Source organism: Pipistrellus hanaki (assembly GCF_964339955.1).
Source record: "Pipistrellus hanaki genome assembly, chromosome: 7".
Taxonomy (NCBI): Eukaryota; Metazoa; Chordata; class Mammalia; order Chiroptera; family Vespertilionidae; genus Pipistrellus; species Pipistrellus hanaki.
In genome coordinates, this window is record NC_140509.1 from 14,369,776 (window position 1) to 14,490,523 (window position 120,748).

Sequence of the window (120,748 nt, forward strand, 5' to 3'; positions counted from 1 at the left end):
TAAAGTTACCGGAGCCAATCCCTGCCATTGCAGAAGCATTCTCCAGAACCCAGAGATGGTCATGGGTTCTTAGGGGAGAGTCTGAGGGGACCCCAAGTTCATCAAGAAGTGCTGAAAAGCTCATTTTCTAAAGGAGGAGACGAGTCCCAGAAGTCACCCAGCTTGTGAGTGGTTTTCATTCATTTAGCAAATGTTAATTAGACACCACTTTATGCAGATACTGAGGGTGGCATGAGAACGCGGAGGTTAATATGACAGATATGGTGTCTATCCTCAGAACCTCTCTTTCTCTTACGGAGCCTGTAGGCTCAGATTTAGCTATGGATAGTCGCAGCTTCAGCTGGCAGAAAACTGTGTTTAGTAGACTCTTTGGCCCAAAAACCACAATAACAAAGACATTTTACATTTCATTTCAGTGCATGAAGAATATTTATCTGCATAACTAAAAAATTATCATTGTACATAAAATAGAAAACTTCCAGGAACCATATTTATGTTTACTATGTATGATGAGCTCTAGTATTTTCTGTCTTGTTTTCCAGAAATCTGACTATGATCCCCTTGAGAAGGTGAAGAGCTGTTTTGTAGCTGAGCATTCCCTGAAGCCTAGGGGTGCGGTGACATTGGTGGAATTGTGATTTAATGAAGGCTTTCGAGGATTTGGAGGATTATGGTGTGGAGGATGAGGAACCAGCTGCTTTTGCTGGCTTGAGGCACTAGAGACTGAGCTGCAGGAAGTGGGCTTAAAGGGTAATGGCTGTGATTTAGAATAGACAAAGGCTAGCAGCAAAGGCTACCAGCACGACCTTGAGAGGGTTTTTTCCTGGGGAAATGTCACGATGGGAATGGAAGCAGTGGGAGGACGACAGGTCCCATAGAACCTGCAGCATGGAAGTTTGGAAAGTGGCCATGTGGTCTTGGCTGCAGTCAGGACAGAATTCCCCCCTCCTCACCCTCAGGTAGCATAGTACATACTCAGAAGTTCAGGAACTCATGGCTCTAGCTTCTGGGAGACTGCCTCCTTCAAATCTATAACCCAACCCTTTTACACAACCCATCTTTCTTAGTGAGTTAAAAGAAAGAAAATCCACAATAGTGGGTTGGTTCCTCTGAGCTCTAGGAAGGAACTGGATATGTTTCTTTGGAGAGGAAGAGATTAAGTCCCAACAAATGTCTCCAAATGATTTAAAAAAAAAAAGTGATGATGTGGAAGAATGAGCAGAATATTTATTTACTAATTTACTAGCATATCTTTATTTTTTTTTTGATGACAGAACTAGAATCAATGGGTAGTAGAAATAGGGAGACAGACTTTTCAACTCAAAGTCATAAGGAACTTTCTAAAGAGTCAATGCTGCCTATCTCAGCATGTGTGATCACAATGACCAAGGTGAAGCAATGATTCGATTCACTTGCTCAGTCACCAAGCTTTACTGAGTTCTCCTACATGCGGTGTACTGTGCCAGTTCCAGAAATATATTGCTCTTGAGGATCTTTTAGAAAAAATTCTGCATTGATTGAGAAATAGAATTTGATTTCTTAGATTTTTTTCCAATTCTAGAATCTTTTTCAAGGTTGCATAGGTGCCTATAAGTTAAGAAAAAGAACTGTGGAAGCCCCGTGCAATGAGGGCACCTCTGAATAGTGTTATCATGGCTATTAGGAGCAAAGATTAGGAGAAATGATTAGGGACTTTGGGATTACCAAGAAAGAGCCTATCTTACTTTGTTTATCTTTAAAAGTTCCCTACTACCCATAAGATAAAGTTGGAATCCTTTAGCCTGTCCAGCTGATTTAGCCAGTCATTGAAATGTCTTATCTTGCTGTCCCCAAATGGTGATTCTCCAGGCCAGCCTGTCTGAACTACTCATTTTCCTTTGATATTAATGACTATACTCATGCTCCCAGCTTTTTAAATATCTCTCCTTTCCTCTCCACTGTATTTCTCATGCCCACTATTCAAAGCCCTTCTTGCTTTGGCCAGTCTGACTCAATTGGTTGAGTATCATCCTTTGCACCAAAAGGCCTCTGGTTTGATTCCCTCAGGGCACATACGAAGCATGTGGATTTGATCCCTGGTCAGGGTGCATGTGGGAGGCAACCAATCTATGTTTCTCTCTCACATTGATGTTTCTCTCTCTCTCTCTCTCTCTCTCTCTCTCTCTCTCTCTCTCTCTCTCTCTCCCCCTCTCTTTTTTCTCTCTCTCTCAAATCAATAAAAACATATACATTTAAAAAGCCCTGCTTTGCCAAAACTGGTTTGGCTCAGTGGATAGAGCATTGGCCTGCAGACTCGAAGGTCCCAGGTTCGATTCTGGTCAAGGGCATGTACCTTGGTTGCGGGCACATCCCCGGTAGGGGGTGTGCAAGAGGCAGCTGATCGATGTTTCTCTCTCATCGATGTTTCTGACTTTCTATCCCTCTCCCTTTCTCTCTGTAAAAAAATCAATAAATATATATATATATTTTTTAAATGGTAAAAAAAAAAAAAAAAAAAGCCCTGCTTTGTGAAACCTTCCTTGACCTGCTTAGTCTCACTCTATCTTCTTGTTATTGCACATCCTGTGTTAGTCTTTTGGCATCTCTTGGGTTTGACTTTGGGCACTCGTCTAATTTACCTCACCAATTGGATTGTGATCTCCCTGTGGGCAGAGGCCACACATTCTACTTTGTTATACACTCTTTTGCCACAGGGCAAAGCATACCTTCAATTCATGTGGAATTGGCTGCAAGTGAACGAGACCTTTCATTATCCATTCTTGTTGCAACACAGTCACAGCTCAGGCCTATTGTTCATATGAATGGAGAAAGTCTTGTAGATAACAAATGCTGAAAACATTTCAAGATGTCTGTAGTAGGTTCATATTTCACGTGAGTTTTGAACAACAAGGGGTTTTATTTTTATTTTATTTATTTATCAAAAATCTTATAGCATTTGCATGTGGGCCAAGAACTAGCCATTTTGGCCCACGAGCCTTTTTTAAAGAGCATGCCCTTTCTTGTTCTCATCTTCTTTGCCTTGAACAATTGGCATTGGCTCTGCATGGTAAGTCACTCACTGAATTCAACTCTACATGGCTGGTGAAAAAAAAAGAAAAAGAAAAGCTGGAATCTGGAAGGCTTTGTAGAATCTTTTGGGGCAGGTTTCTGTCTTCTTGTGGGTTTGCAGTCATCAAAAATGAGCCACACCTCTGACTTCTCTAGCAAGACCTATAGTATTTCTCCACAGCCCACTTCTTGTTTACAGCTCTGTTGATCACATTCATTTCACACAGGTCTCTACTTTTCTACATCTTGAACCATTTCAGGACCATGGCTTAAGATCTCTATGCTCCAGGAGGTTTTCATCCAATAATGGAGTAGAGGATGGGTCATAAGAAGATTCTCAGAAGGAATATTTCTTCTTAGAGGGTTGTCTCATTGACACATATAAGCATGGAAATGTAGTGTGAAGTGTGGCCACATCAGTTTTCTCCTAGAGAAAATCAGTTTTCTCCTAGAATTACCCTGTTTCCCTGAAAATAAGACAGTGTCTTATATTAATTTTTTCTCCCAAAGTTGCGCTAGGTCTTATTTTCAGGGGATATCTTATTTTCGGGGATACACGGTAGGAAAGTTTAAAGGGAGTTTATCATTAAACTTTGCCTTAAACTACCCTCTTCACCACACCACACACACACACACACACACACACACACACACACACACACACAGAGAGAGAGAGAGAGAGAGAGAGAGAGAGAGAGAGAGAGAGAGAGAGAGAATAAGTTAGAGATTTATATTTTCAAATATAGTAATGAAAACCTCATTTTCTGGGAACACAGTATTTTTCTTAACCAACAGTTTTAAGAGAACAAAATTCTGGGATTTGCATGCTCATGACCTTCCTCAGTAACCTTTGCATTTTACAGATGAAGAAACTGAGGCCCAGAGAGGCTAACTCAGTCACCTGAAACCACATGGTGCTTCCTTGACAGACAGGACTTAGACTTTCCAAGTCCTGCATCCTGGTTGGTTGCTGCTCAAAGAGGATGATGACAAATCTCATGAATATTCCTTTCCTTCACGGGCTCAGCACCAGCAGGCGTGCTCTGAAAAGAATTGTTGGTTGATGGCTGTTTTATTTGGATGTACTAATGCTAGCATTTGTTTTGAAATTGATTGGTACTGTTTCCCATTATCACAATAGGTTAAGGCTGAATTTATTCTGCTGTTATTCAAATTGCATACTTTTCTAAAACGCTTATTAGATGAAAAGCTTGGGAAACCAAATAGGATGTAACTTTCCAAGAAGTTTTGAAAAACACACAAAAATAATGTTTTCTAGATGATAAAAAATGTATTAATTATTGGGGATTGATCTTAAGGATCTAAGGGGAACAGTGACAGTACCAGGAGAGCTTATAGAGAGACCACATTTCCCAGCTCTTGCAATACATTAATACAATTCTCTTTGTTTCATCAAGCATGACTGACTGCTGAATATGCACTAGGCAGTGCACTAGATAAGAGCTTTAGATGCATATAGAGCAGTATAAGACCTGGTCCTTGCCTCCAGGTGCAAACAACCTAGTGGGGAAACATGAATGCATTTGAATGACCTCCAGAGTCATGCTCCTGGTTGAAGAAGATAGCTTTCCTATAAGAAGCAGAAACGGGTTGTTCGTCGGTCAAAATATACGAAGAGCTACATTGTCCTTAAATCAAGTTCTCACATTTGTCTATAATGTTTTCTAATATTTCTTTAATTACTTATAACATTCGTTGGGTTCTCCTGATGGAATAACAAGTTCCAAGCATTTTTCATGGATAAATGTGAGCACCATACCTGTGAGATGTCCTTTAAATATATGACAGTAGCATTAGTGTATTGGATAGAGTATGCTCTATGTCAGTCCCCATGCTACTTTCTCTAAGCTCCTGAGTGGGGAGTGGGGTGGGGAGGAGGAGGGCAGGAAAGAAGGAAGCCATCAGGGAAAGACGATGGCCACCTTGTTTTCTCCTTTGTAATCGTGTAGATATTTTGTAGGTAATGGTAACATCCCTTTCCTGGCTGAAGAATCTTCTATCAGTCCTCTTTTTTTTTTTTTTTTTTTTTTTTTTTTTTAGATACTTCAGTCTGTCCTTCATTTCTCCCTTTCTCACTCTCTTCCTCTTGTTTCTTTTGCTCTATTTTTTTTCGGTGTGTTTTATGAGTTGCCTTGTGCAGCTCATTATATCTTCCTGAGGCAGGAGAATGAGAACAATGCAAATTACCCTAGTTGTGTTGCTCCATGCCTTAAATCAGGAGTTGGATAAGGTATCTATATATTTTTATAAAGCAATCATGCTGATGATGTGCCTGGAATTTTATGAGTCTTTTTGGCCCTGGCTACACACTGGGAAGATGTCTTCAGGGAATAGCCTATAGAGTCTTCCGCATTCCTTTCTGGTAACCAGTTGCTTGTGGGGAAGCCAGTCGGGTTATGAATCGCCTGGATGCCAAGTGTTGCTTTTTGTTGTTGTTAGACTTCCAGCATTCATGCAGAAATGCTTATATGCTTTGGCTTGTTTTCCATCTACTTCCCACACCTGTTGCTTGTCTGATTAGGTGTGCAAATAAGTTGTCCCAATTTCCCCTTATATGAATGGATTCTCTCCAAATCTCTCTAATAAGACTCCTGAATCCAAGGCTTGCATTCTTTTGGTTGGACTCCCATCCTGTTAGAGTGGAAGGCACCCCAGCATCCAATCTAGTGGTATCCTTTATTGTTCTTTATAACTTCAGAAGCCTTTTTACAAACCAAAATTTAAATCCAAATGGAAGATCATTACAGTAGCATTAGTTTATGCATTTATTTATCTGTGTGTGTGTGTGTGTGTGTGTGTGTGTGTGTGTGTGTGTGAGAGAGAGAGAGAGAGAGAGAGAGAGAGAGAGAGAGAGAGAGACAGAGACAGAGACAGAGACAGAGAGAGACAGAGAGAGAGAGACAGAGAGAGAAGGGGGGCTAAGCTTGCCACTTGGCTCCGTGATGGTACACTATGAAGCATGTGTGAGCTGGGAAGGGTAGCTCTGCTATGCTTCCCAAGGATTCAGTTCCTTTGAACTTGCACAGTATATATTTAGGTGATTTAAGGGTTTTTAAAAAGTAATTTTGACTCTTTGAAATTCTCCTTGATGAGCCAATCTTAGGACCTTAGAAATATAGCTACTTGGATTGAATTAGGGATGAAGACTCACATCCTTCCTCATCTCTGTTTCTTTCCTCTTCTCCCCAGTATATAGGTCCCAAGGAGCATGGTTTGTAAGTTAGTAAAGTAGCTTAATTCCATTCTATGTGCAAAGAAAGCTAGACATACAAATAGGTTTGACTTGCTGGAGGTCACACATTCTAGTAAAAGATAGAAATTGAATTTTTCCTCCCTCTGACTCAGGCCATTTCTCTGGAAAGAGTGTATGGGCTCCCCCCTCCTTTTTATTTTTATTTAAAATCCCTTCTGCCACCTTGTAAATATTTATTGTCCACGATCTGGTGCCACTTTAGTTCCAGCTGAGATCACATTTCCTATTGATCTGTTGCCAAAGATCTCCCCTTAAACTCTGCCCACTTCCAGTGTTCAGAACATCGCCGCCACCCACAGCTTTCCACCATCATCTCATGCAACGAAGCTTACACTGTTCTGTGCCAGCCACGTACCTGGGCCCCGCTCACCACGTGAACAATGGCTCTAGAATACCTTGCACATTAAGGTCCACCTAGAGTCTCGGCACTCAGTAACCCTCACCTTCCCACCACTGGATTTAGGGAGATATTAGCAACGACCTGGCCCTCTGCTGGGCACATTACAAAAATCACACGGGTCCACTCTGACAGCGTCTGAGGTCAGCACTGTTTTCCATTTTCCAGTTGAGGAAATGAGGCTCCAGGAGACCGCACAGCGAGTGGCAGGCCTGGAATCTGAGCCCAGGTTTGTCTGACTCAAAAGCCTTTAGACCTCCAGGCTCCGTGCCTCTCAGTCATTTGGAGCCAGGACTTCCTCACACCATCGGTGCCCACATTTCATGTCTAAGGAACCGGAATGATTCAGGGAATCACGGGGGGTCAGGGAGGGGTAGGGGCTGCTGCTTTACGAGCCGTCCAAGTGGATGTAAACTCCCATTTGTAAAGCAAAGACGATGAAGGAGCTTGGTCATCAGATTCTGAAACACGAAGGCAAGCAGGCTGTTGGAAGCTTGAGGTAAGTTTAGGGCAAACAAGGAAATAATACTTCTCCTAGCACGTAATAAAGTTATGGAACTCATTACCCAGAGAGGCGGTACAGACAGGAAATGTAAATGGATTAAAAAAGAGTTTGGACAAATTTATGAATGACAGAGTCATAAAAGGCTTCTAACAGAAGCTGGAATATACGAGGTGTGACTATAAAGCAATGAAAATCTATTTTTTTTTTTTTAACAAACACCAGGACTTGTATATCCAAATAAATATATTTTTTCCTTCAAAGCAGTTGCCTTGGGAGAAGAAATGCTTGTTCTAATCCCGAGTGCTCACTCAGAGTGGATTTGGAAGCCGTGGAGAGTTAGAGGTTTAAGGTCACCCCTCCCCCCCCCCACCCCTTTATAGATGAGAAAACTGACACCGAACATAACTAAATCACTTGCCAGGGTCCTTCAGAAGCGGTTCTGGGGACAGAACCCCGACCAGCCAATTTCTGGTTTATTACTGCCTAAAGGTGGTAAATCTTTATCCTTTGTGAATGGGTTTCTGGACCACTCAAAACTAATTTAGAGGTAAAGTTGATGATGAAGATGCATGTTCAAGCTGTATATTAATATTACTTGTTCGAAACCTGAGACGCTTTTGTTTTCTAGAGAAAAGGGCAATGACCATGTTTCTTTTGCTACCTGTGAACTGGCCCCCTGCTGGTGCCTTCAGCCGGTCCTGAATGGGTAGCGTACCTTCTCTTCCTGGCCACTTTTCAGAAGCCACATCCTCCAGCCCAGCCACGCTTTTCCACAACAGGGAATGGGAGGGCAGCCGGGGGCAGCTGCTCTCTCCAGGCAAAAGGAAGGGAGCAGAGAGACAGCTCTCTAGGGCAGGAGGAGATGAGTGTGGAGCACCCAGAACTCCTGGAAGGGATTCTGTAGGGACCCGACTCCTACCTCAAATTGACAAAGGTATTCTGAACAATGAAGGAGAGAGATCTGACCAAGCAGGGTTAAAACCTGGGCATTGACCTCTGTTGTCATTGAAAAGAGAAAGAAAGAAAGAAAGAAAGAAAGAAAGAAAGAAAGAAAGAAAGAGAGAGAGAGAGAGAGAGAGAGAGAGAGAGAGAGAGAGAGAGAGAGAGACGGAGGGAGGGAGGGAGGGAGGGAGGGAGGGAGGAAGAGAAGGAAGGAGGGAGGGAAGGAAGGAAGGAGGGAAGGGAGGGAGAGAGGGAGGGAGGGAGGGAGGGAGGGAGGGAGGGAGGGAAGAAAATGAAGGAAAGGAAGGAAAGGAAGGAAAGGAAAGAAAGGAAGGAAGAATTGCAGTGCTCAGGTGAAAGGTTGTGATCCCCCAAACTCATCGAGAGCCAACCAAAGACAGAGGTCCTGGGAGCTCATCGGTTTGTGTTCGCTCCTGCCCTGCCAGTTAAATTCACTTTGATCACCAAATATCCTTTCAGTTGGACTTCTAAGAAAAATAAAGGAGGGGGGCAGGGGGAGAGTGATGGAAGGAGGAGACAGGCATAGAGAAACCCCAAAGTCCATGAAGCATGATGGACTTTTGCTTACAATTAGAAACGTCGTTTCTCGAAATGGATTCACGGCCTTGAACCAAAGCTAACAAAGAAAAGACAAACATGTCACTGAAAGTAACATGTTGACATGTGTTGATGTCTCAGCCAAAATTTATAACATAACCCAGAAGGAGCATATGAGATGCCTGGCCATGCGTCCCGGTTGATGGCGTGTGTCTGGGGAATTCTGGCGGGAGATATCCGGGAGGGTCAAGGCCAGCCAGGAAAGCTGGCAACAGCAGCTCCAGGTCCTGGGTTGTTAAAAGAATTAACCTTTGTTTTATGATGCCTGAAGCAGACACAACAGAAAACCTGGTTTGGATAGAAATGGGAAAAAAAGGATTTATCAGATTTGCAGAAAACTTTGGAAGAGAATCAGTAAAAAGAGAAAAGATACATATCTATATATGTTTACACACACACACACACACACACACACACACACACGCTGAAAACGGTGAAGAAAGGATATGACCAGGCAGTTCTTGTGCGTAGGTGCATATATACATACATGGCTCACTGCATACACATGCACACTCTTTGTCTCACACAACAGAGATTGTTATGCATTCTTCTTGGCATAGAAGAGGAGGGGGAGGCACTGAGCCTCCGTTGTAGGCGAGAAGTTGCTAATAGTAGGAAACTGCTTATTGGGAACACTTCTACAATTCCACTTAATCCACCTTGGCTTCAGCCCAGCCCCTCGGAGCCTGCCACGTTAGTAGAGATGCGGAGGTTAAAAAGCACTTTCGAATGCTATTTGGGAAGAGCTCTGATATTGGGCGGGGTGGAATCCCACAGGCTCCTGCAATAAGGCTTGTGGAGACGCTGCTCCCCAGAGTAGCACTGTTCCTTTTGAGCAAAGTTGGGGGGTGCTTGACTAACACCCCAATGTGGGGATGATACAGATATGACTGTTGAATATGTGTTGTCTTTATTTAGGAATGGAGCCATTGTTTGGCTTAAGAGTATTTTTTTAAATATATTTTATTGATTTTTTTACAGAGAGGAAGAGAGAGGGATAGAGAGTTAGAAACATCGATGAGAGAGAATCATCTATCAGCTGCCTCTTGCATACCCCCTACTGGGGAAGTGCCCTCAACCAAGGTACATGTCCTTGACCGGAATTGAACCTGGGACCCTTCAGTTCACAGGCCGACGCTCTATCCACTGAGCCAAACCGGTTTTGGCAAGAGTATTTTTTGTGCTTTGTTTTTTGTGACTATTTTTTATGCTTTTAATCAGCACCCAGGCTGTGGTGCTGATCAGCAGGCTGGATAAGAACTTCAGAGGGGGTCTCAGCCAGTCTATTTGCAGCCCTCTCCATCCCAACCCCTGGCCATTGTGTCTCAGCCTGGGACGCAGTAGAACTCTTTAAATGCTGGTAAATGTGATTTCCTTAAAGAAGACCCATTCGTTTTCAAATTAGGGGGTATATTTCAAGTTCAAAAACAATCTTCACAGACACTAAGAAATGAGAGACCACCAATGCTTGGCAGATGTGAGGGGCAGAGAAGATACCAGAATCACGGGGTCCATCAGTAACCCCGGGGCTAGGAAAGGAGACACCTGCCTATTCTGTTCTGTCTCCTGCGTGTTTATGAAATGGCCAAATGTGGCAGTGACTGACCCTGGAAGCTTGTTGTCCTTTGACAAAATAAAACAAGTTTTTGCCACCCCCTGCCTCCATTTCTAAAAAGTTGAGCAGAGAAAGTTAATGTCTGGTTCATAGTGGCACCTCTTTTGGGATTTAGATGGGACAGTCTTTGTTTCGTGTGTTCAGGTTTCAGAGGAAAACGTTACTGATAAAAAGCAGTGAAAATAAACATCATAAAAATAAGCATAAAGAATAGTCTCAGTGTTTCACAAGCCGAAGTGCAAATGTGCAGCCTGAGCACATTCCTCCCTCCCAGTGCTGGCCCTTCTCACGGGCTCTCCTTGCTGCCCTAAGCTCACGTGTTTCTCCCACCCTCTGCACAACTGACTGCGACTTGCATCATTTAAGGAAATGGGAAATAGAAACTGGTACTACGGATGCATTTACCTGATCCTTGTGTATGCTAAAAAAAAAAAAAAAAAAAAAAAAAAAAAAAAGGCAACATGGAGCCCACTTTAAATCCATGGGGGTTTGCGAAAAATGGCACCTATCAGAAAAGAAAGCTTTTTCTTATCGCATCTTTCTTTACTTCATTTTTTTTCCCTTCAGAAATTTTTCAAACTAATTTCACACATTAAGCTACTGGGACGTTAATAGGGAAATTGAGGCATGAGGTGTTTAAGGGCCTGTTCAAGCTGACCCATGGATCTGGGCACTCAGGGAAGATCTGAGTTCTGTCCCAAGTGTGGGGTAGGGAGCTGAGTGAGTGGGTGACCTCTGGGCTGTCAAGTCCTGTAGAATGTGAGACAGGGTCAGGGAGTGAAAACTCAGCGCTCAAAACAACCAACACACATGGCTAGAGAGCCTTGGCTCCACTACCGTCTGCTCTGCAAACGTGGGCCCATTACTTAACCTCTGCACCCTCATCTATACAACGGGGAAGATAATGGGCAATATGACCATTTTTCTTGGCACTTTGGTAGTCATGGTAGGATGCTGGCATTCACATGAAATTTTATGACGCTAAAAAACAAACAAACAAGCAAACAAAAAAAAACAATCAAAATGTCAGCCTTTGAAAATTAGCAAATAACTTATAGGAAGACACATTTCTGCCTCCCAGGACGGGAATCATCCCTCTGTCCAGTGTCACTTAGACACTGCCTGTTAGTCACTTAGAAGCTGGCTTGGTCATCAGATCGACTGTCAAGGTATCACAGTGCTTGAGTTCAAGTGACCCTTATTTTATTTAATAATGTCACATAACTTTTATTATAGTATATTGCTATGGTTGCTCTATTTTATTATTGGTTATTATTATTAATATCTTACTGTGCCTAATTTATATATTAAACTCTATCCTAGGTGTGTATGTACAGGTTAAAAACATAGTATATACAGGGTTTGGTAATATCTTGGTATCTGGCATCCACTGGAGGTCTTGAATCATATTCCTCATATAAGGGGGTCTACTGTGTGCTGCCTCATAAACTTAATCACTCAAAAACTGCGTTCTGTCCTGGCACAGAAAGACTGCCACCAGTTCTCTCTGTAATCAAAGGTCATGAAGCCACGATTTCTCAGTCAGTTGAAGATTGTGTTTGTTGAGTCATTTCATCGCATCAAGCACCCTCTTTTCAAGAATCCTTTAGGTCTATTGATTCTCCCCCTGGCTGGGTCATTTACTGTCCCCAGTTAGATGAAAGGAGGGCATGACACTGAGCAGGGTTTCAGGAGCCCCCAGTGGAGGTGAGCTGAGCTCACAAAGAAAAGCCAACAAACAGTAAGGGCTTGAGGGACGCATTGTAAAGGGGACCCAGGAAATCAGGGGTGGGAGCTGAGTAGACTGAGAATGCCACATTGATCAGCCTTGATCATCAGAACTGCCCTGTGGGCTCAAAACCACACTGCTCTGAGTCCCACCCCATATCCAGGAATAGGGTGTTGGGAGAAGGTCACTTCCTGTGATTATCTTAAATTTCCCACAGGTAGCAGGGATTCCTCCTCACCCCCTACCCCAGCCTAATTTCCTGTGAGACCCCATCCTATTGGGAAGGAAATCTTTCATAAAGACATCCAAAGGAGACTTTTCTTGTGAAAACACTTATCAAAGTTGCACCTCTGAAGGAGGTCAGCGTGGGTAACAGAGTGTTGCTGGGTTTGTAGATGCCCCTTTCTGAGGATCCCAGGGACCTACAGCCTCCTCAGCCATGCCAGGGTTTCAGCATTCTCCCTGCAAGTGAGTTGGGTGGGGGCAGGCCGAGGGCCAGGCTGTGGAAGAGCGAGGCAACTGTACCTACACCGACTTAGACCATCCAGTAAGGCTTCTTCTCATCAAGTGATTTTGATCACGTTCCTCCATGCAGAAATATAGTTCTCCAGCATCTTCTTAAGGTTTGCAGTATATCCCCCAGATGAAGGCGCCTTTTTAATTTTTATTTTTAACTTCATAGCTTCTCTTCCTAAGTCACTTGCATGGGAGTCCTTAGTGAGCTGGGGAAACATCTCCCAGAGGGGAGCAGAGGCTGAGCGGCTGATGTTAGGCGGCACTGCAGGGGTCTGTCTTGGCCTGAGCCCCCACTCCTCACAGTGGGCTGGGTCCCAGGCCCCGATGTCTGCAGCCAGGGCACACATGTGGCATTTCAGCCAACACACACAATTATGCTATCCCTTAATTAGAACCCTCTCTTTATACCCAGGAAAGCCTCCGCTGCTTGTCAACGAAAACATATTTGTACCATGGACTTAAAAATACACACACACATGAATTGCCAATTATTCCCCATTCATAGACTCTGGCAAGACCCAGGCGAGAGCCGTTTGCTTTCCCTTAGGCCAAATTAAGACTTGCCTTTCATGGCAACTTATTTGCAGGAGTCATTTTCCACCTCATTTAATTAGACTAATTGATTCAGCAGTTTTATCAAGGGGTAGCACAGGCCCGGTGCTTGGGGCAAATTACTCTGTGCTCTTTGGACTCACTTTGAGCAAAGGCCTGATTAACTTTACTGCTTTCAAACCCAGGTCGGCCCGACCCTGGGTGTCTGCCTCTGTGGGAAAGGGCACGCGGAGAGCCACTAATTTGCTGAGTGCTTTGAAGAGAGCTGGGTGTTGAATCCAGGGGTGAGTCTGTCCAAGGCACAATTAGGCCGCTGAAGCATGAAAGTGAGTTGTAAGGACCGGTTCTGGGGCCCCTAATGAACTGAGCAGGTTCCAGTGCAATAAGGTATTACCGTTCTGGTCAGCCATTAGTTTGTCTTCTGCAGGAGCCGCACTGCAGGCATGGCCATGTTCTAGTGCATCCAGTGGATGGGCTGTCAGGGATGATTTTTAGGAAAAACAACTCAGGGGGAGGTACTTAGATCTTGCCAAATTGCAAATGGGTTTCTGCCCTAGTTTCCATCTTCTGCTGACCCCTTTTCTGGTAAATGTGTGTTGGGTGTACAGCAGTGGTTCCCAACATGGGGCACACGTCCCACAGGGGGGCAATTTGATTGTTTAAGGGGAGGGGGGCAATTCAAGAATGAGTTATTAACAGTGAATTTTTTTTGCATTTCTTATGGCTCTAGGGGCCTCACATATAACTGAATGATGTGACTTATTTATGCATTTCAGTTCTCTATTATATGTTTTGAAACTTTATTTGCTATTTTTTCATATCACTTCATGTTATTATTATTATTATTTTTTTTTTTTTTTAACAATTTCTTAGTGACTTCTTCCTCGGTACTTCAACTGTCCTTTTGTTCTTTTATTTTTCTCTTTCATGGATGCCATGTTTTTTATAAGCTTGTTTAGACCAAGTTAATGGCCTTTTAGGCTTCCTCCATGAGACTAGGAGCTCGCTTTTTGAATAATAAGAATCATATGTCACAGAGAGGGCATCAGGATTATAGAGATGCTTAGGTGGGGCATGGCCAGAAAAAGGTTGGGAACCACTGGTGTAGAGGAATGGCTATGTAAGGAAAAGGAACTACTTAGAAGCCAGTGTTCATTGAGACCCCACTATGGCCAGGTATGTGCTGGACTCTTTACACGTGTTCACTCATTTAATCCTCATTACAACCTTATGAGCTAGGTTCATACTAATGAGGAGGCATGAGAGGTGAAGGGACTGGCCCAGAGTTACACAGCTGGAAGGACCCAAGCTCTCTGCTCTCTGTCACCACTCTGGAAAATGTCTGTGGATGGAGAAAAGCAATCTGCTTATAAGCGAAGCAGAGGCCATGTATTCTACTTTTGTATTGACATATAAACGTCCTCCTGTCAAATTAGTAAGGAAAAGGAGACTGGGTGTCAATGTTGGTTTAAAGCAGAGTTGGTGAACTTTTTCTGTAAAGGGCCAAACAGTAAATATTTTAGGTTTCGTGGGCCACATATGGTCTCTGTTGCCACTACTCACCTCTGCTTTGTAGCACAAAAGTAGCCCCAGACAATATGTAAACAAGTGAGTGTAACTGTGTTCCAATAAAACTTTATTTATAAAACCAGGTGGCTGGCCATAGCTTGCCAACCAGTTGTCTAAACAAATGGCATTGATGGTATTGTATGTACTTAAACCATCACATAATGTTCTGAAACCTTAACAACAAATTAAACCTATAACTCTTCAATTTCCCTTAAAAATAAAAGCATTCACATTTTCAAGTGCAGACTTATTTCTTGAGGCTCATTCGCTCTCTACTTTCTTCTTACAGGTGACAATTCAGTGAGTTGCGTAAGATGGCCCTGAGTTTGCTATTTTCCCAACCTACAAGCAAGGATGTCAGGCCACCTGGTGCACTAGTGAGCAGGGTAAGAGGCAGAGCCCCTCTGCAATGAACCCCCTGACTGATTACTGGGCTGTTGAGGCAAGTAGACCTCAGGGAAATTCCCAGAGCCCAAGGTTGGCAGTGTACAGTGGGGTGCACCCTGTTGTCACTGACCAATGACAAATGTGTCTTCATTCTGCATGCCATCAAGAACACCTCTGTAATAACTTTTTTTTTTAAAGAGAGTACACTCTTTTTTTTAATATATTTTATTGATTTTGTACAGAGAGGAAGGGAGAGAGATAGAGAGCTAGAAACATCGATGAGAGAGAGAGAGTCATCCATCAGCTGCCTCCTGCACACCCCCTACTGGGGATATGCCCGCAACTAAGGTACCTGCCCTTGACCAGAATCGAACCTGGGACTTTTCAGTCCCCAAGCCAATGCTCTATCCATTGAGCCAAACCGGTTTCGGCTATACTAACTTTTCTGTCTTCATTAAGTTCAAGTTTGCAAGGAGACTCTCTAAAGCCAAGTTAAATATTCCAAGACTTTCTGTCTGCAATTCAGGCAACTGCCACAAGAGGAGAAATGAGGGGCATTTGAGCTGCTCCCACAGAACAAGAAGTGGGGTGCTTTCCTCCCAAAGAAATCAACAGAATGCAGTCAATACTTTAATTAATGTCATATAGTCTTACGAAGAAAGAAAGATAAAGCCACTTGAACATTCATAAATACAAGAATCAACCGCAAAATATAATTTCTATGACAACTTAAAAATGTAGCTTCAAAATGTAAAAGGAGGGATGGTGAGGAGGTGGTATATTTTTTCTTTACATATCTTTCCTTTTTCTCTTGTTATGGAAATAATATCTTGTTTTTGTAGAAAAGCATCATCTATAAGGCACTTAAAACAAAATAATGAATAGTAAATAATGAAATCATTATCTCACCCTCTAAACTTTAGAGTCTAAATAAAGGAGAATTTTCTTGAACAATTTTTGGTTTTGTTGTTATATCTGGAGTCAGCAATGCCTTCTAGAACAGAGTTGGAGGATGGCGGCTCTATAAAAAGAGCTATAAGAAAAATGACACACTGATACTGCAATGAGGAGAGGTGCTCAGCCCAGCTTGATGTGTGTGCCTCGGTTGGCTTCAGGCGAGTGTGTGAAAAATGGCTTCAAATGCCTGAGAAAGGCTTGATTTGGAGCTGACCTGGGAGTTCTTTAGAAGGAGGGTTGCTGTGAGTCAGTGGCTCTCACAGGTGCTACGAGGGACCACATACCTAGTACCCTTCTGCCATGATGCTCAGAGGTTCTTAGTTCTTATGTGGCTCCCTGCTTCCCACCAGCTCTGACAAAATCCCGTTTGCTGTCCTATTTTACCCTGCAGCTGAGGGTGTCCGCCACGAGGCAGGGAGACTGTAATTTCAGCTTAAGTTCCTGACAAAGAATTGCCAACCTAACCCTGTGAAAAATGGCCGAAGTTCTGAATAGAAATTTGAGAATCACCAATGTTGCTTTGGTCCAGGTATGTTTTAGGCTATATTATAAGAAGGGCATTGTTCCAAGTCCAATGCACAACATGGGCAACTTGATAAACACTACAAAAGCATCTTTCAAAGAGAATGATTTGAGCATTTTCCCTTCAATAGGAAAAAAGTTTCCAGGTTCACATGTAAACATGAACTACATTTTCAACAAAATATTGGAGCTTGCTAAATTTTCATTAATTCAACAGATATTTATTTACTCCCCCCCTTTTTTAACAGACATTATGTTAGACTCAAAAATAGAAAGGTGTACAAGACACGTTTCTTTCCCTCAAGGAGATTATAAACTAAATTTTGTTGTACTTCATCACAAATGTACCTGGTATACCTGTCTAGTCACTCTTCCATTTGTGGAAGCTCCTCCACATAGGATGAGTATACGTCTTGGTTTGTTTAGGACAATCCCAATTTATGCCTATTATCTCAGGGGATTATTGGTCACTCCACCTTTTACTTTCCAAAATGCCTCAGTTTGGTTGATATGATGGTGCAGTAATCTTAACCGTAGCCCTCATATGGGAGAGGGCCTAGGAAGACATCTTTTTACCCGGTGTCCTGCTCTTTTGTTCACATCTGGTTGACCCTGAAGTAAACATCTGTTCAAAGAAAGCCAATCAGATTCCCTGTCTTGAAAATTTGCACTGAGACCCATGGAGCTGAAGTCAGAAGGAGTAGCAGCCCAATCTGTTGCTATAACAACCCAAAGCCATATTTGAAAGCTACCATCTTGGTGGAAAAGGAGTCAAGAGACTTAGGAGGAAGACATGTAGTTGTGGTGGTGTGTGGGAATGTGTATGAAAACCTGTTTTTAGTCATTAATGGATCAAACACCACCTCTGGGCTTGCAAAGAAGTATGGCTTCTACTACTTTTCAACACTTCTCCCATGAAATGCCAGAGGGCAACTGGCAGTGGAATGAGACTGCCTACTTGAGTAAGTGCATGAGTACCTCAAACAATTCTCCCTTCCTTTCCCAGGGCTCTTCTGCTTTCTGGAGTCAGAGGATGGAAACCTCAAGAGAAATACTCATAACTTTTCATGTAGAACCTTGAAAGTCAATCCAGCAAATAGAAGTTAAACATTTTATTCCTTGGTTGTGATCTCAAATCGGCTGGCTTGAGGACTCATACCAAGTGCTACTAGAGGGGCAGAATCCTTGGGAGATGGAACAGATACCACTAGGCAGAGATAAAGACTTCCATGTATAGTTCCTGAGAGCATGGAAGATAGATCCTCTACTTGTCATGGACTCCAGATTTGAGACTAGGAAGGGTTATTGGAATTTGTGGCCATAGCCTTGCCAGAGGCCAAAGCCATTTTGGAATATCAGAACAAGTAGGTGAATTTATTAGCTGGAGGACAAGTAAAAGAGGTGGTGTATGCCTAAGGGAGTGTCTCTAAATTAAATCATTTATCAGCAAGGTTGTTGAAACCACCACTTGACGGATGGTTGTGAATTCCTAGATAATGAGCCAAGTCAGCAATTTGACCAATCAAGGTGAAGTCTGAAAAGGGGGAAACTTGCTATGAGCAGCCACATAAGAAGGTATGTAACTTCTGTCCATTTGCTCTTCACCCCAACATGAGAGTGGAGATGAGTAAGGAGGCATGTGAAAGCAGACTATATCTCACTCTCTATGCTCTGGCCAAGCCATGTCAGCTCCCAGGGTAGCCTGTGCAGAGGCTGGGAGGGTGGAAAGAGAAGAGCTCCTTCTTAATTATGTAATTGGAGACTTAAAATGGACAGTGCTGGTTTTATGGAATTAAATTGAGACTGCTTGGGTAATAAAGGTGACAGAAAAGGTGTGTTGTCATCTCAGCTATGGTTAAGAGTGCTGTGCCCAGGGAGAAAGGGTTGTTCAGCAGAGCTTAGTTGGAGGCAGATACTCAATAAAGGAAACCATTTCATATTTATTTCCCAAGAAGTTGAGATTCCTCATTGAGCCAGTTTATGGATACAAAATATTAGTGGCACCCTCAAATTCAGCAGCTATCTTCTCTGGCAAACCTTTGTATCCCAGCATGATCAGGTACCACAATATGACCAGGACCCCAGCATGATCAATACCCTAGCATGATCAGGACTCTAACATGATCAGTACTCCAGCACGATCAGTACCCCAGCATGATCAGGTACCCTAGTATGATTAACTGTTATTATGCAAATTCGGTTTCCCTGATACCTGACATCATGGTTATGGCTATCCAAGTTCAATGGGAATCAAAGAAGCCTCTATGTGAGTAAATCAGATATGCAACTTGATTAACACATTGCAGTTATCACCCTTGATAGTTATGTCATGGTTCATGTACCAAAACTTCAGTTGGATTCCAAGCCCAAGACATAACACCAGGGTTTATACAAATTCTTTTTTTAAAATATATTTTTATTGATTTCAGAGAGGGAGAGAGAGAGAGAGAGAGAGAGAGAGAGAGAGAGAGAGAGAGAGAGAGAGAGAAGGAGAGAGAAAGAAAGAACAGAAACATCAATAATGAGAGAGAATCATTGATCAGCTTCCTCCTGCACACCCCCCACTGGGGATGGAGCCCTCAACCCTGGCATGTGCCCTTTACTAGAATAGAACCTGGCACCCTTCAGTACTCAGGCCATTGCTCTGTCCACTGAGTCAAACCAGCTAGAGCACAAATTCTTAAATTAAGCTGTTCCAGTTACAAATGACAATTGAGTCCAGCCACCTAATATTGCCACAAATGGTGCTGTATTAGTCACCCTCTGTGACTCTCCTTCCTTGTCATAACAGTGCAGGAACATTGCAAGGTTGTGTGGATGAGGGAGTTATGGTAGGTATTTGGATTTGTGCACTGGAACAGTGCAGGAACATTGCACGGTTGTGTGGATGAGGGAGTTAGGTATTTGGATTTGATTTGTGCACTCATCACTGGGCAGAAGTAGGTGGGAGTCCTCACCTAGAACCCACTCAGGAGAAACTGGAGATGAGCAGAATGAGGTAGCTGCCTGAACATGACTTTCCAGGCCTTTTAAGACTTTCTGAAATTAACTTCTCTGGCATTTCCTTGATTGTAAGGAACCACTTTTTACTTGATTCTAGACCGAAGAGTGCCAATAGTTGCACCCAGATAAAAGAAGAAAATTGTCATTGCAATTCTGAGGATAGGACATGGAAGCAACCTTAAAGGTTGTTTAAGATATTCATTTTTTCCCCTGCTTTTGTGAAGAATTTAGACACTAATTTTGTTAGGACAAACATTATTAATAGGGGCTATGTTGCTCCCAAGTGGACAAAAATTGGTTGGGGAAGATTAGATATTGCAATGATTTGTGATCCTCTAAAGCTCAACATTACCCATCAACATAAACAGTATACTATTTAATAAAAGCCTAATATGCTAAATGTCTGATCAGCCAGTTGGTCATTCAACCAATCAAAGAATAATATGCTAATGATATGTTAAGGCCACTCAACCGCTCGCTATGATACGCACTGATTACCAGGGGGCAGATGCTCTGACTGGTAGGTTAGCTTGCTGCTGGGGTCTAGCCGATTGGAACTGAGTAAGATGGGCCAGTCACACTCTGGAGCCCTCCTGCAGTCCTTGCCTGGCTGGCCAACCTTTCACATCCCTCCCTGGCCCTGATTGTGCACCAGTGGGATCCCTCAGCCTGGCCTGCATCCTCTCACAATCCAGGACCCATCAGGGGATGTGGGAGAGCCGGTTTTGGCCTGATGCCATAGGCCAGGCTAAGGGATCCTACTGGTGCACGAATTCATGCACTGGGCCTCTAGTATAATATATCTTTGGTATCCAAATTTCATAAGGGCAGGAAAATAATTTGGAAACAAATATCTAAAGTTTCCTTGGAGGAGATATAATGATCTAGAGAGGAAACAAAGGACAGAAAATGCAGTCCTTTCAATTTAAAATGCTAGACAATGTTTTACTACTTTTACTAGACATACATAAATTCCTCTCTAGATGACTCATGGGAGAGAATTAGATTTATAGATGGTCTCTGCTTCTAAATGGATCTTTGCTTCTTTCCTGGCTTCCCTGTGGGTCTTAGGCACAAAAAGAACTCCTCCAGACACCAGATCTTGCCTTTTGTGTTTTTTTTTCCAGGCATCTTAAATGTTATACAGACTTTGGGCTAGAAAAAATAATTTCCAGGTTTCATCTCTCTGAGATGCATTACCCTAGCCTATGTGCAATATTTGAGGTCCATGGGTATTTTTATGATTTAGTACTAGATGAATGTGACAAAGTCTGGAGTTTATTGAGGACAATTTATTCCACACAAATAAAATGTAGAATGAATTCTTAAAGTGTAGCAAAGTACACTGCTGTAAGTTTCTATGCTTGAGTACTACATTCCAACAAGAGCTGGATGCAGTCTCCCTCTATGTTTTGCATTTTTATGGGCAAAGTTAGTCAGAATTAATCAGCCACATTGTTCTCAAATAGGAATTGTTAGCCAACTCAAGCTGGTACCTCAATGGGCCCTATAGGCAGCAAGCTTGGCATGTTGAATACAACTCTTTCCCTTCAGCGTGATGTACCCACAGCACTTTTTGGCATGCTGGCTGCCTTGTGATACTTGCCAGAACCACAGCCTGATGATCTTTGCCTGGATCAGTGTCCACTGCAACCAGCCTTGGCAACATCTCCAGCAAGTGAGGAAGTGGGGTGGAGCTCAGAGAATGGATGGCTTGGGTGAAGCTCAAAGATACCACAACCAATTTACATTAATAATTCTTGTCGTTTGTACCTTCCAGGGATGCAAAGCTGTTTCAATATTCAGATATTAATCATTATATTTCACTAAATGTATAGGCTAAAGAAAAATCATATGATCATATCAACTGGTTTAAAAAAAAGCATTTGACATCCATTCATGATAAAAATGCTCAGAGAAAAAGGAATAGAGAAAACTTGTTCAAATTAATAAAAACTATCTTCAAAAACCCTATAGTTGGCATTATACTTAATGGTGAAAACTTAATAAATTTGACAAATTTCCCTCTAAGTTTGACAACAAGGCAAGAATGTCCTTTCTTACCACTCATTCTACATGGTTTTAGAAGTGCTAGCAAGTTCAATAAGACAAGAAAATGAAATTAAAGGCACACAGATTGGAAAGGAAGAAATAAAACTCTTCTTATTCTCTGATGACATGATTATCTAGCAATCACTACAAGGACACTAAAATAAAAACATACAGTAGTATCAGCCGAAACCGGTTTGGCTCAGTGGTAGAGCGTCGGTCTGCGGACTGAAAGGTCTCGGGTTCGATTCCGGTCAAGGGCATGTACCTTGGTTGCGGGCACATCCCCGGTAGGGGGGTGTGCAAGAGGCAGCTGGTCGATGTTTCTCTCTCATCGACGTTTCTAGCTCTCTATCCCTCTCTCCTCCTCTCTGTAAAAAATCAATAAAAATATATTTTAAAAACAAACAAACATAGTATCAATTATAATCATGTTGACTAAATTAAATACTTAGATGTAAAACATATTCAGGACTTGTATGTTGAAAACTAAGAAATACTAATTAAATAAAAAAATGGTCAAAATAAATGAAAAAATGCTCATTCATTATACAACTACATAATAAACATGTTAATTCTTTCTAAATTGATATGCAGGTTTAACTCAATCTCTATCAAAATTATAGGAAAGTGTTTTGTAGATACAGACAAGGTTATTCTAAGATTTATTTTTTGTTTTGTTAATCCTTTCCATTGATTTTTTTAGAGAGAGTGCAAGGGAGGGGGAGAGAGAAAAACATCAATGTGAGAGAGACACATTGATTGGTTGCCTCTCCCACATGCGCCCCAATCAGGGCCAGGGATTGAGCTTGGTACTGAGGTACATGCCTTTGACCAGAATTGAGCCCGGTCTTCTGTAACACCTGGACCCTCAGTCCACAGGCTGATGCTCTATCCACAGAGACAAATCAACTAGGGCTATTTTAAAATTTATATGGAGTAGCTTCTCTGCCTTTTGGCTAAAATTAAGCATAAAATTTATATTGAAAGGCAATAGTTTGCACTAATTTTATTACTAATTAAATATTTTTTCATATAAAGGTGGTTTATTCTTTTTCCTATGAAATGTTTTTATCTTTAGATTATTTTTCTATTTGAATCAAGTTTTAAATTTTTTTTCATAGCAATTTGTAAGGATTTCAATGCATATTTAAGAAATTAGCTTTTTTTTTTTTAATGTATTTTTATTTATTTTACACAGAGAGGAATTGAGAGGGATAGAGAGTTAGAAACGTTGATGAGAGAGAAACATCAACCAGTTGCTTCTTGCACACCCGACACTGGGGATGTGCCTGCAACCAAGGTACATGACCTTGACCGGAATCGAACCCGGGACCTTTCAGTCCGCAGTCCGACGCTATATCCACTGAGCCAAATCGGTTTTGGCAGAAATTAGCTTTTTATGATATGAGTTGCAATTACTTTTTTTTTTTTTTTCACAGTTTGTCTTTAGTTACTTGACTTTTTGTGAGGTTATTTTTCCCAAGCAGGAATTTTTAAATTTTAATTTGTCAAATTTATTAAGTTTTCTTTTTATGGCTTTGGCTTTTTGTGTTACCTTCTCCTCTAAAATTATTTTTTTTAATTGCTCCACATTTCTTTGCATACTGTCATGATTTTATTTTTAATCAGGCTCTTTCTGCCCTCTCTATTAGCATCCTTACTTTGTAGGCTTTGGTCCTTTGGGTCATGAGATGGTTGTGAGCCCCCAGGAATCAAGTACACATTCTCAGAAGGAGGCAATCAGGGTGAAGGGACAAAGAGATGAAAAAGTCAGGCTGTTGAGTCTGTTCCTTTGGAAAAGCTTTACAGGAAGTTCCAATGATCAACGTCTGCTTACATTCCTTGTCTAGAATTGAGTCATGGCCACTCTGAAGTTCACAGGAGTCTGGTGATGGGAATACTTTAAGCTCAATTGATATGCCCCTCCCAAGAACCTGGGGTTCCATTGTAAAGAGAAAAAAAAATAATAGTGACATCAGGCAAGTAACTAGCAGTGTCTGTGCCAGCTACATGCATGGCACACAGGCCTGTTTCCTCAGTCCCCATTTGTCTCCAAATGTGTATATTTGCACTGCTACACGGACTTCTAGCATTTGCCAGGAGTACTCTGATGTCACTTAAAAAGAACTTTTACGCTTTTTTTCCTTATGTTTTAAAACTTCTGAAATATATTCTCCCCTTAGGTGGGATCTTTTAAGCATTCTGAGATATTTTTTGGGCCCCTTCCAATCTGAAGTTTCTTCTTATTCCTCAGCTCACGAAATCTGTACCCCTCCTTGCTTTGACTTTTCTCCTCCCCCTTGTCTCTGTTCTCTCCTCCTAAAACTGTCATTAGATGTTAGATTTATCTTCCATGTCTCTTAACTTTCCTATCACACTATTCATCTCTTTTTCTTACTGCTCTACATTATGAGATGTTGGCTCAATTATAGATTCCAGACCACCACCTTGGTCTTTAGCCTTCTCTGTTCTATTATTGATATGACTGCTTTATTTGGAAAACCATTACTTTTTCATTTCCAGGTACTCTTTCTTGTTCTTTAAATGCTTCCTTTTATTTTTTTTTTAATATATAGCAGCCTGTTCTTGATTTCAGAATTCATTATCATCTTAAAACCCTCTCTGAACACTAACTCTACCTTTTAAAAATGCCGCTTTTGTTCTCTGAATTACAATTGATCTCTTTATTTACCTGATTTTTCCCTTTTATGGAATCAGCTTTTTCTCAGTGTTGGGTAATCCTTGGTAGCAGGGTTCCCATGCTTTTGCATGGGGCTCTTTGCCTCTAGAACCTGCCATACGTAGGAGGACAGGCTGCCTCCTGTCTACACAGGATGGATGCTGGCTTCCATGTAGGGGCCTTGTGCAGGGAGCAGACTGGAAAGACCAGGGAGGGGCAAAATAGACGGGGATTTGGTTTGGGGCTATTGCCCTTAAGTGCATTTTACTCCTGAGTGGAGCTGCCTCTTTGTTTCCCTGAGAATTTAATGGGAATGATGGCTAGAGCTACCAAAAAGATTTAGTCTAACGGGCTGAGTAACCCCACACCTGATCCTTCCCAGGAAGAACACGTTGTCTTCAGAGATGAATTCTCAGGTTTTATTCTGGGGGTGAGAGTTGCCACCAGATGTAAGGTGCTGTAGGAAGGAGAGAGGTCTCCCTGCCTCCACTGTTTAGATTGCAGTTTAAAAATAATAAACAGCCTGATGATTGCCAAAAGATTTTCCCCGGGATCTGAGGGCCCAGGGAAATGACTGATGCTCTTAATTAGAACCATCGCGACGCACTGTTTACAGTTCATATTATGTTGAGAATTTTCTGTTTAAGAAGTGAGAGTAGTGTGTATTTTCTTTTAGAAAGCTTTGTGATCCCAATTAAAATATATAACTTTGAATGGGTGAGCTTTATTTATTTGGGAAATGTAGTAACACTAATGTCAGATAAATGAGGCATTAATCTAACGACAGATGTGTGTGTGTGTGTGTGTGTGTGTGTGTGTCTGTGTCTGTGTGTAGGTGTGTACAGGAAATAAATACAGATAAAGTCTTAAATTGGTTTAACTTGGTCAATAGTCAGACCTATTTTTCAATCACCTGTTAGGTGCTTAGCTCTGAGCTAAGTGCTGTGAGCAATTCCCAAGAAATAGAAGAGGTGAGCAAGCGCCCTGAGACATGCTTTTTAAAAAATCCTCACTTGAGGATATGATTTTATTAATTTTAGAGAGAAGGGAAGAGAGAGATAGAGAGAAACATTGATGCGAGAGTGAAACATTGATCATCTGCCTCCTGCACACAACCCAACTGGAAATTGAACCCTCGACCCTTCAGTGCATAGGACAATGCTCCAACTGGACAGGGCCATATTTTTTTTGTTTGTTTGTTTGTTTGTTTGTTTTTTATAATGTAGTTGCATTTGCGTTATTCAGAGTTCTGTTTATGTTTCTATTCTGAACTTCTTAGCTTAAGTAAGTTGCTTTGTCCTATTAAGATATTCAAGATATTCACACTCACTTAAGAAATAGTGTGTAATTTGTTTTGAACTATGAAATCATTACTATCCCAAATATATGATTTTAATTATCAATAGAAATGCATCCATGAGTCTAATTAATAATATGTCCAATGACATGTGCCTTAACACCATTAGTGTAAATAAAACTTGTTATAACATGCAAACAGATATATAGTATAAATTAACATATTTTTTAATTGAGGTGGGCTTGTGTGTTTGTATCTGAGAAGAGGTTCAACATAGTGCCCTGGTTATGTGAATTATAGATCACAAGGAATATCCTATCTAATAAAAGAGTAATATGCAAATTGGCCATCACTCCAAGACACAAGATGGCTGCCCCCATGTGGACACAGATGGCCTCCACAAGATGGCCTGCAGGGGAGAGCAGTTGTGGGCAGTTAGAGGTGACCAGCAGAGGAGGGCAGTTGGAGGGGGATCAGGCCTGTAGGGGAGGGCAATTGTGGGCAATCAGGTCAGCAGGAAGGGCAGTTAGGGCTGACTGGGCCAGCATAGGAGGGCAGTTGGAGGGGACCAGGCCTGCAGGAGAGGACAGTTAGAGGGGATTAGGACAGCAGGGGAAAGCAGTTGCGGGGGGGGGCGGAGGGGGGGGCAGACAGGCCTGCAGAGGACGGAAGTTGGGGTGGGGGGACCAGATTGGAGAGGGTGCAGGCTGGGCTGAGGGACAACTCCTCTCCCCAGGCACAAATTTCATGCACTGGGCCTCTAAGTGTAACTTTATAAGAATTCATGAGAGATTATTGATAGGTTTTAATTCAAACTTTTGCCCTGTGTTTTCTAGGGGTTTTATGATTTCAGGTTTAACCATTGGTTTCTAGAGCAATGAAAGCACATCATTTTTTTCTTTGTCACCAGCTTTGTAAGATAAAGTCAGAAAATTTCTTTTGACTCTTTCACTGTCCAGGTCTCTATGGAGACAGATGTTACACTCCAATTAAGATCATTCCATAAGAGTTTGCTTTCAAGGCCTAATTACAGAAGTGCAGGGGGCATGTAAAGGAGCCACAAAAAAGAGTGAAGGAATAAAGACTAGAAGCAACAGAGCCATTTCCAGCCCTGGGCCTAGAGAGGGGGAGAGAGGGACAAGAGAACTTATTAGATTCAGAAAGGAAGTCTGAGAGGGAGGGAACTATGGGATACATTTCTAGAGCACCTAGAGTGAATAGGCAGAACAAATATCCAGAACCCATTCTCCTTCCTCTGGGCTCCTGTCTGGGCTCCCCACTGAGCTAGGTGGAGGTAGAAGACTCAGGAGTCTGCTGGTTGCATCTGTGGAGACAGAGAGCAGGGTGGAGATGGACATGAAAGAGACAGACCAGATAACTAGCACATTCATTCTGTGTGTGTGTGTGTGTGTGTGTGTGTGTACATGAACAAGGTGATGTGTATATTCGGGGAGGGGTGTACACACTTATAAAGTGTCAGAAGTGATTTTTCCAAAGACTGGGGCTTAGTTTGGCATACAATTCAAAATATACAAACAGTGCCTCGTTTATTTGAACAATGAAGATCTCAAAGATTATAAATATCTTAAGGTTAAGAAATCCAATGTAGGGATCTTGGAAAGTTAGAGGTGGACAGAATCTTACAACTTTCATAGGTCTTCCATTTCTCAGGTGGTTCTAAGGCCCAGATGGCAAGGTGGCTTCTGAGAGTGTATACCAGTACAGGCCACTCTAGACTAGCACCCAGGCCTCCTGGCTTCCCAGCCTTCCTTCTTTCCATCTGAGCCAACTACCATTCTTCTCTAAATTCTATGACTACCCCAAGCACCAAATGCCATAGAACTGAGAGAGTCAGCCTTTTAACACACACAGTCAGTATGCCCCTGCTCCCTGGGGAAGCCTCTGGTTTCATCCTCTGCAAACCTTGAACCAGGTATAGCACTTTTTTATATAGTCCTGCCTAGCGATCCACTCCACAGACCATCATTAAGGAGATGATTTTACTAGAAATTAGAGAGGAAACTAATAAAATCCTTATTAAACCTCTTTGATCTGCCCCAAATTTACTCTTAAGTTATAGATGCCCCCCATCTCCTGACCTTCCCCAGACCTACTTCTATGTCCCCTTCTTTCAACTGCTTCTCTCTCTCTCTCTCTCTCTCTCTTTCTCTTTCTCTCTCTTTCTCTCCCTGCCCAAATCCACTGTGTTTTGTTGATATAGATTAATTCAACACATATATATTTGGACATTTATTATATCCTAGTTATGGATGTCAGACTATACATTTGCTCCTTCACAGAAAGAACTCATACACCATCTAGTTAGTGTTCCACGCACCCAAAGGCCCAATCTGGATGCTGCTGAAAGAGAAAAAAAAATATGGTGGATGATCAGAATCTCTGTGCCTGTGAGCTCTGCTCAAGATTTTGTCTTCATTCCAAATGGCAGGAACAAAATCCATGTGGGCAGGGTGTCTTAGGAAGCTACAATAAAATAGAAATAGTTCGTTCATGTAGATTTCATGGGATTCCAGAGCAAAATCATGAATGAGTGTTTATTTTTAATTCCCTGTACAAGGGTCATTTTAATTAAAGTCTGAAGTTAAATGGAGTTGGTGAATGTATCAGCCTAACATCTGACCTAATATATCTTCTGTTTCTTTGCAGGGCCATGAAATTCTTCATGCTCTGGGAGTTTTGTTTTCCTGAACCCTTTGACACAGAGCTTTCATTGAGAAGGGGAAAAAGTGGCGTTTCCAAGGACCATGAATAGCCCCACCCTGGGGGGGGGGGCAGTCTGTGAGCACGAAAAGGACCCTGGGGAGCTAAGGAACCTCAGGTGAACAAAGTAGCTGCCATTGAGCTGACAAGAGGCTTACTGTAAACCACAGAGGTAAGAAGGGAGGGGAAATGAATTGACAGAAAAATGTCCCTTTCCCAGTGCATCCTAGTTCAATGCATCTCCAGAGCAATCCTGGACCAGCAGCCCTGCCTTGCCCAAGCATTTTCATTCTGTCCATATCACTGAAACAAGAGTTGAAAAGTCACCTGGGGGAGAAAGGTTATTAGGAATAATGAGAAAGCATCTGGCCCTATTTGGTCCGAACTTCATGATTTCTTAGTTTCAAGTTGAACTCAAACCTTTTGGGGATCAACTTTTTTTTTTTTTCTTTTGGCAAACCACAACATCCTATTTCTAAGAAAGGAGCTTTAAGGAAGTCTTCTTGGCCATCAGAAATAGCTGTTAGAAAACAATATTTTGATGAGTTAAGTGTAAATGAATCAGAAACATGTGGATTAGATTTACCTCAAAGTCCATGTGGGTTTGAAGGGAAAGGAGGAAAAGGCTTAGGCCGAATCACACTTGGGATTTTGCTGATCCTTGCATGAGAGAAAAATAGGATTGAGGGCTCATCAACTGCCAAACACTAAAAGGATGTGGTAGGTCCTTTGCGTATTGTTGTCATTGGTGTTGTCATTATTATTATTGATTGCATATATGGGCATTTCAATATTTTAAACTGCTCCTTTTCTTTCTTATGCTCATAGCTCATACCACCTCTTTGAAATGAACTGTGCAGTGCGAGAAAGGTTCAGTAACAAGACTAGGCTTAGGAGAGAACTTACAACTGCTTTATCACTCAATGATGATTTGTCTCTCCAAAAGTAGAAGAGAATGTGAACAAGTGCTTAGATTCCATTAAAAGGTAATTGTTGTGGATATTATGGGAGACTTTCCAATGTAAAAACTAACTACCTTCTATATAACTTCCCAAAGTAGTTTGGAAGTACAGGGAAATTTCAAGGGAGAAGAGGTAGATTGATGAAAAGTTTAAGTAATGTACTAGTGGTTATACTAAATGTTTTTTCATATTCCTCTCATTCTCTCTCCTCCATTTACCACCAAATTTCAAACCTTCCTGCATCTGTGTTTTTATTACTTTCTATCTTTCCATGGAGAAAGTGTTCTTCCCTCCATCAAAGGCCAATCCCTCTGCTTGTGCCTTAGACCTGGGTGTCCAATATGGTCGTCACCAGCCACAAGAGGCTGCTGAGTGCTTGAAATGCATCTGGTCTGAATTTAAATGCACTTTCTATAAGTGTAAAATACTTAATATAAAAAGGAATATAAAATATCTTAATAATTACTTATATTGATTGCACATTGAAATTATATTTTTATTATATTGTGTCAATTGAAGTATATTATTGAAATTAATTTTACTTCTTTTTTAAAACTTTTCTAATGTGGTTACTAGGAAATTTAAAATTATGTACGTAGCTTGCATTATAGACCCATGGTCGTCGGCAAAATGTGGCTCATGGGCCACATGTGGCTCTTTGGCTCCTTGAGTGTGGCTCTTCCACAAAATACCAGGGCCTGGGTGAGTCTATTTTTGAAGAAGTGGCATTAGAAGAAGTTTAAGTTTAAAAAGTTTGTCTCTCAAAAGAAATTTCAATAGTTGTCCTGTTGATATTTGGCTCTGTTGACTAATGAGTTTGCCAACCACTGGTCTAGATCAAACATTCCTCAGGGTCTCAAGGACATTAGTCTCCTACTACTTTAATTTCTCTTCTATATCTTCAACATTTTCCTCTTGTCTGGATAATTTTGTTACCCTCCCAGTTTTGCAAATGGCTCCCCAAATAACTACCACAACAAAACTAAAATCCTCCTTTGATATCATCATCCTTACTAGCTTTCACTCTGTTCCATTTCTCATCATAGCCAAGCTTCTTGAACGCAATGCCTACACTGTCTGCCGGCATTTCATTATCCAACATCCTGAGTCTTTATTTTCCCACCTCTAGCGAAAATCAGCTCTTGCTAGAGTCTCAAATGACCTTCATGGTGCAAAAGTCCAAGGGCACATCTTTCTCCACCACCACTGTAGCATTCGACATAATTGCTCACTCCTGGCTTCTCAAAATTCTCTTTCTGTGGCCTTTTCCGAAAATGCCTGGATTCCCTACTCCCTCTGGCCATCCCCACTCAATTTCTTTGATTGGACTCAAGTTTTTCATATTACCTCCAAATGCTGAAGTGCCTCAGGTGTTTATCCTGGTCCTTTTCTCACTGTATATTCTTTTTCTACAAAACTTCCTCCATATTCATGATTTAAAATACCATTTATGATGACAACTCCTAATGTCAAGGCACCTACTGCAGACCTGGATATGCCCAGACCCCACATTCTGCACTCCAACCCCACATTTAAGTGCCTTCTTGATCCTTCATTTAGGTATCTCTCTGGCATTCCAAACCTATCATGTCCAAAAAGGAACTTTTAGGCTTCTCAAAATGTTATTATTTTTCATCTCAATAAAACATATTACTATCTACTCAAATGGATAGTCAGAAACACCAGAGTTAGCTTAAATTTCTTTCCTCTTTCCTACATACAAATATCATCCATTATACCTCAGAATTCTTTCTCAAATGCATTCCCTTCTATCCATTCCTCTGGACCAAATGGCCATCGTTTCTCCTGTATCACCACAATTGTCTCCTAACCAGTTTCAGCATGTAGTATTGGAGCCAGATCTAAAACCTAAGGCCATATTAGTGTTCCACAATGTTCACACATTTGCCTCCTACTCTTTATTGTTTTATTTTTATTGCTAGGAAGTGGAAGAAATAGCAGTTTGAACTGAAGTCTCTCTGCAGACGTGACATCTATGAAGAAACCAGGCATAGAAGATTAGAAGAAAGTGACTTCCAGGCAGAGAGAATAGCAAGTGCAAAGACCCTGGGATGGAGATGAACTTAGCATATTTGAAAAACAGAAAGCAGGCAAGTAAGAGTGGAGTAGGTGGAGAGAGAGTGGGCCTTTCTGGGGGGTCACGCTGAGAACGAAAGCCCAGCTGGAGCCTCAAGAACTGTTAGAAGCCTCTTGTGTTAAGTTGGCGGCTTGAGCTAAGCCTTACCAATGGAAATGAAGAGATTAAGAGGTGGATTTATTTGATATGTACTTTGGAGGTAGAATCAACAGGACTGGCCCATGGATTTGAGGTAAGAGAGGGGTAGGACTCATTTTCTGAGATGATGAGTACCCCAGAATTTAGATTTGGGACAGATAAGCTATGAATATGCTCGCTTGAATTTCAGAAAAGAAGTCAGAAGCTAGAGATGCACACTTTAGAGTCATCAGTGTGTAGGTGACATTTAAAGCCACCTAGGCAGATGAGACTTTCTAGGGAAGGGAGAAGAGAGAAATGAGAACAGGACCTAAGGAAGAATGCGGACGTTGGTACCGGTAGGTAAGTAGAAGTACAACCAGCAAAGGGACATGGGAAGGAATGGCCAGCGAGGTAGGAGAATACCAAGTGAGTGTGGGTTTCCAGGAATCCAGGAGGAAGCAGGGAACAGCCCCCTTGTATCAAATACCACTACAAAGGTGATGAAGATGAATCCCAAAAAGTGTCTATCGAATGTGGCTCCATGAAGGTTGTTGGCAACTGATATGAGAAGTTTGTGTCAAGTGGGAGGGGGGTATAGGTCATACTTTTAAGAAATAACAAAGAAACGGGTGCGAAGAGAGACACTTTTTCTAAATGGGTGACAGTAGAGCCTGTTTGCTTGCTGGTGGGAATGGTCTAGAAGAGATAGAGATAAATGAAGCAGGAGAGTAAGACCCACGTCTGACCCGCCTCTAAAACCAGTGCTTTTAATATCTATGTGCAGAGTGACAGTCCTCATGGTCATGGCCTGCTCCTCTTTCATCTTGAATCAGCTTGGAGGGTGTGCATTGATTCCTTCTGGTCAAATGAGAGTCTCTGTGTTTCTCCCCGTCTGGGCATCTGAGTGACCTCCACTGACAAGCGTCTGCTGTCATTACCCAGCACTGGGCAGACATGCTTAGGCCTGATAAAACATACTCCAAAAAATGGGCTCTGAACCTGCAACTGAACCTTTGAACACAATATAAATGCTACTGTGGACCTCAGAGGTTAATCCATTACAACGAAGCAATTAAATTTAGGGACTGTTTGGAAGATAAAAAGCAGCGAGTAATAACCAGCTCAGAAAACTCAGCGGTGATGGATTTCTATAATTTCCTCTGACTTCGCGGAGCCACGTCTGGTGACCCGAGGCAGGATGGTGTGACTGCCCGGTGGTGTCAGAAAATGAGAGGGGGGATTATTTTTATTAAACTAGTTACTTCTGAAGCCTTGGCATCTCCTGTTTCCCCTTTCTCTCTCGAGAAGGTCATTTGCCAGCTGGTAATGCATTTAACCCTTGAGTATGCAGTCAACCTCATTTTAGCCAGAGAATCATTTTGTAGAGAAAGTGAACTCCACTGCTTTTTCTCCCAGCTAACATGCTTAGTTATGAATTTCGGCTGGTTCCCCTCTGTTGTTCACCTATCCTCCTCTGGTGGATTTTGTATAGATTATTAAGAATAAGATGTTTGGTTTGTTTTCTTGGTCATTAGAGCTTTTAATCCATGAGGAAGAAGAGTAAAATGTCCTGATGACAAGGCTGGAGCTGGGATGAGAACCCGCAGACCCGAATTCACCGCCTCCGGTTCTGTACTCTGTACCTTGTTCCATCTTGCAAAATATGCAGCCATCCCCACCTGTTCATGCCAAACACTGCTGGCACCTGCTCCGCCTGTGACACGAGGCTAGGCACCGGGGAGCATGTAAGTGTTTCCTCATGTGGCTCTGCCCTCTGGAAACTGGCCCCTGCTCTGTTTCAGCAGGAAGCGGGATGAGGTTGCTGACATAGCCATTTTAGGAGATTGTTTTCCCTGCACCAAATTACCCTGTCTCATTAACGACAGGCTCAATTTCCAGCAGGTTCCTTGATGGGTCTTGCAAGATGTTCAAGAGGGAGCTTCCTTTCAGCCCAGAACTGAAATTCCCTACAGATACGTGTTGGCTCCCACTGACTCAGGAGCGTAATGAAGCTACATTTGAGAAAAAGCAAACACAAATGTAATAGTGATCAGGAGAGCGGATGCAACTACCCAAGCCATTTCTTCAATGGACCAATAGCTCTTTTAGTAATTTGCACTGCCCATTGTCCACAAAGGACTTAAGGAGACAGTGGTCTAGTTCAGAGGGCTGTGGTTCCTGATCTGCAATGAGGCGACTGAGGCTGCATCCCAGCTCTGATTATTTGAGTTCTGTCCTTTCTCAGCCCGGAGGATCCAGTTGCCATTAAATCATGAGCCCTGCCTACCCTACAGGGCTGGAGTGAAAATGAAATGAGACGAGATGTATGAAAGGACTTTGTTAATGAATAAAGCACTGTGTGCATCTTAGTTGTTATTTCAGAAACCAAAGTTAAGTAGAGATAAAAAAAAAATCTTAATATGGGAGAAATTTTTCTACAGAGCGAGTAGGCAGGTCATTTTCTTTTTCTTATTTCTCCTTTGTTTGCATCTCACAGAATTAGTCCCCAGATAGGAAGGAAATGCCACTATTAGACTATAGTCTACCTGGGTGTGGTTTCCAAAGACTCTGATTTGCATACCTGTAACTGTCTAGCCCACAGGTAACAAAAATACACACAAGTGGTATCTTTATATTTAGTGTTTCGGTTTGCCTGGGTGTCTTCAATTTTTACCCGGAGGTTCATTCTTTTGGGTACATGCATTGACTCCAGACAAATGGCTCAGAGCAGTGCTCAGCACAATGGTCTCGAGGGAGTCTGGGCATCAGAGGACCAAGACTGATCTTTGCCACAAGCAGCTGCATTGCCCTCCCTTAGGGGTGTTGTCCTGCACGGATAGAAACTGGCAAGTGGCCCATTAGGCTCTTACATTTTTTTTTTAAAGATCATCTTAGAAATCTCTTATTTGAAAACTAAAATATGTGCACAGGCACACACACACACACACACACACACACATTTTTCTCCTTTGAATCTCTAATCTTCCTGTTTGTTTGTTTGCTCAGCCACCAATTGTTGGTATCGACCAAAAGTTTTCTCACTAATTGGTTGTTTATCAAAGTTCTTTAGAGAAATGTTTCTGAAACAGTGGACCATAATGGTCCACCTTTATGAGAATGATTTGGAGTGTTTCTTGATATTGCAAACCCTCACCTTTGAGACCTATCAAATAAGACTCAATGAAGGCAGCACCTTGGAATCTGCATTTCCCCCCGGTAAATTTCCCAGAAGGCCATCAGGCACACTCAGAAGTTTGAGAGCTTTCCTGTCCACAGGGGTTTGGTAGTTTCTACAGCCATTTCTCTCAGGTTGAAGGTTTCTGGGCTGGCACTCTTGATTTCATTTAGAGCAGCTGGATCAGCTCTTATTAGCTCTACATCCATCTTGAGTTTTGATAGAACCCTTAAGCAATTTTGATTTTATTCTTCTTGGCCTGAAGATCATTCTTCTTTCCAGACAGAACAAAAGAAATATCGGGAGTTGGAGAGCTCTGGTTTCATGATCTCATCCTTCAAATATACAGCCGTGAAACCAGCCCCTAGATCTCTCTCTGACTGCAGAAGTAGCCCATGCCTACCGTATAAAAAACAAAAAAAAACAGAACATAAACCTCTTTTGACTCTTGCATTGTTGCTAGCCTCATTCACTGTGGATCAGGGATGCCAACTGCTGTGGTTTATTAGGGACTCCCCCAGTTTTAGGCCTAAAAGTGCTTTGCCTTAGAAGTCCCCTCTGTCCCAGGCAAACTGGAATGGCTGGTCACTTTATAAGGGTATTAGCTTCCTGGACACTCCTCTTCCAGCTAAGACACTGTATATGTGTATTTGATGTAGAGCTCATCTTTTGCTCCCTCTCTCTTAAATACTCTTCTGTGAGCCCCTGTGCAAGAATACTGGTTTACTTAATTGCATTACCTTAGAAAAACAAACAGGTAGAGGTGTCACTCGACTTCTGTAGAATGAAAGGACACTGTGACTTCCCACGTAAATACCCCAGTTGTGGAATCAGAGGTGCTCCAGGACTTGACCCTGCTTTATCTCCTGCCTTTCTGCAGTGAGCAACATTCAGGGGGCCTGCTGTCCTGGTCTATTATAATATGTAGGGTCGTCTTTTTAGTGTCCTGGAATACTCTGTGCCTTTCTCTAAGTCAAAAGCAGGATCTGTATGGTTTAGGATTCATCTGCCAATAAGAAGAAAATATAAGTGTCAATCCAACTCGCACTTAAAGTGGAGCTTAACAAGCCACAAGTACTCACAAGCATACCCAGATATCTCCAACTTGATCCCATGCCTTCTGCTAATATCTATGTCCTTGTAAATATTGCCTCCACACTCTGATGTGGTGATTTTACTGTTCTTTTGGGAAGGGGTTGAAACCACACGAAGACTGTGTTGTACTGAGTTAAGAGAGGGGATTCTTGAGATCTGTATTAGTCTTAGTTAGAAAGCATGCATCTGCAACAGACTTTGGACATTATACTATCTGTCTCCTCTGTGATTCTTTGCTTCAAGTGGCTAATAAAGTTCTCAAAAATTACTTTGAGTCAGACCAACTTTTAATTTTCTTTAAATTTACATCAGGTCCCCTACTATTAAAATGAGATGCAGGAACATGGCCAGTGTGGCTTAGTTGGTTGAGCATCGTCTCATGTACAGGAGTTCACCAATTTGATTCTCAGTCAAGGCACATGCTTGGGTTGGGCCTCCATCTTGATCCCCAGTAGGGGGCGTTCAGGAGGTAGCCAATTGATGTTTCTCTCTCATCCCTGTTTTTAGCTCGCTCTCTTTTCCTCTCCTTTCCTCTCTATGAAATCAATAAATTTTTTAAAAAGGAAGTTCCCATGAGCTACAAATAAATTTAAAAAACAACAACAATAAACCCTTAGCCTACTTGAGGCATTTTCATCTTTTCTTTCACTTAGAGATTAACAGATAATTTTCCATCTCAGAAATAACTGCCTCTCCACTTCTTTTTAAGAACTTCCCAACCTCTGTGAGAGTCCTTCCCTTCCTGAGCCTCGAGGCCATGGAATAATGCCTTTAGATTCTAGCATTTGCTAGGCACTCTGCTCTTGGCATTACCCATCATCTGCCTCTTGGTGGCATCAGCCCTGTCCTCCAGCCGACAGCAACCTTTCAGAAGTAGGTCTGTGGATTTAACTTAGCTACCTATCTCCATGACTTTGGTTATTTATCCTCCCTTCCTTTTGAATTCCAGTTCTAAGACCCATCCCAATAAGACAAGGGGAGACCTAAGATCACTAGTTCATAATGTCATACTAACTTCTCTTCACTTATTTATCAAACAAAAAACTATCTTAGTTTGGAAGTGAGGTCTTTACTTTCTCCTCCAGATACAAGGACACCTTTGAACTCCACCTGGAAATGTTTAAGAAAACAAAAAGACTAAAAGGCCTCCATGTAGATTGGAATAAGTCCTGGGATTAATTTATCAAGGTGGAAACAAAGGAAAGAGGTGCTGCTTTCCAAGCTTATAATCATGCCATCTCCAGGAAGCAGGGCAGACCTCCTACCATGTAGGGAGCTGTTCTTTTTTAAGAAAACATTTTAATGAGCCCTTAATTACATATCATGTTTTATGTGGAGGCAGTGGAGACCAAGAAGTACCTAAAATGGCTTTGCATAATTTTTTGGAAGTTTCAATATATTTTGGGTTTCAATATATTTTTCACCATTGGGGAAAGGGCAGTAGTCAGAAGTTTGGAGAGCAAATGCGATGGGAGAGGAACTCTGATTTGTGAAGGGTCTGGAGCACTGTGGCAGTCATCCAAGCTCCCGTGAAGGGCTTTGATAAACAACATTATGAACACTAGTATCTGATATTGGATTTTAATTTTTTACTCTCCTCTGTTGTAATAACCCCACTGTGTTGTCCCAAACCTTCAAGGGCTGTTTCACACAAGGTAAGTGTCGGTTCTTCCCAGGGGAATAAAAGAAGGCTTCTCTGAACTTGGGGGCAGTGGTGTGGGTGAGAAGAAGGGCACAGGCTGAAATCAGAGATGATTGGGGGAAAACCAGGAACATGGATTTAGGGCTGTTAGGTATAGGCAAGCTCCAAAAGACTGTAAATAGCTAACAGAAATCCCGAGAAATAGTGGAGAGTCACTGGATACCCACAGTGACAGAAAATAAAAGCTTGAGTTCTGTCTATTGGACAATAGACAGAAGATAACACCCAAAGTTGTTCACCTTGCGTCACTGGGTTGTATTATTTATGAGAACCCTTCCTCCTCAATAGCAGACAATCTAAATTCTTCAAGGAGGATATCAAGGCTCTCAACAGACTTTCCTAAACACTATTGTTTAAGCCCCAGTCCTCGGAGAATTTAATTTGCATAATAATTTTCTTATGTTTTGCTACTTTCCTCTGAACCCATCACAGATATGTAGCAGTGTTCAGAGACAATTCACTTTTGGACTTAAATCAAACATTGCTGTCATCATGTCTGCAAGGCAATCTGAAACTCCCAAGATAGGGCAGCAGCAGAGGAGAGCATGTCAGCATGTGTGAAGCCGACTTTAGGAACGACCCTCAATGAGGATCTCAGTGTATCACAGTGTTAGTGCCTGAACCTGGGTTGAATATGTATTTATGAAAACATCCTCAGATGTCAATATGGTGCATGGGGCTCGGCAGCAAGAGCATTTGGACAGGGATGATATTCTTTTTCTAGAGCAGTGTTTCCCAAACTTTTGACATATGTGTACCCCTTCTATAATTTTCATAATGCTGAATACCCCTCATACTCATGAGAACGTAGAATTAGGTGCAGCTAAGCACAGTGCAGTGCATATCCCCACCAAACTCTTCCCGTACCCCTGGGGGTACGCGTACCACACTTTGGGAAACACTGGTCTAGAGGGTGGGTGCCTTGAGCATCCAGGAACTTTTATCTGGTAGAAGCAGAACCCCAGCCAATGGGCGAGAGGACAGTGAATTGGCTTCTGAGCCTATGAAAAGAGGCCTGGCTATTGTGGAAAGGATTTGTCCAAAATTATTTAACTTGAATATTCAACCAGCTGCTTATTGTTGCCACAGGCTCCTGAGGAAGAGGGGTTTGAATTCAGTCTTTGGCCCTATATTCTTATCTGCTGCTGACATCCCTAAGGCACTGGGATAGGTCATATGGGAACTGTAAGAACCCCATTTTTCTCCTCCAATCAAAGTCCTAAAATCAGGTCTCTTTGACCTCTTCTTCCCCCCACCCTTGGTTCTATATATGGCTTTACTCTCACTACTCTGATAGTAAGGATGCACACAAAGAGGAGAACTAAGAGAAAGAGAACATTCATGCCCATTTCATCCCCTCCCATCTAAAGCTTTACTGCCTGGAACCAAGATATAACTGGAGACTCCTGGTCTCATCATTATTTCCATTGCAAGTGGCAAAGGGACGACAGGATTGGAGAAGCCAGCTGGAGGCGAGGGGAAGCCTTAAGCTACTTCTAGAAGTGAGAAGGTGTCCCTATACTGTTCGGGTAGAGAGTCCCCTCAGTGGGCTGTGGTTCAGAGGAGGGCATCGTACCTGTGGAAGTCAGGGGATATGGAAGGACCATGACTGAGAGGATGAGATGAATACTGGAAGGTTGGTGGACACAGAATGCTCACCTCATCACTCCTATAAATCATCAGTTTGTATGACAAAGTCCAAATGAATTCTAAATATGCCCTTTGATTAATATGGGACTTCTAACTATATGGGGCTTCGTTAAGGCTTAGTTGGAGCCAGAATGGGTTTGGGATGGTGATGGAAAGTAATCAAGTCCTGCAGGCTGTGAGGCTGGGTCAGGAGGGAGAGAAAAAGTGGCCACCAGTAAGGTGCTGCAGGCTTAGTCTTTGCCCACCAGGAAGACACACACCAGTTCTCTTCAATCCCAGGCAGGATTGGGAACAGAACATTCATCTGTAGCAATTCTGCAATGACGTCTCTGATACTCCTTGGAGAGGGTCATATTCTCATACAGTAGCAGGAAATTCTTAGATGAACTGCTCATTGTAAACACAACCATGCCTTTGGCTAGGTGTCACTCAGTTATTCTGATAAACCATTTGAACACATTGGTTTCCTGGCTAGATTGCTCTTAATGTAATTCTAGTATGTAGTAGCCACTGGCTCAAACAATTAGAAGAGATACCAAGATCAACTGGATGGTGCTGCAACCAATCATAATGGCCAATCAAAATGGAAGCTGACCATAAGGGATCGATAGCACCAGAGCAGTGAGACCAGCTGAGGAGCAGCCCCGTCCAGTGAGTGCTTGGAATCATTCATTCCAATAGGAGCCTTCTACGAGTGAGAATTTGGGAAAGTGTGGTAGGCTTGTTGAGTTTGTGGTTCTTTAAATCCTTGCAAGAGCTGCCTTGAGGCAAGCTGGTCTCAGTACATTGCAGGGCATAATGCAGCAAAACATCTTCATGAGGGGAAGGCGGCAGCCAGGATTTGGTCATCGGCCACAGCTCTTCTGCTGAGCACTCTCAGGCAAATGTGTGTGGAGGGTGGAGGCAGAAAGACACATGCCAACATTTAGCTTGAATTCCCTCAAGGTGGCTTAGGGGCCGATATGCACACTCACGCACATGTGCTGAGCTCACGTGTGCACACTCACAAGGCACTCCGTGCTGGTTAGAGCTGCCCGGGTTCGGGGGAGCTGGGCCCAGCAGAGCCAGCGGCTGGCAAAGGCATTGTTCATTGTACCGTGAGTGACATGCAATCCACCGTTTGACAGCCAGCCCACATAGCTGTGGTGATTTGAGAGGCGCACTTTAGATCACGCATTCCACTGCTGTGCATGGATTAATATGGCTTTGAAAGGGCTTTGCTCCCTTTCTTTCAAATTTAATATGAGACTCTATGAGAAAGAACATGGTAGCAATTAGCTGCCGCCATGAATTTTATGAGCAGTTTGCTGGAAACCACATTAATGACTCCATGGGCAGTGCTCAGATCAGTGTTGCTGTGTTATTTTTTCTCTCTTCCCCCCTCTCCCTCTTAAAAGGCCAGCCTGAAGCTCCAGGATGTGATCCAGTGGGTGGCCCTAGTAGCCCAGGTTCTGTTTTCCAAGACAGGCAGTCCAGCGCATCCCTACCTTGGATCCTGCACCGAGTCTGCTGGGTGGGTCCAGCTTTATTCCGAAGCCTGGAGTAGCTGTAGGCACAGGTCATGGCTGGTCTGGCCTTGGTTCTGACAAGTGGAGAGAAATCCTGTCCACAATGAAGTTACTACCAAAAAAGAAAAAAAGAAAAAAATCCTGCATGTTTCTCAATATTAGTATGGGGAACCACGATGAAATGTGGACATTAACTGGGAAACAAACGGAAGCAAATAATATTTAGGGATTCTCAGGAAGCGTGAAGATGGTTTAAAAACATCGAACCGGAAGCCCAGGGGAATGGCTGATATTGGATCGAGGGATTGGATGCAGGACTGATATTGGATCGAGGGACTGGATGCAGGCAGCAAGCTCCGCACAGGTTCTTGGGAATGTGTGATGAAGCCAGTTGAGGTCTGTGTACACAAATGGTTTCAATTTTTGGATCTGGAATCTTGAAAGAAACTAAAGTACCTTTGTTACCAAATCACAGACCTTGATGAAGTCATGAGAGGCGGACCTGTAACTAAAAAACAAGTTAGTATTCCAGCCATGATAAGAAAGTGATGATGATAATAACAACAACAATAATAATAATAAACAGCCAGAAGAAAACAACAGCTGAAGTTGTTTTCAGTTGTCTCTCAGTCCACTTAGGGAAAAATAGGCACGAGAGTGGTGAGAGCACAGCTTCTACTTCTGAATCTTCTCTGTGGCATGAAACCTTTGCCATAGAAAGCTCTGGAAGAAGTAGGGCCGAGATGGCGAACTGTGGCTGCTTCTGGGGCTAGGGACAGGCATGAGAGAGGCAATCCTACCTGCGCCTGGAGAACAATCCCTGTGTAACCTTTCACGTCACTTGACCTCAAAGTTGTGGCTTCATGTCTCTCGGGGAAGCTTTTGGACTTTGGACTCAAGCAAAGATTTGGGTTGACTCTAAATGAAGACTCCAGGTTTGATGACAAAATAAGACTTCATTAACACCTTTTTCCCCTAAAATATTCATGTTTGTTACTGTCTCTTAATCCCAATGACTTATGAAGCAGCGTTCTTCGGACTGCTGGGAAGTGGGAAATGCACGATAATAAGCCCGTGGGGGCTGAGTTTTTCAGTCACTTGAATGCTGGGCACATCTGATTCTCGGCAGTTTGTTTGGACCATCGGCTATCATTCGATAGAAACATGATTAAGTGGCCTGTTTCCTGACATTTCCTGATGAAAAATTGTATGCTCAGTCATGAAAGTTTTAATAACAGAGAACTAGACTGTTAGTAAACTTGGCTCATCGCAAACATTCCTGTTTTAAAGATTTTTTGATTTGGGTTCAGCTTTTTTTTTTTTTTTTTTTTTTTTTTAGAATGAACCATCTTATGAAACTTTTGATGCCTTCGCTAAATATTGTCAGGTTTGAAAGAAGCTATAACAAACATGTGTGTAAGAGCTGAAACATCGTCATTGGTTTAGAATGTAGTCGGTGTGATTTAAATGTAAATGCAATTTAAAATGCAATCAGCAGGGGAATGACCCTTCGCCTCCTCTCAAATAAAGCAAAATCAAATACAAGGTCAATGTTCACAGAACAAATAGCTCACGCTGGGTGCGTGCGTTCTCGTTTTATTTTGTTTTCTAAACTCCGCATGTGTGTTATATAAACTCTTCTCGATATCTTTTACAAAGAAAAAGTTTAAAATATTAACTTGTTGGAACTGTGAGCAAGACTTCCCTCTTACACATGTGCCTGCGTGCACACACAGGCAAACACACCCATTTAGTTAGTCTTTGTCCCATCCCCATAAAAGATCTAGTTTGGGCCTCAACAATTTGAGTGACACAGAGAGTCGTGTAAATAATGAGGCTTAGAAGTCAGGAGGATGAGGAAAAGCTCCAGGCCTCAGCATCGTTTAACGTGGAGAAGACAAGAACCCAGCGGATTGAATCCCGGTCTCCCAGTTTATGGAGGGTTATTATACAGAAGATGGTGTCCAGCTGGTTTTCATTTCACGTGAAGACAGGAAAAAAACAGAGAGGCTGAAATTGCATTGGGGGAGATTAGGGCTAGAGCTGAAGAAGCGGGTCCTGGGTCTTCAGGGCTGTGAGATATTGGAATGAACACCAGGCAAGATTATGAACTCCCCGTCTTCAGAATTCTTACATTAATGTGATCGGCCCGAATGGATGTGATCCGCCTGCCAGGAGGCAGAGGGATGCTGACGGGGGCTTTCTGTGGGCCCTGTGCCCCCGGTGTGCCATGCCTTTCTCTCTGTGTGGAGTGTATTGGCTGTGGCGGGAGCCCAGCATCCAGAGCCAGGAGCCTGCTGCCTTGTGGCAAAGCTGCTCGTCCCTGTGCTGGGGTAAGCTGACACCCCACATTCCTTCCCACCCAGATGGCTCCCAAATCCTTGGGGATCCTTGGGACTGCCAATTGCCACCTTGAAGTAGGAGAAGTATTTTGAACAAATCCTTCAGGACACCAGGGTGCATGTGCAGGGCTCTCAATACATGGTCGCTGGACCCCTCTCAGATGCAAACTATTAGCACAGAGGGAATGCCCTCGGAAAAGAGATGTGGGATCCCTTACCCTTTGAGACAGCAGAGAGAGACCTGGAGAATATTATGCTAAGTGAAATAAGCCAGCCAGAGAAAGACAAGTATCACATGACCTCACTCATATGCGGAATCTAATGAACAAAATAAACTGATGAATAAAAAAGATCCAGAGACATGGAAGCATGCAACAGACTGACATATTTCAGAGGGAGGGAGAGGGGGAGCGGGAAGGGATTAGCCAATGAACTTCATGCACATATGCATAGCCAGTGGACAGACAACAGTCTGAGGAAGGTCTGGGAAAGGGAGGAAGTAGGGTAGAGGGGGTTAAAGGGGGGAAATAAATTTAAAAAAAAGAAATGCAGGAAATGAGAATATTGGGGTATTAAATGTTATCTCCTCTTTATTTTTTCAAAACATTATATTTTAACACAGAAGTTAAATTTTCTTGATGACCAGATTCCTCTCTCTCTCTATATATATTTTTCTCTTGAATACTTTCAAGCTTTTTTTTAAACTTAAAAACAAAATAGTTGAAGTATGACAATTGCATCTTATGAATGCTGAGAGGCAAAACCCAGAGAAATTGAAGGAGGCAATTAAGATTTTTTGTTACAAAAATGAAAGCCTGGAGCTTTGCTTTACTTATAAACAGATACTCTTACTTGTGTCTGTTTTAAATATATTTCTCAAGGTGATGAAACATCCCAGGGAACGGAGCTGGATGTGAAGAGATTTGTGTGGAAAGGAGGATTTAAAAACCTTTTTTTCATCTTCCCAAAGCAGCCCAACCTCGTACTTCAAAGGAGCTGGACATAACTTCTCCCTCAGGGCGGCCTGTTCTCCCCACCCCCAACCCCCACCCCCACCCTCTGTGGGCTTGGTTTCCATACCATGGTTTTTCTGGAAATGTCCTCTTTCCATATGCTACTCCCGAGTCACGCCTCGTTGAGAGTGATGATTATGACCTCCTCTGGACGTTGGATGCTGCTGAGAATCCAGAGGATATTTTGAGCCCTGGAATTTGGACTCTGCCACATGTTTGGATTAACAACCAGTTAAACCTTGCTAAGGCAATGTATTTCTATGCAGTTCGTTTTTATACCAAACAAGGTTTGTAGTAATTGGATGCCCTACTTGAGCAAAACTGTTTACCGAAAAATAAATCACTCCTAGCACTGGGAAAACACGAGCCCAGGGATTCGCCAGCACAGCATCATCCGCTCATTTCTCATAAACCTAGCCCCAGACATGTGCATGCTCATCTACGATGACTTATGCTTTGAATTGTGGTCTCTTTATTTCCATGCCCATTATGATGCTTACCTAAACATTTCCCTCTGTTTAGCTGCGGTGCTTCTGGTAATGACTTCTATTTTGGCTGCTGGGAAGCATTTGCCAGCCTTGATCAAGCCCAATGGAAGAGGGAAGGAGGAAGGGAGAGAGAGGGAGACAGAGAGACAGAAAGAGAGAGGGGAAGACTGAACAATAGAAGAAAGGAAGCACATTTTTATCATAATGGCCATAGAATTGCAGAGAACAAAATGTACAGTAACTTCGGGGTTAGCTAAGTTAGCCTCTGCAATTTGTTTGTTTGTTTTTTTATATATTTTATTGATTTTGTACAGAGAGAGAGATAGAGAGTTAGAAATATCGATGAGAGAGAGTCATCGATCAGCTGCCTCTTGCACACCCCCTACTGGGGATATGCCCACAACCAAGGTACATGCCCTTGACCGGAATCGAACCTGGGACCTTTCAGTCCCCAAGCCGACGCTCTATCCACTGAGCCAAACTGGTTTCGGCTAGCCTCTGCGATTTGTAAATAAGTGTGACCTTCTCCTGCCTCAGTAGGAGGCAGAAAAACTGGGATGTGAAATTTAGTCCTCTGACCCCTGTTGACCTTTGCCCTGTACTGAAGTTCCCTCTGTCCTCCAGCAGCCTTCTTTGTCTTCTGGAGATCTTGGATGACTAAAGGAAAGATTAGCAAAACAAGACATGTCAGGCTGGGTTCTCTAGGGAAGAGATAGTGACCTAAGCTGAAGGGACTGGTTTTTCCAACATGGTAACCAAGAGAGTCAGCAAGTTCCAGGCAGCAGGACCACAGGACACTGACATGTGGTTGTGTGTCCTATGAAGGGTCCTGCCCAATTGCTGGCATTTACCTACTGTCAGAGCCATGTTGGAAAAGCTATTAGTGATGCAAGTGTCAGGGCAAGACAGGGGAATGATCAAAACATCTGAGGTTTTTCAGACTTTGAGGATTTTGTTGAAATTCTTATAGAAAATGGAAGAGCAGCCTCCCCGTGAGTAATGATTTATTTATGCTACTGACCTCAAGTCAGAGCTAGTAGCTCTAATAGTTTGGAATGAACCTAATTGGCTTTCCACCAATGGGAAGGCCTGATCCAAGTGTTCTGCTCATAAATCATAAAGGCTAGAAAAGGGAAAAGAACCCCCAAAATGATCCAAACAATTTAGACCAAACAATTTAGAATTAGCCACCGCACCACCACCACCACCCCCCCCCCCCCGCACCCCCATTGCTTCAACCTGACTGTGGCATATTGGACTATTTTGCAGCATTTGCTAATAATGTGTATTTTTTACAATAAGGACAAACACATGGTGGGTGATTCCCCCCCCCCCCCCCCCCAGAAACCAAAAGTAAGTTGCTGAGCATGGGAAGATTTAGTCATTAATAAAGATTTGGTCATTAATAGCATATTTTGTTCTTCTCAGTAGACTTTTTCCTTCACTTTAGCTGAGTTCTATCTTTTGTCAGAGAGACTAGGGACTAGAACGTAGCTTCAAGGGAGTTCCCCGGGCTCACTTTTCTCAGTGATGAAGTCATTTGCATGGAACCACATTGCACTTGGATTCTAGTGTTGAAACCACATGCTTAGGCCTGATTTGCATAAGCTAGAAATATCTTGAGAGATGGGACAAAGTTATTGAAACAACCACATCATCTAGCCTCCCCCCCCCAAAAAAAAAGAAAAAAATACTAGAAAATAAAAACATTTTGGATAAAGAAATCCATGAATGAATGAAGGTCAAAATGAGCCATGGAAAGTGATTTTGATGTTCCTAGACATGTAACCATAAAGCAGTGAGGATTTGGGTCCTTGCTGTGTGTAATGCAGTGTGAAAAGCACAGAGTGAAACAGACAGAGGTGTGTAGTAGCAGATACATGGTTGTTGCCCTCAAGGAGCTTACATGCTATATAGGGAAGAGCCATTATACTCAACCTTTCCTGTGATAACACCATGGATCAAATCAGCAGTAGGGAAAACATCAACTCAGGGTCCCCCACCACTCATATAGAGGCCTAAGCTTTCTCCTTTCAAGCCTGAACTCTACTCCCTTTCTCTTGAGCAAAACTGTTTACCTGTACCCACTTCCTTTATCAAGGCACCTAAAGGGAGGACCAGGGTTGATGGGTATGATTCTTCAATGATTGACAGTTAATGAATATTATTAGGGGAAAACCCTATGGGATTGCACTATTTTTGTAGGTCAGAAGTAGTCAGCTATAAACAATCTCATATGATTCAATCAAATTTTAGCACATTTGTACAGAGTAGGTAATCCATAAGCTTTTCAGAGTGTTTTAGATTTTCCAAAGAAGTTCATTTCCTTCAACTCTCCCTCAGCCAGACAGGCCCAGAGGGTGTAGCTCTGAAGGTGAGAGTTGATGAGGTTTTGTTAATTCCAGCTGACATACCCTGAAGTGGAAGGCTGCTTTTGGTGTGAAAAATATTTGGAAAACTCTTGCTTATTTGCCAAAACCATCTAATTTAGGTAAGTACATCATAAAAATTTCAAAGTAAGTACAACCATATGAGAAGGCCTAATAGCTCAAAATAATATGAGTTAGTGAGATTGCAGTTTCTAGCAAAATCCCTCCTGTTTAAATTCATGTTCCCCAGTGCTGCCTTGAAAACCTACTGATGGATTTAATTTCGATTGAAGCACATCCAGTTTTTTCCTTAATAACTCAGGGAATACATGATCAAACATATTGATATTAAACCAAAAAGAAAAAAGAGCAGAAGAAAGAAGAGGAGGAGGAAGAGGGAAAGGGGGAAGAGAAAGGAAGAGAGAAAGAGAAAAAAGAAAAAATCAAACCTCTACCACTATCATAGAGTGATAGCTTCTTTTAATATTGTGGTGAAGATGATTTTTAGACATCTTTTTTTATTCCAAATAGGTAATACATTGAACATGAAAATATTTTGGGAGTTTGAAGGGAAACTATTAATCACCCAATTTATTGGGGTTTAATTTATATAGTACATGCTTTCAGAACTGGAAGTGGAGTAAATATTTTAGACTAGTCCTCAACCAGGGTGACTGCCCCACCCCACACCCCAGCCTAGGGGACATTTGGTAATGTCCATAGACATATTTGGTTGTCACAGCTTAGGGATGCTCCTGAAATCTTAAGGGTAGAGGCCAGGCATCCCACAATGTGGTACATACGACTGCCCCACAACAAACAATAATCAGCCCCATAAGTGAGTAGTGTCAGTAGGACGAGAAGGCCTGTTCTAGAACAATCCCCTTATTTCCAGGGCTCTTCCCACTCCACTGGAATGAAAGGCTTTTCTCCCAACATCTTGCTGAGACCAGGGGAGTGAGTTGAGAAAATATAAATGTCGATAGCCAAAAGGAGACTCAGGAAAATTTTGGGGATCATTCTAAAACAAGAGCCTGGGGGAAAGATAGGTGCAATTAGTAGGAGTAAGATCCCACAAGCAGAGGAGATGCTAAGTAGCCAGAGAGCATTAATGGGGCGCTGGCAGCCAGTTCTAGAAGAGGCAAAAGGGGCAGTGGGGATGCATCCTCCCGAAATATTGTTTGCTGAGTAGTTTTATATGGAAATTTTTAGGGTGACTAAAAATCTGAGTTTGCCTGGTACTGCTCCGGTTTTAAAATGTCATGTCTTACGTTCCAGGAGCTTCCTCAGTTCTGAGCGAATGGCGAATGAGGACAACTGGTCACTCTATTTCCCATTTCCTCACCTAAACAAATAGGATGAGAGATATTCTGCCCTACTGCACATGAGTTTGGTGAAACAGAGGAATTTAGTGAAGGCTACAAGGGGCTCTGTACATGTTAGCTGCTACCTGTCAATGTATAATTCATTCAAAATAAAAATTAAAAAAAATAGTTATGTGAATGTGATAGGAATGAATAACTCCCTTTCTTTTAACAGAGACTATTGGTCCTGGATAGGATTCGAGTGTCACTATGTCCTTGAAGCTCCCCACGCGAGAGCGGTAGCTGAGAACCACTATTTAGCATAACCCGCTGACTTTCACAGGTGGGAAAATCAAGTCTCAGAGACATCAGGCACCTGACAGAGGTTCCCACAGCCAGACCCAGAAGTGCATCTAGAGAGGTCTCCTGCTCCCCGTGTAATAATTTCCCAATAATGCACTTCAAACCTCCCATGTATGTATAAAGTACAGCCCAGCCAGGCTGTGGATATTAGGGAAGTACCCCTTCATTCCCTAATGGACTTCTTTTACTAAAACCCCTAACATGGCGCCTGGCACACAGCAGCACTTAATAAATATTTGCTGAATGAGGTAGCATGACATGTGTTTAATTTTCTCCCCTACCCCACCAGAAACATTAAAATAACATGTTCTAAGGTGCTAAAGTGAAATGGAATGACTATGACATTCAGTCCCTTTCCCAGCGTTTGTTACCTTTGTGTGACTCAATCAATGAGCCTATGATTGAGTAGATCATAGAATTCAAGGGGATTTCCATTAAAGTAATGAAGTAGCAGTTGGCTTTTCAGCTGCGAATTCTTTCCCTTGTTAAAGAAAGTGAAACATTATCTTGAGTAGGGTTGGCTGTTTAAACCCCACTGAATGGTTTTTCAATAGAAGTGATTGAAAAAAAAACCATTTTTTAATTTTTTTTTTTTTTTGGAGGAATTTGTTCCATTCTGTCTTGTATTTCATTATAAATAGGCTTTTTTTTTTTTTTAAGAAAAAAATATTCTTTGTGCCACAAATGTGTGGTGAATGCTTCTCAACCATATTTCCACATAGAACACAGGTCTTGGCCAGTTTTTTTGTATTTAGAGACCCCACTGATGATGGCTCAGAACTGAAACCTGATCTAATGCTACAAAACTCTTGAGAAGATTCTCAAAGTCATCTTTGGCGGTTTAGATAGAAGTTAACCCAGTGCCTCTGGTTTCTCTCCTTTACTAGGTTTGCTGGTGATGCAAGACAAAGCCTACCTCGAACTGGACTGTAAGCTTTTGAGGCCAGGGATCAAGTATCTTTCTTCTTATTTTTATATCTTTTTAAAAGTGGTTTACTCAGTGCATTAATAGCTGTAATGAGTATTGTTGCTTTTATTATTGTTACCCTCCACAGTACCTGGTACAGTGCTAGGCATGTTGACGGACTGTTGAATCCTCAACATGAGGTTATTCAATGTCTTGTAGTGTCCTTCCTTGGTCTGACTAATTCTGGATGCTTCGTTCAGGGCACAAGAAATCTGCTAGAGAGAAACAAGAAAATCCAGTAGAAATAGCATAACTAGGCACCGTGGCCTGAGCCAGGTAGAGTTGAAAACTTTCCCACTGAATTTCCTGGTCTGGCAGGAGGTGTAATCCCCATACCTCAGCTCCGACAATGTGAGGAGTGTGATAAACCAAGACTCTGAATAGTGGCTTTCATGAAGTGGCTCCGATAAAAATCTTACCATTCAATTTCTTATTTACAATTTAGAAATTCTAGATCAGTTGACATTGGCTCAATGCTTTAAACCAACTGATGGGAAGAAAAATCTGTCATTGATTTACTGGACTTCTTTTTTTTCTCTTTCCTCTGAGCACTGACTAAAATTTTTCCAAAACAAGTATTGGGGGCCTCACAGTCCTAGGGGAACGGATGGGGGTGGAGGGTATAAGATTGAAGGCATTTGCATCTCTGTTGGCTTCTAGGGTTGTGTCCCTTCTTCAAACATTCACTTTCTGGCAAACTATTATTCTTTCCCATCCCCAGGGAGGCCCTTGCCCACAGAGGTTCCTATAAACAGGACTCAGCACATTTGGATTTTGTTCTGGCTGGGATCCCTCCACAGCCCCTCCCACCAACTAAATACATCTTAATAGACCTCTTCCCTGGACAGTCTCCTACCTTTGTGATCCTGTCCCAAATGGGGAGGGTCTAGAGGTGGAACATTCCAATCAAGTAGATAAAGTCATAGGTTGAAAGGCCTTCATCCAGCCCCTAAGAGGAGTCCCACATTCTGTTAGTGCTACATCTAGGGAACAAACATGAAATGATCATTAAACGAATCATAACTGAGTGCCATATACAATGCTAGGTACTCAATGTGTATTCTAATATTTTTCAGTCCTGGATAGTGGGACCTATGATCCTGAATAAATTAGGCTCAGAGACCCTAAGCAACTTGCCCAATATCATATGGTTGGTAAGTGGTGCATCTGAGAAACTTGCTTCCCTGGTGCTGCAGCATCTCTCTTGTGCAGGTATTTCTTGGGCTCCCTGGCCTCACTGGGGACCTAGAGGTCACAATAGAGAATGGTGAGCAGAGAAGTCGGTGGGAAAACACTGGCCCCAGAGGGGGAGCCCTGAGCCCAGTGCTCTCCTCCTGCACTTCCTGTTTTTTAAATGGCTGGGCACCACCCACCATATCTTATTGGATAAGTCCTTGCAAGACCAACAAGGTTCAAGGGGAGGGGCCATGAGCTCCACCTTTCAATGGGGAATGTGACAATGAAAAGTTGGTCATCGTTAATCCATCATGTAGATGTGTCAGGAACAACATGTTCTAGGAGGGGTCTGGAGAACTGACTTTTTTTTTTTAGTGTAATTCATTTTCACTGTGTGCTTTTCAAAACACCTTGGGAAATGTTATTTCATTTTATTCTCCTCTCTAAACACAACAGCTGGAGATCCTTTTGAAACTCAAGGCAGTTTTGAAACTCAAGACACAGAACATGTCACTCCTCTGCTGAAACCCACCAGAGGCTACCATTTCATTCAGAGTCAGTCAAAAGCTTTGCAAGGCTCTGCCTGTCTAGTCCTGCCTCCTTGGGACCTTCTCCCAGTTGCTCTGCTCCACCTGCCCTGGCCTTACTGGCCTGTGCTGATGTGGGCTCAGCCTTGCTCAGAGTCTTTGCTATTCCCACCAGCTGGAATGCTCTTTCCCCAAATGTTCTCTGGCTTTCAGTCCTTACCTCCTTTGATTCCAAACAGCACCCTGTTAGAGATGGCCCGTCTGATCACTTCCTAGCCCTCCCCATGACACCTTCCTGCTTTACTTTTTATCAAAGTCCTTACCACCTTTAGAAATTCTGTATGTTTGGCGGATTCACTTATTTATCTGCTTCCCCCAGTGAAGGTCCAGAGACAAGAGAGACTTTTGCCTGGTTTGTATATGAGTGCCTCCCTCTCTAGGAATATAATAGTACCTGACCCTTAGCAATGACCCATAAATATTTAGAATGAAAATTTTAAATAAAAGCAAAAATTCTTGCCTGGCCAGTGTGGCTCAAATGGTTGAGTGTTGAGTGTTCCATTTCTAGTCTGGGCACATGCCTGTGTTGCAGGCTTGATCCCCAGTAGAGGGCTCACAGGAGGTAGCGGGTTGATGTTTCTATATCTTTCTCCCTCTCTTCCTCTCTCTCTAAAAAATCAATAAAAACATATTTTTAACAGTATAAATTTTCAAGCCAATGCTATTTATTAGTCAAGGTAAGTATTGTGTTCTCAGCTTTATGGGTGAAGAAACAGATGCCCAGGAGGGTCTGTTGACTGTTCTGAGATCATGCAACTAGTGGTAACTTTAGAACCCAGGTTCCACAACCTGCAGCCTTAGGTCTGTGGAGCAACAACTTGCCGAGCTCCCTCGTGGCTATTTACAGGCAGAGATGTGAGTGGCTTTGATATGGGTTCAGGACAAGCCCAATACACAGACATGCAGGCTTTCACCGCAGTGAGGAGAGGGCAACACACTACTGTCATTTCCTGGGCAGAGAAATATGCATCTCTGCCCGCTGGGTTCAGAGCAGTAGTAATTACGAGAGTCTGGAGGGAAGTGAGAAAAAGCATCAGGACATTTAACAACCTTCACTGACCTGCAAATTATTATTTACAGTAACACAGAGCATTTCCTCTGCGGAGGCAAAGACACAGAACATATTCTACTTTTTTTTTTTTTTTTTTTTTTTTTAATAAGCCTGAATCCCTACAGGGCTCTCCGGAAGCAGACAGAGAAAAGAAAAGTGATTGGGTAGTTCAGATGGATTTACCTTTAGGAGATGAAAGAAATGAACCCTCGCTGTTCTTTATTAAATTCCTCCCAGACTCTATGTGACGATGATATTAGAAAAATCTGAGAATCACACAGGAAACTCTTGAGAGGCTGGGCCGGGTCTTAGTCAGCATGCACCTCCTGTGGGTTAGTGCCCTGTTCTCGATGGCAGATCTGGAGAAGTGTGCTTGAATTGCCTGCCAGGGCTGGGAGGGGCTCTGATTCTCATCTCTTCCAACCTTGTCTCCAGGGCAGAGACCATCCTGGCCTTCAACTGCCCTGGCCTTAACATCTACACTGACAGTGAGCTCATTACCTACCAGAGCAACCCTCTTTTCTTATCACACTGCTTGGTTTGAGCTACTGTCTGGCTTCTGTAAATTGCATTTTTCTGTTCTAGCTCTGTGCTCTGGAGTGACAGGGGATAAATCTACTATGTTGCTCTTACACATGGCAAACAAGTTCTAAAAGACAGAACTTGACAACTAGAAATCCATGGGTGGGGGGTGGGGGATGTTATCAGGTGGGGATTTGTTTCTTGTGTGATGGTGCAGAATATGACATTAAAGTCAAGCTGCCTGGGTTCCTAGCTCTGTCACATAGCTGAGTAACTTGGGTATGACACTTTGCCTCTCTGTCCTCAATTTCTCCATCTGTAAAATGGAAATAATACGTTAGCAACACCCTGATGGGGGTGTTGTGGGAATCGAGCCTGTGAAGCTTTAGCACAAGGCCTACCTAGCACATAGCTGGTACTTGATCCTATTAGCTCCTATAGGTTATTTATCCAGGGCCCTTTGGGAGGAAGTGCTGCTTCTCCCTGTTTACAATGGGCAGAAGGAACCTGGCAGGCCTGTGGAATTATCCTCGGTGCCCTGCCCTTCAATGCGTCTCTGCTTCATTCCCTCTTTCTTCTCCATCTGCTTCTTTCCCTCTCTCTCTCCCAGGTTCTCCCCAGTGGTCTTAGTCCCAAGAGATTGTACTCTCAGCTGGACAGCCACCCCTTCCAGGTGGCCATGACCAGGCACTGGTAATTTCAAAGGGGACCAGAGAAATCCAAAATTCTTCAAGGTTCAAAAGAGTGACTCTGAAGGTAACATCTCAGTGTGGTCAATGAGAAAGGGATATTTGGGGGGCATAAGGTAAAATTGTTCCCAGTGCCCCCTCCCATCACACACCCACAAACTCATCTCCTTGGAATCCTGGTTAGATGTGCCAATGGAATCACATCTTCCTGCCACATGTTTTAATCTGGACTTTCTCTACCTCTCTCAGTCATGACAAGCCCTTTGATATACTAGTAGACTGTCAAGCCCACACATGAGAACCAAGCGCCAGATTCACTTAGTCCGAATTAGTGACAAATCACATAAAATAGTAAGGATAAAACATGATCGACAAATAGTATTACTGCTCCAAATGTTGGGTGAGTTATAAAAGAAATTTAGCTCAGGGAAGCTGACATTTTTGTGCCAGGCTGTGCCAGGCGATTAGCATGTACCCTCCCCACAGCCCTTGGAGTGATGGTCAGTCTCCGTATGTTTAGAAGTGAACAGTCAGCTGGCCAAAGTCCACTTCAGCGAATCCAGCATTCCAACCCTCATCCATCTGCAGGTGAAAGGAGAAGCCTGGGGAAGTGGAGGAATTTTGAGACTGTCAGGGGACCTGCCTTCTATTTCCAAGGCTGTGACTGAGGACTGACGTCCATGTCTTCACTTATAAAACAGGAATGAGAATGTCTACCTTACATTTCTCCCAGGGTTTGGGATGTTGTTGTTTATTATTATTATTATTTTATTTATTTATTTATTTATTTATTTATTTATTTATTTATTTATTTATATTTCTTTATATGCAGATAAGCAAAAACATCCCCACCCCTTTTGAGAGGTATCAAGGTCTCTTGGAGAGCAAGTGTCTCCGGGCATCTCCGGACCACATCCCGGATTTAACTCCTTGACCATGTCAGTGTTTCGTTCAGTTAGTTCCCACCACAAACTAACTCCCCATGCATCTGTTTTTTTTAATTTGTCTAATTTGAATCCCATCTATTCTCCTCTTGCTATGGCAAGGATTTTAGCACCTTTATACAATCTCTCCCCCTTCTATGGAGTTTTGTCCATAACATTATTTTCAATAATCTTGTGTCTACTTTCATAGTTTTAAATAATGGACTGAAACCCTTATTTCCTTTTATCAACTTTTAGGCGGTGTCTGTTTATCTGAGACTAGCTGAGGAGCACCATAGAGGAGAGACTGTTTGATCCTTTGTTTTTCGATGCCTACCGAGCCCAGGACTAGTCCTGACACTGGTGGGCACCTACTTCTGCCTTGTTGCTGGGCAACCAGAAGACTAACACACCTGAGAGCACACCGTCTCTACCTCCCTTCTCTGGGCTGTGGCATTCACTTTACCTTTCAAGGTGTATGGTACTTACATTCTAGCTCTTCCAAGTTTTTCTGAAAGTTGTTTTCCTGAAAGAAATATGCAGCATGTAAGCGATTGTGATTATGAACATCTTATATGCTGCAGAACCAAGTAGCATCAAACTGGCATCACTGAATACCCTCCACTTGGGAGAATGTTCCAGAAGCCAAAGCTGAAAAGATTCTCATGTTTCACATGGGCAAAGGCCACTGCAGCCAGTTGCTGTCTGTGGAGGAGAGCTGGTGGCTGTAAAATTCAGAACGGCTTTTAATTAATGACCCCACAGCCAGCCCTGCTCTTTGTAGCTGAAGCTCTAATTTGAGACTCTCTCCAGGATTTTGCTGCAAGGGGCACCTCTGCCTCCAAGCTAGTCCTCTTCCTGTAGGTTTTTGGCTCAGCTTTATTCGTCAATACGATCCCATTGTTCTTTTTTGTAATACTCACTCAAGAGTATTTTTTCATTGATTTTTAAAGAGAGTAGAAGGGAGAGAGGAAGGAAGAGAGAGAGAGAGAGAGAAAGAGAGAGAGAGGGAGAGAGAGGGAAACCTGCAACCCAGGTACATGTCCTTGACTGGGAATCAAACCCGAGACCCTTTGGTGTGGTGGCCAAATCTCTAACCATATAACCACACCTGCCAGGGCATGATCCATCTTTTGTGAAATGTTCTGGGTTGCTGCTGGGACCCTTTCATGTTTGTTGCCAGTTTAGGTTTACTCTTTTGCATGTATATACTGTTATTCCGTGGGATTTGGGAGGGAGCAGAGGTAAAAAGAGCCCCATCTACCACTTTAAACTTAAGAATTTATTTTGAGAAGTTTGAAATGGAGCAAGTATGAGACTTTATGCTTTAGATAAGGGTGGTCATTGTTGGTGGGGTTTTGATGGGGTCAGAAAACTTGCACTTGCCCCCTAAAAAGCAACACTATTTCGGTCCTTAGAGATAAATGAACATTCTCACTTGAACTAACTTGACAAGTTCATGGTCAATGAGATGAGAATTGAGAAGAGTGTGCAGAATGAGATACTGGGGTGGTGGAGGGGAGAATGAAGGATGCCTTTAAAAGTTAATTCTTAAGTATCAATTATTATCATACTCATTTTGTAGACAAAAAAATCAAGACCCTTTGATATGACAGTGTTGGGTTGGTGATACACAGATGGAAGTTTGAAATCTAGTGTTGTCTCTTAAACATTCTACGAAGTGGGTACAATACTATCTGCCTGGTGGGTGGTGGCCAGGATTGAGCAAATTAATATGTGGAAAGCACCCCACGCAGTGTGGCTTGGGGACTGCTCATCCCTAAACCAAGAGGCCAGGGATGGACCAGCACAAAAGACAGATCAAAGGTCTTTATGCCAACTCTGCTTAATTTACCGCAGTCAGTTCCACATCCTGATGCAGTCTTTGTGTCTGTTTTTGTCTATGTATCATCTCCCTGTGTCTTCTCTTATCCCAATCCCCAAAGCTAGTAAAATCTTTAAGCACCCTTTGAAAGAAAATTGCATGGTATCGGCCACAGGAATGCGCTACCCTTTCACGGTGGCCTTCCGCAGCGCCCTCCCGGGACCCCAGACAGAGAATCCCAGCTGGGCAGAGGAGCCTCGCGGGGGTGTTTCCTGGATGCCAACCCTCAGCCATTTCCCTGCACACAAAATGACTCCATAACCATGGGGCCGATGCGGCCCTTGTTGAAGATCAATGCCATCCTTCCATGGCCCAGGGCTGCGGTATCTTTCTTCTGAGCTCCTCGTCACTGGACTCTGGGAAGTGCAGCTGGAAAACCGCTGTGTCAGGTTCGGATGGGACAATCAGGACTTGGCAGAGAAGGATTTTAAAAGCACTTTGTTTTTCCTACAGTGCCCCCTTCAGACCACTCACTTCAGTCTAATTTTTCCTCACTGCCTTGGGGCCAGAGACAGTTCTCAGCACCGCATATTCCCAGCCCAATGGGGTCCCAGGTGGCCCTGTTCTGTGCCTGACATCCTCCTGTCTCCAGACGTTTTTTCCAAGGATGAGGTCATGAGTTTTCCAAAATCCCTGAGGTCAAGCCCTCCCTCCCACACTGGCTGTGTGACACTGAGCACATCACCTAGCCTCTCTGTACTCAGCTCCCCCAGCTCTGAGTGGAGTTATAACCTTAGAGTGTAGGAATGGGAATTCAGTGAGTTTGTTTAGACGTGAAGAGCCCTTAGGTTAGGACAACGGTTCTCAACTTCAGGACACTCAGTACCACCTGGAGGGCTGGGTTTGAAATCCAGGAGCCCCACTGGCCCTCCCTCTGCTGCTGAATTTATGGGCACAAAATGAGACTAGAGCTGAGGAGCCAGATAAGGCCTGCCTTGCCTCATTCCCCAAGTATTCTGGGCTCTGCATGGCAACAGGTGCCATGAGAAGTAATGTCACAACTACTTGGTCCACTGTCTTAAACTATCTCAGTTAAGGAGCAAAGCCCAACACACAGCAAATAAGGAAATACCACAGGCACGAGAGATGCTGCAGGAGGTGGCCTGTGGGTCACAGAGCTGGAGAGCATGCACCACACTGCCCCAAGGCTAGAGCTTGCTCCGGGCCTTGGAGAAGGTGCTCTGGCTGGCTGAGCTCAGCTCACTCAACTAGAACGGATGGCACAGCCTTCTCCCAGGGTCCCTGTGAGCAAATGAAGTGCAGTAGGAGGTAGCGGAGACTGGCCGATGAGGGGAGAACAGTGGATGATGCAGAGAGTGCTCCAGGCCTGAAAGGCTGGAAGGGATGAGGGGGACAGGAAGGAGGGCATTTTGGATGTGGCTGAGAGCGTAAGGAAGGTGGGGAAGCAAGAAAGAGCGTGGCAAGAAAGAGAGTGAGAAGAGGAGAGGAGGTGTTAGACTGCCACAGGGGTGGGGAGCCCAGGGTCGGTGCTTCCAACAAAAGGCACTCATTCACCTTCTCACCACTCCTTCTCACATCCTTCCTACACCCTGTCCACATAAAAAAATAACAGGCAAAGAGCCCAGGTCATAGTTTCTTCCTGTATTTTTGCACAGAGGAAGGGATAGGGAGAGAGAGATAAAAACATCAGTGATCAGAATCTTTGACTGGCTGCCTCCTGCACGCCCCCTACTGGGGACCGAGCCTGCAGTCCAGGCAAGTGCCCTGGGCAGAAATCAAACTTGGGACCCTTCAGTTCGCAGGCCAGGCGGACACCCTATCCACTGAGCCAAACCGGCTAGGGCTCTTCCAATTTCTTTTTGAAGAGGCCAATCATGTTGGTAAAGAGAATTATAAAGGAACAGTTCCTCATGCTCTCATTTTCTTTCTCCGTGTCGCAGACCATTTTATGCATCAAAACACAACCAGGGTCTCATGTCTAACTTAGTTTGACATCTCCGATATTAGAAAGATGGCCTCAAAATAAACTGTCCTTTTATCATATTTCGTTCCAATGCTCCTCGATTCCCTGAAGCACAGGTGTGTTTCAGGAGGGGCCTTGTTCTGGACGCCCCTCTGGTGTCTCACGTGTCCTTGGGATGAAGAATCAGAGGAAGCAGGAGCTCCTTGCAGGAAGCTCACTGTGGAAAGCTGTTAGCAGCCTAAGCTGTGGACAAGAAAGGAGATGAGACAACGTGCCGAGAGAGGACTAGGCACTTCCCCGCGTGCCAACTGGGAGGCGCTCGGCACCTGGGTGTAGTTAACTTTGACATTTTCGGGTTCCTGCCCGCACCCCACCCTCCACCTCTACAATCTACTTTCCACACTGCCATAGGAAACTTTTAATAAAACACATACCTGATTGCTCTCTTGCTTTTTTACTTCTGGCTTAGAAACCTCCCGCGGGCCCCCCAAACTACAAGGTTGAGTAGAGTTTGGCATGAGAAGCTTTTCACAATGTGGCTCCAATTTAACTTCCCAACTTTATTGCCTTTCACTTCTTCCCTCTTCACATGCAGGGCTGTGGTGGTTTCCAAAATTGATGTCCTACCTGGAAAACTCCTATTCATCCTTCAGAACCCAGTCAGTGCCTCCTCTCTACCCAGGTCTGATGAAAGGAAGGCCGTTCTGCTGCAGCTCACAGTTCCCCAGCCTCCTGCCTGGGTGATGGGGAAAAACACAGTGCAACCCCTCTGAGTTCTCTAGCTCTGGCTCCCTGCCTGTGACTATGGGAATCTCAGCCTTCCTTCAAATGCCCCCTCTTCTAGTTTTCCTGCGAATCCCCAGACGGTGTCATTTGTGTGTCTGCGTGTTTCTGCGTGCTGCTCTCTATCTCCCTCATGCCATTTGTCAACCGCCTGGTCTACTGTGGAGGGCAGGCTGCCAGGCCCCACAGCTGCTGCAGCGTGCGCTGCTGTTCCTGAGGCCACAGCGCCGTCTCCAGCCGCTGCCTGCAGAAGGCTGCGCTCCCCGCCCTGCAGTCATGTGTGTGCTGGTCTGGCTGCCAGCTTTGCGCGCAGCAGTTCAGCTCTCCAGTGGGGACAATGAGGGAATAATAATAGGAACAGGCTGTGAATAGCTCACACTTGCCATGCCTTTCCTGTGCACCAGGAATGGGACTCAACCCCTCTGTGGGTTCTACATTGTAATCCTCGCACTTCTCCTGGAGGCAGGAATGGGTAGCATCCCCATTCTACAAGTGGGGCGCACAGCCCCAGGGGCTCAGGGCGGGGAAGCCTAGACGCTCACAGCAGAGTAAGGGTGGCTGTGAGTTTAAAACTCTGGTCAGTTGGGCTGAGTCCAGAAGCTTGACCTTCAGATGGTGCTGCCTCCCAGGCCTGGTGTGCACAGCGGCTCCCGTGAGATGGAGTTATTACTTACTCAGCGTTGCCCGTTCCCTTGGCATCTATCATTGAGAACTTGCTCCTTTACCCCACGGCAGTGCCTGGCACAGAGTAGAGGCTCAATAAGTATTTCATGAATCAAGAAACACATAAATAGAAAGAATCTCATTCTATCCTCTCACCTCTAATGGGGCCTAGGGAGGGTCTCCATAACTTTCCTCAGCTATCAAAATCAGATAATAATATTGCTTTTTAAAAAACCAGGCTGAGGTGCTAATGTCTATGAAATGGAATTCGAATCTCCCCAGGACTTGATGGCAACAACGCAGTCCTCACTGGGTTCTGTCCCCATCTGCTCCCAAGGGCCAGGCCTCTGCAGAGCACGTCTGGGTGCCTCTCACTCCTCTCCACCCAGCGGGTCATTGTGGGAGTCCCAGGAGGATGTGTCACATGTGTCAGTGGTATCCCCATGTGGCATCCTCTGCTCCCTTCTCCCACTTGGGTGCTCCAGTGAAGGCCTCCCACCCTGCCCCTGCTGCCTGCACCCCTGCTGCCTGTACCTCTGCTGTATGCACCCCTGCTGCCTGTACCCCTGCGGGAATGCCACTGTCCGTGTTCAGATCTGTCTCCTCCAAGAGGGGTCAGCACAGGTGGCAAGCCATGCTGTGCTCTGTTCACATGTGAAAGGGCCGCTGCCCTGCTCCATGTCACACACTTCAGTCACCTGGGGCCTGGCATGGGTCATGAGTGCCCCATGACCTACCAGGTCTTTTAGAAATCTCCTCCTCTACCTTCACACTGCAGCGCCTGCCTCCACGGTGCCCAGACTCACATTTGGAACTGGCTGGAGTGTGGCTCATAAGTGTGCATGTTTGTGTGTGCATGCATGTGTGTGCGTGCATGTGTGTGCCCGTGTGTGTGTGTGTGTGTCTCCATACTTTCCCCCTGCCCCTTCTCACTTCCCACCCTAGGTGCTGGCTCCTCCTTCCCCCCCAATGCTAATCAGCCCATGAATATAGACATTTGCTAGTCTTGGTTCCTCACACTCCTTTCCACTCATCAGCCAAATCCAGCCACATATGGATTCATTTCAAGGATGATCTGGGACCTCCCCCACCCATGGCTACAGACCTCAGAAGATCAGCACCTCAGCCCAGACACCAGGTGAGCCAGCCTACGGGGGAATGGGCTTTAGCAGCAGGTCTGGCATTTCCAGATTTAAGGCCTGGATTTACTATGAAGCTGATGAGGCTTAAGTTCAGGATCTCCCTCCGCCGTCTCCCCCACGTGCATCGGAGGCCCTGGTGCTTGTATGTCTTTGTAAACTTTGCAAAGTTAAGCCATTTTAATGCAGTCAGTTGGGACACATGTGTTCTCTCCCTCTCTTCCCTCCAAGCCCCCCCACCACCCCCTGCCTGTCAGGTAACATTGGAGGGGCCCTGGTCTTTGGGGGATCTGCATAAAAGGCCATTGCATTCAGGTTTCTTGGAGTATATTATCGTGGTGTGTCCTCATTCCTATGTGTGGTTAGGTTATTGCAAACCCTCCTGGTGGAGAAATGGCAGGGATACCTCACTGCCCACTGAATAGTCTTGCCCACACCATGGCATAAGGTGTAGCATCAACATTATCGCTCACCTTGACTGTGTCCTGAGGCACGGATAGTGTGAAAATAGTATAGGAGAAGCAAGATATAAATGTATGGAGCCTGAAGCTATGCTATGGAAAGTTCTCCCTCTCATCAGATATCTAAACTTTCAAGTGGAAATATAGCCATCAATCAATGTCTAGTCAGAACTGTTATCCCAAAATACCAAAAAACAAAATTTGACCTATAGCGCTAGAAGACTGACTTGCCTTTCCCCCTCTATATAGAAAATATTACTTAAAAATCATTAACTAGCCCTGGCTGGTTTGGCTCAGTGGATAGAGCATTGACCTGCAGATTGAAGAGCCCCAAGTTCAATTCTGGTCAAGGGCATATACCCTGGTTGTGGGCTCAATCCCCACTAGGGGACATGCAGGAGGCAGCCAATCAATGATTCTCTCTCATCATTGATGTTTCTATCTCTCTTTCCTTCTTCCTTCCTCTCTGAAATCAATAAAAAATATTTTTTTTTAAAATTTAAAAAATCATTAACTAAAGAAGCAATGCATCAAAAAGAATATGCAGACAAAAATGTAGGGAAACGCCGGGAGTACAAAGATGTGTCAAAAGTTAATTGATAGCCAAAACCGGTTTGGCTCAGTGGTAGAGTGTCGGTCTGCGGACTGAAAGGTCCCAGGTTTGATTCCGGTTAGGGGCATGTACGTTGGTTGAGGGCACATCTCTGGTAGGGGTTGTGCAAGAGGCAGCTGGTAGGTGTTTCTCTCTCATCGAGGTTTCTAGCTCTCTATCTCTCTCCCTTCCTCTCTGTAAAAAATCAATTAAAAAATATATTTTTAAAAAAGTTAATAAAAATATAGGTATTTTTAAATTTTATAAAGTTTTTGATGGCTACTTTTATAACTTTTGTAGTATCTTTACTCATTCTAAATAAAAATTTACATTGTAACATAATTGCCAACAAAATTCATCATTTAAAATAACTGTATTTTTCTTAAAAGCTAATTGTCCTAGCTTCAGGGCCCATATAACCTGGATGTGCTCTGGGCTTGGAGTTTAAAGTATTTGGACCTTTGCCCCCTTCTTATCTGCAATATCTAAAGTGCCCTCCCATCTCCAGGTGCCCTCCCAGCCTCCACTTTTTGTCAGATTCAGCCGTGACAACCAGGAGAAGGCTCCGACTTCCTGCACCCCATTGTCTCTGGGGGTCTCTCTAGACTTTTTCTCCTCTGATATTCTCAGCCCTCACTAGTTTTCTTGGATTTGGTCTGACTCAGACCTTGCAGCCCAGCTCCATCTCAGCCTAGTCTCTGCAGCCAGTTTCCTCTTGCCTTCTGCTGAGCAGTCTTGCCTCCCGCACTCAGCTTGACTCCTGCAGCCCATCTACTGGAAGTTGTTGGATTTTTCCCTCATTTACTCTCTATTCTCTCTGTAGAGAGTCTCAAGATGTGCTAAGGGTAGATGAGGATCTATGACTAAACATGTATCTTGTTCAATGCTGTCATTGAACTCAGTTCTGAAGAGAGACCCAGAAATGTCACCTATCGCTTAAGTCTACAAAGAGATGGTTTACAGCAGTTAAGGGGAAGTGTCTTTGATGCCTCTGAACTGGTGATATTTGCACTTGAGGTCTTGACAGAAAGGCATGAGGAGATGACAGCTTTCTAGGTCATTGGTCAACTTCACTCCCACTGGGGGAAATGATCATTGCATTTGGGCTTAGAAGATATGGTTTACATATTGATTTTACTGCTCATGGATTGAACATCCTTAAGCAAGTCACTTTTCTCATAGCCTTCATTTTCTCGTTTATAAAATGAGGTGGTTGGATTATATAGATTGTACAGGCCCCCAAGCTATAAATCATCATGCTCTATAAATCACTATGCTTGCAAAATTCTAATTAAACAGAGCTTAACTACTCATAATCTTTACAGAACAAGAATTTATCTTACCTCAGCTCAGTTTAAAAAGAAAACAGGTTCACATTGAGGAAAAGAGACATGGAGTGGAAATCCCAAGTCTTCTTATGCTCTTTTATACCAACTATTGCTGTATCTATAATTTTCTATGGTCATCTTACATTCAGTAACCTAAAAAAAGGTTTAATTATGTGAATTAGACATCAGTGACTAAAGTAGAAAATCAAAGCATTTTAAAAAGATGAGCACCTAACACATGGATTTTAGTTGTTGCTATTTTTGTAGTTGTTTTAACTAAAAAAATAAAAATTAAAAATAAAAAAGCTGGCTCCCAGGATGCTCTGTTCTCTCCATCATCCACCACTGCAGGCAGTCAGTGTGTTGTTCATTCCAAAAGGGCACAGACCCTCTCCCTCCTCGCTTCTTCCTCCCTTCTCTGTCATGGTTAACAATAGCCCCACCCTTCACTTTCTCAAAATAAATGACCAAAGTAAAGGAGACAATCTAGCTTATCAAAAGCTACCAAAGACACGTGGAAGTGGCTGAGTGCACAGGCTTTGGAGGAAACATATATAGCTTCAGATAATGGCTTCACCAGTCACAGGCTCCAGGATCTTCAGGAAAACAATGAAAACATAAGGAAAGCCAGCAGCTTGGGATTGTAGAAGGACACGCATTTGCAGGTGTCATCCAGGCCTGTTCAGGGAAGAGGGACATTTTGGTTGGGTTGAAAGATCCTTCAAGACCATCTTCCTGCCTTTGTTGAGTCAATGTTTCCTGGCTAGTCGCCTTCAGATTCTTGAGATGGTGTGTGGAGAAAAGCATCCCAGACAGGGTCGAAGGAGAGAGATCATGCCAGCTTCAGAAGAGGGTCAGCCCCATTGTTACTTACTAGACTAGCCTCTGCTTTATACATCAGTCTCGTATGTGTTTGGTTATCAAACACCAGGTCTTAAGAAATTGACCTTTCATCTCTGGGTACATGCAGGCTAAATCTAACTGCTAGACCTGCCAGGCAGAGGACCAGTGTAAGGACTGTGGAAACTCATCAAGCTACTGCTTCCCTTGGAGCTGGCCAGTCTGCCCTTATGACACCCTTCCTCTCACCAAGCTTCCTCTTCACCATAGTAGACCTCAGAACATTTTGCAAATAAGTTAAGTGTCATCAATGCAATTAGCCTGTACAAACAGGCTACTTTCTTCTTTTTTTTCTCCCCACCAAATTTGGTAGTCTGGTTTATCACTCCCTTCTGCCTCTGGCAGTTTCAACACATGCTCGTGGTTTGTTGTGGAGCATTGGTTCTTTGGGGTTGATGATTTGTCATTTGGGTCTATGTGGCAGAAGAGGTGGATTCCAAGAAACACATGTTTAAGAAATTCAGGAAGAAGCAAGGAAGTGGATATGATCATTGGTTAATTGGTTTGTTTGGCCAAAAATGCCTTTTGGTGCTCACCACAGCACTGTTGCCAATTCTTAAGTAGCAGTGACCTCCCTTGAGGTCGTTGTGCAAATGACTATGACAAATGGCTGGTTTTGGAAGGTTAGAGACTTTTCTCTCTTTGCTTGTTTCTTTTTTTTCTTACTTTCTTTGGTTGTTTGGGATCTTATTGAAAATCACAAACCAGAAAGAAAACAGTTGCCAAGATCAGTGGTGAACATTTCAGGAATCGGGTTACTGTGGCCTGCGGCTCTCAGCTCAACTTGAAAAAATTTCAGGTTGCTTTGGTGATTTCTCTATGAACATTTTTCTTAAAATACCCACTTATCCTTGGTTTACCAGTGAGCAGAAGGTAGAACTGTCCAGAAGGGTGCAGGCTGAATAATGTGGCAGGATATATATAAGTATATATTCCCTACTTCTCCACCCCCACCCAATAAATGCGTCTAACCCTGAGTCAGATGCCTTGGAATAAAAGCAAACCCTAGAGGCTAAGTACATAGTTTTGAGGGGAATTGAACAGTTTTGTAGACTGGCTCTCAGTGCACCTTAAATAAGTGATTTTGTGGCTACTTGACATTTAGGCCCGGGATCAGCCTAAGAATATTTATGGAAGAGTGAGACAGAGCTGGAGTGATGTTGACTCCTTTCACAGGGCAGGGAAGTAGCCTGAACCAAGAATCAAGAGGTGTGCTTTCTAAGCCTTGCTCCACTTCTTGCTAATCTGAGGAACCTCAGGCAAATTTGTGCTTTGCTTGCCTCATAATCAGATGATTGGATCAATTCTTTGATGACAGGCTTTCCTTCTGTGTTTCCCCAAACTCACCTCAAATATTCTTGCCACCACAAATGCTTTCATCATTACCCTGGGGTGAGTCACATAAAGCAAATTCACACTGCAATCAAACGCATCATATTTTCCGACATGGTCTATTATGTAGCAGCAATATTACTAATTTCTATTAAGTCATGGCCCCAGCAAGGAAAAAGCTAGAATTGTAAAATGTTTTCAAAAATTATTTCAGTTATAAATGATATCACAAATAATGGCTACACATACATTTTGCCAATGTCAACTTTGGAGGTTAACTTGTGATCCTTCATATTTAGCAACTTTTTAAGGCAAAACATCATTTTTAAATGCACTTAAAACAATGTTTTTTTAAGAATATTAAAAGTTCCTTGAATGTCATTTATATTACTGATTTGCTTAGGTTTGCCTCTGTAAGCTCAAGGTGAATAAATTCCACATAAGTGAAATCTGAATTAATGAGATAATGTCCTACTTACTCTTAGAATGTGTCGAACCATTTAATACTTCTTGAATCACCCTAGAGAAGTAAATCTGATATGGTTATGAGACTATGCTGAAGTAGGAATTCTGTATCTAACAAATTCTAGGATACATAGGGTTAAATTTAAACCAAAATGAGATCTCCTGAGGTCCTGAATGCTAATATGTACCACATTAGCCTTGAGATGGGTAGGTCCCTCATAACAAAATAGAACACTTGCCAAATCTGGTATCTTAAAACAGTAATGTAGGCTCCAGCGTTCTGATTGAATTCTTTCGATATTAAAATTTTGTTTGACCTAGATTCGAAGTGACTAGTTATTTTTTTCTCTGTAAATTTCATGGAACTCCATACCGAGGCAGAGGGACTGCATCTAAATCTCTCTTTTAAAGACACTCATAAAAATGCAGTCATCACTAAAAGTTTCCACCCGAGGAAATGAACAAAACAAGTTGGATTCAAATGGCAACAACAGCACCAAAAAAAAAGAAGAAAAAGAAGAGGGAGAGAGAAAATTCTGTAATTACATCTCAACATGGAAATATGTTCTAAATAATTAAGTAATTGTGGTCAAATGAAGAACAGAAATGGCAACGCTGTTCCATTTTTACAGGAGCTAGTTTTCAGTTTCTTTCCCAGTGCTCATCAGCATTATTATAAAATGTTAGTGCTGGAGGGGTTATCCCATTTCTGAAGGATGAGGTCCAGAAAGGCAATGGAGCTGGCCAGTGCTGGGGAGCCAATTATTATTGGAACAGGGTCTAGAACTCAGCTCTTTCTAAACTACCACAAGGCATAGCAGTGTGTCTGGTAGGCCCTTACTAGATGTTTATGGGATTGAATATATTTGCCCTTTGAGTTTTTATGGGGGACCTAATCAATCATCAGTCATCCATTCTTTCTCATATGTCTTTTCTCTAGACTTCTTTTTCCAGTCTGATTTCCTATACTCAAAAACAAGTTTATGGAGATGGGAGTTAAATTGGGGCCATGGAGAGAAGAGGTTTTCCTCCACACCAAAGTTTGGACTGAGGGAAGAGGAGGAAAGGTAAAGAGAAAAATCACTCAAATGAAGTCCTTATTAAACACTGATTTTCTGAAACACGTTCTTCCATGTTTTTTTTTTTAAATATATTTTATTGATTTTTTACAGAGAGGAAGAGAGAGGGATAGAGAGCTAGAAATGTCGATGAGAGAGAAACATCGACCAGCTGCCTCCTGCACACCTCCCACTGGGGATGTGCCCGCAACCAATGCACATGCCCCCGATTGGAATTGTACCTGGGACCCTTCAGTCTGCAGACCACTGAGCCAAACCGGTTTCGGCCATCCTTCCATGTTTTAATAGAGTTGGTAGCTAAGTCTATGTTCTCATATTTTAAAGGGAGTTCAAAGCTGTCCTTGGGCAGAACAGCATATTATTGAACGAATGAGTATAGATGAAGGAAACAGTGCTATGTGTTTCATATGCAGCATCTCATTAAAATCTCTGAGCTCTCTGGAATTAGCTAGCATCGCAATTCTCTGAAGTAGGAGACTGAGACACAAAGAACAGAATAACTAGCCCAAGGTATTAAACAACTCATTTGCATACTTTATACTCCCCCGCCCCATTTCTAATGAAAGAGTTCCAGTCTTCCTATCAACTTCTTGGTTCTTTTTAATTTGTTTTATGTGGGGGCTAAGGGGGGAAAGATGGGCTTCTAATACATGGCTGAAACCATGGTTGAATAGGAAAAATAAAAATGGCTTTTGGTTGGAAGATGTCAAATATCATAGAACAAAAAAAAAAATTGGTTGCATGTTCAGCTAAAAATAGAGGAGGGGGAAAATGAATGGCAGCTCAAGAAATTTGTGATTTGAAACTGCCTTACTTAATCTTGTTTCCAATTTAATAGCTCGCTCTAGGTCAATAGAGTTCTACGTTCAAAAAGACTTTGTAGTGTCGATTTAATGAGACTGGTTTTGAGTTCCTGGGTTCCCCTTTGTGAAGAACCCTGCATAACTCCATTGGCATGGTCTCTTCCAGTTAAAGGAGAATAGCAAATGTGTTTATCCCCATATGTCTAGCCTCTGTCTCAAGGAATGACATCACCTCTCATCGAGTACTTCAGCTAATGGAGGAGGTCAGAACAAATGGCCAACATCATTCTTTCCTGAATTCTACCCCAGCTCCAAAATGAGCTTTTTATGAGGTAAAAGATTCACTTGTTAGGTAAAGTAAACAGAGGAACAATGTCAAGTTAAAATAGAGCAAGTTTCGATTCAGAGTGACACTGAGCAAACAGCCGGCTGGACCTATCAGGCCCTCGTGGGACGTGGGTGTGCCTAGAAGAGAATGATTCCAATTAGCTTCAGTGGGGAAGGGTTTGCAATGTGATAAGTTTGCTCTATTGAAGCCTGAACCTGGAGAGCAGAAAGGCTGAGATGAGGAGCTGGGGAAGGCATCTGATTGCAGCATGACTCACTTTATGAAACACTGGAAAGCACAGACGCTGATGAACAGCCGAGACTCTCCAGGTGAATTCTGCCTTTCTAACCACAAGGAAACTGAAGCTAAGGGAGGTTTAGAGGCTTGGCCAAGGTCCCAGAATAATTAGCATCTGAGTCCACTCTTATACCATGTTTCCTTGTTATCACGAGTAGGGGGGAAAGGTCTCTTCCTTTCAGCATTCCAAGCAAAAAATCACTCATGATTGTAAGAAACATGTCTGTATCGTTCACCAAAATGCTGGGCACACAGCAGAGGCTCAAGAAATACTTGAAGAATGAAAGAAAGAAATTTAGACCTGAATATTGATCCAGGTTCAAAGATATACCCCAACCAGAACTCCAGATTATACCCAGCTTGAGCCCTGAGGTGGTTCCCAGGATATAGTTTGTTAATTCTATTCTGGACCTGCGCTATGCATACACCAAAGAGAATCTAGAATCAAAATGTTGTGTTGACCAAGTGTAAAGGTCAGCCACTGTTCTCTGTCTTATCCTCCTATATAATAAAAAGCTAATATGCATATAGACCGAACAGCCGAACAACTGAACAACCAGTTGCTATGACATGTGCTGACCACCAGAGGGTGTGCGCAGAACATGGCAGGCATCAGCAGTAGGTGGCAGAGCATGGAACATGGTGGGCGTCGGCCATGGTGGGATGGTAGAGCAGGTGAGAGGGGGCGCCAGAACAAGGCGAAGTGCTGTTCACTGTCATCTGGGCAAACCTCAGATGGTTACTGAAAATTCTTTGCTCCTGTGGTCCCACCTAGCACTTGCACCTGCTGCCAGTACCAGCCCACTCACACCTCCTGCCAGTGCCCAGCACCGGACCTGATTGTCAATCGCTCCATAGGGCTTCTCCACCTCCCCTTGCTCCTGAGGGGTAATTGGTGCAGTAGCGGCCACTCCACCTGCTGATGGCACCGGACCCTCTTGCACCCACTGCCAATGTTGGTTCCAATCACTCTGCAGCCATCAGCACATGGGAGTAGAGATGGTGGTGGAGGGAGCAGGGCTTCTGGCAGACCGAGGACCAAGGGCCATGGCTGGATGAGTGGGGGTGCTGAGGATGGGCCGCCCCTGTGCCCACTGCAGCCTCACAGCCCACAGTTCCTTTCAAGGTGCGCAAATGCATGCACTGGGCCCCTAGTAGTATTACAAGGATTAAACAAGTCCATAGCCAGCACCTAGTAGAGAGTGAACGCTCAATAGTTGTTAGTGGTGGTGATAATAATTATGAACTTTGTGCCATATCAGATCCAGGTCCTCAACTTGAAGCTCCTTCCAATTTTTAGGAGCTTGTCTGACTCAACTATAGCCTTTTTTTTTTTTTCATTAGAACTAGCATAGATATACTGTTCACTGTTCTTAAAAATAAATAAAGAAAATAAATCAAGGGAAAAAAAGATGGTCAGACTTCACCCCAGTCTTCCTTATAATGTGTGATGAGGATGAGTGAATAAGAAGTGAAAAAAGTTCACAGGATATTTTCCAACTGTGAAGTTAGCTCATGTGACACAAGCAGTTCTTTCATTCCACATAGACTGACCAACCAGGTGGTGAACCTTCCTAATTGTGTTCATCTCGTCACTCCCATGCTCAAAAACCTCTAATGGTTCCCATCACCTATCCACAAGAACACAAAGAGTTCAAATTCAGTAGCCTGATGTTTATAGACATGATTTGCATGGAATATGTGCTTTAGCCTGGATCCACTTGCTATTGTCTAAAATCCTTGCAACTTTTGACTTCACACATTTGTCTTTATGCCTAAAATTCTTCCCATTCTTCAATTTTCAACTTGTCTCTACAACCAGTGGGAAGCTCTCCCTTTCTTCTGAACTCTGAGAGTGTTTTGTTTGTTTTTGTATGCTTGATAGGAACCTTAAGTACTACTTACTGCCTTGTTGTGTGATTTTTGAAGTTTTCATGCCAGATTATAAACTCTTGAGCTTAGGGACTATTTCTTGTGCATTTCTTATTCTCTTTTGTGTTTTTCAATGGCAGGTGGTTAATATTTTCTTATTGAAGGAATGATGCTATGGATGGTGGTTTGGACAAGAAGCTCCATGTTCTCACAGATGGAGGAGACTCCCAGTATGTTGTAACAGCAAGGGGCCCAGCTGTAGTTCCCTCACTTGATTCTGGCAAGAGAGGACTGCCACTCTGCTAGGAGATATGTGAATTGATTCTCCTATAGTTGATGCACTAAGTAAGGTAGAAGGATCCATGTCCCCAGGTATATCACCAGTGAGAGAAGGAAGGCGATGCAAGGAATTGAAGACCTGGGTCTGCTCAGCCTGGGATTCCTAGATGGTGTGCTCCAGCTCCTGGGAATTTAGATTCAGTAGCCTGATGCTTATAGACGCGTTCATTCTTATCTTACTGGTTCCCATGATTTGCCTGAAATATGTACTGTAGCCTGGATCCACTTGCTATTATCTGAAATCCTTGCTGACTCTAAGAAGTTTCCTCAGCTAGAGTCTTCAGCTCATGGCTGTAAAGACTGCAAAGTCCATCCCAGCAAGATGTTCTTTCTGTTCACCGATAAGAAAGCTAAGAAAATAGATTCTACTAATGGCAGAACAGTCCACACCATGGGATTCTTGGCTGAGATTCCAGAGCAAGCTATGGGGAACTTGGTTTGTGAGCATGGAATGAAGAAGCTGTAATCTCCGGACCTGGCATGGGTTCCCTGAGAACTCTTCATGTGAGTACAATAGGATTCACTTTGTTGTGAGGCTTGCCTGGCTCTTCCGTAAAATGGGACAGAAGTAGCATGTCTGGATCACAGTGAGGCAACGTGAAAGGCACCCTAACGGGCTGATGAACAAGACAGAAGTGTGTAAGCAGGACAATGCATTTGGCTGTCTTTACGGCATGACCCCCAGGGGCTGGAATTAACCAAAGTGATGTCAACCTGCAGAGGATTTCTGAGTGGCACACTACCGACCCGGCCCAACATTTTAAGAAAAGAACTGAGAGGGATACACAGAAGGTCTGCCTACTGCATATTGAAATGGCAACGAGCCTGGAAGGAAAATAAATGTTAAGAAATAGGACAGGATTTTTTAAAGCTCGATTATTTAGAGATTGCTACAGTATTTAGGTTTTTACAAGAAACACTGTTTATTTCACGATGAGTTTTCAGAACACTATTATCCATGCATCCAAATCACAAACACACCCTCCTCTCTCTCTCTCTCTCTCTCTCTCTCTCTCTCTCTCTCTCTCTCTCTCTCTCTCTCTCTCTCTCTCTCTCTCTCTTGGCTTCCTACATGTCTATGAATATTCCGTTCCCCTGGCACGAAACCAGCACCATAGGAATGGAACAGGGACCAAGCCCTCCTCCTAAAAGACTAAGCTATAAAATTAGCAAAAGAATAAAAAACAGCTGGCGAAATATGATAGTTGTTATTCCGAGCCCATGAACCTGAAAAGCTAGTTTACTTTAGAAGACAAACAAAATCTGCCTTCTGTTTGATCTGGGACGGCATCCACCGTCAGAAGCCGTCCGTTAGCGTTTAGTTACTCTGGGGGTTTGGGACAAGCAGTACAGGCGCTGTAAACAAGGAACAGAAAGGATCAGTTTCCATCTTAATTTGACAGTAAACAGTACTAATTTGACTCCTCAGCTGTTTATCGATACCCAGGGGGGGAAAAAGTTGCAATTCAATAGAGAGAACAGTAGCCAGTGTGTTGGGGCAGAATTGTTCCTAAGATGGCAGGAGCCAGGCTGTCTTGAATCTCTCGATGTTAAAAGAACACAATGTAAATTGCCACACGATGTGGTTTTCATCTGGCAGCAGGGCCGGCAATGCGAGCCTATAGTTTTCAGCCTTCAGAGAGGGCTCTCTGTAGTGGCTTCATCTTGACTCGTCTTAGTAACTACCAATGGATTTCCTGCCAATCATTTAATATTTTACAGAAAACAGGTCTGGCCCAAGGCAAAATTCTTTATTCGTTCACTCACTCATTTTATAAATGTGTATTAAGTGCTTGCTAGATGGCAAATGTTGAGCTGTATATTGGAAATAAAAAGATGAATACTATTCATGCCCGCTTGACCTTCTCTTTCTAGCAATAAAGAAATTGGCAAATAGATAATGATAATACATTGAGGTAAGTAGCATTCAGAAGCATTCCCTGGGTAATTAAAGAGTATGTTTAGTTGAGTTCCTGTGTGTATTATCCATAAATTGATAGTATTGGATTTGAAAGCTATTTCCTACATAATCATTCATTCATTTATCCATCCACTGCATTTTGGGTGATTCTGACAGGACTAATATAGCCAGACACCTTGGCAAGTTACCTTTCATGCATTATCTCGGTCAGTACTCACAACCACATGATAATATAGGCACAATTGCCATCCATTTGGCCAATAAAAAGCTGTGGTGTGTGGATTGAATTTTCTGCCTGTGACCATGCAACTATTAAGTGGAGAGGCCAGGGACAGAATTCCAGTTCTGGGCTCTTTATAATAACACTTCCACTTAAGGTACTTAGAGGTTGTGGCTGATCATAAACATTGTTTATCATGGTCATATATTTTTTAAAAAGCATAGACTTTCCAATGAATACTGTTATTCTAGCAATTTATTACAATTCACATCTCACACCTATTCATATAGCACTAAACTGCCACCGTTAGATGATGCTCATGGTCATCTGCTTAGAATAAATAGAATATTGTGCTCCGGTGCTTTCAAATATATTTGTTGAGTGCTTACTATGTGCCCTGAATGAATATGGGCTTTGTCATTACTCAGAGTCACAAATCGGAGCAAGACATTGTCCCTATGACATTGTCTCAATTCTTTACTAGGAACAGTTGTTACTTGCTTCCCAATACAAAATATAGAACAAACACAAATCCCACATTATTTTTAAATAATTTTGAAGACATTTACCATTTGCAGTCAAACCAGAAAGAATAATAAGAGTGAACAGCTATTAGAAGAAAAAGAATTCCTCTCATATGTTCAGTTTCATAAGACTATGCAATTTTACTACTTATGTTTTAATTTATCTCCCTCTCAAATGCAATTGAATCTCTATCATTAGGTCATATCAGGCCTGGCCAAATAAAGCATTCTATTGAGAAAAATGGAACACTTGGTGCTGCCAGCATCTCTCCATTTCACTTACAAAAAAATAGAAGCAATGGACTTGTGACTTTCAGATTCTTTCACACAGTTGGTTTGCCTGTGTTCCTGATGCACAATGATGTGAGCTGTGGAAGTCTGGAGGCAATGGAGAGCACAAAGAGATTCAGTAAAGGGGAGGAATTTGCTCCTTTACTACACATTATTTCTTTAGGATACTCAGCATTTGTTGAACACATGAAAAACAGGAGAGGCATAGTCTGAATATCATTAAAGGAAAATAAACCATGAAGCTCAGTGAGGCTCAGTTTTGTACCAAGTTTCTATTCTGCCTCACTGGTCTATACATTGTCACCCGAGTGCTGCAACCCAGTTGGGCTTTTCTGGGTAGTTTGTTATTGGTCTCCCACTTATGCAGAGAGTTAAGAGCATTCACTACAAATATACATCTCCATCTACACCTAGAAGAGGCTTTACAGTGATCTATCACCTGGGATAGATGCTCTGACAAGTAGCAGAATACCCAATGTAAGCAAATAATTCGTTATTATGTCACATGACAATTTCAGAGATAGGGTATCTTAGGATTGATTAATTAAGGGGCTCGATGACATTTTCAAAGACTCAGATGCTTTCCACCATCTGCTCTGCCATCTTCAGAGAGGTGGCATAATGCTCATGTCCGCTTATGGTAACAAGGCATCTGCAGCAGTGGGACCAGTACTGTATTCAGACTGGGTCATGTCCACAGGAAGAAGACCAGTTATTCCTTATGCCTTTCTTTAAAATCAAGGAAATCTTCCCCTCGACCCCCCAGAGGACCCAGCCTCACTTCTCAGTGTTCAGAATTGTGTGACATGCCCTGACTTCCCTCAGTCACTGGCAAGGGAAGGAAGCCACCTTTATGAGCTTAGGCCCAAGGTCGGCAAACTGCGGCTCACAAGCCACATGCGGCTCTTTGGCCCTTGATTGTGGCCCTTCCACAAAATACCGTGGCCTGGGCAAGTCTATTTTAAAGAAGTGGCATTAGAGAAGTTTAAGTTTAAAAAATTTGGCTCTCAAAAGAAATTTCAATTGTTGTACTGTTGATATTTGGCTGTGTTGACTAATGAGTTTGCTGACCACTGGCTTAGACCAATCGGAGCACATCCCCTAAAGTACATGACTGTGTGGAAGAGGTAGATACCCAAAGAAAGTCAGGGTTCATTGTCAAGAAGTTGGTTAATGGGTAGGTAACCAACAGTGTCTGCTGTAAGTGGCCATGCCTGGCTTATTTCATCTTCAAACGACTCTGTGTAGTCAGCAAGTCAGACATACAACAAGTAGAAGAGAAAACATTTTCATTCTTTGCTCAATGCCACATGGAATTAATGACAAAGTGAAGATTCCAGCTGAAGTCTTCAGTCCCAAGTCCATTATTCTCTGAATTACTTGTCTCCTTGGTCTTGGCATGATTAGTGACTTTTCATCATTCTTAGTGCTTACTGCATCTTTTCTGGTTCCTGAACTCAGCGAAGAGTTGTCTTCTCACAATGATAGGTGTTCAGCCAACCTCAGAAAGCATTTACTATGCCAGGCACTCTGCTAAAATCTTTACACAATTAGCTCTCAAATCTCACACAACTAGTGTGAGGAGTTGGGGGTCAATCCCAAGCAATCAATCCTAGAACCATGTTCTTAACCATTTTACTACTAGAGAGAGTGTCTGTTGTCAGGCATGCAAGGGGCTAGAGTGAAGTTAATTCAATGTTGCACACATCAATGCAGACTTTTGGATGGAAACTGATTTAAAAGAGTAGGTTATGTGTCCTTGGATTCCACTGTCACTTGGGATAGTGAAAGAGCCCTAACATCTAATCTAGTTATCCCCAATTATAGGCTCTTAGACTTAGGAAGCAAAATTCCCAACTGAGCCTGTTTTCTTATCTACAAAATGGCGATAAAAGTAATACTTATTTCACAACTTTTGCATTGTCAATATTAAAGAAGTATCTATGCAGAAATACTCTGTACATTGCAAAATAGTATTATTATTATTATTATTATTATTATTATTGGCATTACCTGCTTTCACAGATCAGGGTTTCTGCTATTCTCTGTTGGAGCTTCACTTTCCAGTCCCCACCTCCAGGATTTCTTCCTCACCTCTCCTGCTGTTCCCCACACCTCACCTCTTGTCCTCAAGGCTGTGTAATGTCCCTCTCCATTTTCTGGTTTTTCTCTAGGTGGCAGAGAAAGGAAGATTATTCTCAATGCTAATGAAACCAGGGAATACACATAAATCATAGTGCAGATAAACTCTGGTATAGGGCTTAGGCCCTGTCTGATCTGAGTGTTTGCTCATTCAAACTGATTTATGTTTACTACAGCCAACACAAGCCAGAGTGAAGAGAGTGGGCCTCCCTGGAGCAAGACCTGCAGATCATTAGAGTTGGGAGAGATCCTGATGATCACCTAAACCTTCAAGTTCTAGATGTTAATGAACTAAGAAAATGGATTCATGCTCAAACATGTTTCCCAAGCAGGGAGTTAAAGAAGCTTCTTTATTTGTGGTTGGACTGTTGAAGTCTTTGACAGGATTTCTAAGAAAAAATTCCCCAGAATGATTTGGCTATAAAACTATTATTATTTTTTTAAATACATTTTATTTATTTTTTACAGAGAGGAAGGGAGAGGGATAGAGAGCTAGAAACATTGATGAGAGAGAAGCATCGACCAGCTGCCTCCTGCACACCCCCTACTGGGGATGTACCCACAACTAATGTTCATGCCCTTGACCGGAATCAAATCTGTGTCCTTTCAGTCCGCAGACCAAAGCTCTATCCACTGAGCCAAACCAGTTTCGGCTATAAAATTATTTTTTAAAAGAATAGTTTATTGATTTTTTTTGATTTTTTTTTAGAAAGAGAGGAAAGGAGAAGAGAGAAACACTGATGTGAGAGCATAGTATAGATTGGCTGTTTCCTGCATGGCACCTTCTGGGGATCAAGTCCACAGCCCTAGAATGTGCCCTGACCAGGAATCCAACCTGCAAACTCTTGGTACACAGAACTACACCTAACCAATTGAACAACACCAGCCAAGGCTGAAATTAATTTGTTCCATAGGATGCTGATTAAATCCTATTATATTATAATATACTAGATACCCCTTGCAGGAAGATTTTTGCAATAGGGCTTCCTGCTGCGGTCACTGCCCTACCTACTTTCCTCCCTTCTCCTTGCCCTGCTTGCTTGCTTCTCCACAACACTTGGCTTCTTTCTACACATCTTCAGTCTTCACTCTGTCCTGGATCTGCAAATTAACTGCCATCTTGGTTAGACTTAGGAAGCAAAGGTCATGTAACCAATCAAAGTGTCCCTCTATTAACTAATGAATTTGCTGACTAAGGGAGTACAAAGAGATTCAGTAAATGAGAGGAAATATACAAGTTCTTCCTTATGCCTTTGCCCTTTCCTTCTGGCCATCTTTTGATGACGTGGAGGTGGCCATGTTGTAATGACGTGGAGGCAGCCATCTTGTGATGATGTGGGGGTGCCATCTTGTGACAATGTGGGGGTGGCCATCTTGTGATGGGTCAATTTTCATATTACCTCTTTATTATTATATAAGATTATATTATATTATACTAGTGGCCTGGTGCATGCACGAGGAGGGCAGGGGTTGTCCTTCAGCCTGGCCTGGACCCCCTCCAGAGATGTCCCACTGCCAGTTTAGGCCTGATCCCTCTCACAATGTGGGATCATCGCTGGCTCCAAATTGCTCAACTGCCTGACTGCCTGATCACACCTAACCATTCTGCCTGCCAGCCTGCTTGCCCCCAACTGCCCCCCTGCCAGCCTGCTTCCTCCCAAATGCCCCCCCCCCACAGGAGGCAAATAAGTATTACTTTTATCACCCCTAGTTGCCCTCCCCTCCTAGCCTGATCACCTCTGACCACCTCTTTCTTGGCCTAGCACCATAGCTTTGTCTGGAGGGATGTCCAGAAGGTCTCCGGGTCTAATTAGCATATTACCCTTTTATTAGTATAGATAGAGGCCTGATGCATGGGTGGGGACCGGCTGGTCTGCCCTGAATGGGGTCCCAGATCAGGGTGGAGATCCCCTTGAGGGGTGGGACCAACCTGGGCGAGAGGCCTGGGATGGGTGGTTTGCAGGCAGGCCACGACCCCATCGGGGTGAGGGTCCCTACTGGGGATGGTGTCAGCTTGGGCGAGGGGCTGAGGACCATTTGCAGGCTAGCCACACCCCCATCAGGGGCAGGGTCCCTGCTGGGGGCTAGGTGGACCTGGACAAGGGGCTGAGGGCTGTTTGCAGGCTGGCCATGTCCCCATTGTGGTCAGGGTCACTGCTGTGGGGCACGGCCAGCCTGGGTGAGGGACTGAGGGTCACCTGGAGGTGCTTTGCAGGCCAGCCAAGCCCCCAGCTTTGTCCAGAAGGTCTCCAGAAGGTCTCCCAGTCTAATTCACATATTACTCTTTTATTAGTATAGATGGTTATATGAAACTGAAGTTCACAGAAGTGAGCTGAGTTGCTCAAGGTCGCAAGCTAGCCAGAGGAGGAGAGATCTCCCCAGGTCACCATGCTCTATACATGTGATTGACAAGAGCATTCCCTGGAAGTCTTATTGACACAGAGGTTTCTGGGTCCCATGCCCTGGGTATCTGATTCAGTAGGTGTAGGGAGAATTTGCACCAGATAATTTATATGCAATGCCCAAGCTGCTGCATGGGGGAGATTTTGCTTTAAGAACTGTTGCCTTACATCACCTGACTCTCCCATATCAAGTTTCTGATCCAAGGAGAAGTGCGACCACCTAGACGCCGTAGCAGCCCTCGCCCTAGATGGAGTAAGCAGAGCTGCCCTTATGATGTGACTGAAGGAGCACTGGAGACTGGCATGGCCTTCCATGAAGGCTCCCACCTTTCCTCAGCCTTTCCTCCCCTTGTTCACACTATCTGGAACCCCACCAATGAGATTTATCGTGGATTTTTGTTTGTTTTTGCTATAAGTTGCTCTTTTATAATGCAATGCTCCTGGAAGAGTTGAGAAAGATTGTCAATCACTCACTCACTCATAAGATCACATTAAATCAGATTCCCCTTTGTACTTAGCTAAGAACTTTCTCATGAGAGAAGGGGATTTTGCATTGGGTTGGTTTGGAGAACTTGTGGGAGGAAGACCTATTTTTGGAGAATAAAGGGGAACTTTGAAATGGGTTGCTGGGTGCCTGGTGAGGGAGGTGGTAAGCCACTTTGGGTTGAGCTGCTCCTTCTTGCTGGGAGTATCATGGTCCTAAATGCCACTAGCTACTGAGTAGGGTGGGGTGAGGGAAGGTGTGGGGAGAGAGGACTTACCTTTTAGATCACAAAGACTGTACCTTTTGCAAACATGGGAGCCTAAGGTGGTGGTGCAGACATGAGCATCTCCCTGGGCCCTGCCAATTGAGAGAGCTCCTTCGGGTGATGAAGGCCGGATCTGGCACAGGAATCTGAGTGCCGGGTGGTCTGTTCCCTGTGTTTGTGGGAACAGCTGCCGGCCTCGCTGAATTCTATTTACTAGAGAGCAGTGGGTTTATTCCTGGGACTGTAACAAGGACCACTCAGCCTCTGTCTCCAGCTTGCTCTCTCCCTGTCTCCAACTGGACCCCCTTCCCTCCTTTTCCTCTTGGCAGCCTCTCCACGTCTCTCTGTTCCTGGCCTCAGTCTCTCTCTCCAGGAGATGGAAAGAAACTTCTGAGGAGATTTACAGTGTCAGCAACTAGACTATATCTTTGCTCATTTCCAGGAGGCACCCTTTGCATAGAATTCCACCAACATGACAGCCTCTCGGATCATGGCAGTTCAATAACTATGGCAGCGCCCTGGGTAGCCCCTGTTCCTAACTAGTTAGGAAGAATGAAGATGGGATGAGAGCAGAAGGGGAACAAAGAAGAACAGAGAGCCCCTTCCACAGGTCCAATACCAGCTAAGTTGCAATTCCCTTTTACCTTGTCCTCTGCTGCCCCCGGAAGCGGGCAGCTGCCCTGGAATCAGGAGATAGGGGGTGTCAGCCCTAGGCACACTGGCTGGGGAAACACTCCAAGTCAGAGGTTTGGGGCTGCCACAGCTTTCAGAGCACCCATCTCACACTACAGCTGGGACACTGGTCTCTGGAGGGCCATTAATATCCACTGCCCTCGGAGTGAGCCTTCTGGATCCTTTAAAGGAGACTCTTAAAGCCATCTTCTCCCTGCATTCCGATCTCCATTCCCGAGGCACAGGCCGTGCAAAGCCAGGATCAGCAGCCGTGGAGAAGTGTGGAAATCATTTACTACTCGTCTCCCCGCGGAATATGGAATTTCGGATCAAAGTTAGCATGGACCCGTCAGGCACTATTTACCCTCCCCTTTCTGAGTTCTGATGACTGACATTGTTCTGTTTTTATTTCTGGCCCTTGGAAGCAATTGTTTTAGAAAAATATTGTCTAGACCTGAAATTGAGTGAATGTGACATTAATTACAGAGGCTTTCCTCCGAGTGTCTTTGCCAGCTGTGCAATGTGCGCGGGAGCCGCTGGGGCCCCAGAGAGATGAGGATGGTGGAGTCAGGGAGCCTCGGGCAGAAAGGCCTGCCGGGCCAAGCTCTGAACTCTGCCTTTAGCACAGCTTTCTTCACTTCACCCTCACTCCAGCCGTAAAGCTGGCACCATCTCCCCTCTGTGACAGATAAAGCTCAGGAATGTTCAATATTATGTTCAGGATCCAGATCCACGTCAGCTGAGCTCTGAAATATATGCTCTTTGCATCCCACCCAGGTGACTGGACCCAGGTAGCTTGGAATGAGACACACTCCATTTAGTCATGGATTCACTCAAAATAACAATGGGTTTGCATAGATTTTTAAGAAAGTGTTTTGCACCCTAACTGGTTTGGCTCAGTGGATAGAGCGTTGGCCTGCAGACTGAAAGGTCCCAGGTTCGATTCCAGTCATGGGCATGTACCTTCGTTGCGGGCACATCCCCAGTAGGAGGTGTGCAGGAGGCGGCTGATTGATGTTTCTCTCTCATCAATGTTTCTGACTCTCTGTTCCTCTCCCTTCCTCTCTGTAAAAAAATAAATAAATAAATAAAATAAAAATCAATAAAAATATATTGTTTAAAAAAAGAAAGTGTTTTGCAACTGTGAATCCTACTTCATTACCGGCATGACATCACACAATGGGTTATGATGACCGACAGTAAAGCAGAAATTTTGTGTTTTAATAATATATGAGTATGTGCACATATGTAAGTAGGTGAGGTGTTATGGATCTAAGGCTACATGATTTGAAGGGCCTTACTTATGAAAAAGTATCAATGATTGTTTAGAATTAATAAAAAAAGAATTATTAATTTTAAAAAACTGATCACAAACATCACAATCCATCACAAAATCCAGGTCAGATACAACATGATATCTTTTATTGATGGTTTGACACTAGACACTATAATCTCCCACACTTCCTGGCAGCATAATCTTTGATCACCTCTTCATATGATTGCAAATGTTATAATATCATTTGCTACAGAAAGCAATAGCAAGACAATTGACCTTTTCTTTAGGGCAGCTGATAGAAAAAATAAATTTTATTAATGATGGGAAAGTTTGCTGGGGTTTTGTTTGTTTGTTTGCAGTATCACAACTTGCACTTGAAAGTGCCATTGAACACGTTAAGAATGCCGTCAAATTTGGAAAAATGTTTACATTATGGACCTAAGGCTTACATGACTTGAAGGGCCTTATTTACGAAAAAGCATAAAAAGTAAACGGTAAGGCTGGGTAGAATTTCCTATAATCTAGCTTCTGGCTTCACACAGTTCAAAACATTTTCTTTTTCACATTGTCCATGATGATTACTGTAGGACAAATTCATATACTAGTAGGACAACTATGTCTGTGCTTTTGTGTCAGAGGGGTCATTGCAGTGGGCAGTAGAAGGACTCCTGCAAGTCATTCCTGTCTTGGGAGGACTGGCAATAACTTAGCCAGAAAGCCAAGTGGCTATAGATAGCTTCTTTCTGTCTATCTCTGTGTCGCACTGAACCCAAATTAGCTGTATCCTCAGCTCAACCTCTGTTTAATTGGACCCACAAATTCCCACATGCCTCTAGCACCACCCAACACATGGAGAAGATTGGTGGAGGGAAAGCTGGAATAGAAAGAGACAATGGTGTCTACATCTTTATTTTTTTCAAATATCACAACAAAAAATAACCATGTGAACACATCAGGAGGGCCCCTCCCCAGACGTTGTGCAAGTGAGGATCCTAAAGCTTAAATCTCACTGGCTCCCTGGAAAATCCTTTTCTCATGTATGTATGTATGAGGGTATCTCCAATACAGCAATTAAGACTGTACTACCGATGGGAGTGTGTTTTTCCCTCAGGCGTGCTGGGGTTACAGAGGGCTGGGCACTGGAGCTTTGGAGTGTATGAAATGCCAATCTTGGTGCTCCATAGCTGGCACCTTTCTAGTACAAGGGCCAGCAAATGTTTTCTGTAAAGAACTAGATGGTCATTATCTTACCTTTTGTGAGTCAACTACTCAATTCCATCATTCTAGGGCAAATAGCCCAGCTGCATTCCAGTATAACTTTAGAAAAACAGGGGTGGTGTGCTGACCCCTGTTCTGGTAGGTCTTCCTGGAGTTGGATGTTTCCTGTATTGGGAAAGTGGCTTCTACAGCTGCCATGGGAGGTAGAGCGATTACTGGCTGCCACCATCTTTGGGGGCAGGAGGGATTTGAAGGAAGAAAGAAAGAGGTGGAATCTTTTGGACAAGGTCAATGACAGATTTTATTTTTTACTTTCTCCTCACATTTTTAAGTCAAATATTTTTTACACAGGTTTTATTTTTTACTTTCTCCTCACATTTTTAAGTCAAATAGTTTGATATATAGAATCAGACATGTAGCTCTTTTATCTAACTTAGGTCACTTCACTGGTTGTAACTGAAATACTTGGTCAGAAGAATTTGTTTTATCCATACATGTTTAAGAACTCCAGTAAACCTTCTGGCTCTGACCCTTGCCAGTCAGACCTACTACCTTTGGTCCATGGTTATTTCTACAGCATGTATGTTAACATTACCAACATCTTAATTTTCCTGGGTTGAAATATTACAATGATTAAGGTAAAGTTTCTGTATTTATCTTCTTGAAAGAGGACTTACAGGAAAAACACAGAACTATTTTTTTTTAACTTTGGAAACTTCAAACTATTTCACCAAATCACTATGATTATTGTATACTTCAGAGTTAAAATTAGGAATAAATTTTAGTATTACTTTCCCTCTCTTCTCTTCCCTCTCATTTTAACTGAGTTATAAGAATGGACTTGATTAAATAAAGTGGAAGGCATCATGTTGTAATTTAAAGTATTTTGGAGTTCAATTTTTCTCATATATACATTCTCTTTATTATATTATATTTCCACTCCCCCAATTAGATGTTTAACAGATGCATATGTTTCATCTAATATACACTGATGGGATAACGTCCAATATTAGTCCAGGGAGCTAGCTAATGTTCAACATAAATAGCATAAAAATATTTTATTTAACCCTTTAGGTCTGAGCAATTCCATTTACCAATGCTACCAAGAAAAATAAGCAACATTGCATTTGTATTTTGGTTATGTCAGAAAGAGCAAATCTTGGCTAATAATGAGTTTAACCCGTTATAGAAAGTTAGCGACTCTAATTCTTACAATTGCAAAGTATTTTGTTTTTACTTCCCTGGAAATTATTTGAGGATGTTTCTCCTATGAATTGTACAAGATCTATCAGAAGGGATGGGTCCAAAGTTGTACTTTTGATGAGCAGTAAATTTGGGACAGTCTAACCCTTGATCTTCTACCTGAAGATTTCCCTCATGAGGAGGGAGTTAGGGCTCCGTGTAGTGATAGCACAGGGTGGTGAAGGATAAAGAGCAGAGCCTCTGAGTCAGCATGAACTAGGTTAGCATCCTGTCCTTACCACTCTGATGGTGTGAATTTAGATAGTAAATTAATCTCGAGAATCTCTGATTTTCATGCATGATTGGAAATAATACTCATTTTTTTAAGAGTTAAGTGAGCTTACAGTATTATGTAAGAGGATTTGAAAACCTATAACTTACCTAGTTAGGTCATATCTTTTTTTTTTTTTTTTTTTTAGTTCTTTATTGATTAAAGTGTTACATATGTCTCCTTCCCTCCCATCCCATTGACCTCTCCCAGGCTACTCCCACCCCGCCCCCAACACATGCCCTCACCCCACTAGTGTCTGTGCCCAATGGTAATGCTTATATGCATGCATACAAGTCCTTTGGTTGATCTCTTATCCCTTCTGCGCTCTCCCTGCCTTCCTTCTGAGGTTTGACAGTCAGTTTGATGCTTCTCTATCTCTGAATCTATTTTTGTTCATCAGTTTATGTTGTTCACTATATAGGTTATATCTTTACCTCATTTCTGTAAATAGTGTTTATTGACTTTGAAGACACATTTGAATTACCTGGGTAACTATTGATGCCCTGAAAGATGCCAGAATAATAAAATCGAATAAATCATTGAAAATCTGAGTGCTTGTCTCTGAGATCATGTAACTTCCCCCACACCAATAGTGAGCACATGGGGCTGGAAATCTTAGCTCTCAATCCGAAAGCGTTTCTTTTGTATGAGGAAATGTCGTGGGAGGGAGGGAGGGAACTTGTAACAATAGATTATATTTTCACAGCTCTTTTATATTACATTTTACAGAGTTCTTTATATACATTACTGATTCTTGGCAACTTTGACAGTCTTTTCTGCTTCCAAAGGATTACACCACTTGCAAAAGTTCACACGGTTTTTAAATGGCTGAACCAAGACTCACTCCCTGGTCTTCAAACTCCAACTCATTTCCAGTCTCCAAACTGCATATTAAGCCACTGCAGAGGATGCTGTTACCTGCTATGTCAAGTGTCGTATTCCTCTAAGCAGACTGGTGACGGGAGGAGGAGAGGGGCTCTCCCGTGTCTGACACCAAGTTACCTGCTCCCACAGCCCTGGAGTAAAGAGCTGGTTTTTGAGACAGCTGGTAGGCTTTCTTTCATCAGGGGCGTCTTATCTGTAGTCTTATCTAAGAGCCAAGGGCAAGTAGTCCTTGGGTGTGGGGCTTTCCAGAGGAGAACAATTTCCCCCCAAATTAGAGGACTAAGATGGGATTGCCAATGTTTTTCTGTACCAAATGAGGCTAAAAACAAAACAAAACAAAAAAAACTTGGTCTGCTGAAACCAGTTTGGCTCAGTGGATAGAGCATATAGAGCATAGGCTTGCAGACTGAAAGGTCCCAGGTTCGATTCCAGTCAAGGGCATGTACCGTGGTTGCGGGCACATCCCCAGTAGGGGGTGTGCAGGAGGCAGCTGATCAATGTTACTCACTCATTGATGTTTCTAACTCTCTATCCCTTTCTCTTCCTCTCTTTAAAAAAATCAATAAAATATATATATTTTTTAAAAACTGGTCAGCTACCATCAATATCATCTCAATGAAAACATTTCATATTACCTCAAAAAAGTCAGAATAGACTTTCAGAAGAAGGGACAGCCTTTTCATGAAATAAATCCAGTTCTAGGAACAATCCTTCCCTCTCCGTGATCTCTCCTCTTTGCTCCCTCCCTTTCTCCTCTCCCTTCCCTCTTTTCTTCTCATCTAAGGGAAGTCCAGTCCATGAACAGGCCTTTAGAACCAGAATCGAAGCTCTCCGTTCACCCTGGGAGCACATGCCTCTTCATTTTGGTAAAGATCCATGAGTGGGGGTGAATTAAAGCTTTGTGTTTCTCTTGGAGTCTCAGAAATCCGCGTGTTTCCAAGAAATGCGAAGGATAAAAATACGAGTGCACCATGCTGTAGGAAGACCTGCAACAGAGCAGAGTCGGGCCACCAAAGTGTTGAAATGTGCCCACTGAAAACAACAGGGACCCACCTCTCCTCTTCCCAAAGGAGGTGCAAACAGCTCAGCTGCCTTGGAAAACTCGTAGTTTGAGAGCTATCCATGCACTTGACAGCCCCAGAGGGCTCCTTGGGGAAGAGCTGGGTGGGTCCCATCAAAAGAGCTGTGTTGCTTGGAGAGCAGTGCTCAGAGTTGGATGGGTCCCTTTGCAATGAGCAGATCGGGTTTCCCTCTGATTATATTTAATGCTCCTGTAATCACAGTTCAGCATGAATCACTTCATTTCCTTTATATTGTCCCACCCTCCTACCCGCACCCCTCTCCAGACACTCAAACCTCCCCGAAGAGTTCCTAGAAACTCCCCTCCAAGCCCAGTTCTACGGAAGTCAGGACTATCTTTTGGGTTGGTTCTGCCATGCCTCTATGGGAACAAGGGACAGGGAGGGGATACAGGTTCATTCAGTCTTTTGTGAGGACTCTTTGCATTCTGCAGACTACTGAGTGCTGTCCATGGACCAGCAGAATTGACATTCCCTTCCAGGACTCATGTGAGATGAGCCCACTCCAGAGCTACGAAATCAGAACCTGGATTTTAACAAGGTCCCCAGATGTATTGTGCATACACGAGAGGCTGAGTAGTGCTTCTCTACAACACTCTGGAAGCTAAAATGCCTCCAACGTTGGCCTCTGCCCACAGCTGACATGCAGCTGATAGTTTTTTAAAAAATTAAAACCTTAATTCCCATACAACTAGAGAGTGAGCACGGGTCAAAGATTTATTGAACGCATCAATCAAGAATCCTGCAAGATGGCCTTGGCTGGATAGCTTAGTTGGTTAAAGCACCATCCCAATACACCAAGGTTTTGGGTTCAATCTCAGGTCAGAGCCATGCATGAATCAACCAATGAAAGCAAAAATAAGTGTAACAACAAATCAATGTCTCTCTCTCTCTCTCTCTCTCTCTCTCTCTCTCTCTCTCTCTCCCTTAAAAAAGAAATAAAATAAAAAAAAGAGGCCAATTGCAGGCTACCACAGCATGCACCAGCCTTGCCTGGGTCCCTGGGCAGCTTTGGGATGATCGGCCAGAAGATACTCTACTCCTTCTCCCTGAGCCCCACCACTAACCAGCGTGGCAGCCATAGCTGAGGAGAGCAGTGATGCAGTGGTCAGCCCTGCCAAGAAGGCCCAAGGAGAGCAGAAGGAGCCCAGAACACGCCCTCATTGCCACTGAGCCCCAAGAAGTTTGTCCACATCCAGAAGAACAAGGCTAGGTTCTGCTTGACTCTCCACTCAAAACGTGCCAATGGATTTCGGTGAGAGTTGAAAGAAGCACCTCAACAGAGAGTTCAGGAAGCCATATTTTGTAAAACTAACTAGAGGCTCAGTGCATGAATTCATGCACAGATGGGGTCCCTCTGCCTGGATGACAATTGAGGCCTATCAAGGGGCAGGCTGGCCAGGAGGAGGGACCCCAAGAAGTTGGAGGGGGGAGAAAGGAGGGGCTGTGGGAGGTTGGCTGGCCAGTGGGAGGGGCTGCAAGAGATTGGCTGTGGAAGCACACTGACTCCCAGGGGGCAGTTTCTGCATTGAGCATCTGCCCCGTTTTGGTCAGCATGCATCATAGCAACTTGTCGACTGGAATTCCAGTCCTTTGGTTGTAACCGTTGTTTAGGCTTTTATATATAAAAATGGGATTTGTTGCCAAAGAAAGAAGATATTACACTGTTTATCCACTCCCACACCAAGTCTTCCCCTGGACCCAAATGTGCAACATAAGAGACATGAAGGTTGTCATCCTAGGGCAGAATCCCATATCATGGACCCAACCAAGCTCATGGGCTGTGCTTTAGTGTTCAAAGACCAATTCCGCCTCCACCCAGTCTGGAAAACATTTATGAAGAGCTGTCTACAGATATAGATGATTTTGTGCATCCTGACCATGGAGATGTATCTGGGTGGGCCAAAAAAGGTGTTCTACTCAGCGCTGTCCTCACTCTCCAGGAGCATCAGGCCAATTCTCATAAGGAGAAAGACTGGGAACAATTTACTGATGTAGTTGTGCTAAATCAGAACTGGATTGGCCTTCTCTTCTTGCTCTGGGGCAAGTGCCATCAATAGGAAGTGCCACCATGTGCTACAGACCACCTATTCCTCCCCATTGTCATCTATAGAGGGTTCTTTGGGTGCTCGAAAACCAATGAACTGCTGCAAAAGTCTGGCAAGGAGCCCTTCAACTGGAAGGAACTGTGACCCTGAACTGGGAGGGAGGAGGTCCCCCGGGCAGTTTCTAGAAGCTGCTATTGAAGAATTTGTCAGTGACGAAGAGGAATTGAGAAAATAATTTCCCTAGTGATCGTTAAGCACTATGGAAACCAGGGAGAAAGTTTCAGTAAAGGGGCCATGGGCCAGCTGCCCAGGAGTGGCGGTGTTATCCAGCAGAAACTGTACCCTGTGACCACGCGTCTGACTCAGGAACTTGTCTGTGGCTTAGAAGACATGTCAAAGTTTTGGGAAAGGAGAGGAGGTCAAATTCTCTAGACTCTCCTCCCCTCTGTTTCCTCAGTGGTTGAGGATGAGGAGATAAATGCCTCTTTAGTATCTAAGTCAGCTGCTACTCTATTTTACCTATAGGTTAAACTTTAAGTTATAAGGTGTTGGGTGTTTTTGTATAGAAAGGCCCCCTTTGCACACGGGCCAGGTCCACTGCCCTTTGATCCTTTACAGAGCCCTCAGGCCCCTCCTGGAAGGAAATGGAATTTTTTTATTTTTTATTTTTTTGCCAGTTCCCAGAAATTAGGGGTCAGTTTCCTGATTGTAGCAGAGGAGAAAATCCCTAAGGAACATTCCCTGCTGTGAGCCTTCAGACTGGCAGAAGCCAAGAGAAGTGTGCGGGGCCTTCTTTATATTGTTCTCTGGGTGTTTCTAGGAATAAGCAGTGGAAGCTGAACAGGAAGGAGGAGAAAAGGGGAATTTTTTTTTTAAGAGGGGAAATGGTTTTCTCCCAGGTGTATCTTGAACTGGGGAAAAAGGCAGCATAGTGCCAAATGCTATTTTCTTCTGGACTGAAATCACTTTGGGATACCATTTTCTGGAACACTGGAGAATTTAGCTCTTTTAAAAATTACTTATATGCCCAGCCAATGTGGTTCAGTAGTTGTGGGTCGACCTATGAACCAGGAGGTCACAGTTTCATTTCTATGTAGATGTTTTGTAATTTTTTAATCATTTGTTTAAGAGACCATCTTTATCAGGTTTGAACCTCCATCTTAGGTCCTGTTAGAGATGCTATTAGCTGGGCCAAAGTTAAACCTGCTAGAGTTTGGTTACAAAAGGTTGGGGAAGTTTAAAAAAAAAAAAAAAAGAATACTGCAAGATGCTAAAACTAGTTTAAAAGAGAATAATGGAGACTATATATAGTCATATATATATAGTCAATATAATAAATGAATATATACCCTACCAGTGCACAAATTTCATGCACTGGGCATCTAGTATTAATAATAAGCCTAAGCAACCATCCAACCATCCAACCAATAGCTATAATGTGCAATGACTACCAGGGTCAGATGCCCCAACTGGTAGCTATGATCCATACTGACCACCAGGGGACAGACGGCCAACACAGGAGCTGCCAAACTGAGGTTCTTGGATGAGGCACCTAGAACCAGAGAGGAGAGAGCCCGATTCCAGGGTGCATCAACCAAGAACCACACTCTCAATCTGGAACCCCTCAGGGGATGTCAGAGAGCCAGTTTTGGCCCAATCCCTGCAGGCCAGACCTAGAGACCCCACATGCCAGAGGGAAGCAGCTCATTCCAAAGATGCCCTTTTAGCCACAGCGCTGCCCCAGATGTAGCAGGTCGGGAAGGGACCGTAGGAAGTTGGCTCCAGAGCTTGTCTGGCCCGTATCACCCAGTCCCACCTCGCAGGCCACCTTCTAATTAATTTCCTTTCAATGTGCATGAATCCATGCACTGGGGCACTAGAATTAAATAATAAGTCAAAAAGGCTACATCCTCATAACAGAATCAGAGTACTCTTAGGAAGGCTGATGAGCTGATGCTCTAATATGACTCTGAAAGGGGACTTAGTAATTCTTTGTGTTATTTCAAAATTTTAAATAATATTTCTTAACATAGAGCATGACCAGAGGGGTGCTGTCAGCTTCCCCCTGCCACAAGGCATCTTGTCCTCCAACCTTTCCAGGACACATGTCCCACTCCACTCGGCTTCAACTCTCCTTATGGGAGTTACTTCATGATTAGAATACAAGATTGAGGCTCTGCCTCTAGAAAGCACCCATGAAGATGCCTGGGGCTTACCTGGGATAGAAACTAGAGGAATGGGGGGGGGGGGTCTTATCTAATTTTCTTCCTTTAATGTGTTGGCATGGATTTATTTAACTGCTAGATGTTACAGTCCAGCCCTCAGGAGATAAGAAATAAATTGAGCATTCACAATGAGAAGGTGAATTCAAAAAGTCCAATACTCTAGGTATTAACTTACTTTTGTAATGGACAGAGTTTCCCCAGATTTAGTAGTGTTGTATTTTTTTTAATTTTTACTAAATTATTTTTTTAAAATTTTTTACTAAATTTATTAACATTGCTTAATAAAATTATGTAGGTTCCAAGTGTATATTTTGCAATACTTCATCTGTATATTGTATTGTGTGTTCACCACCCAAAGTCTAGTCTTTGTCACCATGTATTTGACTACCTGTACCCTCTATTATCTCCCTCTACTCCCCATTTCCTCTGGCAACCATCATACTTTTGTCTTTGTCTGTGAGTTTTTATTTGTCTGTATTATTCATTAATTTGTTGCTTTCAGATGTATATCCCATATACGAGTGAAATCATGATTCTTGACTTTTTCTATCTGACTTATTTCTCTTTGCATGATATTCTAAAAAATCATTTATGTTGTTTCAAATGGCAATATTTCATTTTTTTTCTTATATCTGAGTAGTATTCCATTGCATATACGTACCACATCATCTTTGTCCAATCATCTATCAACACTCGAATTGTTTCCATGTCTTGGCCACTGTGAATAATGCTGCAGTGAACATAGGGTGCATAGTTAGGGAAACCACTGAGTTATGAGATTTATGTTCCATGATATTGGATTTTGTTCTAACAAGGAGTACAAATGTTATATGGGAATATAAGAACTAGATTTGTGTATTATCTTTCAAGTACTATTATTTTTTAATTTAAAAAAGGAAAAAGAGAAGAATAAGTTATTGGACACCAGAATAGGAGCCGAGACATTGTGAGCAGGTCCAATGAGAATCTCCCACATAGGCACCAGGACCAGCAGGAAGCGTGGGTGTGTGGCCCAAGGAGGAAGGACTGATGGAATGTGGGGCCAACAAGTGAGGGAGACACAGAATGTACTTTTATTCATTCCGTGTTTATTCACCAACTACCATGTTCTGGGCATTGAACTAGCAAGATGAATAACCTCCATCTCTCTCTTTCAGGGCTGCCATAGTCAAGGCATTTTTACCCTCGGCTTTTAAAAGAGGCTTCAGGGAGCACCTGGAATCACAAGCATAATATTGTGTTTATATTCATTTTTTTCTGGGAAGAGAGTCTATGACTTTAGCCAGAATCCCAAAGTATTTGTGTCCTCAAACAGAATCCAAAGACTAAGTAGACATGAAATTTTTAAGAAGAGGGCTCAGACTCACAACATTTGCATCATTAGCTCCGGAGACCAACATAGTGAGCAAATTAGTCATGTGGAATATGAGTAATGCCTGTTTAGAACGTTTTCTTAGGGAAATTCCACAAGCCTTTGGTGTTGAGCTGACTTCTTAGGATAATGGCGACTTACCTGAGCTGCCCTTAAGGTTACCGCTGCTTCTCTCTGAAAAGTCCGCTCATTCTCGCTGCTTTCCTGGGGCCCCGTCCATGGAGTCTTCCTAGAATTTTCAAGCCCTCAGAGGGCCCTTATTCCTCTGAACTCCTGTGTCCCTTGGCCCATCTGGTCTTATTAATGACTCATGTGTTTCTTTTCTGTGCACTGAAAGCATTTTTAGAGCAGGGACTGGAATGCAGAGGGTGTTACTGCTGTGTGTCCCAACAGCATTGGGCTCAGTGCCATGCAATACAGCCATTGAATGGGATTAGTTTTTACTTTTTTGCCTTCTAGGTCCCCTGTGTAGGAGAGGGTGGATTCTTCCTCAGGTCCTATGGACAGGAACAGAAAATATAGAAAGACACAGATGAGAGCCAAAGGGCATGGAGTAATGACCAGAATTCCTATATCGAGATTACAGCCTCCATTTTACTCCCGTTCTAACTTGAACCGCTTCCTTCCCAAATTGTTTGGCACGAAAACATTTTAATGCTGCTCGAGGGAGGTGGGAAAGAAGGTAAGTTAAAGAAAAATGGAATTTGAAGAGGCAGAAACTGTAAGAAGGAAGACAGACGACAGATTCCAGAGAAAGGCCAGGAGCTGTGCAAATAAACAAAGAAGAGGAGAAAGTTCCCCAGACAACATGGGCTCATCATGCTGCATGTGTTGCCCACAGCTATGTTTGCACAAATATATCAGGGGTATCAAGAATGTTATAATGATACTCCATCGCCCATGGTTCTCATTTTAACCACTGTAATAAGCAAAACATACAGAGCACAGTGCTGGCTTTAAAGACTATAATTTTCTCTGAGGAGAAATATTGCAAAAAGGGAAAAAGAGAGAGAGAGAGCAGAAAACATGATATGTTGTTCTGTTCCTAAAAAAAGCATTTTCCCCTTTTTTTTGCTCCTCTTTCCTTTCATTAAACTGTCCTTAAGTGCTTTTAGAGAAAACTAAGTAGGCCGCAATTCTGGGCTGCTGACTGAATAATTATAAGTCTGGGAGGTTGTTGGGATGGTCAGAGAGAGGCCTGGGTCTCTCCGAAAACCCAGAGACCCGTGGGGATTGTGCCAGTTGTGGCTGGACGCTTCACGTTGAAATGATTTCTCATTTTGAAGGAAAATCAGGGACATTCTTATCCTTATTAGTCCTCTGAGAAGTTGGACCACCGCCAGATTTTATTGGAAAATTGCAACAAAAGACATTAGAGATAGCGAGTTCTGCAAGAGTCTTATATTCAAAGGGTTGCACTAGCGGCATATCGAAACCAGATTATTTCCAGATCAGCTCTGCTCTGTGAACTAAAACATTCCCTTTGCTTTTTTAAATAGTCACTTCTCCTTCGGTTGAGATTCTTATTGTTAACAATTGTCAGTTTCTGTGTGTAAGAAGTTGTTAAAAGATCACCATAGGGAAAGTTACAAAAGAGAGGGATTCTGCCACTAAACCAAGGGGTTCAAGCCAACTGGACAAGCATCTTTGTGTCTGTTGGAACCCAGGAGATGGCTGGGCACATGGGGTGAGGGGCAGAGAAGAGGCAACAACAGGAGTCAGGACACACTGCCCACTGGAGGACAGGAGAGAGATTGATTGACTCAAGTAGACAGTGGTCATTGCAAGAGGCCTGAGAAGGAATACGTGTGATGCTCGAATCCCTCTGCATTGCTGATGGTTTAGGCGTGGCCCAGCATGGAGAAAGAATAGAGGCTCGGGAGCCAGACACACTTGGCTGGCATTGTATCTTAGTTTTTGCTCCTCTTTTGTTTTGACCTTCTTTGTTGTTACCTGCCTTTTCTTGGTTTCTGAAATGAATGGATTATAGCAGAGAATTTCCAAGTCCCTTCTTATTCTAAATTTTAGAGATTCCTCATTTTCTAGTAAGTTTTTTGAAAATATTATGCATTTGCTCCCGATCATAAGTATAGCTTCCATGTGTTGTGTGTGGGGAGACAGGGGCGTGGGGAGGAGACTTGATGTAGGTGTGTATCCTCTCTCCATTCCTCTCCTTCCCAATACTCAAGTAACATAACATGCTACCCTGACATTTCATAATATAGGGTCTTCCTGTTTCAGAAGAAAAACTATTTAGGATGGTGGGGGGGGGGCAGTTTTAATGTTAGAAATAGGAAAGAAAACAAATCATAATATTATTTAAACTCAACATAGTAAATTGTGACATGGGTTTTGTATATCTTTGTCTCCTGACAGTGTGAAGGTCACAAATATTAAAACCAGGAAGCTAAAAAGAGAGGAAAACCATGAGCACCATCTCAAGAAAAGACGCACAACCAAGTTAGATTGTGTCTCTCCCTTCCCAGACCCCCATTTTGTTACTCAGCAATGTTAGTATTCATCCCAAGAGACACCTTGTGCTGCCACTAATAGAGAAACACCTTCTCAATGCATTAGGCCCTGAATTTTGCATTGTAATTAGCATTTCAAGGTTTCTAAGTTCTGTTGAATTTTCAAATTCTTTCCTCCCAAGATCTTGGGGTTAGATATCCATTCGAGACCTAATTCTTATGAAGCTCCCAAGGCCAGAGGTACAGCTGCCCATTCTTAGACGTTTCCACCATGCATGCCACATAACATGGGCTGAATTTCGAGAGTCCTTGACCATCAAGGAGTGGCCTGCAGCTTGGGAGGCTGGTCTGGGTCAAAGAGACTGGTTTGAGCACTTGTCATTTGCAGAAGGAATTTCCATGAGCTGTCATAAATTTGAGCGACCAGTTTAGGCAGAGTAAAAAATGATTGGGTGTGGATATCTTGTAGTGTTAAAAAAAAAATGATACTTAAAATAGAACCAGAATTATGTAGCTCAGTGCAACTGTTCTCTGCTCTCTTGCACCAACCGTGACTTTTGGAGATCATAAAGCAGTTGACTGTGCTCAGAAGCCTCAGACCTGGTCCTCCCACTTCCCTGGCCCTGGGTGAGCCTGATGTCCTGTCCCTGGCCTTGCACTGGGAACCAAGCATCATGCCTCCTGTCAAATATATGGTTTGTTAGTCTCTCTCTCCCAGTTCCCCCCATACCAAGGTAAGTTCAGGGAATATGTCCAAATCTCCAAAGGAGCAGTCCCTTCAGCATTGCTATCCAGTGCTGCCTCCAAACATCCATGCCCCTCTCTTCCAGCTCTCTTTCCAAGAAGCAATTTCCACTGAGGCTCCCACTTTATAAATGTCAGGCTGGCTTCTTTCATTGTTCTCTCACAAAGAGCCCTGTGAAAGGGGGATTTGGGCTATATTTTCTTCTGCTTGGCAGGCTTCCCATGCAAGCTGCAGATAATTCTCTCCATGTACGACAAGCGGGGCATGGAGTTGTCTTGCTTGGTCTCACAAGTTGCACAGGAGCAAAGACAGAGCCCACATGCTTTGCACAGAGAAAGCATTTAATGAATACTTGTTGGATTCATACAGTTAGTAAGGACACTCCTTTTATAATTTCTTTTGCTTTAATAATGTTTGGTGGGAGATGGTAGTTAAAGGAGTCTACATTTTACCTAGCACCTTTCTGTGCCAACTTCTTGTTGGCTGAAACTTGAGTCCACCCCAGGCAGAACTGTTGCTGAAGAATGTCCCTTTGGAACTGCCTGCCTACCCCTCCTGCCACAGCCCCTCCCCAGTCAAGAAGAGAGTCTTCCATAGCCCCCCAAGGTCTGGACAGTGTTGCCCTCACATCTGAGTTTGTATTTCTACTTACACCTGCTCTGCTACTATCAGTCCAACCTTGCTGAAATACAAAATAAATGTAAGTACTTTCTCCTGGAATGATATATTTGCATTCAATAGAAGATTTTTAGAAGATCCTGTGCTAACACTCCCAGAGGTGTTTTCGCAAAAGGCAATTTGGTAATAGGAATTTAACAGCAAGTATTATAATAATGTATTTTTCCTTCGGGATTAAAATCCTTATGAGGGAAGTCTGTTGGCTCCCATCTCCTTTAAGATTAAAATTCTATCTAATAAAGATATAATATGCAAATTGACCATCACTCCATCACAAATATGGCAGCACCCAGTCCTCTCAGCTCTGCCGGAGTCCCCCCGTCCTTGGGGGGCTGGAGTTCCCCAACCCTGGCCTCAGAGGGCCTCTGAGCAGTGGGCACAGAGCAGTGGGCACAGAGCAGTGGGCACAGAGCAGTGGGGTGGGGAGGAGGGGAATGCTTGTGTCGTCGCCTCGGAAACAAGGCAAGTGTTCCGTGCACAGCTGCAGAGGGCCTCTGGCCAGGCCAGGTGTGGAATGCTTGTGTCTTTGCAGGCTGGGCTGAAGGACAACCCCCCCCCCTCCCCCATGCACGAATTTTGTGCACTGGACTTCTATTATAGTATAATATAGTATACCTCTAATTGATCATCAATGATATTTAATGAATAAGTATGAGGCAACTACCCTGTTTCCCCGAAAATAAGACAGTGTCTTATATTAATTTTTGCTCCCAAAGATGCGCTAGGTCTTATTTTCAGGGGATGTCTTCTTTTTCCATGAAGAAGAATATGGTACACATTTATTGTTAAATGAAAATAAAGGAATTTATTACCTGTATATGGTATGGTAGTACAGTAGTTGTCAACACAAACCAGACAAACTGTGAATCCTACAGTATCAAGAATTTACTCATTTATTCAATGACAATCGTGTCATCATCTTCTGGAACATCATCATAGCAATCCCATTCCTAAATTTCCTGATGAATTTCTTATGACTCCATTTCTTTCAGAATCAATGGACCAAATCTCTCATGTTTAGCAATAGCATTCTGAGACAGAGCCTAGGGGTGGGGGGTTATTTTCGGGGAGGGGGTGTGCCTTATATTTTCACTCAGAAACCTGTAAGTAGGTCTTATTTTCAGAGGATGTCTTATTTTGGGGGAAACACGGTAAGTAATGTAATAATTTGAGAGATAATATATATGGATGAGTGTAATCCTGCTCATGTAACATATGCATCTCCCACAGTTCTCTTCAATGGTTTCAACCACTTCGATTGAGACAAAAAGTTTTTAATATGGTGGTTCCAAAGTACCCAGGACCTGGTACTCACAGCCTTGTGTAATCCCCTGCCTTGACTGGTTTGCTTCTGGCCAATAGAACACTCCAATGTTGATTAGGTTATGCGATCGGGTTACACTTCTATGATAGCTTACAAAAGATTGTCACTTCCTTCTGGTTTTGATGAAGTGAGTTGTCAAGTCGGAAAGGCCCTTAAGGCCAGGAAATGAGAGCACCCTTTGGTTAATAGCCAAGAAGGAGCCAAGGTCCTACATTCAACAACTCTTAAAGAACTGAATCCTGCCAACAATTGTGCAAGCTTGGAAGCAGGTTCTTCCCCAGTCGAAACTTGAGATTAGACCTCAGCCCCAGATGACACCGTGACTTCAGCCTTGTGAGACATTCTGAGGCAGAGGATCCTGCTGGACTATTCCCAGACTCCTGCCCACAGCAGCTAAGAGATAATATATGTATGTTGTTTTAAGCTGCTAAATCCTGGTCATCTGTTACGCAGCAATAAAAAAACAAATACAGTGGTCTTTTATCCCATTTGTCCTCCAAGTTGTCAGCCTTCCCCAATGACATTTTAAATGCAATTATCCCTGGGAAAAATGCCCAAAATTGAGAACTGAGTGATAGGCCAAGTTTTGGGGAGTTGCTTCTCCTCGTCTTGTCTTCTTCCTCAACGTGAAACTTCCTAGCATTTGCCAAATTTCTCAGTCTCTAAAATCTTACAGCTCTGACTGAATGACTAAATTAGAGCCAAGAAATCCTTACCCTGTGTCTCCCTGTCTGAATCCACATTCATGTCGCCATGGAGGTCCACCTTGGTCCTGAGAGATGCCCTTCTCCCTATCCATGTGAGCCTCTGTCTGAAGGAAATGCAGTCCCTCCAACAGTGGCTATAAACCTTTGGTTCATAAATCATCTCAGAAGTTTGTTCAAATAACAGTGTTGAGCCTCAGTCATAGAAAGCCTGATTCAAGGAATCTAAAACGGGGTCCAGGAATCATAATTTTTAACATGTTCCCAGGGGTTCTGATGGTTATGGTGAATTTCCAGGCTTGAGAAATCCTGACCCAAAGGTCCCAAAACATTTCAGAAAGTTTCCCAAAGAGCACCCTTGACATCAAAATGTCTATATTTCAATGACCTGCCAACACAGTTTGTAATTGGCCTTGTGACCTTGAGAACGTTAGCTATTTAAACTCTCTAAATCTCAATTTTCATAACTGCCATATGAATAAACTGATCTAGATATTGTCCTTGTGTTATAATCTAGGATTTAAGTAATGAAGGGGATAGTTTAATAACAAAATGAGAGTAAACAAATGGCCCTTACTACTTATCAGACACTTTACTTTAAGCCCTGTAGTTCTTACAACAATCCTAGGAGGTAGGTGCCATTATTAATATCATTTTCCAAATGGGAAACTTAGGCCCAGAAACACCAAGACTTATCTATAGTCACAAAGCAAGCATATATTATAGTCAGGAATCAAATACTTTTGGGGAGGGCTTTACAGTCCATGCTTTTAACTACAGTGCTAGACCACCTCTCTTTCAAATTATAAGTGTTCCCCAGTTTATAAAATGGAAATATTGGTATAGACTGAAGTTATTGGGAATGGATATGAGTTATGATTGCCTTTTATAGAATTGTCATAGGCAAAATGTATGAGGGAAAGACATTGTAAGCAGAGAGAAGACCAAAAGAAGACACAGCAAAGCCTGAGTGTGGCATATGGGTCAGATAATGAGGAGACCAACTGGATGGAGCAAGGTCCAACAGAGAGCAGTGGGAATATGGGGAACAGAAGGGTAGTGGGCTCTGAGATGTGACAGAAGTAGGGGCTCGAATTTTATGTAGAACTGTTGACTACCCGATTGACCTTTCCTCTTCACTCTTGCTAAGCAGAACTCCAAATTTTCTTCTTTCAATCTCAGGGGATAAATATGACTGTTCTAGTTCACTTTTAGCTATTCTCTTCCCCATCACCAGTGACCCAATTCAGCAAATAAGATGTAGATAATACTCTGCAAGGGGGTCTATAAAAGATTAACAACAATAATAATGATAATGATAATGATGATAATGATAATAAAGATGTATGAGTAAAAGCCTTCCTGACCCCTCCCTGCCTTCCTCATTGATGCTATGGTGTGAAGGTGTAATGTTTGGGCCTTTGGCAGCCATCCTGCAGCAATGAAGGGGAAGATCAGAGAATCATGGAAATGCCAACCCAACTCCTTGGTATTCTGACTTCACAGAGCTACTGAATCTAGAACCACCTCCATCTTGTGTTTATGTGAGATAATGCAATGCCTTTATCACCTGGACCACTGCTAGGTGAGCAGCCAAATACATCCCAACTGATAGGGATTATCCTAAGAAATCAGGGTCCTTAATGAAATAATACTATCATGCGTTATCAGCACTATTGTGCTTCCACACATATTATCTCATTCAGTTAAAAGTGAAGGAACTCCAGCTTTGAAGTTAGTGCCTGGGTGTGAGTCCCAGCCCTGAGTGAAAGACCTGTGAGAAATCCTCCTCCCGAGCCTCAGTTTCCTCAACTGTAACATGTGAGGATTAAATGAAATCATGTTGTGTGGCATTCAGCTCAGTGTCCAGCACTAATCTATCCCAAAAAGTAGATAGATTGACAATGATAATAACAGCAAATAATTATTGAGCTCCTACTGCATGCCTGCTTCGTGTCAAGAACTTCAGAGTGTGATTTCCATTAATCATCTTGGAGCTAGATACTGTGAGAAGCCCCATTTCCACTTATTATTCTGAGTCACCAGAGTCCTCTGAAGAAGAGGAGGCAGGGCAGGTGCAGTCATCGCTGACCCATTCTGAACTGAGGAGGAGGTACTGTGAGTGGAAGTGGCTTGCTGGGGGGTTACGTGATGGCAGAAGCGGACATAGCTCAGGTTTCTTCATTCCAAATCCCACGTCTGCATCATGGCATGTCAGTGACCTCTCCTACTCTCTGTGTGTCTCGTGCCTAAGGGTGATGACTTGCTTTTGCTGGTCCTGCCTGCCAACAAACCTGGCAGCATCTGTGGTGGTTACTCACAGTCTCCACCAGCACACTCTCAAGGAGGAGAAACCGCAGTGCCTTGTGTGTCTCCGGAGAGGCCTGTGGCTTCCACCTGATGTGTCCAGAGCATCCATCGGGAGACAGAGACTGACCAGACTTAATGAGGTTGTTAGGCAGCTCCCCTGGTGGTAACAAGGGGCTCGTTAGGAGAAGTTTCCCATCCCTGCTGAGTTCTTTGCAGGGTGATGGACCGCAGTGTCGATAATGGGAGGTCTGGAGAAAGATCTGGACTCTTGTTATGAGGAAAAAATCCTCGGAACAGGTACACAATCTTTTCCACTTCTTTGCAGGGACCACCCACGTGTGCTGGGCGCTGGGCGCTGGAGTGGGGCAGGAGGCGGCCATGTGTTTTTACTTAGGTGTGGGTCGCTCATTTGTGTAAGTGTCACTGCCTACCTTGTCTCAGCCTCGTGAGGCCTCTGGATGCTGAACAGTGGCTCTGACTCCCTCACTCTGTTTTTGATCGTGCAAGTTGAGAGAGAATCGCAGAAGTTAGAGGAGGACGGGGTCGTTAGCACACCTTCCTCACTAGCCAGAGGGTCGAGTGCATTTTCCACGTTCACACAGCTGGTTCGTGGCACAGCCGAGCCCAGGAAACTGGAGCTGCTACAAACCAGAGCAGAAGGAGCGGGGGGTGCTGAGGAGTCCCTCCGCCTGGATGCAGCTTTTTCAGAAAACAGCTCATCGGAGTTGCCCATGACAATCAGGAGTAGACTCAGCATGGTCACTCACATTATGTCCCCAGGTCATCCTACAAGGCATGTGCTACTGTTATAGCCATTGCACAGGTGGGCATGGCCTGAGGTCACAGCGCCAGGAGGGGACAGAGTTCTTCCCACACTGCCCAATGCTAGCAGGACGCGGGGTGCCCCGGGCAGTCCCGGGCTCACCTCTTCCCTGCATGATGGGGTTGGCCCTGGTGGGAACGCTGTTTCCCTAGTTTCATGGCAGAACCTGAGGGTCCCGAAACTACCTCTTTTTCCCACGCCCTCTTTCCACACCCATGTCCACTACCTGGAGGCAGTTCCATGAGGATGTGGGGCATGGGCTCTGTGCAGTGCTTTGATTTGATGGCTGCCTGAGGCCCCCAGCCAGAACCCCCTCGCTGGTGTCTCGTTGCTAAGAGCTAAAATTTGAAGCCCAGCTTTTGATTCCAGTACCGTTTGAATGCAGACCTTCTTGTGCAGACCATGTACCCCACAATTCTTGATAGTTCAACTTCTCTCATTTGTATCGGGAGTTTCTCCAGCTCCCAGGCTGGAAGACGAACAATATGAGAACATTCGAGTCTCAGGAGCGAGGGAGAAACTGGACAGTGGGAGGGAAGAGGGGTGAACAGGGAGCTGAAGGGCCCATTGGGCTACATCCACTCTGTCTGAATCTGAACTCAGCGCTTCCCGCATCCCCCCTGCCTGAGGCTGAGGCAGGACCCTCAGGGAGCAGTGGCACAGCAGAGCCAGGGGACCTGCGGGCAGTGAGTGCTCGCAGCGAGCACCAGGGAGGGTGCCCGTGGGTGGCACAGAGCCTGGCTGTGGCATTTCCATCCCGTCTGAGGAGGCTGAGCAGCCCAGTCTTCCCAGGGCAATCCCAGCACAGCTCATTTGTGCATGTTTTACAATGGTGTTGATAAAATCCCCACGGAGCCCTGGAGCATGTGTGAGGAGTTCCCACCAGAAATCTAAACAACGCCCTGGCGTTGCTGACAGCTTAATAATGTGACAAAGTTCAGCTCGTTCAATGACAGGGACAGGAATGCAGCTGGGCCGGCCTGACCTGGAGCTTTAAAAATACCCCCCCAGCTCCCACCCACCATTTGACAAATAACCTTTTCTTAGCCTCCTTGAAGGCACCAGACAGAACCAAGTGCCACGCAGGGGCCACATGCCACTGTTAAAATGTTAAATGGAGTGGCAAGGGCCACCAGAGTCACTTGGGGCTGACATTTATCTTTATTATTATTATTAATAATAATGCATATATTGCTTTATGGTGCATTCCAGGGTTTTTTGCACTCCTAAATCATGCAGCTGTACATCAGCAGGCCCGATAAATCACCCAATGAACCCAAATTCAATGCAGCTGGCAGGCCAGATCCAAGAGAGGCCGAGTTCACTTAATTGAGCTGCAGCGGGGACCCGACGGGCGTTGCCCAGAAAATCAGAATAACGGCAATGCTGCCGGTGACATTTCAAGAGCTAGACATGAACTGCTAGCTTCAGCTTGAATTTTACAAGAGGGGGCCGGGAGCCGGGAGAAATTCAGACTTCAACAAGTCTTTAAACTCTGAGGTTGTTTTCTTTCTTTCTTTCTTTCTTTTTTTTTTTTCCTCTACCTCAATGCCGGCACAATGAGTTCCACATTTGGAAATTTCAGTAGAAGGAATTCCTTTTTTTTTCTTTTTCTTCTTTCTCTAGCTTCTTCTCATTTCTTCTGCTCGTGCCCTCCTCCACTCCATGGCCCTTCCCAACAAAAAGAACACCGAAAGTAGAGGAGCCACGGGATTTGAGTTGGAGCCAATTGTATGGGCCAAGAGGTTACATATGGAGCCAACAAATCACAAGACCATGAAGGATATTACTGATTTAAAGTTATGTATGTGAAAGCCCAAATCTTAACAGCATTCATAAAGGTAAAGGTAACTAATGGAGAGTTTAACCGACAGAAAATGGGCTTTCTCCCGGGCTGCCCTGCCTCCCTCTTCAAAATGGCAGGGCATTCAGCTGGTGAAGGGCTCCTGGCCACAGGGTCTCCTCTTAACTGAGCTGATGAGCAGACGGCCTCAACCTTCCTTACAAGAAGGGCAGGCTCACTGGCTCCTGCATTTGTAGGAGGCCTCAGACACCATCGGGGGTTTATTTTCATGTACACAAATGTGTGTGTGTGTGTGTGTGTTTCTTCTTCAGATGTTTTGGGGTTGCCAGAAAAACCATTCCTTTTCCCCCCTTAATTTTGAAAACTGTGTGTAATTTCAGGGAAATTTGATCCATGTGTTTTAGATTCATTTGCACTTAATCATGAAAATCTCTCAGCAAAGGGCTATTTTCTCTCCCAGAAGACGCTGGTGCCCTTTTTAATAAGCCCTGTAAGTGCCCTTCCACCCAGGCCACCCTCTCCAAGTGCAGAAGGTTGAGTTTGGCCAAAGGAAAACCATCCTGACCACCGAGGGCATGGGTCTGGTTTGAAATGTCAAACTCATGAATTTTGACCACGTTTTGGCAATGGGCAAATGACTGCCCATTTACATGTCAGAGAAAGGTCTGGGATGGGGGGGGGGGGGGCTGCAAGAGTCAATGGGGGGAAAAGGGTGATATATGTAATACTTTAAACAATGAAGAATTATTTTAAAAATAAAGGGAAAGAGAGAAGAAGGAAGAGGAGAATGAGGGAATGAAGGAAGGAAAGAGAGAGAGAGAGAGAGAGAGAGAGAGAGAGAGAGAGAGAGAGAGAGAGAGAGAGAGAGAGAAAGGAGGGAGGTACAGATCAACTCTAGAGCATTACCCTGTGGCCATTGGCGGTTGCACATTATCCTCTGGTTCATGGGTTCAGGCTGCTTCTTTGAGATTCTTTCAGAAAGAACCTCACCTCCCAAAACACCCCAAACCCTCTTGGATAGCTTCCAAGGGCCGTGGCATGACTGTGAGTCCAGGACACGCATTTCCCCACCCTCCATCCACAGCAACCAACGGCAGCACTGAAGCCACAATGACATTCCTTCGATCCAAAACAAACATGTCATTACCAATCTCAGATTAATTGATGCCATTTGTGTGCCCTGCCTGTTGGGTTTCAGTTGGAGCCGGCCCGGCAGCAGCAGCCACCGCCCTGGAAAACCTCAGGGCGCTCACAGCTTGGCCCCTGGCAGGATGCCCTTAGCTGTTCCTCTTACCCTGCGACTCCAGGCCTTTCCTCCTCCCCATCCCCTTTCCACTCTGAGGCTTTGGACAATTTTGAAACGAGTTTCCAGTGGAAGGAGATGACCTATAGAATTGCACTTTGCTTTGAGTAAATGTTTGTTCTGTGTTCCTTAAAGATAAGATATACATTTGCTTTTGTTATGTTTTGATACCCATGAAATTAGGATATTCCTTACAATCAATGATGAGAAAGAACCGTGGTGAGGTTGTGGAAAGCTTTCCCCTTCTTAGTGGTACATAAAATAATACCGCATTTATTTTATCCCCCAGAGAGATTTTTGATGACTTTTCAAAATACTGTGATAAATGTTGACCTTTCTTGCTCATTCCTTCACTGTTCATTCTTCAGTGAGAGTATATTGACCACATGCCTGGCTCTATGCACAGTGAGGAGGACAGCAGAAGAGTGTTGAGCCCAACTGGCATAGCTCAGTGGTTGAGCATTGACCTATGAACCAGGAGATCACAGTTTGATTCCAGGTCAGGGCACATGCCCAGATTATAGACTTAATCCCCAACAGGGGTGTGCAGGAGGCAGCCAATCGATTAATGATTCTCTCTCATCATTGATGTTTCTCTCTCTCTCTTCCCTTCCCACCTCTCTGAAGTCAATAAAAATATTTTTTCTCTCTTTTATTTTTTTGTTCAATAAAAATTTATTTTTTCAAAAGAAAAGTGTTGAAATGCCCCCATTCAGAAAGTTATAATTTGGTTCTAGACATAAGTGCATACATGACCAACCATGCACAGTGCTAAATTAGTGGTGTGACCAGAAAGTGGCAGAGCAAGTCAGGATGGAGCCACTGAGTGGGGAGAGAGAGACTCTGAAATAGAAGGCAGGCTGGTTAGCTCTGGGACCCAAGGAAGTCAACCCTCACTTGCAGAATGAGAGGGTGCCATCAATCAAGTGTCTCTGGTGCCTTCCACAGAACTGAGTCCAAGAGAACGCTTTGAGAGAAAAGGGATCCACAGGGAGGGTGGGCCACTGAGAAACCTCACCATATTCTGTATTAGCATACTATGGGCTCTGAGATGTTCTACACTGAAGGACTTGTTTAAACTTAAAGAAACTCAGTGTTAACAAAATCCTTCATTTCACTTAATAGTCATTGCTATAACAAAAACATAGCAAAAGTCTAAGGTCTCTTCGAACTCTAACCTGACCTGGAGGGACATGTGGGGAGAAGAAGGCCACAGAGAAATGGTGCAAGCTGTGGTCACAGCAGGAGGGCCTCTGGCATGGGGTCGGGGTGTCAGTGCTAAAAGGAAGCCTTTACCAATTGACCAATCAATTGGTACTTAATAGAGTTTAAAACATATAGTGTACTTAACAGAGTTTAATATATATATATATATATATATATATATATATATATATATATATATATATATATATATATATATATAATGTAAAGTGTCCCCTCGGGAGTTTGACCTACCAGCAATTCAATCACTCGCTATGATGTGTGCTGACCACCAGGGGGGCGGCATGGAACAAAGAAAGGACCCAGCCGGCAGCAGGGGCCCTACCTGTGTACAAATTTTGTGCACTGGGCCTCTAGTATAATATACTTTAATAATAATAGCATGTAGTAAAATTAATAGAGTATACTATGCTGGATGCTGGAAACTCAGAAATAAGTAAAACTCTGCCCCCAACCTCAAATGGCTCCTAATCAGGAAGACTGGGTGTGAAATAGCCACAGTATAATGTGTGCCTGGCTTGTCACCAAGGTATAAATTAGTGCTGGAAAAACCACGCATGTCTACAGGAAATCAATGAAGGTTCCCACAGGAGGATCCATCAGCACTGGATCTAGAAGGAGGGATATGAAGATCTGTGTGCTTGGATAAGAAGCAGAAAGAGAACATTCTAGGTGGGGAAAGAAGATCAGTAAAGAGAAAAAGACATGAGAATGTTTAATAGCTTGTAGTGGCCAGAGGGCAAGATACATTATGATGAAGGGGAAAACAGGCTAACTAGTTAGGTTGGGACTGGACCATAAAGGCTCTGTCAGCAAGTAACAACAACAAAAAGAAGAGAGCAATGATCTCCCACAATAAGGAGCGTGGAGTCCCGTAATGAGAGGGTCGAGGACCGGCTCAGTAGCCCAGTGATGCCTCCATCCCTCTACTTGGCTATTCCTCAGTATGTTAGCTTTTCACCCTTATGCTTATTGACTCATATCAACAATTAGCTGCCACAGGACCAGGCATATTTCTCATAAATGATGTGCCTTACCCTTAAATGTACACACGTGGAAGTACCCTATGGTCAATGAAGTCAGGTTTTATTTTTACAGAGAGAAGTGATGTAGCAGGACATGTGTTTTTATTAGATGACTGGCTGCAATGTAAAGGCAGGAGTGGAAGAAGAGAGATTTGAGGCAGGAGGCAGCATAGGACTGAAACTAGCTAGGTAGAAAGGCAATGAATGCTGACACCAGATCTCCTGTGGGATTTGGAGGAAGGAGGAAGTAGAAAAGTGTTTTTCTTTAATCACGGAAGACAATGTAAGAAGCCCAAAAAACTTACCTCCCGTCTTGTTGGCTAGCATCTGGTCGCATGGCCACCCCTAGCACAAGGATGGCTGAGGAACCGAGTCTCTGGCAAAGGAGAATGCAATAGCCATGTGACCACCCAGGGTTTCCTCACTGCATCTGGGCTGTGACTTGAATGAGAAATTAACCCTTTTCTTTTGTTCTGCCCTGAGATATGGCAGTTACCGGTTACAGCAGGGAGACCACCTTTTCCAATGCCCGGGAACTAAGGAAGACAAAGCCTCTTGCATGAGGAATGGGACTTAAGGCTGGGCTATGACAATCTCAGTTCTGAGGTGAGAATGCATATTGGGGAATAATGTATTTCTCATTCTTTCATCTCTCCTGAATTTAATTATGATTTGTAAATATCCAAAGAGTGACAAATTGTCAGTAACATGAAAAAGGCAGTGTACTTCATGAAATAAGTTTTTTTTTTTTAATACCAACTTTTTCATCAAGAGTAAAAAAAATAAAAGACAGCTGGCCGGTGTGGCTCAGTGGTTGAGCATTGACCTATGAACCAGGAGGTCACAGTTCAATTCCAATCAGGGCACATGCCCAGATTGGGGCTTGATCTTTAGTAGGGGGCCTGCAGGAGGCAGCCTGTCAATGATTCTCTCTCATCCTTGATGTTTCTATCTCTCTCTCCCTCTCCCTTCCTCTGAAATCAATAAAAAACTAAAACCAAAAATTAAAGGCAATTCAATCAAGAGAACTCATTGAGAGGCTGCCCATTACCCAACTTAAGGATTACCCTTCCCTACATATTTTAGTCATGTTGTGCCCATAATGTCAACAGAAGACCATTCAAAAGCACGTCTGATTGAAAGGGTGGGAGAGTATTCAGGACTCCAAAAGTGGAAGCTCTCCCCACTGTGGATACAAATCTGCCAGACAAAAGACGAAACGATGGGGAACGGCAACTTTTGGGACATCTTCTCAATCTAATTTCAAACACAAGGAAGGCTGATGAAAAGGAAGTCACAGAAGCCCAGAGAGAAAGTGCCCTCTCATTCTAGAGCTCCTACAAGCTAAGGCAGCACTGTGTTTACCATGTCTTCAGTAGGCTTCAGGAAGATATATTCAAGAGCTCCAGAGAAAAATAAAATATGATATCATATCAAGAAGCATCAAATGTGGAAATGACTCCAGAGGAAGGAAAGGCCCTCAACATTCTGAAAACATAAAAACATGAGCTTTGTGAGGAAGCCTAAGTCCCCAACTAGAGTAACCAAAGTGAAACGACTTCAGCAACTTTCCGCTAGATGAAAAGGAGGGGAACGTAACTGAAGATGGACACTACAGAGTGGGACCGATTGGCTAGAAGAGTATCTGAAAGGTTACATGCCAAATGAGCTGAGCTTTCTAACATTCTACAACTACCACAGGGGGCTCTTTTGGTTCTCTTCACAACAGGCCCTGAAATACGGCTGGTCTGTGGTCGTAGGTAGTGCCACGTGGCACGAGGAAGCAGAATCCTCACCACCTGTCTGGGTGCAGCCTCACTCCTGACAAGGCCCAGGCTTTTGCCTCAGCATCTGGGTCAGTAGCGAAAGGTGAAGCACAGAGAAGACACTTTGCCTAACCCTCTGCCTGTTGGAGGGTGTACTCTGAGCAGCCCCACCCTGAACAAGTGTGTCCTGTCCTCGTCTGGTTCAGTCACACCTGCGCAGACCCCTTTCATCAGCCCAGCTTCAAGTGGCAATTTAAACCTTTTAAGGCCACCTGTCGAGCACCCTCTTGGTAGATTTCCTTTTATCACCGGCTCAAGGGGAGTAACTGGATAACATAATTATGGGGCAGGAGAACGGGGCGTTTTGATTTGTGTTCTTTGAGGATTAGCCAAGTGCCCGTTGCCAAATCCGTGATCACCTGAAAGGAAATCTGAAGGGAGAACCTGCCAAATAAGTCCTCCAGGTGCTCTTCGGGCAAGCAGCTCTGCAAATGGGCATTCTCTGCCCTTTTCTCGGCCCTGCAAGCTCAGAGGCATTCGGGATGGACAAAGCTGGTGGGTGCCTCCTTGCAGGATGAGGTGGAGGGAAGCAAAGGAAGACGTTTTCCAAATGCTTGGAGCCAAGGCCAGACAACTGGGAAGCCCTTTGGATGTGGGATGATATAGAGCCAGACCTCTGATTTCCTGAATATTCCTGGATGTTACCTGTGCCCCATTCAGTGCAGTACTCTTACATGCTTACAGGGGGTGCCTGGGAGGAGGCAGGCACAGGCTGCTTGGTTTCAGACTCCAAGGCATGAGACGCTGACATTCCACCTTGGTGCAGCAGGCAGCCTCTCTGATGATGTTGGAGTGACTTTCCATTTTGGCTGGAAATATGTGGAAGCAGAACAGGGAAGGGGCGCCCATATGACATCATTTAGGAATGAGCAAGTACATGGAACGTTAGTTAGTTTCTTAGGGGTTCCATGGCAACGTACCACAATCTGGATGTCTTAAAACAGGGGTCTTCAAACTTCGGCCCGCGGGCCACATGCGGCCCGCAGAGGAGTCTGATCCGGCCCGCCAGGTTTTTTGGGCAGTGAGCGCAACCGAGGTGTTACAGTAGGAATTAGTAGTTCATATAGTCCGGCCCTCCAGCTCTCTGAGGGACCGCAATCTGGCCCCCACTTTAAAAAGTTTGAGGACCCCTGTCTTAAAATAACCGAGATGTATTTGCTCTCAGTCCAAAATCAAAGTGTTGGCAGAATGCACTTTCCCAAAGCCTTTCGGGCAAACCTTTCTTTGTCTCTTCCAGCTTCTGGTGGCCCCAGGTGTTCTTTGGCTTGTGGTAGCATGACTCCAATCTCTGCCCCTGTCCTCACTTAGCTAAGCTTCCTCAGTGTGTGTGTGTGCGCAAATTTTCATCTTCTTATATCAGTGGTCGGCAAACTCATTAGTCAACAGAGCTAAATATCAACAGTACAATTGAAATTTCTTTGGAAAGCCAAATTTTTAAAACTTAAACTTCTAACACCATTTCTTCAAAATAGACTTGCCCAGGCCATGGTATTTTGTGGAAGAACCACACTCAAGGGGGGGCCAAAGAGCTGCATTTAGCTCGAGACCCACATTTTGCCGACCACACAGTCTTATAAGGATGCCAGTTCTATTGGAGCTGGGCTCATCCTGAACTAGGATGGCTTCATCTTACACTGATGACATCTGCAAAGACCCTATTCCAAATAAGGTCCCACTCACAGGTAACAGGTGTTAGGAGTCCAACATATCATTTGGGGAGATAGAGTACAACCCATAATGCATGGATATGTAAAAAAGCAAAGTTACTATCCATATAATTTATCCTAAGAATATCTGGAATGCTGTGGGGTCTTGTATCTATTGTCACCTGAACTTTGAGTTCACCCACTAAAAGGGTCAATGGCTTTTAGTTGTTGTTGTTCTAATTCTAAAAAGAGATAACTTATATGATGTAATATAATGTACAGTAAACTCATGTGTAATAAAATTATAATACAAATATGGAAGGGAGCTGTTAGCCATAGGGAGAGGGAAGACCCTGGGGACCTAATTGTCACTGGGAGGACTCTTAAGAGAGGGGGGAGGGAGAATTTGAAGAAGAGGGAAAATGATCTATGAAGCTTAATGGCTAGAATTCCCCTGATGCCTCCTTCTTGTTATAGCATGACTTGTTGTAGAGGGTGCATGGTTAAAGAAAAACTAACAAGACAACATCAGACTTTAGGTTCTCAGAAGGTCCAAGCGGTGGAAGACTGTTGAGTATTCACAGAAATAGCAGTTCAGAGAAGGTTCAGTCCTGAGGGACCGTTGGGGCCTGAAGCACAAAGCTGGTGTGGTCTGCTTTCACATGTGGGCCCTTGAATGGGCTTTGCAAACCATGGGTGCCCAGGGATTCTCCGCAGCCACAGATCTCCTCACCTAGGTATGGTACGGGATATTTTCTATTGATCATGTTCCTTAATTTAATTCTGCAGAAAGGGTTGTTAACTGGGATTTCCAATGTTGCTAGGGTTTCAGGAAAAGGGGATAATGCTAGCAATATTAAATTAACCACCTGGGAAAGAAAATGTGTGGACACGGATGCTGGTAGTTGTGATACTAGCCAGGTAGAGAACCAAGGGATGGATTTGGAAGAGAAGCGTGATGGCCAATTATAACTTTGCTCCAAGAGCCTAAAGGTTAAAACAATAACCCCCATGAGTTCATCTGAACATGACATAAACAGTTCTTGACACCTGTTACATAATTTTTAAAATAGGCATGTAGCCTTGTAGCATATTCACGATTCAAATAATCCTATATAGCACATGTGTCAAACACAAGGCCCGCGGGCCAAATCCAGCCCGCCAGGCCTTGCAATGTGGCCCGCACCGCGCTGTCATCACTGCACTCCGCTGTCAGTTTATGACAGTGTCAGTTTATGACTGTTCAGTAAACCATTCGGCCCACGATTTAGGCTGGATTTTAGATTTTGGCCCCTTCTCTGATTGAGTTCAACACCCCTACTATATAGTAAAAGCCTAATATGCTAAGTGTCCAACTGTTTGTCTGTTTACCCAGCAGCTATGATGCGCACTGACCATCAGGGTACAGACACTCTGACCAGTAGGTTAGCTTGCTGCTGGGATCTGACTGATCAGGACTGGGTGAGACAGGCCAGACACACCCTGGAGCCCTCCCTAGGTCTCTCCCTGCCCCCAATTGTGCATCCGTGGGGTCCCTTGGTCTGGTCTGTGCCCTCTCACAATCCTGGACCCCTTGGGGGATGTCAGAAAGCTGGTTTCAGCCTGGTCCTCACAGGCTAGCCTGAGGGACCCACCGGTGCACAAACCTGTGCACCAGGCCTCTAGTAAAACATAAGAAATGTATAGAGAAAAATCTTCCAACCTGGCTCCCTTCCATTCGGTTCCCATCCTTCCTAGCAAGAAACATTATTAGCTTTTTGTTTATCCTTCCAAGGAATTATTAAAATTTTCCTACCAAAACAGATGTATAATTCAGCTTTGCATTCTTTTACACAAATGGTAGCATACCATCTGAATTTTAATATATCTTTTCATACAAATGTAAAATGAAGTATGTATACATTTACTCATAGTTTTCAGAAGCAAGTATATAGAAATAATTTGTGTCTATCAAAAGAGAACTAATTAAGTTATAAAATATCTACAACGTAAAGTGGTATGCAGCTGTAAAAATAATGGGGATGAACCCTATTTCATTTATGGAAAGATCTGTAATATGCATTAAGAAAAAAAAAAGTAAGATATAGAAGAATGTATGTAGTGTGTACTCTTCAGATGAGAACAGAGGGGATAAAATATATATTTTTATTTCTTCCAACTGAATAAAGAATAATCTGGAAGGATTCACAAGAAACTAATATAATCATTATTTACAGATGGTGAAGGAAGTATAATGATTAGAGATGTGGGTGGTGAAACTTTCCAATATTTATTTTGTTAAGCTATTTTCATTTTTAAACCATTTGAATGAATTTACTATTTAAAATTACAATAAAAATGAAAAGAATTTCTGGAATCTGATAATTATACCAGAAACTTATCCTGCAAATATTTGCTCTCACACATTGAAAATCATCTGCAATCTGGCCAGCATAGCTCAATGGTTGTGTATGGACCTATAAACCTGGAGATCATGGTTTGATTCCTGGTCAGGGCACATGCCCAGGTTGTGGGCTCAATCCCCAGTGCAAGGCATGCAGGAGGCACCAACACATGATTCTCTTTCATCATTGATGTTTCTATCTCTATCTCTCTCTCTCTCTCTCCCTTTCTCTCTGAGATAAATAAAAATGTATTGTTTTAAAAAAGAAAATCACCTGCAAGGATGATTTACTGCAGTATTATTTCAAAAACAAAAGACTGGAAATTGCCTAAATGTCTACTAAACGAAGACTGGTTGAGGGAATTTACAGTCATACAATGAAACACTATACAGATGTTACAAAGAACATGAAACATGAATTCACACAAAAAGCGCTCCAAGATATATTTAGTAAAAAATGCAAGATAAAAAAAAATCCTGCCCTCCCATTTTTTATGAAATACGTATGACACATGCATATACACCCACATATCCTATATTCTCACAAAATAAGAACATATATGTGCAACATGATGGGTGTGTGTACATGTAGAAATTTTCTGGAAGTAAATACAAGAAACTGTTAGCAGTGGGGGCCTTTGGGGAACGAGTGAGAATGTTTGCAGCCGAAAGGTCACCGGCCTTTTATTGTAATGCTTCTTGAACTGTATGGGTTCCTTTGTATTGTGTGCATGTTTTTTTAATTAAAAAGTTTTACAAATAAAAGTATATCCATATAATGAAAACTGTGCCCCTATAAAATAAACAACCAAAGAAGCTCTTTATGTACTTATACAGAACAGTTTCCAAGACCCATTATTAAGCAATTTGTACTGTTAATTTTAGCTGTTTCAGGGTTTCTTATACTCTGTGTTACCTGGCTCACTCTTGTATCTCTTTTCATTACTTTGAGTTTGATCACATTACAGTTCTGCCCCTCTGATTAAACTATTTTTTTTTTCCAGTCTGTCTTCCTCACCTTTAAAACTTGGTATCAGTCTTTTAGGTTGAAATCCCAACTCCTACTGGCTTGTGAACACGAGCAATTTGCTAAACTGCTGTGGGCCTCAGAGTCCCATTCTGTAAATGAAAAAGTGGTATGCATTATGTGAATGTTGTAAGAATTTGGGATAATGCCAATTTGTACTTCTTAACCCCTTCGCCTTTAATATAATATTAAATGTCAACTGTAATTTAAATTTTTTAAAAATCATGAAAAGAATGAGATAATGAAAATACATTTCATTTAGCACCAGAGGACCCAGGATAGGCATTCAACATGGTGACTGTTGCCACCATTGACAATCTCTGGCATTTGGCAATCAGAACTGCAGACAGGCATGCCCACACCCTGGTTTTACACCAGGAAAAGCAAAGCTTTCTGTGTCATGCCAAGGCCTTTCCTGAGGAAGCCCAGCATTTGGCTGGTCTTTTGGACACAGTAGCCTTGGGCCAATATCTCAGAGAATCAATATCCCATGGGTACAGCTGGACTCTTATTGCCTGTATGGTGTATGTTATAGCCCCTCCCAGGGATGCTTCATCCCATCTTTTAACCATGAATTTTATCCAGTGGCTTTTCCCTCAGGATACCTCTTGTTGGCATCTGTTACCCTCCGTTCATTAAGCCTATTTGTGTTTGTGTCCATATTTATGACAGTGTTTTTCAAAAGAGGAAGTGGGGGTGTCCACATTATCTTTCTTCATTTTTACAGCGTTGAAAAGGAAAAGAACTGCCTCTTCATATTGTCTCCATTTCATCCCCCAGTGCAGTTCTGGGTCAAGTGATCTCACTGATCATCTACTTGGCTTTCTGCCTTGATGCATTTATGGGGTCTTTTATTATTGACTTTGGAGCTCCTTGCAAGGTACTCCAAACAGCATTTTAAAATAGTCTCTAGTGGGCAATTTACATTTTAACTGCTCCTTTCATTACCCCCCTCAACACACTCATATAGTTCCCTTTTCTAGAATTAAATAACCGCATGATAGCTGTTGGGCTCCATGTCTCTCTTGGATGTTGAACTTGGAACCATTGCAGTCTGTGCTACGTAGTGGTTCAGTTAGAATCTCATGCTCTTTCACATTCATCACCTTTCTCCCACCTTTTATTTTCAGGTTATGTGGCATTTTGATACATTAGAGCCAGAAAGGCTGGGCCATCTTGATTTGATTTTTGAGAACCTCCTGGAGAATCACAGACACACAGTGATAACAAACAATACTCCAGGAGTTGTGGGGTGCGTGAGGGTGTGGAGGGGGCAAAAGAAAAGATCGAAGACCACCATGTCCCAAAAGTCCTTTGGTTCCAGGTGAATAGAAAGTCCCCTTTCCGCATTATTTAAACTAGCACTGAAGATCGAAAATGTGCCTTGTCTCTTAGGTCTTATTTTAGAAGCCACAGTACTTTGGAGATCATTACCCTAGAAATTCAGATTTAGCATTTCAGGTTCTCTTACTTCCCTTCCCTACCCACTTTCACAAATCCCAACTTGCCATTTTTTCTTTCTCTTCATTTTATGCAGACTCATCTTCCCTAAGGACAGGGGTGGCCTTACTCTGAAGGCCAAGAACTCCATGAATTGAGAGAGTTTCTGGTGGACATTTCTCACAGAAAATAGTTCTTTGTAAGTCCAACACTAATGGTTCCAAATCTGTAAGCCAGAAAGCACTCCTCCCCCCATGCACAAACATACCTTCCCAGAACATGTTCCTCATATTGAGACTCTCCTGGCAGGATATATACTCTGAGTTTGATCTAAAATGGCAATTCTTGTGTGGCCTAAAGTAAAGAGTTTTATCTTTTTTAATTTTCTCATGTTTTATTTAAAGGAGGCATTCTACATTTTTTTTTCTTGTACTTAGAAATATACCAAGAAGCCCAAAGGGGAACAACTGACCCACAAACCAGTTTATCGTCAACCCCTTTCATGATGTGGCAGCCCCGTGGGCACACAGTAGCTGAGCTGCAGAGGAGGAAGCTAGCACACTGCCCTCTAAGAGAGACAAAATCTGAAGTCAGTAAAGAAAGTGGAATTGCACACCCAGGAGAGAGCCTCAACAAGCGCATAGCCATCAGGTCTAGTGTGCTTACGAAACTAAGAAGAATTGGAAAAATGGTAAAACCCAAGGCTGGCAGTGATTTATGAAAATAAGCACTCATACTCTTCTAGTAAGAGAAAGTTGATATCATCTGGAAGCACATTTAGCAATATATATCAGGAGACTTAAAATGTTCATGTCGTCTGATTTACTAGCCCTTTCATCTCCAGAAACCTATTCTGAGGGGAAACAGCGAGAATGGAGAATCTAGTTTCTTAGAGCCTCATCATGGCATTGTTGTAAGAGTAAGAAATTAGAAATATCCTAAAGACCAAATAACAGGAAACTAGTTAAAAGTATTATGATACATAAGGATGATGTTACAAATGAAAAAAGGCAAGGAAATGTGTTCATGATATATGAGTGAAAAACATTAAAAACAGGATGTAGAATGTAAGCTGACAATTATAAAAACACACACTAGAGAAATTCACTGGTCAAGAAAAGGAAGTTTACTGGTTTTATTTCAATAAAGAACACCTTCCTGACAAAGCTTTGGTAGTATTTCTGTAGAGCAAAACTGAAGGAGGATATTTATAGGGTTTTGAGGCCAGAGCTGAGGTGGGTCTTACCACGTAGGAACTGGTTGGGATTGGGCAATTTGGGGCATAGTAGCTTTGCATTGCTGAGCACTGTTAAGTAAGGTCTTGAAGCAAATATTGTTAAGCAATCAGTTGGTCTTCATAAATAAGCAAGGATTTTCTGGAATAAGTAGTAAGTTATTGTTGTCTGGTTCCAGTGTTGTTAGTCACAAAATAGGAAAATATCATTTACCCATAATTATTTAACATAGAGGCAGGAAAGTACATTGGTTTCAGTTCTCAATAACAGCTAGTAAAAGCCTAGAAATGTAATTATTTACAAATTAATAGTGGTTACCTTTGGGTGTAAGGATTAAGGTAGACTTTAACTTCTTCCTTTTTGCTTCTCTGTATTTTCTCAGTCCTCTCTAAAGAACATATATTCAGGAAGAAAAGGGTAAATTTGTTTAACCCTTATTTGGCCAGATAATTGGAAGACTAGAGCCATCATCTCAAAGTTTCTAATCCATTTTTTAATATAACACCCAATCTAAGCAGAATTTTGTGGCCAACTTGGGAAACTGGCTAAATCATTACATAATCACAACCATGTGATCCGATGAGCACTGGGCAGCTTTTCATCTTTTAAGGCAGACAGAAACATGCTGTATGGACTGTTTTAGAATCATCCATGCTTCAGAAGTATATTAGAAACATATTTAACTAACACAAATACCCGTTTTTCTCCTTGGCTCTCTGTTATCACTCCATTTTCAGAAACAAGGTGCAGTGGATGTCAGGGACTTGGGGGAAAGGAAGAGTGAGATCTGAGGTGAACCCAGAAATCTAGAATACTGTCTCATGACCTCTCCAGCCAACCACTAATAAATATTTTTGAGCATCTAATCTTTGCTGAGTGCTAGCCAAGGTGAGACCTGGCACAGCATTGGATAACCTACACTCCATCCCTTAAAGGAGCTTAGTTTTTAATTGGGCAGAGGATGATGGGGAGTGGCTAACGAAGGAACAATTCCAGAGCAATACAAAATGACGTGCAGCAAGCACTGCTCCACAGGAGGGAGAGTGCTTGATTCCAAGCTGGTCTCTGTCACCATATCTGTATTATGTACCTTGTGCAGTTTAGACTCCAAGTCCTATATAAACTCTGAAATAAGATGATTTGGGGCATTGAGATTTTCTAGCTAAAGAAGGGTTAAATTTTAAAATAACATCCATACTTTTCATTAAAAATCTTCCCAAAGTTTGAGTCTGCTTTACTTTTTACATAAATAATTGCAGCTTAACAAACTTAACTACAGCGGCCAGGTTCATTTTCATTGCATATAGATGAAGATTTCACTGGAAATAGACTAGAAAGACAAGGGGCAGATATGGGTGTGAATTGACTCCAAGATAGACTAGAATTTACTGTAAAAGAAAAAAAAATCTCCCAATTCCTAATATTCATGTATTTCCTGGTGATCATCTTTTTTCTATTAAAGACCAGAGTGAGACCTTCCAACAAAATGAAATTCCAATTGGCTGAAATGCCATTTCACTCTAAATAATTCTTTATTAACAATAACTACTCTTCATCAGTAATCTCATCATCTCATAGGCAAGGGACCTCCATAATTGCCTTGGGGAAACAGAGGCCCAGAAAGGGGCCTATTCAAGGTCACATAGAAGTTTAATGATGGACACATGATTAGAATTCTGATCTCTTTGTTTTCAATCCTGACCTTCCTACCTCTCTAGTCTGATGCCCCATGCCTTTTTGAGCAAGGTAAAACCTACTGAGAACTCTGAGGACTTCAGCTACTAGACATAAAAATAAAAGAAACATGGCTCACAATACCTTTGAGTATAATGAGATACTCTCACTTCCAAGTTCACTTTCTGGAAGCTTCTCTGGAACAGGACTCGGTTCTCAATGCAAGGCATAGTCATTGCTATTCATATGCCATGGATTTCATCATAAGACAGACAGAGAGAAATGAGGCTCCCGTGTGGCCCGCCTGTAGAGCAGACCCTCTGCATTAAAACAGTGGAAACATGGACACTTCCTGAGTGAGCAATATGATCACCTATTAGGCTAATAACAACAACAAACTTAGTTAATATGCCACTAAGGATGCCTTTGGCCATTCATAATAATAATAAACTAAACTAAACCACTCTCAAACAATGCCACTCTCAAACAATGTGGAATCTATTACAGACCTGGAAATACAGATTTAGAGCCAGTTTCGTAGTTTGCTGACTCAGTAGCTCAGTGGTCCCATGACCCCAGCTCTCCATTCTTGCTGCCATTTGCAGGTATTGCCTTTACCCCAAGGTTTGCCTATCATGGTTTCCAGAGGGCCAGCAGTTGCAGGCCTCCCATAGGCATCGACTTTCTTTTCTTAAAATATATTTATATTTATATTGATTCCAGAAAGGAAGGGAGAAGAGAGAGAGATATAGAAACACCAATGATCAGAATAATTGATTAGCTGCTCCTCATGTCACCTATTGGAGATGGAGCCTGCAATGTGGGCAAGTGCTTTGACCAGGAATCAAACCATAATCTTCTAGTTCAAGCATGTCAAACTTGCGACCCACAACAAATAGTTTTACAGCCTAGCCAATATAACAGTATATAAGAAATGTTTTAATAAATATTTCATAACTTAATTTTTACAATATCTTGTTATACATTATATATATATATATATATATATATATATATATATATATATATATATGACTAAGTGACCATCTGACCAGTAGCTATAATACACAATGACCACTAGGGGGCAGATCTTCAACACAGGAGCTGCTGAACTGTGGTGACTTGGCAGCAGTGGTTCTTGGGTGACAAACCCGGAACCAGATAGAAGGGATCCTGATTCAGGGGTGCATTACCCAAGAACCACCTTCTCGCAATCCAGGACCCCTTCGGGGATGTCAGAGAGCTGGTTTTGGGTCTGATCCTTGTAGGCCAGGCTGAAGGACCCCACCTGCCTGAGGGACTACACTCATTCCACAGATGCCCTTCGGAGGGACCATTGGAGGTTGGCTCCAGGGCATGTCCAGCCCCTCTTACCCAATCCTACCCCACAGGCCACCTTTTAATTAATTTCCTTTTAATCTGCACAAATCTATGCACCAGGGCACTAGTTATTAATAAGGAACTACATCGTTTGCTAATGTCTTTTACTATAATCATGTTGCATTCATTTCCCTTAAATGCCTTATGTGGAAGCACACCATTTCTCTCCACTAATACTAGCATCGAATATTTTAGCAGCCGATTGCCATGTCATTAGTCTTGGATTGAATTGTTTGGTCTGCACAACAGAAAACATTTCCCTCTTGGAGAACAAGAAAAAATAACTTTATTTGTGTTATGCTTATTAATTTGTGTAGTTATTCAGTATCTGGTAAGTTAATGTTCAAGAAAAAAAATATTAATTTTATTAAAATGTTCTATTATTTTATGTTAATGATTATTCACTTATTTCAGCCCTTTGATTTCAGCATGTCTCTACTGAAATAAACCTACATTTCTATGAAAATTGAAGCTTTTGTTTTTTGGGGACCCACATAAACTTAAACCTTGTTTATTTGGCTTATGTTAGCCTTGAGTTTGACATGCTTGTTCTAGTTCATAGGTTGACACGCAACCACTGAACCACACCAGCTGGGCAGGAATCACTTTCTTAAGAACAAAGAGATGTTTCTCAGAAGTTCCTGAACAAATATTCCCTCACAATACTGGGTGGAACTTGGTCAAGCACCCACTCAGAAACCAACCACAGCCTGAGGAAGGGCTCAGACCATTCATGATTCACCCCTGGAAATGGGTTTGGAAATGCATTCACCTGAGTCACAAAAGCTATGGGGAGAGTGGTCAGGAGGGAAGTGGGGGGACACAGGGATATGAATTCCAACCAATCAGAGCTCTGCACAGGGAGGTGGATTCCAACCAATCAGAGCTCTGCACAGGGAGGTGGATTCTGACCAATCAGAGCTCTGCTAGAGGGAGACTGGGATGGTCAGGATAAAGAGATGACCAGTGACAGCATCTGCTACACCTGTTCTCCCACCAGGACTTCCTCCCTGTGCCAGGTGCTTCATCCTGTTCCAGAGGATGAGAAGCAGGTTCCGAGACAGCAGGGAGGACACAGGGACTACCAGGACCTTCACACCTTCTAGCAATGTGGATGCTCATAGAGCTCCTTAGCAGGGATTAAGTTGACTTCCGGGAAATCTGGCTGAGGACTTTTGGGTCCATAATCCAGAGTCAATGATGTGGTGCTAAGGTGGGAATTTCAGGCAAGGAATGCCGAGAGGGCATCTTAATACAGTATTTCTTAAATCACTTCTGGACTATCACTATAAGCCTACCCCTAGGACCTATAATGCAGACAGGAAATTGAAATGAGAAACATGAAGGGGCATCAGAATTTTATTTTATTTTATTTTATTTATTTATTTAATTTTACCTAGTCATGTACGATGATAGAATTTTAGCCTTGCTAAAATAAAAATCCATTTTTGGATAGCTTTTTGCTTTTCCTTTTCTTCTTCTGTCTTTTCTTTTCATCTGTTTTTGATGCTTAAGGAGAATGGACATATTTTCTTTTTAAATTTTTATTTTATAACCAGAAGTTTGTATGTTCTTTTATAATAAAAAAATAAAATAAAAAGCCTTTACTTAGAAAAAAATAAGTATTTCATACTTGTCATTCAAAACAGCACAAGATCTCCCCACCTTCAGAAAGAAGTCTGATGACTCTTCGGTAATATTTGAAAATAAACCAACTTTATTTGAATCAATCAATATCAATTGAGACTGGAAAACAAATTTATAACCGGTTCATATGAGGAAAACACTCAGCAATATCTTCATTAAAAGGCATTTTACATTCATTAAGGCTGAAAAGCAAGTCCTGTTATTTTATCACCACAGTTAAAGGTCTTGAGAAAATCAAGTGTCTTTATTAAATGAGATGCTTGTTTTTCCTAAAATCTAGGTATCTTTTGTTAAATTAGTTAACTCTCCAGCTTATCAAATGGGTCAACCAGGTGGTCAGGAAAGTAAGACAAATTCAAACATCAGCTGGGCATTTTATATTTTAAATATATGCATAGTCAATATTGTGAAATCTCAAGCTACATAAATACATCTTAGATAACTGGTTCCTTAAAACTATGTTTTGCCATAAAACAAATTGCTTTTATAGACACACAGATTAGCCCAAACCCTCTCGTGAGGCCATCTTTTATTTTTATGTTTGGTTGGGGAGGGAAGGTTTGGATCTAGTTCCTTCAGTAATAGTAAATAAAACTGTGCACACTTGAATCATACCTAATTATGAAATGAAAGGGTCCTGAAACTAAGCTGGGAGGAGAATATTGACAAAGGGAGAGGAGCATGCCTTCCTGAGGCGGCACCTGCTGTTTGGTTTGAGGGCAGACGAGCAATGAACAGAAGACAATAGGCCTGTGTGCAGAAGGGGCCCAAGGCCAGTGATGTGACCGTCAGTGCTCCTGACATCAGAACCAGGGTGCTTTGCGTGCACATTTCTTTCTCTAACACTTAAGATTCTTTTTAATG

At 43.0% G+C, this 120,748-nt stretch overlaps 1 pseudogene across 1 annotated transcript; it reads left to right on the top strand.

The window, feature by feature from the left end:
* The first annotated feature begins 7,156 nt into the window (after positions 1–7,156).
* Positions 7,157–87,762, top strand: LOC311625822 (uracil-DNA glycosylase-like; annotated as a pseudogene). The gene is made up of 3 exons: positions 7,157–7,218; positions 86,641–86,875; positions 87,195–87,762. The product of its transcript is annotated as a uracil-DNA glycosylase-like (transcript).
* The last annotated feature ends 32,986 nt before the right edge of the window (positions 87,763–120,748 follow it).